The sequence below is a fragment of the Lemur catta genome, chromosome 9, assembly GCF_020740605.2.
Source record: "Lemur catta isolate mLemCat1 chromosome 9, mLemCat1.pri, whole genome shotgun sequence".
NCBI classification, from domain to species: Eukaryota; Metazoa; Chordata; class Mammalia; order Primates; family Lemuridae; genus Lemur; species Lemur catta.
The window spans coordinates 42,132,651-42,276,829 of NC_059136.1; the positions used below are offsets into that span (position 1 = coordinate 42,132,651).

A 144,179-nucleotide genomic window follows, 5' to 3' on the forward strand; every position below is an offset into this window, starting at 1 on the left:
GACCATAGAGCTAGTATGTGTCCAAGTCATGCTTCTAACCAAGCCCAGAAGTCCAGGATTTTATTAATAGTAATTAGTAAGTTGTATAACATTTCTCATAAGAGCAACAAAAGCTTAACGGGACAATGTAAGGTCCAGAACTTCTACATTCTCTTGCATAATACTCTGGTGGCAATATGAGGTAATTGGATTTCAAATACGCAGTGACTCTCTGTTTACAAAGGATTACGAGAGACCTGTAAGTGTTGCAGAGGTGATGTAAGGTCAGCTTAAGTCATGCCTGTCTTCTTGATCAACCCAGAAGTACATTGCTTCATCTCATTTTGCTTAAGTCTATCAAAGGATTTTGTGAAAGGTTTTCTTTTCTTAGCTTATCCTTGACAAATGTTCCCTGTAATTGGCATAAATTAAATTGTGCATGCCAATTCTCTCTCTCTCTTCAGGAGATGAAATAGTGAGAACAAGGTATGTATAAGGATCCTTATCTTTCATTTTGGTTTATCCAGAAAATTCTGATTATTTAATTTAATTTGAGTAGCTCTTTTTCTGGTCATTACACAGAGAGAACTCAGCTCCCTAAGATAGTCTAAAGAAGAAAGAAATATAGTAGATCACTAGAGTTGGGAAGGAGCTTAGATGTTGAATAGCCAAGCTTCCTCTGAATTTAGTTACTTCACAAAAATTCCTGACTAACATGACCCAGCCTTTGCTTAAATAGTGACTGTGAGTTCATTTTTTATAACAGAATTCATTTCCTTATCTCTCTTATTATGAGATGAAACATTCTTCTCTCTAACTTCTAGTTTTGCCTGAGGAAACATGCAAAATAACACTCATCCATCTTGCATTGCCCTGCTAATATTTAAGGCAGTCAATCACACCAAACTTCTCCCCTCATCTGTGCAAAATATCCAGGCTGCACAGTCACAGGGGTACTCATTAAATATCCATTCCTTGAACAGCAGTCAGAGTGAGCCTTTTGAAATATAAATGGTATGGTGTCACTGCCTGACTCAGATCCCTCCAGTGGCTTCTCGTTGCATCCAACGTGAAACGTGAAGCCTCCGCTATGGCCTGCGAGGTCCTAAATGAACCAGCACCAAATTGCTTCTTTGACATCATCTCTTACAGCTCCCCCATCTCTCACTCCACTGCAGCCACACTGGCTTCCCTGAACACACTGGGCTGCTCCTATCACAGGGCCTTTGCACTTGCTATTTTTTCCAAGACACCTGGCTCCTTCTCCACTTCCTCTAGGTTTCTGTTCAAACACCACCCCTTTGGAGAGACCTTTGTTGGTGCTGAATGGAAAATAGCTCCTCCCATTATTCCTCTGTTCTCTTGCTCTGCTCTATTTTCCTTATCATTTATCAGCTATTTGACATTATATTTCTTTTCCCACTAAAATGTGGGGTCCATGGAGCAAAGGCCTCATCCCAATGCCTGACACTAGATGTTCAATGAAAGTTGAATAAATGAACAAATGAATGAGTGAACTAATGAATGGATTGGGTGATAATTCAATCCTTCATTATCCTGGTCATGCCTCTCTCGGTGCTGTCTGGTTTCTTAATGACCTCCTAAAATGAGATATCTGGAGGTGAACACAATCCAGATGGAGCAGGCTCAGCTGACACTTTTCTCTCCTTGATCTGGGCAGTACTCATTGATTAAACGAGCCTATGATAAAATGAGATTATTTAGAACTGAAGTTAAACATGGGCTTCTATGGAGCTTGCAGGCAATAAAAACTCCCAGATTTCTTTAACAAGAATTGTTATTAATGCTGGTCTCTCCTAGTGTGAAGTTGTATAACTGAATTTTGTATTTTATGTCAAGAATGTTATCCCAGATGGATTGATCTTGATCCCTCTCTCAAATCTTTTTTTTAACTCTTAATTTCAACCTGTCAGGATATTATTGAACTTTGATTCATTGCTATAGTCATGGAATATAGTACATGGCAGCTAGCTGTCACTGAAATACTGAGTTCAGTAAGCAGGAAGGTACCATGTCTGTCACCTCCACAGGTGTCTCCTGATACTTAGGAAGCTGGAAAATAGATATGAAATAATGTTGAGGAAAACCTATCATTTCTATGATCTTGTTTGCACAAACAGTTAAAAGGGATAGGAAGATGGATCTTGATTCTGCTGTCCAGATCTCATTCCTCTCTAATAACATTCTCAGGAGGATGGTTGGCAAGAGTCTATAAACTGTGTCTATAACCAAGCCTACAAAAAATCTGCTGGAAGTGGGTTGAGCTGGAGATCTAGGGAGGCAATTCTTAGTAGCCCCCCACCCCCACTGCATAACTCTATGATAATGTGTTTTAACAAACTATTGATTTCCTGCTATGGTCTGGATGTTTATGTCCTCCCCAAATTTATACATTGAAATTCCAGCTCCAGAGGTGATGATATTAGGAAATGGGGCCAGTGAGAGGTGATTAGGTCATAAGGGTGGAGCCTTCATGAATGGTTCAGTATCATTGTAAAAGAGACCTCGCAGAGACCCTGGCCCCTTTCATAGTGTTAGGTTACAATGAGAAGGCAGATTTCTCCGAGGAAGTGGGGCCCTCACCAGACACCAAACCAGCTGGAGCCTTGATTGTGGACTTCCCAGCCTCCTAAATTGCGAGAAATGAATTTCTGTTATATACTGGCCACCCAGTTTACAGTATTTTGTTATAGCAGCCTGAATGGACTAAGACACTTCCCCATCTCCCAGTTAAAACATGCCTTGTATCCCACTGTCCCTGATATCAAATAGTATTTGACATAGGGGAAGCTTTCAGTAAGCATTAGCTAATATTGCGGTGGGTGCTTACTAAATCTGTGTTGAATCACCGTTATGATAATATGAATTTCTTTAACTCTGTTTTTCCAAAGCTTAGGGCGATTATCTGATAATGACCAGCATTCTCTCTGAGCTCTTAGGAACTTTGAAATGTCATGGCTATGATGACCAAGGTTCTGGTAACTTTCTCATTTCCAACTTATTCTCTTTTTATGTCACAACAAGGTCAGCCTAGAATAGAGGTTAATCTGTGGCTTCTATTACCTTCTCATTAAGAAACATTATCAGGTATTAAGACACATTAAACATTTATCAGATCCTCTGCTTTTAATAGACTCAAGTTTCTTCCAGCAGAGTTGAAATTCCCATTCCTTTCAGATCTTCCCAGTTTTGAAATAGTCACTAGGAAACATGGAGAAAAGATGACTCCCCCACTTAGGTACTTGAACTTGGGCAAGTGGTTTGATATATTTGAGGCTGTTTTCTCATATATTGACACTGATAATACCATAAAGATTTTATGACTATTAAATGAGGCAATATTATGTAAATGTCCCTAGTATGTTGCCTGGCAAAGTGCAAGCATTTACTACATACCTGCCACCACTTGGCAGAGTGTCTGTTCCATGCCAGGTGTGGTACCATGTGTACATACTTGTTTTTCTCTTTCTCTTTCTCTTTCAACTTTTCTGAAATTTTTGAGTCTTTGCTCCTGGAATTTCCTCTGTCTGCAATGTCCTTCCCCTCTTTATCTACTCAAAAGATAAATAAATAAATAAATAAATAAATAAATAAATAAATAAATAAAAACTCTACCTATAATTAAACAATGTATCCAATGCCCATCTGCCGTTTGAGCTATCCTGATCTTCCATTCAGAGGTCCTTTAGCTCTGTGACCTTACTTATGGACAGACTTTTGGTTTTATTGATTGCAAAGTCAGAAGAGTGAGTGAGCCTTGATCTCTCTAATTCGTAGGGTTGCTTTTTTTTTTTTTTTTAAAGAGCTGTTCTTCAAATGTAAGGCTTTATTGTTCTTAAATTCCCACAACTATCTTACAAACTCTGTTTACAGTTTTCTGCCATTAAGATTCAAGACCCTGGAGATCTGTAGGCAAGAACTAGGTTCTCTTTTAGGCCATTTTATTTCAAAGTAGAATGAAACAGAAAATGTGATGGAAGAGATATGGGAGAGGGCTGAATTGCTCTGACAAAGTCCCAGGAGTCCTTCCTATATTCAGGGATGCAGAGGGTTTTATCACATAGGGGCTGGTTAAGAGAGGTCCACGCCATGACTCAAACACTTCAGTCAGTCCTCTTGTTCATTGTCAAGTTCAGAGGATGACTTGGGTGACTCTGAAAACAACTTTGAATACACAAACCTGAGAACTGAAAGTCCAGGTTAACATTCCGTTTCTGTGGACCCAGATGCTTTGACATTTTCTTCTCTATAGGCCTAATCTCGCTAGCTCTTTTTTTGAATGGAAACTTTTTTTGAGATATAATTTTGAGACATAATTTATACATCATAAAATTCACTCTTTTAACCTGTACATTTCAGTGGTTTTTATTATACTCACTGAAATGTATAAACATCTCCATTATGTAATTTTAGAACATTTTGTCATTCAGAAACAAAAGCTCATGCTCAATAGTGTCACTCTTCTATCACCTGACAACCATGAATCTACTTTCCTTATCTATGAGTTTGCCTATTCTAGATGTTTCATATAAATGGAATCATATGACATGCAGGTTTTGTAGCTGCCTTCTTTCACCTAGCATGATGTTTACAAAGTTCATGATGTTGTAGCCTGTATCAGGACGTCATTCTTTTTATTGCCGAATAATATTCCATTGTATGGATATGCCTCATTTTGTTTATCCATTCTTCAGTTGATAATGCTGCTGTGAACATTTGCATTCAAGTTTCATATGGAAGTATGTGTAATTTATCTTGGGTATATACATAAGTGTGGAATTTCTAGGTCATATGGGTAACCCTATATTTAACATTTTAAGCAACTGCCAAACTTCTTTCCAAAATGGCTGCACCATTTTACAATCCATTTTTCCACATCTGTTCTAACACTTGTTATGAGCTGTCTTTTTAATTTTAGCCATCCTAGTGGGTACAAAGTGGTATCTCCTAGTTTTGATTTGCATGTTCCTAATGACTAATGATGCTGAGCAAACTTTCATGTGCTTATTGTCCATTTGTGTATCTTCTTTGGAAAAGTGTCTATTACAATCCTTTGAGCATTCAAAAAAATTGGGTTATCTGTCTTTTTATTGCTGGATACTCAACCCTTATCATATATATGATTTGCAAATATTTTCTCCCATTCTGTAGGTCTTTTTGCTTTCTTGCCTTGTTGACAACAATGTCTTCCTATCCATGAACATGGAGGTCTTCCCATTTATTTAGGTCTTCTTTAATGTATTTCAGTGATTCTCTCTAAGTATTAGTGTACAAATCTCATTTCTTTTGTTAAACTGATTCCTAATTATTTTAGACTTTTTGATAATATGATAAATGCAATTTTTTCTTAATTTCATTTTAGATTATTCATTGTTAAGGTATAAAAATACAACTTTTTTTTACATAGTTTTCTTGTGGCAAACAACCTTCCTGAACTCATTAATTAGTTTCCATACTTTTTTGTGAATTCATTAGGATTTTCTATATATAAAATCATGTCATTTGTAAATGGAGATAGTTTTATTTCTTCCTTTCAAATTTGGATGGCATTTTTTTGTTTATTATTTATTTATTTCCCTAATTACTCTGACTAGAAGTACAATGTTGGATAAAAGTGGCAAGAGAAGACAATCTTGTCTTACTTCTGATCTTAGGAGAAAAGCATTCAGTCATTCACCATTAAGTATGATAATGTAAGCTATGGGTTTTTTGTAGAAGCCTTTATCAGGCAGAGGAAGTTGCCTTCTATTCCTAGTTTGTTGACTATCACTAGCAATTGTTTGATTGCAAGGGGAATCACAGAAACGGCAATTTTGCTTCCTCCCTGAGAGAGTACCATCATGCTGGTAAGCACGTGATGATACCATTCCAGTAGAAAGCATAAACTTCCCTTTAGGTTTGAGTTCAAACACATTTGTTGACTTGAAGCGCAACTTCTTGGGACTTTCCAATTGAAATAAAGGGTTTTTGCATGATTAAAACCCGTCCTTCAAAGCTGTTTCCAGAATCACCCTACTCTTTGCCAAATAAGGGCTGCTCATTTTCTCATGAGGTTAGAGAGAATGCGAAAAAGGTAACATTATTGACTTTAATCTACATATAATTTCTCCATAAGTAAAGGCATTTTCCTAGAACCTATGTCACTACTAAGCACCTATTATATACATACCCAGCACTTTGGAAGATGCTGAGAACATGACAGATGATGCAGACTTTATCCTCCTGTATGCAATAATGGCTAATATTTGTGTGTTTTTTATGTTTCAGCACTGAACTACTTGCTTAACATACATTATGTCATTTGGTCTTCATATCAACCCTGGGTGATAAGAACCATTATTATTTCTTTAAAAGAAGCCCATATTTTAGAGAAGTTAAGCAAGGTCTCATGCTTTAAAGTGCCAGACTCAAGTCTGTTAGACTCCAGAATCCACACTCTTAGCCTCTATACCATGTTGTTTTTTTCTCCTGTTCTCTGGGAACTTGGGGTCTTATTGCTGAGACAAGAAATACTCAAAATAACAGGGAACCTAGAGAGATAAGAGATAAGTGTCTTGGGTAGAAACTCTAGGTTCTTGAAATGAGGGTGATGCAGTGGGTGTTGCAGTTGTGAGGCAGTTTCTCCTGAAGTTGCTGAGACTTGGAGAAGGCTATGGATTGGCCAAGATTTGGACAAGAACAAAGGAAAGTGCAGACCTTGAGGATGGGAAACAGTATGAGCAGAAGTATGGATGCAGAAATGAGCCTGGACTTCTTGTAGGAAGGGCTTGCCAAGAGTGAGAGTTTCTGTCACTCATCAATAAAAGATTTGGCTTAAGAGGTCAGATTTTGGTGTGTGTGAATGTATCTGAATACTATAATGAAAGGATTGGATTTAGAACAGTATTTAAATATCAGAGCTAACTTAGCCATTGATTCTTTTTTTTTTTTTTTTTTGCTTTCACAGATAATTGCACTCCTTGAATTTCTAGGTTCCTGAGACGGTGCCATAGGGGAGAAGGAAGTGGTTGGTTAGGTGGGATCCAGGTTCCTCACTCCCATTTGAAGTATGGCAGCTCGAAATGTAGATGCTGGTATTCATTTTAGTTTTATTTGAAAACAAAGTTTTAATGTTGATAAAAAGGGCTAAACCTCACCAAGTTAGCCCAATAGCCCTGCTTTACAGATGAAGAGGCGTGGGCTTGCAGTGGCATAGCTAGTTAGTAAGAAAGCAAGGACCACAATTCAACTTTCTTGGTGCCGAGTAACATTTTATTGTCTGCCCATTATATTCCAGGCAGGCTGCAAAGTTCTGTGAGTTGCAAGCATGCCTGGTCCCAGCACTCAGAGAGATCACAGGGATGGAGCTGCCTAAAAAGTGGTTACAGATAATCTGTAATGCAGCAAAGGGACCTCGATGTTCTACATGGAGAGGAGGGCAAAAGTGGGGAGGCTTCACAACAGAGTGATGTCTGACTTAAATTTCCACAGATGTGTTGAGTTTTGTCAGGGAGATTAGGTGGAGAAGGGCATTCAAGGCCAAAGCAACTACGTATATTAAGGAATGGAGGTGTGAAAGAGCACAACCTAATCAAGGAGCAGCAAATATTTCTCTAATTAAAAAAACTTAACATTTATTAAGCGTTCTTCTGTTCCAGGCATTGTGCTAGGTGATTTACATGGATTATTTCATGTAATACTCTCAAGAATCCTATGAGATGGATATGATGAGAAAACTGAGTTTTAGGATAGAGAAGTAATTTGCCTAAGGGTCATATAAGGTCTCACAGTTAAACAATGGTAGAGCTGGGATTTGAATTCAGGGAGCTTATTTTGCATTTAGGGTTCTATGTGCCTGGCCAGGCAGTTTGGATTTTATCCTCTAGGTCAGTGGTTCTCAAACTTGCATCAGAATCACCCAATGGGGTTGTGAAAACACAGATTCTGGGCTTCAGCCCCAGAGCTTCTGATTCAGTAGGTGTTAGGTAGGCTCTGAGGATGTGTAATTCTAACAAGTTTCCAGGTGATTCTAATCCTGCTGGTCCAGGGATTATACTTTGAGAACTGCTGTGATAGGGAGCCACTGAAAGGTTTTAAGTCTGGGAGGAAAACCATCAGATTTGCATTTTGTTTAGGGCTCTTTGGGTAAAAAATGGGAATGAACTGTAGGTTGAATACAAGAGAATTCAATGAATGGTATTTGGAGGTGCATGGAGTACCAACAGGACGAGCAGTTAGGAGAGGACTTTCTAATGTGAGTCCAGAAGAATACAGTTGAGGGATGAACCTAAACGTTATCATATAGGAAGATAATTTAGGTCCTAATAGTATTCAGCAAGCTCTGATAAATGTTGGCAATAGTTGTAATTATTAACTAGAATCTATAGACTTGGTGTCTGATGAGAAACAAGAAATGAAAGATTGTAGCAGAACAAGAAGTGGTTTTAAGATTCTCTTGAAAATAAATGAATTTGGGAGGGTGTACTGGTTGTTCAGATAGATGCGTTTTGGACGTATTGAGTGGAAACCCTCATGTGATATAATAGACACGACATGCTGTAGTGGAAAGAGGGCTCAGTTGTCCCAGGAGGCCTGGCTCAGTCACTTATTCTACCATTTTGGAGACTCACATACTCTTTGGACCATCTTTTCTTCATCTGCATGTGGAGCTGACAATAGCCTCTGTGAGACAGCAGGGTAAAGGATGGGAGTCTTCAACCTCATAGTAAAGCTTTTGGTAAAAGAGTTTCTCTCCAGTCATTTACCCACCATTAGTGCTCATGTATTGCACAGTAACTTTACAAAGTCGACTCAAAGATGAGAACCTTTGTGAGGCTCACATATGGGCTGATGACTTATCTCTCCAAATCGTTACCAACCTCTCCATTTGCCTGAACATTGAGCAAGCAGGTTTCAGAGTAGCTGAAAGAAATAGTTAAATTGAGTTTTGAGTTTTAACATGTCATAAGCTAGGGTTAGGAACAAAGCTGAATTATTTACAGGGGTAATGCTTTAAAAAGCTCAATTATGAATAAATATATTGTTAGGGTATAAAGTCCAATATAATATTACTCCAAATCAATTGCCTTAAATGATTTTAAAAACTATTGACAAATGTTTTAAAGCTATTAGCCATGTCCCTTATTTTAACTGTTTAATTCTAGGGTGTTAGCAAATGGATACATATCTCTATCTTTCTTATAAGCCAATCAAAATTTAAGAAGTGACTTTGCTAAGTATGTATTTGGTCATCATAATTGTTAGGTATTTATTAATTCAGGAATGATAGCTTAATACCTTCTTGCCCTTTGGCTCCCATACCCAGTTCATTAACAAGTATTTTTCCTAACTCTCCTGCTTCTCTCTCTTCCCATTGCCATCAGGGCCTCCTTGTTGCTAGCTGTCACTATCTTCTCTCTGGATTCCTGCCAATATTTCCAAACTTATCTGCTGTATCCATTCTTGAGTCATTCAAATTAATACCCACACTGTACAGAGATTAATGCTTTAAAATCTGATTAAAGCTCCACCTGCTTAAGCCTTGGTAAGGCCTTTCCGTTGCTTTCAGGGTAAAGACAATACCACAGTGAGGCCCCATGTGACCAGCCTCTACTAACCTCCCAGTCTCACTTCCCTCCATACTCACTTTTGCTTTCCCTACTCTGGTCAAAATGGCTCCTCTCTGTCTTGTGGATGTGCTGTGCCTCCATCCTACACAGAACCGTTGCACATTCTGTCCCCTCTGTCTAGAATTCTTTCCTCCTCCCTTAATCTAGTGCCTCACTCTCACCCACTCTTCAAATCACAGCTCAATTGACATTTACTCCACACATTCTTCTGTGATCCCCCTACATAGGTGAACTTAATTCTATGTTCTCACAGCACTATTTACCTCTTCGCTTCTGCATTTCCCACAGTTGCAGTTTTACATTTATTTCTGTGTTTATTTGATTGATAGAGAAAGCAAGGACTATGTCTGGCTCAGCTCCATATGTAGTACTAGCACTCAGAACAGTGCTTTGTACTGTTCTGAATATTTGTGCAATATTATAAAGGGCAGAGATTGTTCTGGTGTAGGGGCTTATGCTTAGATTCCATTGGGAGTAAACATAATTCATAAAAGTTTATGACATAAGTTAAAATCTTTGAAAGACGGGACAGTTTTGATTTCAGCTTTCAATTGTGTGATAGCTAATAGCACACGTCCTGTTTGCATTGTTATTCCTGTGCTGGAGAACCCCGTGGGACTATAGGTTACCCATAAAACTTGGCTTCTGTGGTTTAGAATCTTAAGTGGTATCTACTGTATACACATCTGCAGCCCTGGATTGTGGGAGCAATTGAGCCAGCTTGCTCCTCTATCAGTTGTCAAAAATTTCTGCTCAACTTAGATTGGTAAATCTCTTTAGCAAAGATTCTTATCCAGTATTTATTCTGAATTTTCTAATAGTCCTCAACCACAGCACAATTTAAAAACAAGACTTAAAGAGTTTTTAACATAGAATGGGAAGAATATACGTGGGCACTGTTTTCTCACTTCTGTACTGTATGTGCTATAGTTACTACTAAATGATACTACTGAAAATCACGTGGTCAATAATTATCATACATCATCTTAGACTTATTCTGGGAGTAATGGTAAGTCAAGTCATGGCAATTCTGCATAATGAGAAACTTGATGTAGATAAAGTTTCAACCAGTTCATGAGAATTTCATAATTACTGCAGACAGCAAGAGTGACAACCCTTAATTACATATCTTTCAAATTTCACTGTTCACCCCAAGCCATCTTATCTAATCAAGGCTTGGAACAAGGATTCATAGAAGCATTTCATGAAAAGATAGACTGTGCATTTGTATAAATGCAACTACTATATTGCAATTAAGCAATGCATACACTGCTGCTTTGTACCACCAGCAAAGTAAATAAAATACTGCTCTGCTGCTTGCAGTTTGCAGACGATTCCCCTGGAGGAACAGCCATAGTTTGTCATTAAGACATCTAAACTTTAATGTCCAATTAATAGTGAATGCTATTAATAATATGTTAAAACTCCATGATGAAGTAAGCCAAACAATTCAACATGCAGGTCATAAACAAATTAATTCAGAATAATTTATTCTAATGCTCCATTTTTCTAAATGGGGTTCTTATATGACCTGCATCAAAATATCCTATTGTGCCAGTTCTTGTCTGGCCCCTAAACTCCTCTTTCTTCTCCCCAACCCTTGCCACAACCTAATGAATCAAAATCTTGGGGACTAAACATCAGGCATAAACATCATAAACATCAGTGTTTTAAACAAGCCCCCAGGGTGATTCTCATGCCCAATAAAGTTTGAGGACCACAGAATGATTTCCAGGGGCTGAGACTGTTGAGAGATTTGTTTATAGTTCCAGGTTTTCTTCTGCCAGGGGGCAGTGTTCTCTGAAATATGGCTGGGTTAATAACCCATGCAGGAAGTTAATTTTTCAGTCTTTCGCATGCACTTTCTTATTTACTGAGCCAGCCACGTGTGACCTTATACCAAAATCTTAAACACCATAACAAGTGAACTTTCTTAATTTAGTTTTTTTATAGAAAGTTTTGGACTATGTTCCAGTTTTTAGTTGAATCTCTCAGCCTACTTTACTCATTATCAGGCTTTTTGTTTTTCTCGGCTTTAGCTTAATGGGGGTATTTTGCAGTTGATTTGATGCCTGAGGTAGGGATTTTGGTCATCCTTCTGATGGTTAATTGATAGTAATCATTTCGTAGTAAAACCCTGTTTAACTATGGCTGGATGATGTGTGGGTGCACATACACGCTTGTGTGAGTGTGTTAATAAGTTCCTTATGCACAAGCTGGTAGAGATAAAGTTCTTTGGCAGAACGGTTAACAGAAATAGTGGCTGAGCTCAACCCTTTTGGGTAATGGGTAACAAGTGTTGTACAGAAGCCAATTCTGGATCAAGTTGGTTATTACTCTTACAGCTTTTCCCCCCTGCACCGCTAATCTGCATGTCAAAGAAAAAATTAATGGATGGTGTTCAGCTCCTGAGCTCTAAGTTTTTTTATTAGGGGAAGGCTTCCTTGTCCTCAAGCTGGGTTTATACAATCAAATGTCAGACAAAGTCGAAAGTTGCTGGACTCTGGCAAGGCCTAGGGAGGTTGCAGAGAAGAGGAGGCTGGTGTTTTAGAACATTTGGGGCACTGTGGCATACAATGAAATAACAGGATTGCCATGATATTTTCCTTTTGGGTTTATAGTTTTTCTCTATAATGGCAGGTTTGCATTTTGAAATTTAACATAAATAGCAGAAAAATCTTATACGGGGTTAACATCTTTTATAAGCCTTGCTAAATACTCAAGTCCAAATCAGTTCAGCATGGTGTATAGACTAAAGCAAGAAACTTACATAGAAAAATTTATAAGCCTGCCATCTCTGCAAGAGTGCAAAACTAAAAGGATTTTAGAAAAGCAACTTAAAGTTTGGCAGTATATTTTCTTTTTTTTTCAATTAGCTGTTACTAAATTCTAAAATCTGTAATGAAACCCAGGCCTGCTATACAATCCACTATAAACAAGTTCTTGCTTTTGTGGTATCATGTTTTATTTGAGTAGAGCCACTACTCCGTTAGTAATCTGTTGCATGGTAAGTCTCATATTTGTTTATGTGCGAACACATGCGCTGTGCAAGAATGACGGTCACCGGACCTGGGGCCTGGTGAGGGAAAAGCCAAAAACAAACCTTCCTTCATTTCAATCCTAAAGGCATATAATATTTAAACAACCCTCAGATTTAGAGGTCTTGATTTCTTCTTTTGAGAGTGTCCTAGTTGCCAAATTGCTTAGTAAAGACACTCTGGCACTCACAATAGCCTCAAAGGACACAGTGTTTGGTGGCTAGATGGTAATTTAGCTGGGAAATAACTAGGGAAACAATTCTTTAAATCTCAATTCTTGCTGCCATTGAGATTTCCTTCCTAAATTCAATTGCTAATAAAGCTTTTCTATCCCATCCCCTACCCACCCAGCCACCCCCCATCCTTCCCCCCAAAACCCCAAAAAGCTGAGAGTTTTTTCCTGGAGGAAGAGACAGAGACTGAGGTTATTTTGTCTTTCTTCATGGGGCAGAAGGACTTTAGGCTGCTTAGCTGGCATTTCCAGTATTTTGATAAAAGTTACTTCTCTAAACTTGAACAACATGGGGAAAATAATGCTATCTTCTATGTTAGTTACAATTTTTGGGAGATTTCATCGTGAGAAATATTTGAGGAGTCAGAAGTAGCTGAGAATGTGGTAATAGGGAAAGGGTCATTCAAATTGCCTGCAAAATAAATAAATGGGAAAGACAGGAAAGTTATTAGGTTTATAAATTATAAAACTTTCCTTGTTTAAAAAAATAAAGTTGTGAGGTTGACGACATTGAATAACTACACTGTAAACCTTAAAAGCTTAAAGCTGGTAGAAACCCTTGTACTTGTACAGCTCTGTTTCATTTTTATCGGATAAAATACATTTGGTTTCTTTTTGACAAACCATGTTTTTGTGAGGGAAGGAAAATGAACATGCACTGTTATTGGCCACAGCAACATAAGAAACCCTCCTGTTGCCAGAGGATACCACATGAAAGTGTCTGTGGCTTAGGGGAGGAGCCGATAAGGGGGTGGGGAAAAGGAAGATGATATCTTAAGCCTCTTATGCTGAGAGCTGCGATTTGTGAACAAACTGTGATGAAATCAAGCTCTGGACAAATCAGATGAGCCTGTCAACCTCCCAGGTGGGATTGCTTGTAGTTAATAGACTAAACTCGGAGCCCCAAAAGCAGTGCTTTCAGTGTAGGCAAAGAGAACACGCTGCAAAAGGCTTTCCAAGAATCCTCTGACATGGCAAGGAGAAGCTCGTTCCAGTCGTACCAGGTGGGAGAATGATGGACTGACAGGGGAAATGCTTGGTGTTCAGAATCAGTTGCTGATTTGAATTTTTCTTTTTGTTTTTCAAATTAAGACAGCACCTTATGATGCACTTTGGAAGTTGTAGGAGTGGGTGATGATGTTGAAGTCATTTGAATTGCTGTCATGTAATGTGATTTAGTCCTGTCTAGCTGTATTTGACAACTTGATCTCCTCATTCCCTTAGATAATATCCCTGTTCACTTTTGCCATTGGAGTCAATATCTGCTTAGGATTCACTGCACATCGAATTAAGAGGGCAGAAGAATGGGATGAAGGTCCTCCTACAGGTAAGAGTAGCAACTATATGCATTTTCAATTTTTACAAATACTATATACCAGGTAATCACAAGCTCATTAAGAAATTTCTCTTTAAGATAATTTTGCAGTATAACTAAGTTAGACCTAAAGTTCCCTAGGATAAAACCACCTATATGTATAATTCAGATGAGAGAGTGTGGTTTTAATTAAAAAGCCTTTGTATCATGATAACTGGCTATTTAAATCTTTGTACTGTGAAATTTATAAATGTGAAGATACAGTTAAACTCCTGTCTATAGACAAGGCTACAGTAGAAGTGGTGAGGACAGATGTTGGTTTAATATCGGAGATAACACAAATATGATTTGTTGTCATATCATATAGGAGATAGTATTTGCCACCAGAAAGTTATGACTTAGGAAAAAGAGGAATGGAAGGAAAAAAGATAGTGAACTGTCTTTATAAAACTTCAGAAAGTTAGGACTTTAAGATTAAGATTTACCTAAACTTGGAACAGCATAAAAGAGAGGAGGTACTTAATGAGTTTCCAGGATTGATTTGTACTCATTGTGTTTTCTTTTGGCATAAGGAAAGGTAAGTTTTAATAGTGTACTTTGACTTAACAGAACCAAAGTGAAAGAGTTTCTTTTTACAATACACTGCACCATGAGCAGCGTGGGAATTCTTATAAAGGCACTCCTTGTGCAGACAGAGGGGGCTTAACTGACCAGGTCTTAAGCAGTGAGTTGGTTAATTTCCTGGAAATTGGAGCTGCTGATGGCTTTAGAAATAAAAATTACATTTTAAGTAATGGATACTCTAGGGAATAATATTTTCTTGACTTTCCCTGACATCACAGCATGTTTGTCTGTCTTCCTGTGAATTGTGTGTTTGTATTTCTTGATCTGATTATTATAAAAGACCATCACCTGTCTCTGTTTAGCCAGGACAGACTTTTATCATTAGCAAAGTTATGATACATACATTGATGGAATAACAGATCTTCCTCACATCAAGTAAGTTACTTTAGAGTCACGCCAGAAAGTTGAAAGAATATTAGAAGAGGGTTAGTGAGTTGAAGTGGGTGTGGTTGGGGTGAAGAGTGAGAAAATAGATCATGAAAATTGCAGCCCCAAGGAGCCAAATGGACAAAGTGCTTGTCTTCTATTGAGGAGAGAGAAGAAAGTAGATGGCTAGATTAGAGAATGCTGTTTTTATTAGTCGAACACACTCTTTTCAAAGGACACTTTTTCACTTCCACTAACACTGTGACTGAAGAGACAGGGAGATCAGATCCTTAGTATGGTCATGTGGGTAAGCTAGCAACTTGAGAGTCAACTGCTGGTTCTTTCCAATGCACCCTAAAAGAAACTTTTTTTGTTTCATCTTGATATATTACTTTATTAAGATGGATCAGTTAGTATCATCTTACTATAAAACTGATATTGAGAGAATTAAATGCTATTTCCTTAATGAATGTGAAATTTAATCACTCATTATTTTCAAAGTTGACTTTTTTGGGAAAATAGTCATAAAAGTCCTAGACTGGCACCCTGGATTTGTGTAACTTGCTGTGTGGTCTTAGGCAAGTCACTTGTCAAGTCTGTTCCCTTAGCTGTATAATCAGAAGGCCTAGATGATTTCTAATTTTCCTTCTAGATTAAAAAAAAAGTCCATGATCTACTCTGTTTCATTGCCTCTTGAATTCGTGTGCTCTCTACTGGAAAACTTAAAAAGTATAGATTGGATTTATTAATCCTTGAAAATATTTTGTATACAATAAATTATTTCCATATATTATAAGAAACAGCTTGTAGAACTAATGAATCAATGCTACTCCTGAAAAAATAGTATAGTTTGTATTATAATCTGTAGATCTAAATGATGTCATCAAAAATAATTTATTAGTCAAACTTCTACCTATATGAATCTCAGTCTTAGGATACAATGCAATTTAAGTCTGAGTTTTAGGGTTTGTATATGCCTGCACACTTTTTATTTTTTATTTCTTTTTTAGTGTAGTTTACCTGCTGTTTAGGCACTATGGTTGATTTCTCCTGAATCTTTATTCAGGAACAAAGTTGTACGTAGGAAACTGGGTGAAAGCAGACTGCAGAGAGTTTAAGTATTTTTATCTTTTTAAATGCTACATGTGCCTAGAAAAGGATCTTTCTCAAATAATACATGTGGTTGATTATTCTGACTCTTAGCAAAAAGCCTTCCCATCAGAAAACATTGGGTGAATTTATATATCTCCAGGAACAAGACGCCAGGAAGGGAAGCAGTCATGCCTATTTCCAATAACACTTTTAGGCTCCAAAGAAATGCTGGGATACTCAGTGCTTCAAAAGTGTTTAAAAAAAATAGAAGGAATATAAAGGGTGTTGATACATGGCTAGCTTCAGACTGATCGGAGTGAGACTCACCATTCTAAGGCATGCAGCTTCTTGTTTAGTAACTGTAGCTCCTCAGATTCTCAATAGTAGCTGAGAATGTTCTGCACACATGCATACCCTCACAGCTGTACTATGGACTGGGGTGTTAGTTTCAAGGTTGTGGCAGTGCAAACAGTTATAATTAATTAACTAGCACACTTTTAGCTGGATTTATTGTTAGGACCTAGTGATCTATTGGAAGTAATGGCAGAATTGGATTTCTAGTACCAGATCATAAAAGATTTATGTAGATTTATTAGGAGATATGAGAAGAGCTAATTATAATTCTGTTGGGTAAACACAATGGGCACATAGGTAAATGAGATAGCTGGAATAAATTTTAAGAGAAGATGTAAACAACAAGTGCAATTTAGTTTGATAGCTTTGTCTCATATATATGATGTGGTCCACTTGATTTGCCTTTAAGACTGCAAGAGAATTTATGTCAAAACAAGTGTTTATGTGCTCATGTATACATGAATATGTTTATGTTTGTGGTCTTACGAAGGAGTCCATTTTATTGAACCTTGTGATTTATATACTGTTTCAGTCTCAAGGTGGAAATGGAATATCCTCTTTGAAATATAAGTAATTTCACTCTTGAAAGACAAAGGGAAATTTGTGAGCTTGTGAACAGCTGGATAAAAGAGACTTAAAACTTCAGTCCATTTAATCATCATTTGCAGTGGCTTGGCAGGAAAGTTAAAAAGTATGTGAATGAAATTCATAGGTAAATATAAAATGAAGAGGGTTGCTAACAACTTTATGAGTAAAGCTTTTATTTTGAGAATCATAGGGAAATTAGAAAATGGCACTAGGGACGAGAAGGTTCATGTTCATTTGATAACTTCAGGAATCTCATTCTACAATGAAAAGCTATTTAAATGTTGGCATAATAGGATGTAGGAAACTGTAAGTCTGACAGATATATCAGCCATTACTCTGGGAGCAAAACTATCTTGTGGGTAATATCATGTCATGTGACTTTATGTTAAATTTAATATAGAAATTGGGGAGTTTAAGTCAATGGAACGAGATTTTCTGAAATAAAAGCTAAGGAGGCACAGATTTTTCAGATCTTTGTTAAATGGTGTAGTGATCTTTCATTAATCTTAAAACTTAAAACCCTGGAATCTCAGTCTTCAATGGAGTACCACACAGATTTTTGAATCAATAAATCTTCCAAAATTATATTTGGAAAAGAATTTCTAAACTTTGAAACCAATGTACAAAATTTTTAAAATTCTTTGTTAATGAAAAAAGTACTGTAGTTATATAGTGAGATGATATAAAATTTTTTCTAGGCCTTTGCTAGCTCAAATGAGGCCTAGAAATCTGATTTTCCAACAAGGTAAATGGGAATAATGTTGCCTTTATTTCTCTGAAAAAGTTTAGTTTTTGAAAATGCCATAATAAGGCTGATGAGAGTTATAAGGTATTAAGTATATGATGATACACTTAATTTATCTTCAATTATGTATGAAGGCCAGTGTCTAAATTTATACTGCACTGTGTTAGCAATACCTGTGATCTCAAATGATGTTTCATTGTTTGGTAGCAGATTGGCACATCATTCAGATTTATACTAATGACTACAATTAAATGCTATTTGAGTGGTTTAGTTATTAAATTAAACTTTTTATGTTTTAAATCACATTAAATCTGTTTTCTTGTAATTTGTGAGTTCTTTCTACATGAGAACATTGTATTTATAAATGCTGTGGAATACACGTGTTTAAAAACTTCCCAGGTAGACCTATTTCTTAAAAAATTCTATGAAATCTGTCCCAGCAGCTATGGAGAGAAGGAGATAACAGTGATGCCGTAATAATGGGAATTTATAGAAAGCAACGTATTTAGGAAGCAGAGATACAGGCCTTTACATAAGTGCTGTTTGCTAAGAGATGAGGTCAGAAACATCAAGAAAAAAAGGCAACTCTAACACAAGAAAGTATGATCAGAAAGAATGAACCATATTGTCTGGAAGAGGCACAATACAGTATCAAATTCTAGAATTGGGAGTGCTATCCATGCATCCTCCGGCTTGCCCTGTGGGTTACACTTCAAACAGGGAAGTAGACACAGGGAATCTATCCTGTTTTAATGCTCTTGAGAAAAGGAGGTGGCATAACCACAGCCCGTAACCTGTTTCAAGGATTTAATCTCACTTTCAGGAAACACCTGGGCTGAGAACCAAAGAGAGTGGGAGGGACAGATGGAGAGCAGGATCCCAGACCCTGGAAACTGGACCAGACAAAACTTAGAAGAAAGGTCCTTCTAGCTTTAGGCTGAGCTAAATGTTTTCAAACTTCTTGGCCATCATCCAGATTTAAATTCACAGGGGGGGATTCAGAGGGAAATATGATTGGGAACCCAGGAGAAAGTAATGTTTTGGTTGCAATTCTTGTCATCAATTAGCCTCTTTCCAATAGTCTAATTAGATTATAATAATTTTTCTGTATATCATGGAATAAATGGCACCAGCATTCTACAACCCTACTTCTGGATATGTACAGTAAGAGTGGACTATTTTAGAAATAAAGTCTTACTTCACTAAGCAAAAATAATTGCACCTGTTTCTATCATAAGTACAAATTTGAATTGAAATAAATCATGTTTTACATTGATTTTTCTTTAAATCGTGAAATTATGCAGCTATGAAAAATAAGGGATGCATAGCGTTGTTATGCACATCATATATGTATATATACATGCATTTTAAAATTTGAAGTCCTTATTATAGACCTGTAATATTTGTTTTTCAAGATTCTGGAACTAACATATCTTTGAAATAAAATAGCATCATTTGAATATCTAATTAAAAAGGCAGCAATAGAATGTGAATCTCATAAAAGTATTGGCAAATGCCTCATAAGAAATTCCAAGCCTTCATTGTACTTATCACATATTTCTGACTTGATACTTCTGAGTACTTTTTGTTTATTTTTTATTTTCTTTCTTCCTTATTAGTTCTGAGCTTTTATGGCAATCTCAGTAATGATGAAAATTTTGGGATACTACAAGTTCATTGATCCTTCAGTTTTCATCACATCTCTCAATGAATTATAGACCCCAAGAGCTCACAAAGATGTTCTCCTGATTTAGATCAAGTAAAGGAAGACTTATTAACAGATTTTAAAACTCAGACTTATAACAAATCAGGGAATCTTTCCATATTTAACATTGAATCAGGTACAATAAAGAGAGAAGTCCTAAAAATCTATCCCTAGGCTGGGTTTAGGGAGAAGAACAGTGAACATGGGTATCCCAAATACACTGATTTGAACTTTAAAAATTGTGGGAATGTATTAAATTATCCCATGTACCCCATATGTACCAATAAGTATATGGATACATATATTGTGCATTCATAACAAAATTTCTGTAAAAGAAAAAGTAAGAACACGGAGGATGAATCGTAGAACTCCTAGGAAAGGAATAGGGACTAGATCTTGTCATGAAAAAGGATGGCTGGGATGAAACAGACCCTGGAAAAGCAAAGTAAATATTCTATTGTTCTGTTTATTTATTAACTTAATTTTTTTTTTTTTTTTTTGCACACGCAGCTGTCCAAGGTTGGCTTCTCCACTGTGCATGGAAGTCTGCATTACCGAGGTGTCATCATATATTCATTCCATTTTATTTAAAAGGGGATGGCAGCACAAATTTCTTAGAGTTATTGGACTAGAATGGGTCCTACATGGCTCAAACTTATCTTCCCATTTTTCTTTCTGTCATTTTCAGCTAAATTCAAGTCAACCAAGAAGGAATTTTGACATAGGTATCCCCTTATGCACCCAGGACCAAGAATTTACTCTAATTTGAAACTCTCAATAACCTAATCTTGAGTACAGTACTTTTTACAAGATGTATCTTTGTATTATGAGTGCAAGGGCAACTCTTTGTAACAAAGCTGTCTTCGGTGTAAGGCTTGGCAAAGATAGGGGTCAACTACTGAGTGAGATTCAAATATTTTCAAAAACAAAGTGAGGGACAAATTTAAAGAATAGTGTTGTCAGAAAATAGTAAAAACCACATTGATGGAATGATTGAAGAAATATTAAAAATGGCTACAAATTTATATAGATAATTTGAAAGTAAAGAAAGAAATAGGAGGGAGATTATGATGAGGGGAAAGCAAAGGGCATGGATGCAGGAAAATGTGAAAGGCATTCGGGGACACCATACACCTGGAAGCAATGTGCCCTTACGTCTCTCCTCAGTATCTCAGCTACCCGCATAGTAAGCATATTTGTGTATGCAGTTCATGGGAGTGAATACTACTCAGAATGTATTAGATGGCTATTGGAATGACCCTATCTAAGCAATACTCTTAAAAAAGGACTACTCAATTATAAGTCCTTTCCTTATCTTTATTTTTATTATCCTATAGGACTTTTCTCTATTTTTTTTCTTTTTTCCATTTCTAAACTCCACCTCTCCTCATAGTTTCTTATGGTTCAGCATACACTGTTGACATGTTGGCCAAAGTCAATAGAAAATGTGGTTTATGGACCAGAGGTAAGGCATTACATTGGAAACGGACGTTATTTCTTAAACTGAACTGGTATGGTTTATATGCATTTCAACATCCCAGAATCAACCATGCAAAAACGTTTCACATCTCATGGTCTAGTGAATCTGTTTGCTTTAGTTGAACTGATCTGATGCCATAAAGGCCAGGGTTGAGTGACTTGGACTTTAAAGAGGACAAAGGACTAAGGGGTAAACAGGATGTTCAGATAAATGGCTTGGGTGAACCTAGAAATGTCATTTGACATCTGTTCTCCTTCTGCTTTGTGTTTTTTTCTTGATTTTAAAAGTAATATATATGAATATATGAAAAATAAAAATGCATAAACATGCAAATAAGGAAATAAAATTATAGATAGCAAGTCATAAATAATATTTTTAGGATATTTACATATATATCATATAAATACTTTATACACATGTATACATATATACACATATACATGTATATATATTTACATACCTGAGAGAGAGCACGTGCAAGCAAACAAAAACACCAAACAACTATCTTTGAATTTGTAAAATGTCAGAAATTTCAAACTACAGAAAGGTAAAAAGTCTCTTCCTCTCTCTTTTATTTTCCCCAACTTTAATTTCTGTAAAGAGTTTCCAACAGAGGGAAAAGGTTTATTCACACTTTCCCTTTTAAAAAGTGGTGCCCACCTGGACATTTCTCCATCCCTGTGCTCCCCTCTCTCACTCATCTCCAGCTCTGGCTCTGTTTTTATTTTGATCTTCATTTCTGTCCTTAATTGCTCTCTTTATCTCTATTTTTTAACACAAAATCTAATATATAATATTTAATACCATAAACTGTTCTGTGCTTTGCTCTTTAAGAAAACTTATTTATATATTTTGTAGATCTTTCCATATTAACCTACACAGATCTGACTCATTATTTTTAAGGAGTGGGCAGTATTCCGCTTATGAATATAGTGACTCTTTCTTTCTTGATGGAGAAAACAACTTTGGTTGATTTCAGACCCTCTCCAGTCCCATTACAAAAAGACGTAGTGAGCAATGGACATTTATTGTACATATGTCTTGGCAAACTTTTGCAAAATATATGTAAGTGATAAATTGCTAGTCATGGAATTTCTGGGCAAAAGATTTATGAGCATTTAAAAACGTTGATAGATATTTTAAAATTGTATTCTATTTTACAAAAATTTGCATTCTTAGAAATAGATATGACACTGTTTATATTTTCCATTTGCCAGAAATTATTTTGTACACTGGGATGAGGATTCAGTTTAATTTTTTCCAGTCACTACTGATTAACCCTTCTTTTTTCTGCTGATTTGAAATGTTACTGTTATTGTAAAATAAATTATCTGTATTTGGTCCTATTTATGAGTTCCATTCACAGCACTGATCTACTTATTTTCTAGTACCAAACTACTTATTTATTTCAAAATATTAAGGGAGTACAAATGTTTTTGTTACATACATACCTTGTATAATGCTTAAGTCAGGGCTTTTGGTGTAACTGTCACCAGAATAGTGTTCATTGTACCCAACAGGTAAGTTTTTATCCCACACCTTCCCTCCCATCTTCCCCTTTTCTTGGTTTCCAATGTCATTTATATCTCTTTATGTCAGTGTGTACCCATTGGTTAGCTCCCACTTATTAGTGAGAACATATGGTGTTTGGATTTCCATTCCTGAGATATTTCACTTAAGATAATGGTCTCCAGTTCATCCAAGTTGCTACAAATGACATTATTTCATTCATTTTTATGGCTGAATAGTACTCCTGTGTGTGTGTGTGTGTGTGTGTGTGTGTGTGTGTGTGTGTGTGTTTGTGTTATATGAAGGCTGTCTGGAAAATTATCCAGCTGTTGTTAATGTAACAAGAACATATTAAATGGCTGGATACTTTCCGGACAGCCCTTGTATATAACATTGTCTTTATCCACTAGTGAATTGATGGACACTTGGGTTGATTCCACATCTTTGTAATTGTGAATTGTGCTGCAATGAACATTTGGGTGCAGGAGTTTTTTTGAAAAAATGACTTCTTTTCCTTTGGGTAGGCACCCAGTAGTGGGATTGCTGGATCAAATGGTAGGTCTACATTTGTTTCTTTGTGGAATCTCCCTACTGTTTTCCATAGAGGTTGTACTAATTTGCAGTCTCACCAACAGTGTATAAGCATTCCTATCTCTCTGCATCCATACCACCATCTATTGTTTTTTGACTTTTTAATAATGGTCATTCTGATAGGGGTAAGGTGGTATCACAGTGTAGTTTTAATTTGCATTTCCCTGATGATTAATGATTGTTGGGTAGATTTTCATAAGTTTGTAGGCCATTTCTTTATCTTCTTTTCAAAAACTTCTGTTCATGTCTTTTGCTTACTTTTTGATAGGATTGTTTGTTTTCTTTCTTGCTGATTTGTTTGAGTTCTTTGTAGATTCTGGATATTAGTCTTTTGTTGGATGTACAGTTTATGAATATTTTTGCCCATTTTGTAGGTTGTCTATTTGCTCTGTTGATTATTTCCTTTGCTGCACAGAAGATTTTTAATTTAATTAAGTCCCATTTATTTATTTTTGTTGTTGCTGTATTTGCCTTTGGAGTCTTAGTCATAAATTCTTTGTTTAGGCCAAAGCCTAAAAGAGATTTTCCTATTTTTTACTCTAAAATTTTTATGGTTTCATGGCTTACATTTAATTCTTTTATCCATCTTGAATTAATTTTTATTTATGGTGAGAGATTGGGGTCCTATTTCATTCTTCTGCATGTGGTTATCCAATTTTCCCAGCACCATTTATTAAATAGGGGTTCCTTTCTCCAGTGTATGTTGTTGTCTATTTTGTCAAAGACCAGTTGGTCATAGCTATATGGTTTTATTTATGGGTTTTCTGCTCTGTTCCATTGGTTTATGCCACTACTTTTATATCAGTACCATACTTCTTTGGTTACTGTAGCTTTGTAGTATAATTTGAAGTCACGTAATGTGATGGCTCCAGATTTGTTCTTTTTGCCTAGCATCGTTGTGGATATTTGGGGTCTTTTTTGGTTCCAAATGAAGTTTAGGATTATTTTTTCTAGTTCTATGAAATTAGACATTGGCATTTTGATGGATATTGCATTGAATCTATACATCACTTTGGGCAGTATGGACATTTTAATTATGTTGATTCTGCCTATTCATGAACAAGGGGTGTTTTTCCACTTATTTGTGTCACCTGCAATTTCTTTCATCAGTGTTTTATATTTCTCCTTGTAGAGATCTTTCACCTCCTTAGCTAAGTGTATTCCTAGGTATTTTATTTTCTTTGTAGCTATTGTGAATGGTATTGAGTCCTTGATTTGACTGTCAGCTTGACTGTTATTAGTATCTAGAAATTCTACTGCTATGTGTACCTTAATTTTGTACCCTGATACTTTGCTGAATGTATTTATCAATTCTAGGAGTCTTTCAGTGGAGTCTATAGAGTTTTCTTGATACAAGAGCATATCATCCGCAAACAGGGATGGTTTGTTTTCCTCTTTTCCAATTTAGATATCCTTTATTTCTTTGTCTTGCCTGAATGCTCTGGCCAAGACTTCCAATACTATATTGAATAGAAGTGGTGACAGTGGGCACCCTTGTCTTGTTCCAGTTCTTAGGAGGAATGCTTTCAACTTTTCCCCATTTGATATGATGTTGGCTGTGGGTTTGTCATGTATGGATTTTTAATTTTGAGGTATGTTCCTTATATGCCTAGTTTGTTGAAGATTTTTATAATGAAAGGGTGCTGAATTTGATCAAATGCTTTTTCTGTATCTACTGAGATGATTATATGGTCTATGTTTTTGCTTCTGTTTATGTGGTGAATCACATTTATTGATTTGCATATGTTGAACCATCCTTGCATCACTGGGGTGAAACCCACTTCCAAACTATATTAGTTATTTATCTTCAGACTATACTTTGCTATCTAGTCTGCACCAAATTACTTTTCCTTTTCAGTGTTTTCCTATTTTTATATATTTATTTTGAAATAAACTTATAATATCATTTTGAGTTTCAAGAACTCTAGATTTTTTTTGTTATGATTGCACTGAATCTTTAGGTTTATTTATGGGGAATTAATGTTTTTATAATATTGATATTGTTACCTTTAAGATGGTATATATTTCCATTTTATTAGATGTTTTGAATTTTTATAGAGTTTTAATATATTCTTCATGTGGATTCTACACAAATATTATTAAACTTATACCTAGATATTTTTATCTTTTAGGTAAAACATTGAACAGAACTTCCATTTGATTTTTGAACCTATATTTCTTGTCTATTAAAAATCTGTGGAATTTTCATCTCACTGAATTCTTTTGTTTTCAAAATTTTAGTTGATTCTTGAGCTTTCTAAAAATATAATTATATCATAGAAAAATAATGATAGAGGATTTATTTTTGACAAGCTGAGATAGTGGAGTCTGTGTTTGTATAACACTAGTTGGGATTGTAAAATTCTTCTATTTCAGTCACATATATTCAGTCTGTTCTTAGAACATTGAGGATCAATTTTCCTTACAGAAAGCTACAGATTTTTAAATATAGAAGTGAGCTCTTGTTTATAAACATAAAGTTCAAAGTACTGTTCTCTGGTGTCTCCATTAACATTGACAGGGGCACTAACTATCACAGATTTGTAGTAATAATTATAAATAATCAAACCAATAGCCAATATTTGTTCCTCTTTCTGTTATATCTGATACCATGCTACGTGTTTTATATGGATCATTTCATTTAATTCTTATTTCAACATAGATGCACTTTTATGAGTTCCCTCACTTTACAGATGAGGAAACTGCAGCACAAGGAAGTTCAGCAACCTGCCCAGGGTACATAGGTAGCAGCTGATGGAGCCATGTATTCCTCCAGAGTCTGATTGCAGCACTATACTTTATGGCTTCCCCATGTCACTTTTTCATGGTGACATGACCCACTCTCCAATCTGTGGTCTTTGCCTCTTGTTCCTTGCAGTGTTATCAGACTCCCCCTGGACCAACACCTCTGGATCTTGCAAAGGCAGATGCTTTGAACTTCAAGAGGTTGGACCTCCTGATTGTCGGTGTGACAACTTGTGTAAGAGTTACATCAGTTGCTGCCATGACTTTGATGAGCTCTGTTTGAAGACAGGTATGTAACTTTTGAGTCCTCTCTAGTTTCAAGTAGATGGCTTAAAGACTCTGTAGTGTTGTACACCCTGGAGTTGCCACCCTGCTTTGCAAAGAAGGTTCTTTGCAGAGGCAGGCATTATGTGCTGGTATTAGAAGTGGTTGTTTTTTGAGCTTCACATTTCTGTCCCTTGCTTTCAATTTCCACATTCACTGCTAGGGCATGTGGGCTAAAATTGTGTATATTTTTTAAGAAAAAAATTTTTTTGGCTTGCTTTCCAAGTTTCTAGCATTTGTTTCATTAATATTTCATTTTATCATACAGTGACTATTAGTCTATCCTGATGTTATTTCCCATTCTCTCTGCAAGTGGAAAATTGTTATGGAATTCTTTTTGAAGTCTCATGCTATGGCTAGCTCTAAAATCTTCTTTTAAAGTCTTCTTGACTTTCTTTACATTTCTTCTGTACCAAAACAGTTATTAGAATATACAGGGATGAATGCATATGACTTAAGAAAATCACCTTTGGGGACTGTTGCCATTCCACCTAGTCTGTTTTCAAAGGTCAGCATTTCAGACAGGACTTTTGAGATATCTTACAGGCTACCCATCATAGCTTCATGCAAAGCCACATTCAGACTATCTAGAAAGGTAACACTCAGCCCTGTTCCTAACATCACTATAAGCAGATTCCACAGCTCCCTTGACAAATTATTACTTGTTTTTAGACTTCTATGCATTTCAAAAACCTAACTTATGTTAATCATTGCTGTTAGTTTGATCTTTCTAATGATATTGTTAGAAAGACACATTATTTTCTTTTGCTTAAGCAATAGCTCTTGATTAATATGAAATTTGATACCAACGCCCTTATTAGTTCTGATTTGTTTGCTCCCCACCTCCAAATAAGAAGAGCTTCATTATGCTGGTTTTTGCATGATACATTTTCCAAACATTTAGGTACTTTTTTTTTGTTGCTTTCCTTTGGAACTTCTCCCAGGTTCCTTTAGTTGTGGGTCTGCTAAGTTAATTGCTGAGACCATTGTAAACTGAATATATGGATGGAACAGATGTTCTAGCAGAGTTCTTTGCTTCTAAAACATTATTTCAAACCAGCAGTTTGTGTTTGCTTGGCACCAAGGAATTTACTAATGTTTTATGTTTCCTCTTTACCTAGAGTATGTTGTCCCTGACATGTCATCCCAACTTTCCACATTCCTGGTCTTAGACTTCTTTGCAAAATTTAATAAGTCTCCTGACTCTAGCTTAGCTCTCTCCAAATGTAGTTAATGCTTTTCTTCCTAGGTTTCTTAAAGATGGAATATAATAACATTTTACAAAGTAGTTTATTTTCCTGTGTACAGAGATAGCATATGCTGAATGTGAAAGAATCAAATACCAAATATAAATTAAAAGTTGAAGGGAAAAAATAATCGTCTCTAGAAGTTCTACTATGCTGACAGAGCATTCTTTAGAAACAACCACAATTCTTCAGTGTAAACTCTGATTACTTCCTGTGTCACCCCGTGTGTATGTTTAGTCTGTATATTTATACAAGTGTGTGTGTGTGTGTGTGTGTGTATGCATGTGTGGGAGAGTGTCTGTATTAATGAACCTTAATATACATCATCCTTTTGAATGGCTACATAGTATCCCATCAAATTTTGCAACCTAATTCGTTGAGTAATTAGTCAACATTTCTATTTCCCCAAGTTTTGCTATTATGGATGATGGACGTATCAATGAATACTGTTCATACCTGTTCATACTTTTGTCTATTTTCCTTAAATTCCTAGGAGTGGGATTTGGGGGTCAAAGTGTATATATTACAAAATTATACTTCAGAAAGCTTTTTACCAAAAGGTGCAAGAGCCTTCCCCACTTCCTTTTCAGCATTGACTACTCTAATTTTTAAAAATCTTTTTTTTCCTTAAGAGAGGTGGCTTCTCATTTTCCAATAAGGTTAAATATTTATCATGTTTATTCCCATGTTTGCTTTGAAAATTACACATCTGACTGACTTTTGGTTTGCTTCTAGTTCACTTTGAACCTCGAATTTCTTTTTTATTCCATCCTTACACAAAGTCAGTAGTTCCTCAATAAATGTAGCTTTTTAATAGTGATATTCTTCTGTAAGTAAAGGGATGTTCTTATGCAATTAGGTGAGGAATAAAAGTATATTGGTGAGTAGGATCATCCTTGAATTGGAAAAAAAACCCACAATCTCTATCAGTCAAAGCAACCTTAGAAAATTGCTAACCACTAGGAATAGCAGATTATGGGTTAAGAAATTCTAAACACTTATTTTGCTTGGGAAGAGAAGGGAGTGGAAACAGTGAATATTAAAAAGTCAGATAATGGGATCAGGATGCAAAAATAATTCTAAAAGAACAATTAAATATCTGTTGCATGGTTTTCCGGCAAATGGCCTGCCCAAAGGGGCAGAGGTGGCACTTATGCATGGCAACTAATATCTCTTTATCCATTTATTTACCTAACACTAGTTTCTCTTAGTAGAATATTACTATGAAGTAGCATTGCTTTCAAAATCATTACTTTCCACTTAAGACATATTTTAAGAGATGAAGACCAGAAGTGTCCATGTGTCCTTCAGCTCAGTGACACCTTTCTTGACCAATCTACCCGTGGGAGCACCCCTCCATCCCACCCTGTCAGTCTCTGTTAATACCATCAGTTATTTCCTTCATAACACTTAGCACAAGCTTAGCACTTGCTTCTTGCTTATGGTTTGTCTTTTCCAATTGGAATGTTAGCTCCATGCAGACAGGGACCTTGTCTCTCTTATTCCCCAGCATCTAGAACATAGAAGACCTGGTATAAAGATTTGTTGAATAAATGAATTAACTATGAATGTTCTTAATATACCAATCCCAAAGTTAAAGAGTCATATTTTATTTCCATGGTTATTTCCAATTAGATTTAATAAATACTCATTGAAAACTTAGCATGTGCCAGCCATGATCTCACAGTCTTAGAGTCTGCCACTGGAAATATTATATAATGGTGAAAAGAGAGATGTGATTTTTCCTGCCATGGATTTTAGACATTAGCAGATAAAAACATCAAACAAGAAATACAACACTCTCCTTAAAATGAAAAGATTACTTCTCTGAATGTATCTTCCTGGAAGAGTTGAGCCATGAGCTCTCAATCAAGTATGCTTGGAGGGAAATCTGTAACCTATTTGCTGACCTCCTTGGAAGTAGGGAGTCTGACTTGTTGTTGGAAGTAGGACCACATTTTGGTCAATGGTTAGAATGGTTTAATGCCCCTTTATACTCTTCATATCTGTTTAGGACTTTAACCTGCAGGTGCATTTCATAGCAGATAGTGATCATGTAGTTGCACTGTCATTTGTATTTAAAATGAGCTGATTAAAGTTAAGCAAAGCTACTTGAGAAAATAAAAGAGCCAAGCCATCAAGGCTATCCCTACAATGATAGATACCCCTATCACAAACCTTAGATAGTGTACATTTTGTTAAGTCCTTTAGGACAATTGGAGAATGGTAGGGATTCTTGCTCGCCTTTTAGGGTTCCATTTTCCCAAAGGAACCCAATTGCATTGTGACTGTGTTCACTGATTTGAAAAATTAGAAATTCATCCTATCTGTAAATTCTTCAAATATCATCTAGGCCTCAGGCCAATTCAAATTTCACAAGCAGAGTAAATGACGTGAAACGTTAGCTCTTTTTGTTGGAAACCCTGTAAGCAATTATGGCCTCTTTGATTTGGTTTGTGTGCAGCAGTGAAAATGTTTTATTGTGATGATTTTAGCTCGTGGCTGGGAGTGTACGAAGGACAGATGTGGAGAAGTAAGAAATGAAGAAAATGCCTGTCACTGCTCAGAGGACTGCTTGGCCAGGGGAGACTGCTGTACTAATTACCAAGTGATTTGCAAAGGTACACATTTTCTTTCGATTACCTTGAGCTTTAAAAGACTAAGAACTGGAGATGTCCCAAGAGATCCAGGATATTAGGCATATAACACCTTGGATATGGGTTTGGGAGGAGGGAATGAGTTGGGCTTTTTAATTTCTTATGCTTCTGTCTCAGTTTTGCTACCTTGCATTTCATTGATCTGAAATAACAAGGAGATAAACCAAAATTCCATAATTAGATAGAAATATAATGAAGATATTTCTAAATTTTCTGTCTTGGTTTTAGGTCAGATTTCCTAGAAGCAGAGCCTGAGACAGGAATTTGGGACAAGTAGTTTATTGAGGGCATGCTCTTCAGGGAAAACACGACAGGGAGCAAGGGAAGCAGGATAGGGAAGGAGGGGTCCGGAGATACAAGCAAGGATGTGGTCTCAGGTATAGTCTCACCTTGGCCTGCTCTGTTGCTTGCTCTGAAAAGTAAATCTCGGAGTTACTACTCTTGAGGCAAGAGGGCATCGCTTTTGCATCCATTGGGTATAAGCTGTTCACCAAGACACTGGCAGCAGCCTGGGGATGGGGGTACTTGCTGGTAAAAGGGATCAGGGCATCAACAGCCCCCTGTTATACCCCCAAGATATACATACGTGTGTTGACTCTGTATGGTTGATTATGGAACATGATGTTTTTATTCTTATAATTAACACTAGCAATGGACTACAGAAAATATAAAAGATACAGTTCCTATCTGTAAGGAGTTTAAGTTGCCATGCCACCTACTTAAAGAAGTTAATGGGAAGACCCAAGAATCTTTATTTATAGTTTCCAAGTCACTTTTTAGTTTCTAAATTCAGTATTCTTCCCTATCTCTGACATGGAACATTCAAGAAGAGTTTCTGTTAAAAGATTTCAGGGAAAAAGCCAGTCATTTCTGAAATATGGGAGGTGTTCAGTTTTGGCAAGAGAGTATTATATTAATGAATTTGGAAAATTTCCCCTACCCAGACAATTATTGTATGGTAAATTTCCTCCACCCAAACAATTATGCTTTTATTTTAAAGCATAAAATTGATTGAGAATTTATTTCCCTTTCCTTTTTGATTTTCCTGTGTACTAAGTGTACCAACAAGCCACAAAGGCTATTAGAAGAAAAGATAAAGAAAAAGAAGAAGAGTCTTAGTATCACCAGTCATTGAATCATTAAACCTTGGCTTTTACTGGTTTAAAATCCTAGTTCCAGTACTGCTGTGAGGGCCCATGTGTATGCCCTGGGTTACTATGTGTGTGGCCAATCTTCCCTATTTTAAGGAGCATAGTTTTACTTCTGCAGTTCTCACGTAGCTAGATTCTCATTAACCAGAAGGGATTTCCAATGCTTGTCACGTGGGAGCAGTTTCTCCATAGTGTTGGTGGCAACTTTTACTTCCGCTCAAGACATGTGCTATTTGTTTGTCTTAGAACAATATAAAGCAAATGCTTTTCGATAATTTTCATTTTCTTCAAAGGACACCTTATTATCTATCTGAGCCCTTTTCTGGCCTCTCTTGATAGTGGTAACTTAGGAAAGACTTAGGTTTTTGTTCTGAGATCTTAGTGGAAGATAAAAGTGAAAGATAGCAGTGGTTTTTATTTCTAAATTCAAGGGCTGTTCAAAGATCCGTTGCCAAATAATCTCTCTTTTGGAATCTTCCATCTATCATCTCTGTATATCCCCAGCCTTTTCCAGCATCCAGAGGGAAGTTGTGCCTTGCTTTCTATGGCTTTGAGATCTTCAGTGGTGGAGAAAAGAATGTTCCATCTAATGACCAAACAGTTTATTTCTGGAGGGATACAAACATGAAATTTTGTTCACTGACGCCACTGGTTTTTTTAATCTACAAACCATTTAGACTCGGAAGGCTCAAATAAACACCACACCACTTGTGGTTATTAAATCTTAGCTTTCCCACCATGTATGGGTGTACTTTTTAAGCCAAACTAGACACTAGACTTTAATTCAGAATTTCGTTTTAGATGATGTCTCATAAACAAGTATCAAACTGGACACAGGTCGTGGAATTGTGTGCTTCAAGGTGCTGGATGCCATTTACAATCAGATCCAACAGTAAACTTACCTGTTTTTCCCTATAGGAGAGTCACATTGGGTAGATGATGACTGTGAGGAAATAAAGGCCCCAGAATGCCCTGCAGGGTAAGTTTATTTTGTGAATATTATGAAGTTTTATATATTAGCTGATAAAATATCATAGGAAATGGATGGGGAAATGGTTAGAAACAATGTTAAGAGTGAAATCTACTTATACAAGAAAACCTATGAGTACTTACAAGTCATTCACAATCAAAAGTTAGAAAGTACATCTTGAAGTAGCAATATTTTTTTTTCTCCACTTTCTCCTATCACCTCCATGCATTTGGGAGTCTGAATATCCCCTATATTCTACCTTTACTGAAGACTGTAAAGAGTGCATCTGAAAACCACTGAAGGAGGAAATATTTCTGGCAGTGACTTTTTTCTCAGTATTTTTTTTTCCTGGAGTTCTGCTTTTGCCTTTTTTGTGGGGGCTGGGGGAGTGGAGGGGGAAGTATAGAACTTCTGAAAAATATCATCCAAGATGGTAACTCCTACCAGATGCTGCAGAAACTTGATGAACCACTGGGACACTGCTTGGCTGGGGTACAGCCAAACTTGAGTGACACCCTACGGCTCAAGTGTGACCAGCATAAGGCACTTATTACGCCTTCCAGGAAACTGTTGAAAATTCATAAACCCTTAAAATGCTTGGCAGAAAATGCATTTTTCAACAAATGTGTTTTCATCAATATATTTGTTCTTTCAATGTATTTTTGTTTTAGATAGCACAGGCTGGGACACAAAAGTCTAAGTATTTAGATGTCTTTATTTTTTCCTCCTGTTTAACCTTAGTGAGCCATTTGAACTTCTTTGGGATTGTAGAATGAGATCACAATTGTTTCTGACTGTTTGACATGTGTTGAGTTTTTTTTTAGAAAAATGTAGTCTGCGTGGTGGAAGCCCTGTTAAATGATAATAGTAATGATAATAGTGAACCCTTACATAGTGTTGTTCTAAGCACACTATATATGACTCATTTTAAATATGTCTTGTTATATGATTTCAAATAATTTCAAGCCTATACTTGCTCAATTACCTTCAAACTTTTAGAAATAATTTTGTACATATTTAATATTCTCAAGTTTGATCAAACAATTATATCTTTAGAATATAATAAAAGACTACTTCATCAGATCCTGCCCTGGGTAGATGGGTAGTCTAGTCCTTTACTGATATACTTTTTAGAGATCTTTAAAAGTTTAAATTATTTTTGGAATTATTTTATAATTAAACACAAACGAATGTTTTTTGTTTTTTGTTTTTTTTTGAGACAGAGTCTCACTTTGTTGCCCGGGCTAGAGTGAGTGCCATGGCATCAGCCTAGCTCACAGCAACCTCAAACTCCTGGGCTTCAGCAATCCTCCTGCCTCAGCCTCCCGAGTAGCTGGGACTACAGGCATGCGCCACCATGCCCGGCTAATTTTTTCTATATATATTTTTTAGTTGTCCAGATAACTTTTATTTCTATTTTTAGTAGAGATGGGGTCTCGCTCAGGCTGGTCTCGAACTCCTGACCTAGAGCGATCCACCGGCCTCGGCCTCCCAGAGGGCTAGGATTACAGGCGTGAGCCACTGCACCTGGCCACAAACAAATGTTTTTATAAGTGCTTAGATCTAGTGGTAGGAATGCTACTGATTTTAATTTTATATGTATTCATTAATATACTTAACAAATATTTATTGAAGCCCTACTGTGGGTCTACAAAATGGAAAGATGACTAGGACACAAACTGAGCTTTGAAACTAGTGAGGAAGAGAAATGTGTTAACAGATCATTCTAATATAATGTAAAATGATGTATGCATGAATGATAAAAGAAGTATGAATTAATATCTAAAGGAATTCAGAAGTGTGAGCAACTAACATTATAGAAGAGGAAACTTTGAGCTGGGTTTTAATGATTGAATAGGAGTTTGCCAGGTAGCAAATGGGAGAATATATATTCTGGGCAAATATAACCATTTTTGATATTCTGTATAACCTTGTTTGCAATGTGAGAGGCAGCAGTAGAGGAAATACCTTAGGGGCAATTTGGAGTCAAGTCCCTTCCCTGGCCATTTTGTGGCTTTGGTCATTTAACTCTGGACTTCAGGCACTTCAAAAGTTGTGTAGCTGGAAGTCCAGGCTTATCCAGATATCCTCCTTTGAAGTTGCTTCTTGGAAATTATTGGTCCCAGTTATTAAGAATGACTAGGTGTAATGGAAATTCTGTGGCAATAATTTTTCTAAAGCTTAATGTGTTACCGTTTAAGGTTTGTTCGCCCTCCATTAATCATCTTCTCTGTGGACGGCTTCCGTGCGTCGTACATGAAGAAAGGCAGCAAGGTCATGCCTAACATTGAAAAACTAAGTAAGCAATTTCCATACTCTGTGTTCTTTGCCTGTAATCCAGAATCTCCCAGTAACCAGTCTGCCATGGGCTTTGAGATCTATGGGTGCATTCTTTTAAACATATTTTATTATTTGAAATATAAAAGTGAAGGTAACATGTTTTTGATCATTTATAAAATGGATTTTTACACATGAAGTGATTCCTTTTGGTTCTTCTGTTCTAACATCTGCAATTCTATTCCTAGGGTCTTGTGGCACACATTCTCCCTACATGAGGCCTGTGTACCCAACAAAAACCTTTCCTAACTTATACACTTTGGCCACTGTAAGTATTTTTTCAAATGGTAAACATTCAAAGGGCTGATTTCACCCTGAATGACTTACAGGGGGGACTTTTAAAACATGTTATTTAGTATTCAAAGAAAGTCTTTCTGTTTTCCATCTTATCTGCATCACTTGTTCACAGCAAATGCCTTTTACAACTTCATGGGTGACTGAACTTCACTGCAACTTTAAAACTGAAACCTTTTCTCAGGTGGAGTTCTGTCTGAACACATATATTAACCTTCTCTCCAATATCAAAGGATCTATTGTTTATTTTCTGAATTTTCAAATAAAAATATTGACTTCAGAGCTGTTATGTCTTAATTTTCAGGTACTCCAAATTCTACCTTGCTTTCTTCTTTAAAATATCATTTATTTATTATTATGGCTATTTTCATTGTTGTTTTGGGGAAGAAAAGAACTTAGAAGGGAAAGTGTGTTTAGAAATAGAAGCTTCTTTGGAAGCATGTGCATAAATTTTAAACTAAAGATTAATTTATTATAATAAAAATTGTCATCTTATTAAATTAAAACAGCTAAAACCTCCAAATATTAAATTTCTTATGATCATGTTAAGTTTCTCAGATGGCTTATGATTAGTTCCATAGATATGATTCATGTTTGCTCAGACAGACACACACTAAAGGTTATATATATCTTATGTAATTTTGGAAATTAAATATTGCTATAGAACCTCTGTGATATGAAAGTTTATAATAGAACTAATACATGTGGATTATTATATTGTTATTTTAACAATAAATTTGCTTTTACACAAAGGGACTGTATCCAGAATCACATGGAATTGTTGGCAATTCAATGTATGATCCTGTATTTGATGCCACTTTCCATCTGCGAGGGCGAGAGAAATTTAATCATAGATGGTGGGGAGGTCAACCGGTAAGTTCTGCATTTATTTTGTGTGAGTGTGTGTGTGTGTATGTGCGCACGTGAGTCTGTACATGGAGAAATTTCATCTCAAAATTTGCTACCTGTGGGAAAAATGCATATAATCTCGTCATACTTGGCAATGTTTCTGTCTTTTTATATTTTATATATATATATATATATATACACACACAAAAAATAAATGTGTATACATGCATAATATATGTATATATGTGTGTATGTAATATATGTATGTATATATCTATATATATTGTATATATCACATATTTACATGTGTCTGTGTAAATGTATATACATGTGTGCATAAATAATATACATGTATATATACATTTGGGTATGTGTCTATGTGTGTGTGTATTTATATGCATATGTGTGAGGCTGTGATTATAAAAGTATGAGATGATAAATGTCTTCACTAGAATGATAATGGTGCAAATGATGCCAACGGGTGAATTTTGGAATGATTTTGAAGAAAAAATAGTCAGATCTTACTGATTTATCAGATTTGGGGGACAATGAAAAAGAAGAGTGAATGATTATGACTTCCCCAATATTTTGGCCCTGGCACCATAATCAACAGCAACAGAGAAACTTGCTGGAAAAAAAGAACTCACTGAAACCCACAGTAAATTCATGAATTCTTTTATTTAATCCATTTTTTAAAAAACCATGGAAATTAAATGTAATAAGTAGAATCCTACCTTGATATTGAAGTAGCAGAATAATACTTTGAAAGAAATCACCCTGTTTACTTCAGATCAAATGGCTGGGCAGAAAATAACAAGGGATGTGGGTGGCTTTCTACCTAATGTTTTTCCTGTGACTGTGTGTGATTAGGCAACTTGCTTTGGTTGGACATGAGCAAAGCAGCACAGAGCCACGGCTGTTGAATATGCAGAGTTGGGCTCAAGTGTACAGGCTTCTGGCCAGAAGGATCGGCATCCCTGCGGGAACATACCTCAGTGCACACAGTCAATCAGAAACATCTAGAAGAAGGATGACAAATGGTTCTATCCCATACCGGCTCCTATTGGAGGTAGCGGCTCCCTGGAGTGCTGGTTAAGGAAGAGGGCTGGGAGCCGTGTGTGCAGTCTGCCATGGCATGAGAGGTGGGCAGTGTCTGCTCACATCCATGTGTCCACTGTGCCTCGGTGATCCTGTACCTGGAGATGTTTACTGCAGTCCATGGGCAAAAGAGAGCTATAAATAGGAATTTTTTCTTAAGGCATTGCTCTTTGAGAAGAGGTGATCAAAATATTTGTACTGCATAATAGATAAATCAGTATGCAAGGATAAATATGAGCTTTTTTTTATTTAAAAAGTAAACATTGGAAGACTTCTTGTATGAGTGCAGAAAAGTTTCTTCATAATAGATGTTCTGATTCTGCTGTCTTTGTTCAGGCAGGACTCCCAGAAGTCTATGATGACCTAGGTTGTGATCGTAGTGAAATTTGTTGACAGGGCGGATTTCACAAACAAAATTTATGATAGGGGAATATTGTATGAGTAAATAAAATGATTGAAATTAGAATTCTGTCAAGCTGTCTCTAGTTGGTCTTTTATATTAACTTTGTCATGGAAGCAAACTTGCCTGAGGAACTACAAAGGATATAGAGATAAATAGTAATTTTATCAACTTGGATCACCTTACACCAAGTGTTGACATTAGGTTTCCTCTGGGTTAGCATGACTCAGAAGAAGAAGAGTCCACATATTCATTAACTTCTGCAGAAACGGAGCAGAGGGAATGCTGTTAACCTGCTCCAGGAAGTGAGGCCTCTGTTTCAGCTCTGCCTATATCCTCACTAACTCTCAAAGTTGATGTATTTGACCAAGTTTAGTACCCTCTTCATGTTGAACAAGATTTTTGCTGAGACTGATTTGTGTTTCTGTCATATTGGATAGGAATAGCCAGCATAAACATTCCAAGGAGCATCGTAGCTGCAATTTGGAAACACATTTTATTGAAATTTGGCATATAGGAAGAGCAGATAGACAGAAACTATAGTTCTGTTGTTCTATTACACAGTAGGGTGATTACAGCAAATGACAATATAGTATATAGTTCAAGATAGGTAGAAGAGAAGATTTTGGCTGTTGTCACCGCAAAGAAGTAATACATGTTTAAAGTGATGGATATGGTAATTACACTGATTTGATCATTATATAATGTGTATATGCATTGAAACTGTATCCCATAAATATGTGCTGTTATTATGTGCCAATTATAAATAAAAATTAATAAAAAGAAACTTTAGTATGACAATATAAGAAAAGTACTATAAGAAAAAATGAACAAATATACCTAAAGCATTTATACAATGCTCTCAGAGCCTTGTATATTTTTATAGTATCAGTGAAAAAATATTCATAAAGATCTTATAAATTTTTATAAATTTTTATAAATTTTTAGAGAATATATTTGTAAAAATCTTGGACTGGTAATTACATTAAACTCAACTTATTTTTACTGAGGGATTAAACTATGCAAGTCATTTAGCTAAATAATATAGCAGCCAGATTGAATGGTGAATAAGAACCACTTCTTATCCAAGCTTTAAATCTAGTAGAAGGGATGAGGCATTTGTACAGTGTCCATCTGAAAATTTGAATCACACTGTTAGGCTTACAAAAATAATTCTTATAATTTAATCTTTTTTTTAAACCCCGGTATAGCCACTTTAGCAAAGTCTAGTCTGTTTTTAATTTGTTACTTCTCAGAATGCACTATTAGAAGCTGTCATTTGCTGTAGGACCCTATGTTTCTCATACATATGTTAATGGAGTTCCTTAAGTGTGTTTGTTTCTTTGAAAATCCTCTCTGGATAATCCTGCAATTTCTACTATAAAGATACTTCCGTAGGGTTGTTCCCTGTTTGTTTTAAACCTGGACTCAGTAATGTGGAGAATGAATGGGACTCTTAGGGGCTGACTAGACGTGAAGATTTGAGAAACAAGTCCAATGCCCCATCATGATCCAAGTCCTCTGAAATCAGTTTCTGGAGCAAGGCAATTCTGAGAGGAGCAGATGTATTCTTAACACTTCTCAAGGTGCTCACCCTAGAATTGTTCTCTGCCAGTATTGGTGGTGCAATGAGTTGTTACAGAGATCATCCTAGTGAATGACTATATTGTAAAAATAGAAAGATGGCATGTTCAAGAAAGAGACAGCAAGGAGAATAATAAAATTGGAATAGAGATGACCTTCCAGGACAAAGGCATTGGCTTGATGGAAAATACAAGTCATTGCTTAGCTCTATTTTTGTCTGTTTTATTATACTGCTAGGGAGATGCTTTACTTCTTTTTACCTGTTCTTTATTCTGTTGTTTCTTTTCCATATAGTACTGTAGAGCTGTGGTTTTTCCCTTTGTACTGTACCTTCATGTACTTAGGATGGGCTCTACTCACCTACTAGCCTCTTATTTATCTTCCAAATTTCAAATGAAGGGTCTGTCCCCAGGAGGCCTTCCCTAAGCTCTTCCAGCCCCACCTAAGCCAAGTGACCCTCCTTTAGGCTTTCATACTTTTTTCTATCATAAATTTTACCACCTCCTTTTGAAGTTGGTTATTTGAATGTCTGCTTTAGACTGTGTGTCCCAAGGGCAGGGACTAGTTTCTTTGTCTCTCCATTCAGAAGACCTACTCCAGAGCCTGGCACATTTAGGTGCTCTGCTGCTGTGTTTTGGGTTGAAGTGTTCTGTGCTTCTTTCTGAGACCTGTTTGCCTATGCTTCCCCTAGGGTAGACCGTCCTTAAGGACAGAACTCCATTTTCTTGGCCTTGACAGCTCCAGGGCCACGTGTCAACAACTTCATCACACACCTCCTTCTGACCTTAACCACGTAGAAAGTAGCCACATTGGTCCCCAGTCAGTCTATTCTGCTGCCTTTCCCAACACTCCCATCCTTAGTTTGTTCTGATTCTCAGCAATTGATCTACCTCTGCTAAAGCAAGAGCCCCACCCAACTGGTCTCCCAGAATTCTATTTAGCCTCTGTGCTTTTGAATGCAAAGGAATATTTTTCTTTAAAGAACTCCTAGAAGACTACAATAGTAGTTTATGTTTTTAAAAATGTTTTTGGCTTATTTTCTTTTCTATACCTCTCCATAGCTACATGCTTACTTTGAGAAAGTGTTGAATTTCATATTTAACCCCTCCTGGTTCCAGTGCAGAAGTTTTTTGATTTCTAATAACATATCAAGGAGATATAATCTTATTCCCATTTGTGTCTTTTTCACAGTATAGCATCTAGGACCCTAACGTCGAAAGCTGGAGCTCCAGATAAAGTGAAGCAGTGAAGGAAGTATTGGGATTAAAGGCAGGAAGCCCAAACCCAGTGTCTTCTTAGCTTATTTTTTTAGCTGTTTTTTTTAACCAACCTCTGAGGAAATTTATGTTGCATTCAAATTCAGAGAAATCATAACTCTCATTTCTTTGAGTTAACAAGGAACCAGGAAGCTTCTCTCTCTCTCTCTCTTTTATAGCCCTAGACATTTATTTCCTTTCTTTTTATTTTATTTTTCATTTTTTGTAGAGATAGGAGTCTTGCTATATTGTCCAGGCTGGTCTGGAACTCCTGGCCTCTAGCGATCCTCCCTTCTCAGCCTCCCAAAGTGCTGGGATTACAGGTGCGAGCCACTGTGCCCAGTCTGTTAGAGGCTTATTTTCATTTTTCTTTTTCCAGATCAACATTTTAATGCCATTTTTTTTTGTTGTTGTTGTTGGTAATTACTAGAGTTAACTTCTGGGCCCTGAAATATAATATATACATATGGCCTGCAAAGGAACTGTTATGGCAGCTCATGATATGATTTAAGAACATTTTTTATGTTTCAGTCTTGCACTGTTTGCTGAACCTTGACAGATCTGCCTAATTAGTGCTAGGATTCTTTTGTTTCAGATTTTTAATGTGCTTTTTATTTCAAATATTCTCTACTTGTTCACTTTTTGTACTTTTCTGATGATGCTCCCAATTTTCTTTTAGAAAATATGGTCAACATGACTTTTACCAACACACAGGAAGAATTTTTCTGCTTCTTTTTTTTTAACCTATAAATTATCTTCATAGTTCACATTGTTTCTTAAACTTGGTCAGTTTTTTTTTCCTGATTACACATATGTTAATTGTCACTGCAAAAATGCTGACAAGTACAGAAAAGTATAAAGAACAGATGATCCTAATTTTCCCATCAGAATAATTTTAACACACTTTGTCATCTTCGCCTGCAAGCTCCTTCCTTTTAACACTGCAAACACCCCTTCTGGTGACCTTTTTTCTGGTGGGTTACTGGGCTAAGTTACTCATAGGGCTTCCAGTTGCCCAGATAATGTCAACATCAACATGTATTCTATAATATAATTTTTGAAAGTGCAAGGTCATCATTTGACAGACAAATTGTATTTAAGGCCGGGCACGGTGGCTCACGCCTGTAATCCTAGCACTCTGGGAAGCCGAGGTGGGTGGATCGCTCAAGGTCAGGAGTTTGAGACCAGCCCTGAGCAAGAGTGAGACCCCATCTCTACTAAAAATAGAAAGAAATTAGCTGGACAACTAAAAATATACACAGAAGAAATTAGCTGGGCATGGTGGCGCATGCCTGTAGTCCCAGCTACTCGGGAGGCTGAGGCAGAAGGATTGTTTAAGCCCAGGAGTTTGAGGTTGCTGTGAGCTAGTCTGACGCCACGGCACTCACTCTAGCCTGGGCAACAGAGCAAAACTCTGTCTCAAAAAAAAAATTTTTTTTTTTTCCTTTAGAAAATCCCAGATTGATCTATATTTTATATATGCCAAATATAGCCTGGTACCATTCCCTTCGGAATAGCAAGGCACTAGATTTTCTAGGAGGTTGTTTGGATACGACTGTGCTAAGCTCATGTCTGTGAAATTAAAAATAAGTGTGAAAATAGATTATTATAAGAAACTGGCCTCTCTTGAAACTGGCATAGTTTTGAGGCACCCACAGAATGTCCAACACTTAGTTTGAGCTCATCTTCTTGCTGGTGGAGGCGCTAAACAAGAATGAATAAAAACACAAGACACATTTTGCACCTGGTTGAGCTGCAGATACTGGGACATACACCAGAGTTTGTCCATAAAGCAGAAGGAGCTCTGGACCATGGCGTTGAGGGTGCTCAGAGCCATCTGAGATTCTAATGTCTCTGAACTATCTCAGGGAACCATAGGTCCTGCCAATCAGGTCTAGTTCCCCAGAGCAATGTGCATGGGATGAGGACCCCACCTGCCATGCTGATGAAATTCACTAGCAGGTTAGAACTCCCTGGATCTGCAAGCACGTTGTATGATCTCCTGCCCTGTCCCTCACCTGCCAGCTTCAGTAGCTGTGATTTGGGGGGCTGGGGATTTCTAGATGCCCCAAGGGGCCTGAATCCTTTTAGAGCATTCCCAGGGCAGATGTCCCAGAGCCTTGGGAACCCACGGCAAAGCTCCTGGATGCCCTACATCTCCCAATCACCCATTTCCTCAGAAAATAGAAGTGTTCACTCTCAAAGGACACTCTCCAAAGTCTAGATATAATGAAACCAGAAAAGGGACTGGCTACAATTCCTAGATAATTTTTGCTTTGGTCTTAGACAAGCCACAGTTCTCCCTCCTGTTTGCCTCCATTCTCTTGTCTTTCTTCTCACAGACTTCTGTTCTATGGGACACTTGCCAACTTAAGCTGTTTTTAATGTTCCTAGAATAACTAAATTACGTTTATTTCCATTGTTGCATAATATTCAAGACTGAAATTGTGTGTTTATCAGATGTTATGACACTGGTTTAAAGATTTTTAAATGTATTAGCTCATTAAAACTTAGAATAATCCTATGTGCTAGATAATACTATCTACATAATAGAAGGACACTGAAGCACAGAAATGTTAAGTAACTCACTGAAGGACCACATGGCTGCTAATGACAGAAACAAGGCTTAGAATCCAGGCTGCCTGGTTGCAGAGCCCAGGTTCTGAACTCCTATAATCTGCTGCCCAGTAGCATGTCTTGTAAGGAATATTTTAAAGCCTTAATGAAATGCTTGATTCACCTAACTTATCCCAGGAACTTTTCCCTAAAATAACATTTACTAAAAGGCCAGGTAAAAGATATAGTGAAAATCCAGATTAAAACTTAGCCTCCCCTCCCCGCCCCATTCATCTACTTTAAAATAAAACAAGTCAAGCTCAGTCCCAAGATTCTGACATCTGGGTGCCAAATTGGGGCGCTCCTCTGTAAGGCTTTCAATGGTAAAGAAAACATCTGGTCTACTCCTGGGTTCTTTGATGAGCAGAATTCTGCCACATAAATGAAATATTCAAAACAGTTATCAGAAAAGACAGGTACAGAAGAAGAGAGAGCCTTGAGATGAAATAAGAGTTGTTTTTTTTTAAAATGCCATTAGAATCATAGCAGAGCTTTTGAGAATTTTTGCAGAGAATGTATTGAATAACATTTATGGAAATACTGATCCTGACTTCCAGATGTGAAAATAAAGGGCTGCAAATAATGTGAAATTTATGTTGGGGTGTGAGTAGCATCCAAGATATCTGATCTAATGTATTTTTTTTAAAAAATTTTTTCTTCTTTGACCAAAAACTCAGAACATATTATAAGCCTCTTATATTTTCCTCATTAGCTATGGATTACAGCCACCAAGCAAGGGGTGAAAGCTGGAACATTCTTTTGGTCTGTGTAAGTTACCTTTATTTTGTTAATATTTATAAATTTCAATATTGACTTAATTTCAGTTAAATGTAAAAGTATTGAATCGGTGCTGATTTAAAATAAATTCCCCCCCTCCCCGAGGTCCTTCCTCTATGCTGCCTCCCACCTTCTCTTACTCACTCATCTCTCCTTTCCATCCTCTCTTAACAGAATGGAAGGAAGGAAGGAAGATTTTCTCTTCTTCCAGACATCATGTAGATTCTTCTATCCCTGTTTGTAGGTTTTGGTAATTTGACACATGGGAAATGTATATTTCTCTTAGACTTTTTATTGCCGTGATTTGCATTATCATTTTCTATAAATATATTACGACATACTATATTTATTTTGGTTCACAGCTTTTAAAAATCTAGTGTGCTCTCAGGCATCTGGGGAGCTGATGGAGTGGTCTAGAGATTGGAAGTTCCAGACGGGAGACCAAGGGGAAGCCTCTGTTTATACCTCATTTCCCCACTGAGCTCCAGGATTTTCCTAATAAGAAAATGGGGCTACTTCTCACCCCCGCAGAGGTGATGGGGGGATAAGTAGTTAATGTTTACAAGCCTTAAGATGAAACTTACCTAATAAGAGTGTCAACATGTTGATTATTTTTAAGGCTCCTTAGTAAGAAAAGGAATCTGTTTCAACTTTCATGGGGATTTTGTTCCCACTGAGATGTTCTTTGCGTCTTTTTTTTTTTTAAACCACCTAAAGCTGTTTCCATATTTGCCTCTTATGCTTAACAAACATCTGACTATTCTATAATAGCAGTGTGCGGAGGGCAATCACAGATTCAAATTAATCCAGAATGGTACCGTCTATATTCTCCAAAATCAGGAATAAAAGTAGCCTTTTCAGATTTGAAGGGCTAACCTGAAATTGAGTTTGGTGATTTGAAGCTAAGACAGAGCGTCCCTTTACAAGTTTTTTCTTTTTAAAAGAGGTTTCTGAGTTGAGAAATAAGTGTGGACATGAGAGAAATGATACCGCTTAACATAAATGGCATGTTGATTTACCAATTTTATCTTACGCATTGCAGTCTTTTTTTTAACACTTGACTGGCATAGATGCTTCTAGAAGTGACTTCTTGTGCTCCACAACATATTTGCCTGGCAGGGTGGAGAGGGGCCAACAGCATAATTAATGCTCAGTCCCCACCTTTGCCCCCTGAAACGGCTGCAAAGCTTCATTGAAAAGGCCCAGTGTTCTGGTTTTGAATGGCAATTTTCTCCACCCATTTGAAACCACTTACAAGAAGGTGGCTTTTGTGCTCCAAAGATGTCTGTAGTTTTGCTTTTCTCCTCAGACTATTCTTCTTTTATCTCTATATCCTAGAAGTGACTTGGATTCATTTTTCTCTTTCTCTTTTTTTTTTTTTTGAAGCTTTTTGTAACTTAAAAAATCAGTTATTCAAGGGAATATATGTCAAGAGAATCTATACATAGTACATTCTGAAAATTTTAAAATTTAAAACCAGATTCCATCCATGGACTTAGACTTTGAAGGCCATCTTTTTAACATGGTTCTGTACTGCAACCTAGAATTATTCTTGTTTTTTAAATGACAGTATTTCATTCCAAAATCATCCTCGGCTGATGCACTATTCTTTTATGCCGATTCATGTTCAAATGCAGTAACTCCCATTATGTATGAATGTTTAGATTGATTCTAATCCCAGCTCTGCTGCTTATTAGATTGTTGACCTTGGACAAGTGGTTTCATCTCTCAACAAATCAATGTCCTCATCTTTAAATGAAAATTATAGTACTGTCATCATGGGGTCTTGTGGAGATGGAATGAGTTAATATATTTAAAGTGCTTATTAGTGTACTTGGTACATACAGAACATCTAATTAATGGTATTTGTTTTCCTATTCACATTATCTCTTTTCAACATTGACTAGATAATGGCCATATATATATCCTAAGGTAATTTAATCCCCTTGGTCAGTAAATACTTCATCTAGTCTTTTATTTTCCTTTTTTCCTTTTTTTTTTTCTTTTTCTGACCACATCTCATGAATTTGGTCTCATGACAAATTCTCCATGGATCCCTGATGGTGAAGATGGCAACGTGTGCCCCATTCCTCTTTCTACTTGAATGTATACTTTTCCTTGGTCAAATTTATTTGTATTCGAAACACTCATGGTCCATGGCTTTTTGGTCTCTGAGATTATTTCATAGAGGTAATCTAGAACTCCTAGGAAACTTAAGAGACCACCTTGTCCAATTCCTCATTTAAAAAATTAGAACACTAAGCCCTAGAGTGGTAAAATGTTACACCAAAGGTCACTCTTTGGATGGATACTCAGACCTCCAGAGTCTTCATCTTATGCCCTTAACACCAGCACTCAATCAACCCCTGTCCAGAAAATGATAATCACCTGCTTATCTTGCCCCCAAAGAGGGTGGTGACTTCTCCCTAATAATCTCTTGTATTTTTATTTATGTTTACACAAATGCCTTGAACGTAATAGACCTTTAGTAAATATTTCATGAATGAATGTATATCCCTGTGGACCTAATAGATCCACAAAGATGTGGACATACAAATAATAAAACGTAACATTTTTCTAAACCCTTTCTATGTGCCCAACACTATTCTAAGTGCTTTATATATGTTATCTGTTTTAATCCTTACGACAACCATATGAAATAGGTGCTATTATTATCCTCATTTTCCAGGGGTTAGGTAATTGCCAAGTCTTATCACCAGCATTTGTTGGAGTCAGGATTCAAAGCCAAACATTCTGACCTCACAGCTGGTGTTTTTAATTCCCTGTCTACTACTGTTCAAGTACCCCATCCAATGAGGGCACTAAAGGGTGAGCATTCTGAGCGAGACACCAATTCTGTTAGCTTGTATTTTTCCATTGGCGTTAAAAGTGAGTTCACCAGGGTACTTTCATGTAGCTTAACACCAATTACATCAAATAAAGCAGCTTTTAGGCAGATAGTGAAATAAGGTAAAATGAAAGGTCTCTGGCATTTGCTTTTTTTTTTTTAAGTTAGGAAAGAATTTAAAATATGAAATTATTTTGTTCAGATACAAGGGATTTCTAAGGCTGGAGAATTAAATTCCTTAAGTGATTAACCTGGCTTTGCCCTGCTTATTTCAAATTCAATTATAGGATATAATAAACAGGGTCACATTTATTCACTAGTGTTGGAATATATTTAAATTAGGACTCATTTTATGGTACATATGATTTTGAGGTCTTGTATGATAGTTCTAGACAGAGAGGATGCCAGGGGAAAGACAGATCCCCGAGAGACGGGGTGAAGAGAGGGAGAGGCCACTCGATTAGAGCCCCTGCCAGCTCTAGCCTTTAACCATGTCCCTTCCCTTAGCTCTCTCATTGCTCATGTCCACCAACAGTAAAAGTTTAGATGGCTCGCCAGTATCCCACAATAATTTTTCCTAACCACAATTAAACCTGTGCTTTAGTTTGAATTCATCAGCAACAATGCCTCTAATGCCTGGTCTTGGATGAGGAAGGAAAAAGGCATTTTGTGCTCCTTGTTTGGAAAGCATAGATGAATTTCCCCTGAGTAAAGACACCACTCAGCTTGGGAGTACCTTAATGTAACTCAGCCCAGGATACAGACCTATCATGTTAGCTGAAAGCTCCTAAAGATCTTAAAACTCGTGCCAGACTTGGGGTAATTATATTTCAACAGAGGAATGAGACTTAAACACAAAAGTCATTGTGGATGAAGATTATACCCTTTTTGTCAGTCTCATAATTATATGTGCTTATTCTTGATAGATTTTTATACAGCTGGAAGAGAATTTCAAGAAAACCTTCCTTAAACCATTATTTTATAGAGGAGGCACTTAAAGTTTCACATCAGATAATGTTTCTAAAGTCATATAGGTATTTAGGGGCAGAATGATAACTAATTATGATCATTAATAAAAAGGATTTTTAGAACTTACTATGTGCTAGGCACTGTATAATATGCACTTTCTTTGAGTTGTTTCATTTCATCCTTACAACCAAGCTGTGCACTTATGAGTTTACTGATGAGTAAACTGAGGCTGAGAGAGGTTAAGAGGCCTAGTGGTCACCCCCAGCAAGAGGCAGATTGGGTATTTAAGTACTGGTCCCTTTATGACTACAGCTAATGTTTCAACCCAATAAATGGTAATGATTCTGAGGCCAGGGTCCTTTCTGCTTGTAGAAGAGTTTCTGATTAGCAAGACAGGTTCTTCATTTTGACTGTGAATCAGACTTTCCAGTCTAATCTTCCATGGAAGAGGTTGAGCAATGTAATATGTTGCAAATGGAAATGAAAGTTTAAACGCTAATTCAAAAGAGGGCCTTTTATTATAATGGAGTGAAAACAGATGGTGGTAAATAGAGAGCCTTTGGCCTGGGTGCAAAACCGAGCACTCATCAGGCTTGGATTTATGGAAATGCAACTTAACAACATGCTTTGTTTGTTACTACCCTACAGTGTCATCCCTCACGAGCGGAGAATATTAACCATACTGCAGTGGCTCAGCCTGCCAGATAATGAGAGGTATTTGTTTTCCTCTTTCTTCTTTCTTCAGCACATTTCTATCTCAGGTTAGAACTGGGCAAAACACTAGATAGACTATGAAATAAAAATTCAGCCAAGGTTTGGTATTAATAGTTTTGTGGTGCTTGGCCTTAAGCATTACTTCCCTAAGAAGGACACAATGGATTTTGGTTATTGGGGACCATTTAATTACCTGTATTACTACAGCTGTTAATCCTGGCCACTGCAGCAGAGCTGAAGGGAGTTTCTGGCTTTGATAAATAAACTAGCAGCATTCCAAGGATTGCAGAAACATTAAGATTGACTCTTTAATGGAGTTAGTTGTTCTTTCAGGCTGTAGATTGCGTTATGCATGTGATCATCACTGGGCTATATTACCTCGGGGATCAAAGATCAACATTTATGTGGACATGCAGTAGTAACATTTATCAGGAGGGGGGTGGAGGGAATAGGTATATTCATACCTAATGGGTGCGGTGTGCACCGTCTGGGGGATGGACACGCTTGAAGCTCTGATTTGGGCAGGGCAAAGGCAATATGTAACCTAAACATTTGTAGCCCTGTAATATTCTGGAAAAAAAAAAAAAAAAAGACCTGAGTACATGTTCAAATTTTTTGGTGGGGGACTTTTGATTCCTGAAGGTGGTACCAGGCAGTTACCACAGCGGGGGTGGTCTAGGGGACGGTGGACATGGAAGCAATAGAAAAAAAAGTTTTGCATGCTAATACTAACAGTGGTTGAGACAGTAATTAAATTTGGGAGTTTTTTTTTTAGTGTGGGGATATTTGATACTTCTTGTTATGTGTTGTTTGGGGGAGATCCTGAATCTTCCAATTTTCCCGTAGGCCTTCGGTCTATGCCTTCTATTCTGAACAACCTGATTTCTCTGGACACAAATATGGCCCCTTTGGGCCTGAGGTTAGTAGCTTGTCATCTTCCTGAGAAGAACCTGTATCCCTGGGCTACCTGATCTACTCACCTGGTTTCAGGATTTGTAAAATGTCTTTGGGGGTGTTCATATCTACAAGGTTTATGCATAATCAAATTAACTACAAGTCTAAAAACTTAAAAAAAAATCTTAAACACACCTGTTTCTCTTACAGGAACTTCATTTCAGATTGCTTTGATATTTAAACATACCCTAACTTGGTGTGGGTGTGTTTCAGCCCTGTGGGCGTCAGTCAGGAGGTGAAGGAACAGGAAAGGTTGGCAGTTTGTCATCATTGGGCTAGGAGTGGAAAGGAATCTTGAGATGAAACCTACAAGAGAAAACATTGCAACTGAATTTCAGCATTCTTAAAATGATTGTGGTGTTCAGAAAGAGTAGATGAGCTAAGCGGCTCTGATAGCCTTGGCAGGTACAATCAATCGGGCATGTGTTACATTATTGGACACTTTCTTATTTAACAAATTTTGGCATGGGTGTACATACTGTGAGACCATCACCACACTCAAGGATGTGAATATATTCATCACCCTGAAAAATGAAGTGCATTCTTAACTGAGAGAAAAACATACTGCTGAGTGAATCTGACTAGCAGAACAGTGTGACACATTTTTATCAAACACTCAGTCATCACAGTGGAAGACAATCTGTTTGTAAGGTAGTACCCAGTATAAATGCAAATTCAGAAGGTGGGAAAGGGATGGTTGTGTTTTGTTATGTTCCTCTTTCATCTAGGATGGAAATCGTTCCAACATTTCAGCATAAATCATTTTAAAATATGATGGAGTTTGCAAACTTTTTAATATTGTAAATGCTTTCCATCTCCCTTTCTTAAGAGGATAGTGAGATCTCCATTACTAAAATAAAACTTGATTTTGGCTGAGAAAATATTTTAAAAACTCTTTGTTGGTGAAAATTGCCTCCTCTCTCTAATAGCCTTTGACAACACTGTTGACTATAATTAAGTTCACTGTGTTCAGCATGAGGATGACTTGGAGATTCAGATAAGTGTATCTTGGTTTAAGTATTTTTGAACAAACTGCAGCATGTCTAAACAAAGGCAGTAAATACCAAAGAGTCATAAATATTTCTGAATGCTCTGACATCAATTGAGTGCTGACTTTTTAAGCACTAGAAACTAATGGCTGAAACCATTCTTAGTTTGTCTTAAGTCACTGAAGTCATATAAATCTGATGCTGTTTTTCTAACCCTTTGATATTTAACCAGTGTTGCATGATCATGAAACACAAATGATAAAATGAGATAAACATCTGCATATATGAAACACAAATCTTATCTTGTCAGGAAAAAAAACCAAAGCAAGAGTGGCTGTTTTATCTTTAGGATGACTTCTTTGAGATTAATCTAAAGTGAACAAAAGGAATGACATTTTATTAAAATGCTAAAACAAAGCACCTAAACAGTACCATGTGCCCTACTTGAAAATTTGCCTTGTCCTGGATAATAATATTTCTTAAAAGGCTCTGTGGGATACGCAAAACAGGGATTGATATAGCCATTCTTTTAAAAGTAAAAGGCTAGTACTTTTGCTTAGCTAGAATGGGAGAACTTGAAGATAGAACCTCAGAACTTCTGACTCCCAGACCACATTTTTTCCCCATGGAACCATTTAACCCTCCTTCAGTCTAGGGGGTAAGCAAAGTGGTCAGTTAATAATTATATTCAAATCACACAGAACATTTTCTTTATGACAGAAGTTGGCTTTTAACAATACAGATGAGGTATAACTCATCTCATACCTTAAAAATTATGTGGCTTAACCATAAACATTCTTTATCCATGAACATCTGTGGTTTTCTAATACATGTGGTTTAGTTACAATTACCTGCTTGAAAATGTATGTATATGTGTTTTAAGTAAAAAGCAACAAGTTTTTTTTTTTTAATATTGAGCAATGAATACATGAAGCATGATTCAGGGTAATTTAATTTACTGTAATAATTTTTCTATGCCTAAGGTTGCTTATAAATATATAAATAGATTTTTCTTACAGTAATTTTAAATTAAGAGCTGGAGGTATTCATGTTATGTTCTTTTTACTATTATTACTTCTTGAAACTGGGGTATTCTCATGTATATACTGGGTAACGCTCTTCATTGGACACCTCGGAGTATACTTCATTAATTGTAACCTGATAATCTGCTCACTTTCTTCTCATAAGGCAAGGGGTATTTTCAGATTTCAACTATTTCTCATCTGGTTATCAGAATCTTACTTTAACTGAAAATAAAAAAAAATAGTTTATATTTTTAAAACACTAGACCAAAGCAAGTCAGCAAGTCAGCAAAACCTCTTTTAAATCATGGAATAATTGGTTTATATACCTTTATGTCCTATATCTACCTATATTTCATCATATGCCTTTCTTATGCACAAAAAGCTTATACATACTAGCTGAAAGGTTATTTAAAACTCTGTAACATGTTATCTTTTACATATAATGAGAAAATAACTTGCATTTGAAATCAGTTGAAATGATTCTAACTAGCAAAATGCTGTATGCTGCAAGGAGATGAATTCAGTTGAAATTTATGCTTTATTTACTTAATACTTGAGTATACTTCTTTTCAGGATGATTCTCCAAAGCTGTTAATTGAGATGACCAAACATTCAGCTAATTGCTTCTAGAAATGGGGTATTGCTCCTGGTTTCATAGTGTAATGGTGAATGTTCAAAAATATGCTTGCTTTTGATTATTGGCGCAATCTTTTTCTCTTTGACCGTCTATGCTTTCTCTGTGACCCCTTGTTTGGCTGCTTTTCCAGGCCTAGAGGCAGAGCTTTGGCTGGCTACTCCCTACCTTCAGATGGCAAAGTATCCTTCTGAAAAGCAGGGAAATTTGCCCCTCTCCCTCCCATCCTTTTAATAACCTCAGGCTAAAACTTCTAAATTCAGGCTGAAGTATGGCTGGTCAGTGAAAACTTAGCTTTCATCTACCTCTAACATTTGAAGAAGGAAATACATGCAATATAATCGCTGGATGAAAACCCGGTTTGACTAAACCCTACTCTCCTACTGCTCCTCTAACCTGCTGCAAATGGAAGGGCTCGCCTTTGGAGTCTTCGGAATGTTGAGATCTCTTGCAAATGGCCTAGTGTTTGATGGGCAGACTTGAGAGCTAGCAGAAGGTATTCGGTGACCATGAAATGGAAAACCCTCTTTTCCTTTTGCTGCTCTTCTCATGGACATTTGCCTAAAACTAGAAGCATTAAAAAAAAATCCCAACAAACAAAACCAAAGCCTTTGGGGCTGTGTCTTTTGATCGCTCTGCTGGAGAGACAGGATGAGACAGAAGTAGAAGTGCCTTTGCCGTCGCTTGCCCTGGAAACAGTGAAATCGCATGGCAGATGTTCTCCTTCTCGGATACACTAACATTGTTCCTCCTCCTGCCCCTTCCTGTACCTGAATGGCTCTTGGAACAGTCCTACTGAGGAGAGAAGTCAGTTAGGTAGACAGCAGAGCTTGCTGCTTTAATTCACCTTTGCACCATCAGCAAATCAGGGGCCTGTTTTTCTCCAGCATTTGGAAATCCCAAAAGGTTATCTTCAGTTTTGTCTATCAACCTCTGGATTTTCAAAACAAAATGCATATCACTGCAGCTCCCCCCACAAAAGGGGGTTTCTGATAGCCAGAGTGTAAGTAGACTCTTTCTTGATCTGTATGCCAAGAAGAAGAGATCTTGATGACTTTTTACATTTCACCTAATTTTAAAAAAGAATTTGGCTTAGAGTTCCTCTAAAACAGAAACCTGAATTATTAGTGAGCAGTTCTCTCTGCTGCTGAAAGACCTGATTTGTGGAAGTACGTTTACGACTAAGGAGGATTGGTTATTATCTATGTTTCCTTCCATCCTTGACTTTTACATTTTTTGCCTGATCCTTTTCAGTGAAGGTGACAGTTGCTTTACTATATTTGGTGGTGTGACCAGATACTCATCAGATTCTAAATTGGAACCAATTTCTCGAACCTTGTTGTCATCTTGATTTGACCAAGTGACTAGTATTTTGTTTAGTTTTAACCCAGCACTTTATAAATGGAGAGCTTTTCATAACGAAGGACCGGTCTTGCCCTAATGCAGGAGTTATGGAATGCAGAGCTTGTCTAATGTCACCTTCAGATATATCCACACATGGGCTCCTCAGCCAAAAGAATTCTCTTAAATTGTATTCTCGTTCTCAGTGAAGAGGTTGTGTCAGCAGCATCAGGAGCAATTTGGGAGGCTTCTCTCTATAGAGTTCCCTGAATCATCATTCCAATTTTTTTCTCACTTAAGGAGGCTTAGTTTTCCTAACTAAGACTCTGCTGACCCCAGTTGGGAAAGTGTGAGCTTTATTACCTGACCCGGAGGGACAGACGACTTCTGAGTCCAGCCATCTCTCTCCGCCAGTACAGGAGAGTAGTTATGGCTCCCCTCTTACTCCGGCTAAGAGACCTAAGAGGAAAGTTGCCCCTAAGAGGAGACAGGAAAGACCAGTTGCTCCTCCAAAGAAAAGAAGAAGAAAATTACATAGGATGGATCAGTACGCTGCGGAAACTCGTCAGGACAAAGTAAGTTTATCTATTGTTCCAAAGCTGTGTGGCGGGCAGGTCTGAATGGAAGGTTTCCTTCAGTGCCTGGGTTTGAAAACCAGCTGAATTAAGTTTTTGAAAAACTCTGGTGCATCGTCCTTAGCTTTGAGTCCAGAAGAATCTGGTACTTCAGAGGTTAACACTTAATGTGAAGACTTCTTGAACTTTCAGCATGACAGAAAAAACAAAAAAAGAAGAAGCCTTTTACTTTTTTTAAAGTTAGTTGCCCTAAAACTGGTATTAACATTTAGGCTTATGCGAACATTGAGAAGGCTATTGGTTTTGCTTGTACATATTCACAGAATCAGTCACAATAGTCTGTGGCCCTGGTTCTTGAGAACAGCCCTGCAAGGTAAAAGGGGAAGTCCTCAAAGACAGTGTAGATTAGAACTGAATGGAAAGTTGGCTTAGATTACTGGTCTGCACCTTCAGAGGTCAGAAAAGGTCTTAGGCTATAAATAAGGGAATAGCTGAGATAGAAAGAAAAACGATGGGCAGTTCGAGTTGTGTTAGTCTTATAGTGATATGAGTAATATCTACTCTTTCCAGTACATTCAGAAGCTCCTATGAGTTGTTACTTTTGCTGAAATCTTCAAATACTCCTGAGGCAGTATCTTATTTCTGATTGTCTGAGCTGCCCAGTAAGAATTAGGTTCTGGATTTTACCTGAGTTATACTGTTGAGTAAACGAAAATAAGTCATTGCCAAGGATCAACATGTGTTGTGCATTGGCTATTTTTTTTAATGTCTAGACAAAGATCTTAGAGGAGAGCATGATTTTCTCAGAAGCAAATGCCACTTAGCCCTACGTCTGTTAGTCTCTTCAGATTATACTGCACATTTCTTTCTGAAACTTTCAACTGTGGCTTACTCCTTGGGACAGGATTTGAAATACTCTTGCCATGAAGAAAAAAGTTTACGCCTGATTTCACTGATGAAATGATGTGAGGAAAGGTCTTGATTCACTTGAGAAGATGCTAATGGAAGATAATATTATGTGTCTGAGTAAAAATGATATTCAGATCCCTTCTGTTCTTATCTTAGTCACTTTGAGTATATATATGTGATCGTTAGCTAAGTTTTAACATTCATCTAAAGATACTTCCTGTATCTTTCTATTCTTTTTCTGATGAGAAGTTTCTTAAACATATTTCCATTGCACAGTTAAAGGTGAGACGAAGTGGGAAGGCCTCTAGGATGTGAGAGCTTTCATGTTGTTAGAAACTCCCATTTGAAGCAAGAAAATGAGAGATAGATTATGTTTCTTAGGCTTTGGAAATATTCTTCGGAGAACTGCGTTTTCCTATTTTGCTAGACTAAGTAAGAAACCTAGAAAAAACTCAGAGGTTCACTTCTGTTTAAGTTAGGACTCCTGTAGATTCTTATTTCCCTCAAAATCAGCTTGAAAGGAACCAAACGGAGAGGCAGTAGCCTGCTTCTTAGAATAGATTCTTCTGTTAAGAATCTAGTCTCTCAAAAATTGGCAGTTAAATTATTTGGAATGAGATGAAGTTCATTGTGTTAATGATATCCTAATTTATTATGCAGTGGAAGGTTATGATTTTAACCTCAGAACTGCTTTTTGGTTCACTTAGCCCCTGTCTTTCTTGCCATGCCTCAAAACTAATGTGATTTCACTCAGGGAACTGTCCATCTGACTTTCTGCTCACTCTCAAAACTCTTGGATTTAAAGGACATTGTTGCATTTTAGAAAGGCCATTTTATCTCTGAGAAAAAGAGTTTCCCTTAATAAATATCTTTGATATTTTTATATCAAAGAATCTTTAAAGGGATTGGATGAGGAGAGGTTTCAATTCTCTTGAAAGAATAAAGATATAAAGTGCTTAGACCAGATTTCCTTTAAGATTGACAAGCAAATCTCCCCAGACAAAGCTCTGCCTCTAGGCCTGAAATTTTCCTTCCAAAATGTTCTAGGGGTAGATCTATGAGCAACTGAATGTGGGGGAAAATCCCTGCAGGGACTAACTTGCTCCTTTTTCCAGATGACAAATCCTCTGAGGGAAATTGACAAAACTGTGGGGCAATTAATGGATGGACTGAAACAACTAAAGCTGCATCGATGTGTCAATGTCATCTTCGTTGGAGACCATGGTAAAGCTTTATTTTTCCTTTGCTAATAGGATAGATAGTTTCTGATAGCATTGAGAAAAGGAGCCCTTGTCCTTAGAATCCAAGATTCTATTCTTAACCTCCTTCCTCCTTTCTTTAAGATGGGGGAAGAAATTGAGCCGTGATTCAAAAGTATGAGATGACCTGAGACGACCCTGGCTTCATTTTGATCAAAAGCAGGAACTTCCTATATTTTTCTATTCTTTGCAGGAAAAGGCCTTTCTACAAAAATCTGTCTCTTATTAAAGTGTTGCTGACAATTTTCTGGTGATATTAATAGCTTCTTCTGTGAATGTAACGTGTCGGATGATAATCCCTCATCCCTTCCAGCCGCACCTTCAAAAGGAGCCCACAGAGTTTATGTGTAAAAAGCAAATCATTTCCCTGAATTCACTGAGACCAAATCCAGAGGGCCCTGCTGCAATACAGAAGACTGTTAAAGAGAGGAAGAAGCAGTTTAGGAAGCGTTTTTATAAATCACTTTATAAAGTAAAAAAGTCCGTGACCACTTCTTAGAGGTGATCAAGAGCATCATAAACACTTTTGGTTACAGACCTGGATGCTGGAGGGAAGGGGCAGCTTGGAGACATACAGACTGAGTTCTAAGGAGTGCATTCTACATTCCAGAGCTATCAAATTGAAATACTGACTGTGGAATTCGGGGTGGTTCCCTTCTAGTAGAGCTTGAAAGATGAAAATTGGTTGACTCTTTGGCAGTTCTGTTAAGAATGGCAGGCAAATCTCCATTGTCAAAGCTCTGCTCTGGGCCTGAAGTTCTTTCTAGAATGTTCTAGAATCTATGAGAAACTAGAAAAAAAAAATCTGTGGGGACTGTCTTCTCAGAGGGGATTAAATATAACCCTCTCATGTTCCATGAGTTTGGCGTGGTGGAGAGCTACAGACAGGACAGAGGATTTGGAACATGTGTCAAAGCTGTTTTAATTTAAGTTTTCCAGAGGTGTCAAGAGCCTTTGCTCCCATGCTGCAGCCAGACTTGTGAGAAGTAGGTGGGCCCCGATAAGTCACATGCCGAAGCATCTAAAAGGTCATGGATAGATTAAAGCCTTGTCTTCTCAGTGTGCAGGCTTCTCAGATGAATAGATCCAGTTGGTTTCAGAAAGCTACAGCATCTCTTTCTTAAAAGGTAGTATGGCCTAGTGTTTCAGGGCTCTGGGGGCAGAATGAGTTTTAGTGGAGTTCAAATTGCACTGTGCCACTCAAGTACTGTACGACACTGTACACCTCAGGTGGCCTCTCCAAGTCTGTTTCCTCATCTGTTGAATGAGAACGCTACCACCGCCTACACAAAGTTAGTCTGGAGGATGAAGGTTGCTGATGCGTGAGAAGCACTTAGCACGGCGCCTGATGGTCTTTGAAAGCAAGGAAGATTGCTCACCATTGGGGTGGCATAAGTGACTTCCTAAAAATGTTACAAATAGAAGATCCTTCTAGTTTTCCATTAATATGTATTTGGAGACTTTCTCTTGCTGGGCATCTGGCATTGTACTAGAACATAGTAGCTGTTTGTTGCTTTTATTTTTCTTCCTAAGGGTTTAAATGTTAAAAGGCAAGATTTATAACCCTTGTGTTATGTTGGGTTATGTTTTATCTCTCTTCATTCCAATTTGTATTAAGAGCTGGGGATGGGATGGGGGTGGGTCATCTGGATCTGTGATCCCAGGAGGTGATAATTTGAATTTTACCAGATCTGAGTCACTCTGGGTTATATTTCTTTATTCCAAAATCTTATGGCATCCTTTACAGGATCACATATTTGCCCTCTTAGAGAATATTTGTATGCTGGATTGTGCAAAGGAATAAATATATTAAACCTTCAGAGTTTTATGTCATCTCATAAATTCCAAAATTGACAATAAAGGTCTCTACTAGCCTCCATAGTTTATGATTCTAAGGTTTGAATTTTTTAAAAAAAACTTTTAAATATTGATCAAAAAATTTTACTTGATGGGGGGAAGGAAACAAATCTTAGGGTCAGGGAGGAATGTTGGTTAAAAAATATTTTCTACCTAGACATTTCTGTGCTTTCAGTTGCTAGCTTTCAGTTCTGACTAACTACATTGTTTACAACTTATTTTCAGTGTTGTTTTTCAGTCTGGGTGGTCATTGAGACTGAAATTTTTCTTTCTCATCTCTTGTTGCCAGTATTGTTTTGTCAGTAACATCCAAGGCCACCAGTGGAGACAGAATGAGGGCTGGTGATTATGTGCTCAAGACAGGAGATATATTAGAGAGTTGGACAATGACATTTTGTAAAAGAGACATAAAACTGTATATTTCACTTATTTATACCACCCCCCCCCCGGGAAGAGTTTGAAGCAATCTAGGATTTTTTTTCTTTTAAAAGAATATATCTTTTTCATAAGGACTATGTAAATAGTATTTTTTTTAAATCATAATTACATTCTTTGTCTTGCTGTTCTGGCTAAAAGACTTAAAACGATAATTGAGATGATACATTTTCAACCTTCTAGTGCTCGGAAGATGATATAGCTAAATCATAGTCTAGCAAAAAGACTATATAAAGAAGCATTAAATAATTTTAACTCAAGTTTAAAAATCTCAAAAGTGAGGTTTCCTCCTGATTTCTAGAAGAGTTTTTCCTACATTTTCTTTTAGAATTTTTATGGTTTCATGTCTTACATTTAAATATTTTATTCACCTTGAATTAATTTTTGTATATGATGGGAGATAGGGGTCTTGTTTCATTCTTCTGCATGTGGCTCTCCAGTTTTCCCAGCACCATCTATTGAATAAGGCTTCCTTTTCCCAGTGTATGGTGTGTTGAAGATCAGTTAGTTGTAGGTAGATGGTTTTATTTCTGGGTTCTCTATTCTGTTCCGTTGGCCCATCTCTACTTTTATACCAGTACCATGCTGTTTTGGTTACTATAGCCTTGTAGTATAATTTGAAGTCTGGTAATGTGATGCCTCAAGATTTGTTCTTTTTGGCCAAAGATTGCTTTGGCTATTCAGGCTCTCTCCCCATTAAATTGTTAAAAACTAATGAAATAGATGTCTGCATGTTATCTTCAGCATCTGTGTTAAGATTTTAATTTGGATATTGCCTGCTAAAATTATATTTTAATTTTATATTTAATAATGCAAATATTAATACTTTTTCTCCCTTCTCGTAGGAATGGAAGATGTCACATGTGATAGAACTGAGTTCTTAAGCAATTACCTGACTAATGTGGATGATATTACTTTAGTGCCTGGAACTCTAGGAAGAATTCGGTCCAAATTTAGCAATAATGCTAAATGTAAGTTGATTCTTAAAATATTGAGTTATTAGAGTGATAATACAGTGGAGTTGGTAAGGACTTGTTTTCTAAAGCTGAAATATTTGGGTAAAAATTCTAGATCTGCTACTGCTTAGTCATTTAAATGCTAAGCCTTAGTTTTTTCACCTGAAAAATGGAGATGATAACTAACAGTAGCTATCTCATAGGGCTGTTGTGGAAATCAATCTGCATATATTGCTCAGAGTGGATCCTGGCACATAGTAGCACTATATAAATATTTGCTCTTGTTTTTATCTTGTGGAAATTGCACTTAATTTTAAGCATGTTTATAACCATAAACTTCTGTTTATAAGAGAAGAATTTATCAACAAGAAGTTTAAGCTGGTGCTTTAGCTGAAACTAGAGGGTCTATGACAAGGTTGGCAGAACCACATTTGGACCCTGGGGGTTCCTAGGAACCTTGTGGAAGGAGAGTCTTCCCCTTTGTGAAAGTGATTAACAGAACCTGGGAGGAAAAAATATTCAGCCCTTGGGAAGTGGCAGCTATTCTGAAAGATTAGAAATAAAATTAACAGGAATAATCTTTTCACTTGCATTTTACATGTACTGATAAGAACTTTAATTTGTGGACTAAGGATTTTAGGGGCTCCCCACCTAGCTTTTGAGAAGTCTATAGTTTTATTGGGGACATGCTGTATTTTGAAAAAAAAGTTCTTTAGAGTTTTTAGCCTTGGGAATAAGAAACCATCGACACTAACCTCAAAGCTTTGGAAAATTAAGTTTTTCCCAAGTTATGTTCCTGAGTCAACACAAATGGGAACTGTTCCAAGGTCAGCTCCAGGCAACGTTGTGAAATAAACAGAATGTGGGTGTTTCTGCTTTCTCTTCTCTATGCCTCTCCTATCCTCTGTGTCCTCTTTCCCTGCCCACTTGAGATAGGCCGGCCCTCACCATAGACTGGATGCAGTTATCATGGCACCTCTCAAATTTAGTGTTTGCATTTTAGGGGTATACAAGAAAGATTTTTGTCTATTTTGAAAGGTATTTATGACATCAGTAAATGTAATAGGGAGATTCCTTTAAGGGGAAGAAAAACTTTCCTAAGGCCCATGAAATAATAACTACCAATAACGAAATGTTTTGTACTTTGCAATGTGATTTCATTTTGCGGGAGACAATAGAGTGGGGCGGTGAGGGGCACAGGTGTCTGGGTTTAAATCCCAGCTCTGCCAGGGACTCCCTGTGTGATGTTGGATAAGCTACTTAAACACTCTATATTTCAGCTTCCTCACCTGTAAAATAAGGATTGTTGGGAAGACTAAATGAGAGATTGTGTAGATATAACTTAGATCAATACTAACACAAAGTCAAAGCTATATAAATACTAGCCATGACGGTGTCTTGGTCACATCACTATTTCAGTTATATATATATTTATATGTACACACATGCAATCTTATTTAACCCTTTTAATAGCCATGTGTGATAACTATTATTATTCACTTTGTAGACAGTAAAAATCAAGACTCAAAGAGGGGTAAAATAATTGGCTTGGAGGATGACAGTAAGTGGCAGAGCTGGGATTTGAACCCAGATTTGCTGATTCTGAACCACACCCCTTTCCTCACACCAAGTGGGGACTGTTAGCATGAACTAAAGGACTAAGTTCTGCAGAACTGAAGAGCTGGTGTCCAAAAAATGGACTCAGGCATTTGCTATTTTATAATCCTCTGGAATTTATCTGAGTACATGCCATTTATTTCTCTTCATTATCAAAGAACATGAACTTTGGTCCCTCGGAGGGCTATGGTTTATGAGGCCATAGAGTGTAGAGGCTCAAGGCACGGCTCACTCAATCAGTTTGGTCCCAGTGTGCCAGCTCCTCCACCTTCCGAACACCACTGGCTTGGTGAGGATTTGGACAGCATTTACCTCCCAGGGTTGTGAATAACCAGAGAGAAAGTGCCTGCCAAGCTCTTATAGGGAGACAGGTGCATGGTAGGGATTCAATTTGGGTTAACCATCACTGCTACCATTATTACTCATTCACTTTCCAGTAAAAGGTGTAATTAAAATTTAAGCCCAATGGAATCCCCGTTTTAGCTTTGGATTTCAAGCTTTAGAACTAAGATTCTGAAAATAGTCTTTGGAGTGTGTCTATTCATACCCTAAGAGGCACTCTTATTCATGCATTTTTAACAAATGTGAACAAATATTTATTAACATGTTATTAACAAATGTTTGCTGAGGGCCTACAATGCACCAGGCCCCAGGGATACAGCTGCACATGACAGCCACGGGGCCTGCTCCGCTGGCGTTCGTATCCCGGGAAGGACTGCGTCGTGACAGATGGTATCTCTTCTGAACACTGCTCTCCTTTTCTACTGATTCTGTAATGACATACTGAAGCACATTTTTTGAAAACAAAACAAAATCCAAACAACCTACAATCTCTTCTTTCTCCCTACACTTCCCTAAAAGGGGACCCTCAGATAATATAATCCTGTCCACCATTTATCCACAGCCATCATTTACATAGTTTTGCTTTTAGCTAGTTCAGAGTATTGACGAAAATATCCTTTAACACTGCTCATGAAAATAAAAGAGGTCCACACACGTGTGTGTTTATGGCTGGAGAGGAGTGGTTACCTATATAATTAGACCCATGATATTACCAAGGAAACAGAACTCCGTTTAAAAAAATAACTCAATGGATTAGAAGATTCGTCTTAAAGTGGATGATGACCTGTTTCAAAGACCTGCAGATAAATAGGAAGTTACATTAAAAGCCCCAAATGCCCAGTTTAGCTCCTGAGGTTAAATTGCAAATAAACTAAGTCTCCAGAGGAACCATTAGGGGGAACTTGAAGAAGCAGTTAACCCAGCAGTATCCTGGTGCTATGGAAGGAAACATTCCCTTTGGAAGACAAGACCTGAATCTAGTGGGGAAGTTTAATACAAGATTTGTTCCACTTGTTTAATTGCATTTCAATTACTGAAATGCTAAATACCTACACACAATTACAAACAAAACACTACAGTGATAGTCCTTCTGGGGGGTGGTGAAAGAAAGAATTGAGTATCTTGCTGCAAAAATGATTTCTCTCAGTGATTATTGTTCTCTCTTTTGAAATCTTTCTCCTTCTCTCTTTGAACAGATGACCCTAAAGCCATTATTGCTAATCTCACGGTAAGTGTTGCAAGGCACCAGGCCTCTGCCCCCACCAGGCCTCTGGGCTCCCCTCCTGTGTTTGCCTCCCCTGTGGGGCAGCAGGAACATTTTCCTCACTGCCCTCCCATCCCGTGTGTGTTTGTTTCCTTAAGAGCTTTCAAAACTTCTGGCCTGTGGTCAGCTGCAGGCTCCCTAATGGTCTTGGCAATGATACAAACTGAGAATATTTGATCCTCCCATTAGAACTGAAAAGTATTCATTCATGATTAAACAAATCTTTACTTTCTCTGAACCAGAGCTGCCTACCACCCTGTTTCATTGTTCCTGGATGCAGGGTAGAGACCTGAAAAGCACAAAAGAATATAATCAGAAAGGTCTGAACCTGTGTGCTCCTTCCTACCTTCCCACCCCCACCCTTCACTAGAAGCAGTAGGGAAAGCCCTTGGAGTTTGACTTGCTCTTAGTGATGGTCTCATTAAGTTAGGAATGTATCTTAAAATTCCTAACTCTCCTCTGATGGCCTGGCATTTCATCTCCACAGTTATCTAATCCCCTTTGAACTTAATTGTTTGAAACATGTATTTGATAGGGAGCAACAAATTCCGTTTATTCACTAGTCAACCTTTTGCTTGGCTTAAAACCTCCTTCAACTTACTAGAGAGAGAATATCTAAGACTTTTTCTAGAAGGCATTCCATCTAAAGTCTTAATTTCCATTTCTGCTTCAGTGTAAAAAACCAGATCAGCACTTTAAACCTTACATGAAACAGCACCTTCCCAAACGCTTGCACTATGCCAACAACAGAAGAATCGAGGATATCCATTTATTGGTGGACCGCAGGTGGCATGTTGCAAGGTAACTAGGGGATGGGCTGTCCCTGTTCCTCATCTTCACAACCACTCCTTTGGCAACTGGAAATGCTTTAAGGTCCTTAGTTATCATTAAAAGAAATCTCAGCTGGAAATCTTGCTGTTTCCAAAGATTTTGTGGGCTAGATAAACAATTAGTGCTGAGACAATATATCTCTGTGTTCTGGGTCTTAGTATCTCAATGTCTCTTTGTAGTCTCTCAGTGCATCTGTGTGTGTGTGTGTGTGTGTGTGTGTGTGTGTCTGTATCACTTTCATTTTTTGAATTTATATTCTAACCTCTATTCTTATTATTTGAGTAAATCAAATGTATAACTGGGACCTTGCCCTAGCATGCTGGGCTAATTTGGTCTCAGTTGATGAGACTTCGCCTGTACCAGTGTTTACAGAAGACTTCAGAAAATGTTGTTCATCTTAAAACCTCTGTTATTGTGAACATGTTTTATGTCACTTTAAATATTTCCGATGTTTGCCTTCTTTTGAACTACAAAAGACTCCCCAATATTGAAGAGACTATCCCTTCCTTTTTAATCTGATGTAGGACATGTCCAGAAACTTGAACCACTTCCAAACAGTTAATTATTAAAGTTTTATCCATTTTCATACAGACCTTGAAGTAGCCCTTTCCCACTCTCTCTTCCTCCAATTTTCTCCTTAAGAAAAGTTTTGTGAATCAGTCTGTAGCAATAATTGAACAACTGCTACATGCATTCTGCTAGGTATTCTTAGTTTACAAGGCAGAGAAAATAACCAGAAAAATGTTGGTTCTCTAGGAACTTGTATCAATATAGAACACATGAAAATACATAAATATACCCTGATTTTATAAGTGGGTAGAGTTAAATATGTGGGATTATGAAGAGAGATGTATGAAGAACAGAAATTATTGGAATCATTTAGAATAGATATGGGGAATACTCAAGGAAAAGCTATAGAGATCCAATTAGTTGGCTGAGTATGTTCTCTGTAGTGCTGCCTTTTATGTACGGGGCAGCTTGGAAAAGTTGGTGGGTTCATGGGAAGGAAACAGGAGAGTTGAGTAGAAGTTAAGTGAAAGACGAAGACAGTTGATCAAATTAGTGTGGACCAAAGCCAGGCATGTTGATTAAGCAGTAAATCTTTTGATTTTAACTCTTGCATTGTCAAGGTATTATATGCAAATATCTTATTTTCCCAAGCCCTAGGTACTTTTCCTAAGAGTGGAGACCCCTATGTTAGATTTCTTTGTTCTCCCTAAGCACTTTACTTCAGTGCTATGTACCTTGTAAGTATTTAGGAAATATTTGTATTAAATAAACACAAAAGATTTTTTGGAAAAGGGCCATGTCATACTTAGCAAAAGATATCTTCCTGTTGCAAAAAGAAAGGTCAAATGGTCTTGATGTCTAGACAGCAATGTTTCCATTTTCTATTTCTAAATAGAGATCTTGTCTAGGTGATGTCAGGCTTTTTTTTTTTTTTAATAGATCCCTATTACTGTTAAGTTGACCACTCAATTATACTCTAGTTGTATGACAATGATGGATAAATTTGCATGCAAGCATTTTTATAGAATAGAGATTTCCATTCATTGATGAAACAGAACATATTGAAGAAAGTGCCTCCCTAGGCATTGAACCTAGGGAGGGGTCTATAGACGTGAACCGGACACACATGGTCCTAGAGTTGAGATTCTTACAGTCTCAGAGCTAGTGAAGCACACAGGCAGAGCACCGCCTGTGAAAAGTGCCCTGCTCGGTGTAAGCACAGGTTTGATGAGGCCACCACGACTTCTGTTCACAGACCCTGATTTATCCTGGGTGATTAACAAAGCAAAGGCACTTGGAGAAATGAACAGTATCATCTTTCATCACCTTAGGAATGATGCAATTAGAGACAGGCTTTCGAAAACCTCTTCTTAGAGATTCTTTGTACCCTGAAATTAGCATTTTATCAGAGTGAATTTGTGAGAAATCCTGACCGATCATAAAATCATTTCAATGTAGGAAACCTTTGGATGTTTACAAGAAACCATCAGGAAAATGTTTTTTCCAGGGAGACCATGGATTTGATAACAAGGTCAACAGCATGCAGGTATGATAGCAGAACAGGGAATTGAAATTGTATTTTAGTGACTCTTAGAAGGGGTGGGGAACGGTGGTGTGCATGAAGTTGCACAGTATTCATAAATAGAGGGAGGGGTGCTACCAAACAATGTTTAATTGTTTTTGTTTGTTTTCTTCCTTTTGGAAGACTGTTTTTGTAGGTTATGGCCCAACATTTAAGTACAAGACTAAAGTACCTCCATTTGAAAACATTGAACTTTACAATGTTATGTGTGGTAAGTCACTTGTGTAATCAAAACCAATGAAACAATGTTTAGTTAATATGTGAACTTCCTCAATGTCCGAGAAAGAAGTGAGGTGTCCATCTTCTGGGATCACCTTTTCTCCCCACAAGAAAAATGTTGTAACTTGCCCATTGGTTCCAAAGGCAGAGTATCAAACCCTTCTAAGGCGTCTTTGTCTTCCTTCAACAGTTGGCTAATGGGGAATTTTCATAGTGTTGCTGTTGGCAGTCTCTGGCTGATCCAATATAGCATTACAGCCTGACACCATTGGTCAGAGACCTGCTGGAGCAAGAGTTCTACACAGAGCCCTCTCCCACCTCCATCTCTTGTGTTGCAGCCCAGTTAAAATTTTGCCAGCTTGCATCCTGGCCAGCTATTTATGTGCACCTAATTATTTTTCTTCTTTGAGCTTCTAGTTGCTGAATGAGGACAACTTTTCCTATTTAGTAAGGGAGTGCCAGTCTGGTGGTTAGAGGGGGAGCCTGCAAGTCGGGTCTCCTGGGTTCTTTTCCCATCTTGGCTGCTAGCTCTCCCGTGTCCTGCCTCTGAGCTTAGGCAAGGCACTGTGTGCCCACTTGGCAACCATTCACTTGCTATGAAATCAGCCTGTTCATCTCACAGTGGCATTTCAGGGCACACGGCCAAAGCTTCCTCTTGTCCCCACACTTCTGTGGAGTGCCTTAGAGGGCAGACGTGGTTATTCATTGATTATAAGTCTCGTTTTCAAAATTTGAGATTAAAAAGTCCCAGAGAAGTGCAGAAAGATAGTGATACTGACACTGATAGTCCTTGGGTTGTAACTATCATAGACATAGGCAATGGCTAGCTTAGGCCCTATTCCTTCACTCTCTCTTTGTGAGAATGTCTCTCTCTATTCATGGTGGAGCAATGAACATGGCTATTTCAGAAACCTGTGGCAAGACATGGTCAGGCCAGAATGGTTCAGGAGGTAAGAAGGGGGTGCCTGCCAGCTAAATTTGGTTTTATCCAATTCTGATTTATGTTCAGAGTTTTCAGACTCTTAGAAGGTGAAAAGTTTTTATTCTTACCATATCTCATCAAAAAACATTTAAGAAGCACCTGCCTCTTTTTCGTTCTTTTCATCAGATCTCCTGGGATTGAAACCAGCTCCTAATAATGGGACCCATGGAAGTTTGAATCATCTCCTGCGTACTAATACTTTCAGGCCAACCATGCCAGAGGAAGTTGCCAGACCCAGTTATCCAGGGATTATGTACCTTCAGTCTGATTTTGACCTGGGCTGCACCTGTGATGATAAGGTAGAGCCAAAGGTAGAAATAATCTTTATGTTTATCATGGAGGACCATGGTGGGTGTGTAACAGGACTGTCCAATAGAACTTTCTGTGATGGTAGAAATGGTTGATAGTGGTGCTGTCCAAAATGGTAGCCACTGGCTGGTGTGACTGAGGAAGTAAAATTTTAATTTAATTACTTTAAATGTAAAGAGCCATATATGGCTTGTGATTACCATATTGGACAGCTCAGGTATAGAGAAGGAAGGGGAAAAAGTAAGTTCATGATGCTATTCTGTGGAGTCACAATTCCCAACCAAAAACTTTTTCTGTTTTTTTCAACGTGGATTATATGTATATCAGTCATGGTCTCAACAGGAAACAGGTGAGCCATGAAGAAGAGGTTTTGAAAGAGAGTTTAAAGAAATTGTTCCAGTCATGCTTAATGAGAGCACTATTTACAAAGACTGGGAAGGATGAATGGAAGTCAGTAAGGAATGATGAAGTACCCTGTGTTTATCAGGGTACCCTCCAAGGCCTGTAGGGTGAGGGAAGGGAGCAAGTTGCCAGAGCATGGAGAGAGAGCTCAGGAGGAAGGAACTATTGTATTTGGTAGATGAGTGCAGCTCATCCACCGCAACCCAGCAGGAAAAGAGTTAGGGGAGTTATCCCTCATCTCTCTCCCCTCTACTTCCTTGCAGATGTCACTCATTGGTAGAACCCATCAGGAAGCCACAGGGCAAGTTTACTGTTGGATGTGGTCCCTAGAGGTCAGCCTCCAAGGACACAAAGCAGGGTAGAGCAGAGACCAACATGAATGTGGTGGTGGTCCCATACACCATGTTTGGACAGTTTTTGAATAACAAACAAACTATAAGTATTAAGCAATAATTTACTTATTGAATTTTATATTGATCAAAGACCTTCATAGCTGCCAACCAGTGTTTCTATAGGAGGAATTCCCAAGACAAGGAAATGTGGTATTTTTGCATGTGTTGTTTTATTATGGATAAATCTGTGATTTTTCTATTAGGCCTCAGAAAAATGGAACATCATTCTCCTACTGCCTTAACTCCTCCCTCTACAATTTGTTACCTTCCAGAATTTCTAGGGGCCTAGGAGCCACAGTTTGGGAGGCTTGCCACTGGAGGAGTTCAGATTGCTCTTCTTCCCCACTCCTGTATTTTTTTCTCCTTCCTGCTTTTGCTCCTGACAAGAACTAAGGAGACTAATAAATATAGGGCAAGTAATGCTCAGACCTTAGCTGGGGGAATTGAGTTGCCAAAGACAACAGGCAGTAGTCTTGGGAAGTAGATCCCAAATATAATTTTGGAGGAATCCATTTGTTGTACTGTATCTTGTTTTCTGAATTACTTTTCTTTGGAAGAACAAGAAATCTTTTGGATATTTTGTCTTAAATCATTTTAGAGAAATTCTGGATTGTCTTTATTTTTTCTATGGGTTTCTCCAAAAGACTGCCTTCCTTTTATTAAAAAAAAAATTCCAGACATATTGAAAAGGTATAGAGAGTAATAAAAATGAATACCTCAGTACATACATCATAGGAAAGAAAACATTACAGATTCAGTGGAAGCTTCCTGTATCCAACTCCATCCTATTTGCTTCCTACCAGAGGTAACTATTATCCTAAATACAGTGTGCATAATTCCTATGCATGTCTCTGTACTTTTATACTCCATATGTATGTATCCCTTAAATAATATATTAAGTAATCTTTAGTTTGGTTTCCTAAAATAACCTATAGTATAGTTTTGCATATTATAAATTTTTATGTAAATGCTATTATACTATATGCATCCTACAATTATCCTGTTCATGTTATTGAGGTTTATGCATATTAATACATGAAGTTTTAGCTCACTCACTTTTACTGCTAATATAGTAATGATATTTAATTGTATAAATATACCATAATGATTTTATTCATTTTCCTATTTGAGAACATTGGGTAATTTCCAAATGTTGCACTTACAAACAATGCTGCAGCAGATGTTACTGCAAATGTCCTCTTGTGCTCATATGCTAGAGTGTCTCTAGGATATGTAGTGAAGGGTGGAGTTGCTGAGCCATTACTTTTCCGAATTGCTGAGTCCTTGCTTTTTAGCTTTGGAAAAAGTGATTTCATAAATTGGTTTGAGAATCACTTTAGTGTACCTAAGGATTAACATGAAATATTGAGGCACTATTCTAATTATTTACATATATGTGCCCAAATAATCATCATTACCAACATGGTAAATTAGTTCCACAGAAAAGGGAAAAAAACAGAGTTATGGAGAGATTAAAGAAGGTGCTTATAGACATAGAACTACCAGCAAGTGGAGCCTAGAATGTCAATTTGAGATACCATAGTAATTCCTCAAAAGAATTTATGCTACTGATAGAGTTTAGGATCCTCTTTTGAATTTAGCAGAGTGCTAAGTAGAGAAAAGGGTACAGGAAAGAAAGAGCATTTCTGATTTGGTTTCTTTTTTCCTTTACTGGTTTTCACAAATGAAGAACAAATTGGATGAACTCAACAAACGCCTTCATACAAAAGGGTCTACAGAAGGTAAGGGGTTGATGGAAAAAACAATCAGATAAATTTTTTCTAGTTTTCAAAAATTGAAGTGAGTTCTTATTTACTTTATAGTGTAAGCCCAATATTTTTTTAAATTCAAATTTGTATTGCAACGTGATTTTTACATCTATCTGGCAAAGGGTATTTGTTTATTCTATGTGTTCTAGATGTCAGTTGTGTAATAGAAACATTCCATTAGCTTTTTTTTTTCCTCAATAGCTTTTAAGCCCTCTGAGAAATGGACAATCCATTGTGCACTTGGTAGGTCATAAGTTAAGGTGCTGTGGGCCCTCTTCTAAAGGGTAGTCATAGTTATAATAATAGCAGCTGGTACCTATATGAAGCTCACCTTCCTGGAAAGTCGATGTGTATATTGTGATGGGGGGAGATACTCAGAAGGAATCAAATCAGAACTCCATTTCCACATAAAGGATCATCTTGAGCCCTAACTCTTATTTTATGTACAATGACAATAAGCATGTATTAGTGAACTTTTGCAAGTTTGCAAAAAAAAAAAAAAAGAATCTCAATGATTGGTATCAAGAGAGATGCATTTCTTGCTCACATTTCAGTATGCTGACTGAAGGCCAAGGAGGCTCTGCCCCATGTGTACTCTTTTTTAAAAAAATTTGTGTAAATTTATGGGGTACAAGTGCAATTATTTTACATGTGTAGTTACCATAGTGGCCAAGTCACAGCTTTCAGGATATCATCATCCAAATTATATACTTTGTACCCATTGAATAATTTCTCATACCCACTCTCCTCCCACTGCTTATCCTTCCAAATCTCCTTTGTCTATCTTTCCACTCTCTCACTATTGTGGAATCCAGGCTGAAGGAGGAACCCCTATTGGGGACATGCCCTGCTCATGGCAGAGGGAGCAGAGGAACCACAGAACTTTGTACTGGGTCTCAATGTTTCTGCTTTTATGAGGCCACTTCCACTCACAGTTCACTGGCCCAAGCTGTGCACATGACACTTCCTATAATGGTGCAGGGAAGTCTATTTTTTCCACAAGGACTCTATCTTGCAAGTCAAATGGCAATGAGCAGAGGCAGTAAACACAATAATACAATCTCCCACACAAGTTCTTGCTTCTGATTTTGAAAATCCAGAAAATTAGAAGAAAATAGAAGGGGAGGGAAAAGTTCCTAGACAGGTTACTGTGGTAGATGGGATAGAATGTTCAACAGCAAGGAAATCATTGAAAGTATATTTAAAAAGCGATAGAACCCAAGCACAGCATCCTCGAGTCATGCAGTAGAGATGCACATGGCCAAATTCTTCTGAGAGCGTCACCCGAGTTATTAGCTTACATATGGTTCTGTTTATCATATGTACTGTTTCCAATCTGATTAAGTAGAGTTGAGGAAACCAGTAGGACATTTTATTTGCTTGACTTATTTTTCCCGTTTATAAAGATCTTCATCTGCCTCCTTCTTCCTCTTCCACATCACCACCACTCCCTTCTCCCTTTGATCATAGAACACACAGACTTGTAGGCATGTCATTGGAGGAACCTAGCTTTGAAGATAGGCCTTTATTAGCAGAAGGTACACAAATCCTTCACAAACTCTACAAGTGTTTTTGAATGTTCAACACCTAACCTCCAGTGGACTATAGTGTCACTATAATTAGAAAAATTGAAATGTTGCCGGAGTCAAGGGGTGCAGAATCTCATGATTCAAGTTTTTCAAATAATCCATAACCAAGGCAGAGGAAAACTAATCAGATGCTTCTCAAGGTCATGAAGTTGTTAATTATGATAACTTTAACTGTCATTGGACTCCCATGTTTTCGTTGATTCAAACTCTGGCTGTTCATGGTACTAACACATTTCTGTCTGAGAAAAAAAAATTCCTACATTTGGTTTGTTGGTGGCAGAGTGCTCATGTGACAAAACCAGTCCCACAAACTCAGCATAAGTGGTAATCTCAAACTTCCAAACGTAAGAGTAAGAGGTATCTTCTTGGTGAATCACTAACTCTGAAGGCTAGGAGGCTGGTTAAATGATGTCACATCTCTGTAGCTCAGAGTTGAATGTAGGTGTCTTATTCATATCACTGAAGTGTCTTTTTACACCACCAAAGCTTAAAGTCTATGTGTTTTCATGGAAATGGACCCTCATGGATTTATTCAGCAAGCATCTGTTGAGTGCCTACCCTAGCACGGCACTGGTTTGTCTGAGACAACTGTGCCATTGTTTGCACCTGAACCCATGGTTCCAAAATGGTGGCATAAAATATGAGGGGAGAATCATAGTAGTATATGCCCTTGGTCTGCCCGTGGCCCAGTGGGACCAGATTTTAATGATGCAAGAGAGACTTGAAAAGTATAACATGAAATAAAAATAATTATTTATCATTATCTTACTATGTACAAAGCATTTCCTTGTTTAGATTCTGGAATATGTATCAGCCTAATACTTTCTCTCCTGCCCCTCTCTCCGTGTCTCTTTATCTCTTGGTCCCTGTCTTCTTATGGGCTCTATTTCAGTTGTTTCATTAGCTGCAAAGCAATGTTTTCTTGGTTGGAGTTCTCTCAGGGCTTTATGATATTTCTTGCATCATAAATTCAGTCTCCCATTTAAAATATTTAATGTCTGCTTCACTCGAGTAGAACCTTGTGAATGTGGATCACTTTGTGTGTTACGTTCAGAGTAATTATATCACCTTTCTGGATCCTTTTAAATACATAGTGAGGCTTTTAAAACAGTTTGTAAACCTAAAGTTCTATACAATTTTAAAGTTTTATTACATTTATTATTAGTTTTTTTAAACACAGGTGTAAGTAGTTGATATTTTTCAGCATGTCTTATGCTATACACACTTCACTTGTAACATTCATATGTCCGTGTTTTAGTGTCATATGCTATAAAATCAATCATACATCTATACAAAATACATGTATAAAAGCTACATAAAATACATGTTTCATTCCCTGGTGAAACAACCAGGTTAAAAAAATGAGAACTATATTAAATCTTGGACAATATTTTTCTATAAATATTTAAACTGTTGTAGAATCAAGCCCTTTATTAAAATGAAGAGGAAGAAAAATATAATCTTGAAAAGCAGTGATCTAAACTACTTGCTAAAGCTTTAATATTTTTAGATATGTGGTAGATTGTGGATCTTAATTGCATGATTGTTGTTATTTCTGGATCACACGAACCTTACATCTTGGCAGACTTACCATGGAATGAAAATTCATTTCCTTGTGACTTCAGATTAATGGTGAATGAATGAAAGAAAAGAAAAAATTTAAATCTCTCATAGCAAGCAATGATGGCACTATAGCCAAGTATAATTTTCACTGTAATAATAATTGCACCATTTATTTTAACCTTAGTGCTTTCTCTATTTACACTGAAATAAAAATGTTTTATATTTTCTTAGGTTAGTACTCACTATCATCTTTGTGAAAAAAGGAATTTAAAATAATTTTAACACCTAAGTGTGTTTGGTCTCTTATCATACACAATGAGAAGTTGGTTTGGATAGAAAAATGACTTACACACTAGTAATTCATGTCAACCTTAAAGCAGAGTCCTCAGTATGGCTAGAGAGGAAATCTCCTCTGCAGCTCTTTTCAATTCTGAAATGTTTCCCATTTTTGTTTTTTCTTTGGAGATACTGGTCATACTAAAGAAAGAAGGAGATATACTCATGTCTCTTTATGTTTGTGTCTGCGTATATATGTCTGTGTTTTGTGAAAGATCTGGAAGAAATCAATACATAATATAATTGTTTATGATTTATAGTAGAATTCAAGGTGAATTTGATGATAGATTGAATTTTATTAATATTAACCTTTATCTACCAGTATTCTTTGCTTATACTGAAGTAGAGCACAAGCCCTTTACTAAACACTCCAACTACAACTGCTTTGGGTCAAGACTGAACTAGGTGCTTTACATATTTTGACCCTAAACAGTGCAGCATTCCAGTGAGATATAAAGCTTTGAAAGGTTAAGTCACAGAGTTACAGAGCTATAAAGAGCTAAGATGAGATTTGACTCCTGTTTCATATGACGTTAAAGCCCATGTGTCTTTCTTCTAAAAATGCTTCTTATTCTAAGAGTTGGAACAAAGAGAATATGTCAAGAGAGAATTTTGATGTATATTAGTGTTTGAAAGTTATTTCTGAAATACTAGATGCTGTGATACAAACTGTTGTCCTCATTAGCTTCTCAGTAGGCATTACTCGCGCAGAGCTCACACCCAGGAGTACTTGGACCTTCATTCTAGTTTTCCCTTCATTGGAATAACCCAGCAGTCAGCATCCAACTGGAGACCACCCCAAAGGCTAAGGAGAAGAATGATGGAGTAGGAGGATGAAGGTCTAGATTCTGGGTGCTGCTACACAGCTGAATTATTTTGTACAAATCCTAAATCTCCAGTTCCTTCATCAGTACAATGGAGATCATGCTGATCTATTCAGTCTATCTCTCAGGGTTATATTAGGCAGGTCCTATGTAGAAAGCCAATATTTTTTAAAAAACATTAATTTGTCATTAAGTATTTATGAAGTAGATATTATGTGATTGGCATTGTTGGAGATGGAGCATACAGTCTCTAACCACGAAACAGATGAAGTCTCTGTCTTCATAAAGTTATTGTTTTGTTGCAGGATTTAGCCAGCTGATGAATTAATTATAGCATAATGTTTTAGCAGAGAACTAATAGGTACTTGAATCAAATCTCAGAGGAGGTTGAAATGGCAGCAAATGATAATAAGCACTCGTAAGGCAAAGGAGGAGAAAGGACGTAGGAAAAGGAAAGACCTTGGGTAGGATTTTGCGGTAAAATTTAAGAGCACATTATTGTGGGAGTGAAAGCTTAAAAAAAAAAAAAAAAAAAGGAGAGATTTTCATGTGGTTCTCAAGTCAGCCAGCTAATCTGTGGGAATATGAATCAGGAAGCTGAGGAGGGAAAAGAAACACAAACTCATGTCTGTATGACCAAATTTTGGAAGACAAAAAGAATGAGTGCTGGGGAAGTTCACACCACTTAAAAGGTTTGCCTTACAATATTTTGCCAAATGTGGTATCTGGAGGGAGAACCTTGGCATGTACCAAAAATGCCAGAGACACTATTGTAAACAGGGACCTGGGGTGTGGAATGCAGGCTCTGTCTGGAGTTCAATGGCAGGCATTCCCAGCCTGGAAAGGAAGGCTCTGCTGGGAATTCTATGACAAGAACCCAGCCTGGGAAGACACGGGCTGTGCTAGATCCACATCAAGAAATCCCCAGCATATGTTACAAAAGCAGAGGCTTGCAAAAGCAGGAGAGTCTCCATGGTTGTTGATCTCGAGATAAAGATCCTAAAATGCGTAAACACCAAGGTTCAAGTACGTTTTGTGGCCTGATAGGGACTTTCTTCTAAACAGAAAAGCCACAGGTGCCTCACCCAAGACATCCTAAAGACTAGCTGAGTCAGGCTATGACCAAGAACCTGTGATTCTTTGATACTTTGAAAAACTAAAAAAAATAAAATCTAAATTTTGATTCTGAACCTTAAAATTCTTACTGCAAAGATTATTTTACCTCTTTTTTAGATGAAACTATTAAGCTTCAGGAAGACTCAAGTAGATTTTTTTGGGTCATTGGGGCCATTGGTTGGATTTTGTCAAAGCCACTATATATATTTTTTCTTTATGCCATTTATGCTCGGTAACAATTGAGACTCCAGCTGTGTGTCAAAAACTGTATTTAGTTGTGTGTGACAATAGCTTGCAAGCTATGAAGCTCAAATTTCTGAAGCAAGTTGAGTCTCTCTGTGCAGAGCAGAAGAGTGAGTAGAGATGGAGAAGCTTAATTGGGAAACCTTTTCAGGAGAAAGTGACTCTAAGAAAGTGTCTCTTCCCCTCTTGGACTTCCTCTCCCTTGCCCCCTCATGTCTCCTCCATGAGCTGAACTATGTAACCATATTATTTGTCATGCACTTTTGAGTATGAAAATGGATATTGTTAACAATTACGCCAGGCCAGAAGGGATCAACTGGGACATGGGGTCACCTTGGTTTAACTTCTTGTGCTCTGTCAAGGACTTTACAGATGCCACCTCGCACCTTGACCCTGTTGGAAGCAGTCCCCGTCCTCTGCATTCCCATCACACTCTGCAGCTATCTTTGATGCAGTTCAGAGCACATTGCCTCTCAGTTATTCGTGCCATGTTTGTCTCTCCCATTGAACTGTGAGCTCTTTGAGGGTGAGAGCTCTGTGTTAATCATGTCCACCCAGTATCTCCATTCTACAGCCCAAGGCCTGGCACAAAGGAAGTGCACAGAGTGTGATGATGGGGAATACATTAATAGAAACATTTGGAAGAAGATAGGTGACAGCACTGGTGAAGAAGACTGGAGAAGTTATTCCTGGTACAGAGAAAGGAAATATAATAACATGTCTGATAGCTTAGAGTTGCTCGCAATGATCACGAGCACTGTTGCAAATAAATCCGCCTTTGCGGGATGGAGCATTATGGGGTGGGGGGGAGAATGTGAAGAAATGAGCAGGACTGAGGGAAGAGCCAGAGTGGGTGGAAACCACAGATTGTCCAAGTCTCTTGTTTGGTGGCTGCTCTAAGGAAGGGTATTACATGTAAAAACATGGATGCTGTATTTTGCTGCCCCCCTAACTCAATAGATTGGATCCTAAGCTTGAATTTGAGTTTGGAGGAATGTGTTTGGTATGCATTAAAACTTGAATGATAAAAAAAGAATAGCTTCTCAAAGAATTTTGATACTTCTGCTTCCAGCTGAAACCAGGAAGTTCAGAGGCAGCAAAAATGAAAACAAGGAAAACATTAATGGATATTTTGAACCTAGAAAAGGTTTGGTTTGAGTTTTGAAGGAAAGTCTGAGTTGGTTAACAGCCCTCAAGTACTACTGTTATGATTTGCTGGCTTTTTATTTGTTCATTATATTTCATTTATTTAATAGTGTCATATTATGTTCTAATTCTTCGGGGTGGGTCCCCAAATTTGGCAGCTTAACCAAGGCTTCTGCATTTACTGCAGTGCTGAAGAAGCCAAGCTACCCAGAACAGGCTTGTGTTGTAATAGCGTGGGCCGCTTTGCCTCAAATCAGCAGTTCTACTTGGAAGGGTCTTGCAAAGTATTCTACAAAGGGTTTTCTCCATTACTTGCATAGAATGGTAACACTTTATTTAAAGTAACATGTATACATAATTTAATAAGTGATTGCCAGAACTTATTTTCTCTAATAAAAATAACAGTAAAAACAAAAATTTTTTTAAATTATCACTTACGGAATGGTGAAATATCTAAGCCTCAATCTCTAAATCTTTTGGTCTGTAGGGACCTGAATTTCTAAGAATCTATGGAAATTTTGACTTTAGTCTACCCAAAGTGGGAAGACTAAGCTCCAGGCATTTATTGTGAGGGTGGAAAGAAGGTTGACACACCGAACTCCCATGTTGTCTTCGAAAAGTAAAGTTTCAGATCTTTTCTTCCTAACAGGAGTGCTTTCCCTAAGGGTCTGAATCTGCATTCCGGCGCCTTCGCTGAGTTCTTCCGTAACTGATGTATTTAAAGGACCCTCTTGAATGCCCACTTATTTTATCTATACATGTTCCTTTAAGTACTTACCTGAAGAGTTTTCTTCCATGTGACAAAGCTGCTTATTTTAAATGCTCATTACTACTCACTTTTTATGCTAAGAAAATGCATATTTGAGTTGCAGTTTGCAAATAATGATCAAAGAGAGCCTTCCTCTTAATTAAATCATTGGTTAACCTGATAAGCCTCTTCAGGGGTCAAATTAATTAATTCTACAAAATTCCAATCCTATTGGTGTTCCTTTCGGCCAAGTAATTTCAAAATTTACTATATAAAGTTTCCTTCCTATTCAGATTGTAAATTCTTTACAACTGAAGAAAGCATTAACATAAATATGGCATTTACATTATAGTTTTGATATCTGCAAACCCTGACACATGCTTAGTTGATCAGATAAACCACAGAAGTGTTAGGAAAACTAACTTGATTAAATTAAGAAGAAGGTGCTATATTATTAGTAAGCAAATTTTTAGACAATCCAACTCTCTTCCAATATTTTTTTAAATGAGGTAAAGTTTGATATGTGTTTAACACAGTTTTATTTTTTTCTTTCCTAGAGAGACACCTCCTCTATGGACGACCTGCAGTGCTTTATCGGACCAGATATGATATTTTATATCATACTGACTTTGAAAGTGGTTATAGTGAAATATTCCTAATGCCCCTCTGGACATCATATACTGTTTCCAAACAGGTTGTTGAGAAAATTGGATTTTATGTTCTTCACTTTATTGCATTCCTTGCATGAATACAATGAATGCTTGCTTAATCTTGGAAAATATTTTAATTTTTCCTGATGAAAGAAATTCTCTGTTGGATCTACTGCAAGATATTTTGAACTAGTCATAATTTAATGTTCTAATAATTCCATGGCACTATGTGAAGCATTGAAGGGAGCATACTAATTCTTTTAGTTTGTTTTACTTCACTTAAGTCATTGCCCACTAGTTACAGAAGCCACTAAAGTTGGTTTGTTTGTTTTAATAGACTTTATTTTTTAGAGCAGTTTTCGGTTCCCAGCAAGACTGAGTGGAAAGTGTAGAGTTCCCGTATACTTTCTGCCCCCCCACACCTACAGCCTCCCCCTCTGTCAGTATTCGGTTTGTTTTTAATGAAGTTTAATGTTGGGGTTTCAGTTTTGATGAAGATGACATAGGTAGGTATATATCAGGAATGAGAAAATTTTATTTGGCAGTTGAGCTTTGTTTTACATTTCTGAATACAAAGGAAGAGAACACTCTAACACCCGAAACACAGCTTCTTTTTAATTTTTACTATGTGCATATATGTGTGCTCCTGTACGTACTATGTGTGTGTGTGTGTGTTCTTTTTTTTTTTAGGAGATATATTTATATTATTTCTTACAGTGTTATTTTTTAAGTTATCTTCCATGAATCCTATTCATTATTTAAAGAGTGAGATTTCTGCTTTATATTGGTGTTTTACTGAAGACTTCGGTAAGAGAATTCTACTGCTAAAAAATAAGAGTTTGAAAATTATTGGCTTTTATGGTATTTAATTGTAGCGACTCTTGTTTTTTTTTAAAGAGTCAGAATATCAGAATATGAACTATAATAAAAGGTAGAGGGGGTTTCGATTTTGGCTGTTTGTAGCAGAGCAACCTGGCGTCAGTATTTCCCTGTTGGTTTGGCATTGTCACTGTGATGGCATTACTGAGTGTCCCTGACTCCTCGTGCAGGCTGAGGTCTCTGGCATCCCCGAGCATCTGACCAATTGTGTCCGGCCTGACGTCCGTGTTTCTCCAAGTTTCAGTCAGAACTGTTTGGCCTACAAAAATGATAAACAGATGTCCTACGGATTCCTCTTTCCTCCTTGTAAGTTAGAGAGTCTCAAGATCTGAAGCCTCGAGAGGGATGTTATTCTGTGCGTTCTAGACTGTGAAACTTGGTATTTAGGATTTCAGTGGCATGGGTTTTCTTCAAGAAGAGCACTCTACAGATTGTAGAGATAAACTTCTACGGGATCCTCCCAAAATCGACCAAAAAATGACCAGCTTTTGAAAATCCCATGCTCCAGGAGAATTCTAAAGTGCAAGAGACTCTTCTGTATTCCCCCTCACATCATTAAATGAGAATCTGAAAACAAAATAGTAAATCATTAAGACATTAGTCCATTAAACAGTACTATAGAGGGGCTCTCTTAAGAATACATGAAGCCCTTTGATTATCTCTTATTATCTTGATGACAGTTTTTTAAAGTCTAAATTGCACTAACGAAATCAAGGAATTCTTTTACATAATGATTGGTAAACTCAAGAACTAGGTAGGAAGAAAAAGCATTGTAAATGATTTTTGAGAGAGAGCTATTGAGTGAAAAAGAGAGGCTGAGTAGAGGGTGGAGGAGTAGGAAATGTATAAAGTAGTTAGTGAGTAGGAATAAAAGAGTAGATCCATTCACTTCATGCTATTTGGACCATTTTAGAAAATTGCTTTTTTGATTGATGTAGATTTTGGTAAGCAATGTGCACTATTTGTTTCCCTAATGCTTAGATCTGAGCTCTTCGCCAGAGGCTAAATACGATGCATTCCTTGTAACCAATATGGTTCCAATGTATCCTGCTTTCAAACGTGAGTCCAATATTTACCTAATACACTGTTATTTATGAATACAAATATTTCTATATTTACCACTTGCCTTTTACACCTGTATATTAATTTTAATAATATATATGTATATAGCCTGTATATTTTTTGAGGATCTTTCATGTAAATTCCCTATTGTTGATCCAAAATTTGAATCTGTGAGGGAGGTTGGCAGTTTATCCCTTGTTTATAATTAAGAAATGGACATCACAAAAAGTGGCCCAGCTCATGAATGGTAGAAGCTAAACCAAGTTTCTGTTTTTCTTTTAATCTGGTGCTATTTTTATTTCAATGCTCATTAGTTTGATGGTTAAAAGGGTCTTTGTTTTATTTTTGAGGCTACTTGACCTTTAGCAGCACCTATATTTATTTACTGAACATTACAAGAAAAGCCACTAGCACCTCTCTCCTTTGGGGTTATGATATATTTTGATTGTTGACCCTGAAACCCAGCAGGAGCCTGAAGTGTCTTTTGAATCATCAGAGCATTAATTTCAGATGGTTTTAGGACTATGCAAATTATCGTTTTAGTTTCTTTGAACACTTATAATTTCTTTGCACATGATATAAATATTTGTGGATGATAGTGAAATTATGAATTGTATAGGCACAATAAGCTTGGCCCCCAAAACCAAGTTCTTGTTTCTGCAAAGAGCCACTGGCTGTGTGATCATATAAATGCCATTTAACCTCTCATTTGTGAAGTTAAGAGATTTGATTGCATGACCTCTAAGACTCGTTTGGATTTACGACTTAATTGTCCAATGGCCAAAACAATTCGTTTTTTGTTTCTGATAACAAAGAATTCATTCTTTCATCTCTCTATCCATCCATTCATCCTTTCATCTACCCATGCATTCAAAGAGAGAGAAAACATAACGGGGTAGCTTTTACTTCCTGTTAGTTCATTTACAGTGAACAGACCTAAATGCTTATGGGAAAGTAGGAAAAGGATACACCTGTACCTGATTCAATGTGGCAGAGGGGAATTGGGTTGTGTTACAGTATCTCAAGGCTGAAATAGAATCTCAAGATAGGAACAAGTGATTGTGGAGTGTCATCTACAGTGGCAGCCCTCCCCAGCTTAACACTGGCGAAATGGCCCACACAGTTTAGAGAAAAAAATGTTTATTTGATGTCCTAGTTAGTAAATGAAGGTTTATTCAAAGGCCGAATCCATTGCTTATGAGTGAAAAGTTAAAGTCTGCTTTTAAAAGAAGGTTTCCTGGTTTGTTCTGAGACCCAACTGAGAAATATTTCAGAAACTCACATAGATACATTTGTCACAATGTTACACGGAATGCAGCTTCATTTAATTTCCACGAATCAGGGTTTCCTGATTTCTTTATTCTTTATTGATGTGTTTTTTGACCAGATGGTAATAAAGGAAACACACGGTACCACCCTGAGGCTGGTATGGAAAGGGCCTTTCACAGAGAGCTGGCTGTTCTTCTTCACTAGGGGAATGGTTTTTTCACATGCCACATTTCTGCGGGTTTGGCCTTTTGACTGTTCTCATTGTTGTTTCTTTTCCTCTCTCCCCCTCCATTTTTTTTTTTTTTTTGATTGCTCAAGTTAACATTTGAACTTCTCTCTCACTGTCCAGCCTCTTTCTTTACTGCAAATAATTATTTAAGGTATTTCAGTTCTGGCAGGCTGCTCTGTCATCTCACCCAGAGCAGAGTATCAGAAGGGATAGAGGATAGTTGATGCGCTTGAGAAAGATGGCCATGTACTTTTGAGTAAGGGGGGGGGGAAGAAGAGATAAAAGCTGAAACCTCACAACCCTTACGTAGAAGAGAGCGTGGCAAGTTGGAGCGAATGTTTCAGAACCAACTCATTGCTTGCCTTCCTGTTTTCTTCTGTCATTTTTTTCTTTTGCCTTTCTCCTTTTCCATTCTGCTCCCCTCATGCCTCCTTGGTTGGTCATCATGTGGACAAGGAAATCCTCTGCAGGGGGTGACATTAAAAGTGAGAAATGAGTAATAGAGGAGAAACCAGATAAGCACAGATCAGGGGATGAGATTTTCAGGCAAGGAGAAGAGCAAATGCAACTGCTGAGCCTGGAGCAAGTTTGGCAAGGCTGGGGGACAGAAGGAAAGCCTTGCAGCTGAGGGGGAAAGGGTAGGAAGTGAAGTCATGGACGGAGGCAGAGGCCATGGTGGGGACTTGGAAACTATCTGGAGTGTTAGAAATAGGTGGTGTTGGGGAGGTTGTGGGAGATATGATCTGATTTATGGTATAAAAGGATCCATCTGACTACTATGTGGAGAATGGGCTCCAGGGAAGTCCATTTCTCACAAGGAGCTCAGGAAGTAGTCTTTTGTGGCAGTTCACTTCAGAGAGGATGATAACTTAGACCAGGGTAGATGCAGTGAAACAGGTAAGAGGTGGTCATATTTGGGGTTATTGGGATGTATTTTGGTGACGGCACTGACAGGACTTATTCACATGTGTATGAAGTAAGGAGAAAGGCAAGGATGACTCTCGGGATTTTGGCCTGAACGTCTGAGTAGTGTCAGGGCATTGACATGATTGAGTAGGTGAAGGTTGGGGCAGGATTGGGAAGGAACATCAAGATTGAGTTTGGATAATGTTTTGTTTGCCGTGACTATTAGGTATTGCAGTGGATTATGAGGTGGGTAGTTGGATAATATGTCTGAAACTCTGTGGGAAGGTCAGGGCTAGAGACATAAACTTGGAAACTAGCATATTAATGAGATTATGAAGGAAGAGAAGGTAGAGTAAGGCCTTATTTTCTATTACTCAGAAATGCCATACGTCCTTTTTTGCACATACTGTTCCCTTGCCTGGCCTCTACTTCTTTATCTACGAAATGCCCCCTCCTTATCCATCCCTTGGTAACCACTTCTTCTGGGAATCCTTCCCACACTTCTTAGACTAGGTTAAACTCCCCTATCATTGTTTCATTGCCCCATATATTTCCCTTTGCTGGTTTATAAATAATACACACACTGATAATGCTTTACAGTGAATTCTTCTCATGAATCACAACACTTCTATTGTCTCTTGGCTTATAACATTTGGCCTGTAAGATGCACCCTGGACAGCATTTGGCCAAAGCAATGACTTTGGTTCGCAAAGAATTTATTTTTGTCTTTTCACAGGGGTCTGGAATTATTTCCAAAGGGTATTGGTGAAGAAATATGCTTCAGAAAGAAATGGAGTTAATGTGATAAGTGGACCAATTTTTGACTATGACTACGATGGCTTACATGACACAGAGGACAAAATAAAGCAGTAAGCACTTTACTTCTACTCAGCATGTGATTTCTTAAATTCCAAGATCTCGCTCAAGGCTGTTTTTCAAATATTCATGTACTAGAGAAAAGCTGATACCCCTTAAACGTTTTTCTCTTTGAATCTCCTTTTGAATTTTTCAGTTCCTATGATTAAATGTGGCATTGGTGGCTGGAATGGAATTTTGGGGTTTGTGGTAAATAAATGCACTTTTCTGTTCCCTGAAAGAATACGTATCGAAGATTTTAAAATGTATTCAACAACTCTTCAGGGGAAAGATGATCATTTCCACTCAGCTCCATTACTTTTTGGGGGTGCGGAGAACTTTGGGAATCCGTGAGATTTTCTGAGTTAGTACATCTCAATAGGAAATTGCATATAGATTTTGGCTGAATCTGGTTGGCTCTGTCTCTCTCTGTGGTGCTACTGGGCATGTGAAAGAATGAGGGATATTCTGGGCTTGTGAGAAACTCACAGTCTAGTGGAGGAGACAAGAAGATACACATGCCAACAAATTCAGAATCGGTTGTCATTTAATTTTATACATGCGTGAAACAATAAGAGAACAACAGGATATTAGAGAGGGTTTGGTTGTGATTTACAGATACTTAGAGAATAAAATGCTATTTTAAAAATACAGATGTATAAAATAGAAGTTATATTACTGCTTTTCTAGTCATTCATAAGAGAAATTTTATCTTAATTGTACATTTATTTTATTGCTGATCATTGTTATAGTTTTTTAGCCAACATTAAGTTATTCGCTTAATCATAATTGTAATATTTGAAAAATGGTTAAAATTAAGATAATAGAAAACCAGGTAAGGAACTGTGAATTTCTGTACATTGCTGTACTGGAAAAGATTTTTTATGCCTCTAGACTCATAACTAGCACTCAGGCCTTAGTACTTCTTTTGGTAAATGAGTTCTTTGTACCAAGTTTAATATCTCATGGTAGCTTGAAAAGGCTGTTATTCTCCTAGCTCCAGTGTCTTCTGCCTCTGGTCCATTTTATACAGCTCTATGAAAGTTATCTTCCTGCAACGTAGATATGATAATGACACACAAGAGTCTTCAATATGGAGCATTACTGCCTAAACAATAATGCCCAAACGCCACACCCTGGCACTCAGAACCCACCATAATTTGGCATTTATTGACTCTTCCAGCCTTTCATTTCTACTACATTGATCTATTCATCATTATCTGCCTCCAAGTCTTGGACCAAGCCATTTTTTTTCCCTAGAATATCTTTCTCACTCTGCCAGGCTGAGGAAGTGAGGAGATTCCAGGCAGAGAAAACATTATGTTCAAAGGGGGCAAATAACTCGATTGAATGGGAATTAATTTCAGTGACATTGGCAATATTGATTGGTCATCATTTAAAAGAGAATGCTTCTACATCAATTGTGACTTTATTTTACCTTCCTGTTTCAGGTACGTGGAGGGCAGTTCCATTCCTGTTCCAACACACTACTACAGCATCATCACCAGCTGCCTGGATTTCACTCAGCCTGCTGACAAGTGTGACGGCCCTCTCTCTGTGTCTTCCTTCATCCTCCCTCACCGGCCCGACAATGACGAGAGCTGCAATGTGAGTTAACGGAGAGTCCTTTAGGATTTCCTTTCATAGTTAACCTGTGTTACTTAATTTATATTTCCATCATTGAGGTAGAATACACTTATTGCAAAGCGGTGTACTGTACAACAAAGTAGAAAGAGGAGAGGACCTAAACAGAACTTTGCCTAACATGTAGGAACTTGGTATTCTAATGACTTTTTGTTTTACAATGTGTGTGTGCATTTGATATGATTTTGTTTATGTGTTCAGGTTTGACAAATGATAAAAGTGCCTGAATGTTTTTATTTATTTATTGTAATTTATTTTTTCTGTTTTGACTTTTTTAAAAATTTCAGCTTATTATGGGGGTACAAATGTTTAGGTTACATATATTGTCGTTGCCCCACCCAAGTCAGAGATTCAGGCAGGTCCATCCCCCAGATGGTGCACATCGCACTCTTGAGGTGTGAATATACCCATCTCCTCCTTCCCCTCCCACCTGCCTGACACCCGATGAATGTTACTACTATATGTGCACATAAGTGTTGATCAGTTAATACCAATTTGATGGTGAGTACATGTGGTGCTTGTTTTTCCATTCTTGTAATACTTCACTTAGTAGAATGGTCTCTAGCTCTATCCAGGAGAATACAAGAGGTGCTATGTTACCATTGTGTTTTGTGGCTGAGTAGAACTCCATGATATATATATTCCGCATTTTATTAATCCACTCATGTATTGATGAGCATTTAGGTTATTTCCACATCTTTGCAATTGTGAATTGTGCTGCTGTGAACATTCTAGTGCAGCTGTCTTTTTTATAAAATGTCTTTTTTTTTTTCCTTTGGGTAGTAAGGGGATTGCTGGATCATAGAATTCAGGAAAATCAGCAAGAAAAACTTCAAAAAACCCCATTAAAAAGTGGGCAAAGGATATGAACAGAAACTTTTCAAAAGAAGACAAACTAATGGCCAGCAAACATATGAAAAAATGCTCAACATCTCTAGTCATCAAGGAAATGCAAATCAAAACCACAGTGAGGTATCACTTAACTCCAGTGAGAATGGCTTTTATCAAAAAGTCCCAAAACAACACATGTTGGCGTGGATGCAGAGAGATAGGAACACTCATACACTGCTGGTGGGACTGCAAACTAGTGCAACCCCTGTGGAAAGTAATAGGGAGATACCTCAAGAGCTAAAAGTAGAACTGCCAAATGTTTTTAGTTTTGCAAAAGGCACACATATTTTTTAAAAAGAAAGTGGAAAATAGCAAAATTTTGATAATTGTTGAAACTAGGTAAGAGGTCATGGGAGTTCATTAGATTATTTTCTTCTCTTAAGTGGATGTTTGAAAATTTCCACAATAAAAGCCTTTTAAATGCACACAGACATACACACAGAGAGAACAAGAGTGAGCAAGAGAGGAATATACACTTTACTAATCAAGTTTTCTTTTGCTACTAGTTATAAGGGAGATATAACAGTCACTCTTTTCTAAAATAGCACGGGTGACTCGTGATTCACTATTTCTTCATGGAGACAACTGGGGGGCAGGATGGGGTGATAGAAAAGCCCCTAGATAGGAAGACAGGAGCCCTGATGTATGTTCCTGGCCCTGTACTAATTTGGTACTTAGGGACAAATCACATAAAATCGTCAAGTCTTTTTAATGTGATGGAATTGTCTGTGCTCCCAGGTTGATTTTAGAAGTAGTAGTCTCTGTGTTCTTGTTTTTTATAGTAGAAGGCGAAGGATATAGTCTGCAGAAGAATATACTTAGTCAACAACTGTTACTCAAATTCCTAAATTGTATAATGTAGTCTAGGAGAAACAATAGTGTGTTTGACATAGTCACTACTTCTAGGCAGCCTACAGAGTGGGGTGGCGAATAAAATTGGTATAGAAATTGCTGCACTGAAAGGCTAAGAGCCATAAGAATAGCTTCAATGGAGAAAATCAGCTTCACAGGCAGGGTAGCTTTTGGCCGACAGCTTCAATCAAGGGTGAAGATTGTGGCCATGAATATTCAAAGCAAAATGAAGGATGCAGAAAAAAATTTAGAAATTTGAAATATGGCCTAGAAAGCTTATTAAGTTTGGCCAGAATATTGGAAATGAGGGCAGTAGTGGGAGATAAGATTTTCAAAGTTGCTTGGAATCAAATATTTAAAAGCATACTAGTAGTAATGGTAATAACAGTAGTAGTAGCAGGAGTCATAGTAGCAGCAGTAGTAGCTGTTATCATTTATTGAGTACATGCTATGATCCAGACACCGTACAGACCTTTTACTTAAATTATTTCTAATAGTATAATCACTCTATGAGGCAGGTATGTATATACATGATCTCTCCCCGGCCCTTTTATTGACTGTTGAGAAACCTATAGCTGATACAGGGAAAGTATACTGCATGGTTACTTGGTTAGTCAGTAGGAGAGCAGAGTTCTAGATTTAAGGCCTCTGACTCCAAAATCCTGTCCTCTTTCCAATTTACCAGATTTCCATAATAGAACCTTGGGACTTTAGGAACTTTTCTTACTGCTCAGGCATTAGCTAGCCAAGGAAATGTTTAATCAGAAAAGCAACATTTTAGGCTGGGTACGTGGCTCACACTAGTCATCTGAGCACTTTGGGAGGCTGAGGTGGGAAGGTGTTCAAGATCAGCCTTGGCAATAGCGAGACCTCCTCTCTACACAAAATAATTAGCCAGGTGTGATGGCACACACCTGTAGTCCCAGCTACTCAGGAGGCTGATCCCAGAGGAACACTTGAGCCCAGCAGTTTGAGGTTGCGATCACACCACTGCACATTCTAGCCCAGAGAAGAATAAGAGCAACATTTTAGGCTCCGCTTTGGGAGATTGAATTGGAGGAGGCTGAGCGTGGTGCTCAAAATGGCTTTGGCAAGATTCACAGGAGTCAGGGTGAAAGAACTTGAACTAATGTTATGGTCCTGGAAATTTGAAAAGAAGGATGGAAGGCAGCAATATTATACCCAAAGGATCAATAGGGTTTTATAAATGATTGAATGGGATGTGGTGAAGTGAGGAAACTGCAAGTGAGAAACGAGCTGTCATCAGCTAACTTACTGGCTTGGCCTTCTCAATTTTGGTCGTTCATAACCATAAATGTAGCTAATGGAGTATCAGGGGCATATATTGCCTCTATAATATGAAATACTATCTCTGTGTGGGGAGGTAAAATTTTTCCAAAAAATCAAACACATATATTATGGAGTGAAATTAAAAATTGCCATGCACCTTTAAGATAAAGCAAAGATTGCAAAGACATTTTGTATGTATCGTAGGCCGTTTAAAGTATGCCTAGATTCCTGGGAAATACATGTTCAAGTTCTGTCATTAGCGGAATTTGGTGATGGGAGAGTTTGAAAAACACTCTTCCAAACTCAGTGCAAAAGAGGTTCTCTTGCCAACCCAAATTTGACATCTGAAAAATGAAATCTACCGACATCTTCACAAGTCTTTCTCACCCTCTCCCTGCTGGTTTCTGACTGTGCACAGAGTTTGGAGGTATTTCTTGTAGAGTTCATGGCCAGCAGACTTCTTATGGAAGAAGCCCCTGTTCACATAATTACCTGTCTTTGCTTGAAAGTTTACCTCAACACTGTTGGGGCTTGAATTCATGACCCTGCTTGGGGGAAAGTCAGGGAGAAAAGGCAGGTGAAAAATAAATGTCCATAGCAAGAAAAACAATAATAAGTGAGTTCACGGAGTGTGCTTTTGTTTGCATTAATTAATATTCTAAGTTATTTATTTTTAAAGTTTTTCCTTTCCTTCCTACCTTGGTGTACATGAATTTTAAAAAAATTATTAGTTTTTTGTCTTGCACTGCAGTCTTCATCAGCAAATATTGTGTGGATTGCCAGCTGACATCCAGGCGGAAGATATTTTCTTTACACAAAATAGCCAGTATGTCCTAATTATGAACTGGAGGCCAGATTTTAGCATGTGAGAACCAGAAGAGAATGCCCCTCCAATGAAATTGGCAAATCACTTCCCAAGGAAAGAAATAGCAAAAGACAGGTTTTGTTTTTTTTTTGGGTTTTTTTTTTTTTTTTTAGAATTCTTCTAATCCCAGCTGACCATTATTTAAATTAGGAAAAGCCTTTATACCTGTGTCCACACATTCAAATGACTGCATTTGCAAAGGAAAAATTGGACTGACTGACTATTGAAAAATCAAACAAATGAGCTGAATATAAAAATTCTCCCAAAATACAGCCTCATGCTTACCCTGCTTACTCTGAGGGGGTCCTGACCCATCTGGAGACCTCCTACTTCGTTAATTATATGGTCACACTGAGGACTGGTCAGCACCGTTGTGGGTAGAGTTATATTTAGGTCTTTCCTGTGAATCACAGAGATCTTGGTTAGGTTGGGTTAGGAGGGTGGGGCACGGAAGGTTAAAATCCTTACTTCCCTGGACTGAAAAGCAATTTCTTCCCATTTCTTCATTTTGCCTGCGAAGGCCAGAAATCAGTTTCCTGAACCAACACCCTCGTGGGGCATATTTAGCACTGGCACAAGCTGCTATATCCCCCTGTCCCGTTCTGCATGGGTTGGAGCTTTCCGAGAAAAACCTATTGCAGGTTATTGGGCTTTGGTGGCTGGTTCACTGAGACCACTAGTGGTAAAGAATTGGGTGAGGGCCTGTCTGAACATTCTCAGCCCTGGGACATGCACCCACCCTTCGGCTTGTAGAAAGGCTCTTGGGAGCCATTGCAATTCTTGGGACATTCGTGAATGAAATTATTTGCAAAGGCCTTCCTGCTCCGTGTCTGCTAGTGAAGGTAGGCACTTCTCCATAATTCACAGGGCTCTCAGAACTTATTCTTTCCCTCAAAAATGAAAGAAGATATCTTTGTGATGCAAAAAACTGCTTCACCTGAATTATCTTTTAAGTTAGACATGAAATAAGCTTTTTGATGTGGAACATCCGAAGGTCTTTCATCTGGACCTTGTGCCAATGAGGCAGTTTTTGGCAAGCAGCTAAGATAGAAAGAGATTTCCTTCCTTTGTTCCACGATGTTTCCTTACTTTCCCTTTTTTCCATTTTCTTCCTTCCTTCTTCTTCCTTCCTCCCAGGGAATGGCTAGGAAATTAGCATTATTATCCTTGTGAACCGATGAAGAAACTGAGGCCTCGAGAAGTCAAGTAGCTTGACCAAGTTCTCAGCCAAAAAACACTAGATCCACATTTCCAGCTCAGGCATCTTGGGCATCTTGGGCTCCAAGGTGCCAGGTGTACCAACTCAGCTGCTTTAAGTTGAACACATTATTCAAATATCAATTCATTGCATTCTAAGAGATGATGTAGTGGGTTCTTTAAAAAAAAAAAAACTAGGAATGCACATGCATAACTTTGTGCATCAGGCCTAAGTTCTTCACTTTCCTTGGGAGGCAGAAGAGTATTCCAAATTACTTGTGCTCTGTGCTCAACATTGCAATTTGACAGCCGGGAAAAGAAACAAATTACTGAATTCTCCAGGGCGTTTGGTTTTCCTAATTTTGATTTATGTTCTGAGAACCTATTGAGTCCAATGCTCGCTCATACCACAGGTCTCGTTTATTTGGTACAGCTAATTGCTGTTGAAAATGTTTACAGCCAAGGCCAGGTATTTGTGGCGCATTACCGACAGGAATGCGGCAGAGAGGCAGAAAGGCCAGGAAGGAACAACATGCGTTGGCTCTGTGTGCAGGAGTGCGTAGAAGTCATTTGTGGACTTAGAGCAAACTGACCATTTGGAGAGCCTCCTCTGGAAAATTCTGACTCTGACTGTGTTTTATTTCCATTGCAGAGCTCCGAGGATGAGTCGAAATGGGTAGAAGAACTCATGAAGATGCACACAGCGCGGGTGCGGGACATTGAACATCTCACCAGTCTGGATTTCTTCAGAAAGACCAGCCGCAGCTATCCAGAAATTCTTACACTCAAGACATACCTGCATACATATGAAAGCGAGATTTAACTTTCCGATCATCTTCAGTTCAGTCTTATCAACTGGTGTATATTTTTATATTGTTTTTGTATTTATTAAACCAGGACATTAAAAAATGTTAGTCTTTTAATCCTGTACCAAATCTGACATATTATGCCTGAATGACTCCACTGTTTTTTCTCTAATGCTTGATTTAGGTAGTCTTGTGTTCTGAGTAGCGCTTGTAATAAATACTGCAGCTTGAGTTTTTAGTGGAAGCTTCTAAATGGTGCTGCAGATTTGAAATTTGCATTGAGGAAATATTAATTTTCCAATGCACAGTTGCCACATTTAGTCCTGTACTGTATCGAAACACTGATTTTGTAAAGTTGCATTCATTTGCTGTTAACTATGACAGACATATTTAAGCCTTATAAACTGATCTTAAACATAATAAATCACACATTCAGTTTTTTTCTGGTTTTATTTGGCTTTTATTTCACTTATAAATTAGAGGGTTTGCTTCAGGTGTATTCATGCATGTAAGGAACCCTTTTTTTTTGTACTGAGCCCTCTTCCTACTTGCTTTCATGCTATTTAACTCCAGTGGCCTGGACGACATGTTGTAGGTACATATCTGTGGGAAATCGGAAGGGCAAAGGGAAAGGGGGACCAGAACGCACTCTCCCAGCACATCCGTTTTAAAAATATTTTTAAGTTTGGAAGAATAGTCTCTTGATCAAGTTGCTTCAAAACTCTAAGTATTAGATTAAACTTTAACTGCATTAAGCCTATATTCTGTACAAGGTATCAACCTAAGAACCGTGGAGGATATAAAGAGAAATAAGACAGTGAGATGAGATACAGACAAGAGAATATGGGTGGACACGCTTGCAGCCCTGACTTGGGTGGGGCAAAGGCAATATATGTAACCTAAACATCTGTACCACCGTAATATGCTGAGATTAAAAAAAATAAAAAATAAAAAAAAGGAAAAAGAATAGACAAAAAGCTGAAAAAAAAATAATAAATGCCAACTGAAAAATTTTACTAACAATACTATATGACAGAAGGGTCTTAATGGTGTGTGCGGTGATTTCAGATGGACATAGCTATGGCTTTAAATACTAATGATGCATAGAGTAGGGAAGTCATTCAATAATTTTCACTCCTGATTATTTCATGGAGAAAGACTAACATTAATGTTGTATCTCCAACAGTTGCTCCCCCTGGGGAGCAGGGGGAGGAGAAAACAGAAGATAATAGCAAATTATTTTATTTTCATCCTAACTTTTGCAGTTATTTCCCTTTATAGTCAGTAAAATGGGTTTTAAATTTCTATAAATTTTCCTTTTAAAACACATTCATTTAAGAAGGAAGATATTGTGTCAAATAAAAAATACTTTACATCAAAAGTAGAACAGATGGTACCAGGGATATATGAGAAATCATGAAGGTGGTAACAGAAAATCTGATGTTTGGGAAATACAGCTATAGGAATACATTGAAGAAGTGATTGGAATAATGCTAGTGGTAGTTGCATTTACTGAGCCCTTATTATGTTCCAGGCATGTCTCTGGCACTTCATATGGTTTGTCTGAATGCTGAAAAATGGGAAGCCCAGGAAAGGTTTTATGGAAGGGGGAAGAATGCTTGAATATTTTTTTGAACAAAAAATATTCTTTTTATTTATAAAACACAGATATACATACAACACATAGATAGACAAACAGTATATAAAATGTTAGTGTAGGGGAGCTTAGGAAAAAGATATCTAAAAATGCTCATTAGGGTGGTGATAATGAAAACAAAGGTTGAGAAACACCTGCTTTATCTTAACATTTGTCTCTTGTATGGCAATCATTACTTTGTATTCAACTGTGTATCTCTCACAAGTTAGGAAACCATGGTTTTAAAGCTCCAGCCCCTATCAAGGTACTTGGCATGTATTAGCATTCACTAGTTATTTACTTGAAGGAGACGATAATTAAGATATTTGCTTCCAAATATGACTGCTCCACACCAGAAACCCCTGCAAAAATCATTTCTGATAAAATTTGGATTGGGAGTTTGGGGTAGAGTGTAAGTATGGTATAAATGAATTAGAAAATGGCTCATTATTCATTTAAAATTCAATAATAATTTATTGAGCATCTACTAAATGCCAGTACTTTACAGGTTAAGCATCCCAAATTTGTACATCTGAAATCCGAAGTGCTCCAAAATCTAAAATTTTCTGAGCACAGACATGATGCTCAAAAGAAACCCTCATTGGAGCATTTCAGATTTCAGATTTTTAGATTTGGAATGCTCAACCTAGGTATAATACAAATATTCCAAAATTGAAAAAAATCTGAAATCTGAAACACTTCTGGTCCCAAGCATTTTGGGTAAGGGATATTCAATCTTTACTTGCCATTGAGGGTAAAACCGTGTATAACATAAACATGGTTCCCGATGTCATAGAATTTGCACTTTAAGACGAGAAAGAGAACTTTTTCAACACCTGCAAAGCTCAGTTATGATATGTGCTGTGAAAGCATTAAACAGGTGGAGAGTGACAAGGGGGAGGAGGAAGGAAAGGGCCTCACAGGTGACATTACAGTGAAGACCCAGGGAATGAGAAGAGGTGGCCTTGAGAGGAATAGGGACAAGAAGTCCTGCATGGCTGAGAACTGGGAGTAGAAAAGATCTTAGGATGCGTGAAGAGTTGAAAGAATACAGGTTTGCTTGGACCCAGTGATGAGGCAGGTAGGGACCAAGTCAGGTCCCATTGAGGTCCAATAGGCCCCACTGAGGCATTTCGATTCCATTCTAAGTGCAATGGGAAATAATTGAAAAGTTGCAAGCAGGGATATGACAGGATCTGATTTAAGATTTCAGTATATTTACCTGGATATATAATAATTACACACTATGCTGTAGATATAATGCCACATAAAAATACATCTGATAAGAGAGAGTCCGTTTACTAAGTGCTGTAATTGTCTCCCAATAGTCAGTAGCATTACAAGGGAGAAAGGTAAATCTATTTTTTAAAAAAATATAGTTGCAAGCTCCTTGCTAGATTTCTATATCACCTCAGATTGAACTCTTCTCCAAATAGGTATACCCAAGGCTCCTGCGGAGACCAATTGCAAATTTAGTTGAGTACTGGTGCTCTATTTTTATACTCAGCTCAAGTCTTTCTTTCTCATAAATAAACTCCATGTCCAGAGAGAACATCAACCACTGTGTATGAATTTGATGAGAACATCAACTTCAGGTGAGTGGCTTTGCTGACAAACACATGTCATTAGTTGTGGGTTTATTTATAAAAGTCCCTGAATGGACAGGGACTCTATTAAAATGAGGTCTAGAAGACTATTTTAAGTCTGGATATATGTACATATTTTTTTTTTATTGAGACTTTGGTCCATTCATGCTTTCATTGAGCAAGTTGCAAACCACTTGCTAGCACGGTGGTCCTGTTCCAGTGGATTTATTCAGAAACTGCCTCTCCAAAATGAACTCATTGTAATGGGGTAAACCAGGAAAGCAGCCACACAGTTTCCCAAGGGTGAAAAAATTCTGAATTGTTTATGGGAGGGTTGATTTTTTTTTTTTTTTTAATCTTTGAACAAAAGCGGTGTTTTGTGCCAACTGGGTTTGCATAACTCTGCCCAAAGGTCTCAGCTCCCAGTTTCCTGTGCACATTATTCCTTGTGGTGGCTGGGAAGAGGGTGGCTGCAGATGGGTCCAGATGATTCCTCCTGTTTGTATTCCTCTTGCTTCAGCTGTCCCTCACCATCTCCCTGCTGAGTCAGGGCCAGGCTGCCATGTGGGTGGGAAGTGGTAAAGGCAATGGGAATTCTCCCATGGCTTTGAGGAGAGGGAGTGTGTGGGACAGTGAAGAACAAGAAGGTTCAGATGTTCAAGTTTATAGGTTGGGGTAAAGAGAGCACTGCTGGAGGTCCAACCTAGGGTGGCAGTGGTTCCTGTTTGGGCTGCATTTCTAGGAAGTGCGTGCCCTTGAGCCCTCTTGGCAGGGATGTCCAGGTCTGGCTGGAACGTAATAGAAGTGGAAAAGATGAGCTTTGGCTGCTGCTGCTTCTTCCTTTAAAAAAAAGAAAAACAGCTTTATTGAGGTAAAACTGGCATATACAAACTGCACATACTTAAAGTATTTGATTTGATCAATTTTGACATATATAAACACCCGTGACATAATTCGCCACAATCAAGATAACGAACATATCCATTACACCCAAAAGTCTCCGCACATCCCTTAGTCACCTCTTTCTCGTACCCACCTCCTACCATCCCCCTCCCCTAATCCCCAAGCCATGATCTGCTTTCTTTCACTGTAGGTTAGTTGGCATTTTATAGAGTTTCATCCTAATGGAATACCACAGTATGTAATTCTTGTCTGGCTTCTTCCACTCAGCGTAATGATTCAGAGACTCATTCAAATTGTTGCATGTATCAACAGTTCTTCATTCCTTTTTAATTGCTGGGTAGTATTACCTTGTATAGATATACCAATGTTTGTTTATTTATCTCTTGAGGGATATTTGGGTTATTTTCAGTTTTTAGCCATTGCAACCACAAAGCTGCTAGGAACATGTGTGTACATATGCTTTCTTGTGTGGACAGATGCTTTCATTTCTCTTTGGTAAATACCTAGGTGTGGGGTGGACTGATCATATGGTAAGTAGGTATATATTCCACTTTTTAAGTAGCTACCAAACTTTTTTCCAAAGTGGCCTTTGTATTTTACAGTCCCACCAATGGCACATGAGCGTTCCACTGCCTTTAGGTCCTTGTCAACTCTTGCTATGGTAGCCTTAATTTTAGCTATCCTAATAGATGAATAGTGATACCTTACTGTGATGTTTATTTGCATTTTCCTAATGACTACTGATGTTAATCATCTTTTCCTGTGATTATTTGCCACTCATATATTTTATTTATGAAGTTCACTTAAAACAATTGAGTTATTCTTTCCTTATGATTGAGTCTTAAGAGGTCTTTACATATTCATTCTAGATTCATCAAGTCCCTCATAGGTATTTTGCTAAGATTTTCTTCCCGTCTGAGACTTGTCTTTTCATTCTCTACAGTAGCTTTTGAAGATTGGAGCTTTAAACAATTTTGATGAAGTCCAATATACCAATTTGTTCTTTTCCAGGTTATAAATTCAGTGCAGTATCTAAGAAATCTTTGCCTAACTCAAGGTCACAAAATTTTTCTCCTTTGTTTTATTCTAGGTGTCTTAAACTTTCAGGTTTTACCTTTAGGTTTATGATTCCTCTTGTGTTAATTTTGTATCTGGTACAAGGTATACATGCAAACTCTTTTTTTTTTTTTTGCATAAGAATATCCAATTTTTTTCAGCACCATTTTAAGAAAAGGCCATTCTTTCTCCACTGTATTTTTTCCCCTGTCTTTGTCTTAAATCAGTTGTATGGGTAGGTGTGGGTTTATTTTTGGGTTCTTAATTCTGTTCAATTGATCTATTTGCCTTATTTTACACCAACATACCACCATTTTAATTACAACAACTTTATAAAAATTTTAAAGTCGGGTAGTATTGGCCCTTTAACTTTGTTCTTTTTCAGTAATTCTGTCTATTGTAGATCCTTTGCATTTCCATATGAATTTTAGAATCAGCTTATCAATTTTTAGAAAAATGCCTACTAGATTTTTATTAGAATTTTGTTGAATCTATACATCAATTTACTTAGAATTGATATTTTAAATAATGTTGAGCTCCCTGACCTATGAACGAAGTGTATCTTTCACCTACTGTGGCCAGCTTTTGTATGTCTGAAATGTCTTTATTTTACTTTTGACTTTTAAAGATATTTTCAGTGGATAAAGAATTCTAGGTGGACAATTTTTTTTTTTTCCAGTGCCTCAGATATATTGCTCCCTTGTCTTCCAGCATGTGTTGTTTTTTTTTTATTTGTTTGTTTTTTAACATACAAGAAAGACTTTATTCAAGATAGAGGGGAGAGAGGCCAGAACTCAGTTTGATTTCAACAACACTGAAATAAAAGGCAAGGCAGTTTTTAAGAGCTGGGGTGGGAGAATCTTAGGCCACCTGTGCTTCTAATTGGCTTTACCCAGAGGAAAAGTGAACTTTCTCATGTCTTCATGACAAGAAGTAGTTTTAGAGCATAGAGCAAGGCTCCCTCTGAGGTTAGGCTCCTCTTCTCCCACACAAACTGAGAGCTTGGGGCACTAAGTCCCTTGATGATTACATTTCACAGGGATGGCCCCCACATCCTTGAGAAAGGCATTTGGGTGTTGTAAAACTGTTAAGAGGCTTTTTAAAAAGATTTGCATCTCAAAGGGGAAGAAAAGAATTTACAGTTACAAACTTTCTGAATTAAATGCTCTAGGCAAAGAAAGATCAGGGGCCTGGAGTCAGGAAAAAGCCTATCTAAAGTTGAGTAAAGCTGAAGGGAAGGAATATTAAGGTTCGCTTGGCCATTGGTTGTGCACTTCTTACTATCTAATGTCTTGCACCTTAGTTTAGGGGCTTTTTGCAGAGGAGAGGTAGGGAAGAGAAGCAATCTGAAATTAATGGACTTTCTGTTTTTTGTGAAAGCCTAAATCTACTGAGCAGGTGAAAAGAAAGAGTTTTTAGAATGCTACGAGAGAAAGGGAGCTTTCCCTGGATTCAGAAGTGGAGAAGTCTGTAGATTTGAGCAGGTGGTTCATTCTAGGACATGCTGTGTAATCTTTTTAGGGAGATAGAACCCTAGGCTCTGGGGGTCCTACCACGGCTTGGAAACAAGGTTGGCAAACCTCAAGGGATCTGGAAACATGCACAGGGAAGACGTGCATGCCCTGTGCACTTCTCCCATCATTTTTTGTTTGCCAGATTATAGCAGGACTCTGGAGGAGAGACAGGAACCACAATAAAGACTGAATTAAAACGTCACATTAGCCATACAAGCTGGCCGCTTAGATTCCTAATTTATTTTAACAAAATAAAGACAGTTTTATTTCTTGTGGCATGAGATACATACAAGCTACATTGGAAAATGTTTAGCACCATGCTTGCTATGTGTCAGATATTCAATGAATATTAGCCAAATGAAATTGAACCAGGAAAAAAAAAAAAGGAGTAAGCTAAAAGGTAGGGAGAGAACCGAGAAATAGTGAGTATTGTAAAATCCAAAGGTAGAGAATGGAGGAAATGGTCAGTGACGTCAAGTAGCAGAAGGAAGTTAAGTCAGATGGGAATTTGAAAGTATCCATTGAATTTTGCAGTGAACTGGTCATCAGTGATCTTATTGGAAGCACATTCAGTGAGGCGTTTTGGAAAACAGCCAAACTCCACCGGGATGAGACACCACACTGGAGGCATTGAGTAGAGACTGCCCTTTAAGAAATTTGGGAAGGAAACAGAAGTAGACAATAACTGCAGGAGGGAGGGAGAGTTAAAGGAGGATTTTATTTAGGATTGAAAAAAGCTTTTATAGGCTGTTGAGAAGATTTGAAGATTCTTGAAAGAAACAATGGATAAAGCAATTGAATTATAAACAAATTTGAAATGGAAAGCAATTGATGGAGAAATAGTCAGCTGTAATAAATTTGCCTTCAAATTAAGGAACTAATGTAATTATCTCATGGGGTAGGTGTTACTATAGAACATCAGACATACCTCAGACTTTGTAAAATGGTGGCCAGCTAGCTGGATACAGACCACAAATTGCTTTGTTGTGTCCACATAATATTTTAAAAATCGAATTAGATGCCAATATTTGAAAATCAATGAATTTCATAGATATTTGAACTTTCTCAAAATATTAAACAATCTTTTAACTTAATAATTGTTTGTAAGCTATTGCTCTTGTTGGCAATCGATGGGAGCCTGTTTGGTTGCCCTGTAGATCAGGGTTTGGCAAATGCTTTCCGTAAAGGGCTGGGGATAGTAAATATTTCAGGCTTTGCCATATCGTCTCTATCTAATGACTCAGTCCCACTGTTGAAGTTCAAAAGCAACTATAGACAATACATAAATGAATGGGCTTTGCTGTGTTCCAACAGACTTTATTTATGGACATTGAAATTTGAATTTTATATAATTTTCATGCATCAAGAAATATTGTTCTTCTTAAAATTTTTTTTCAACCATTCAAAAAAGGTTACAACAATTCTTAGCTTGTTGGCCAGACTGAAGGTGGCCAGCTGAATTTATCTGTGTGTCATAGTCTGTAACTGCTGCTCATGGATTACTGTAAATCCTAGTGTTCCCCTTTCTGCCCTAGGTGGAGTACAAGTTGCAATTTTTATTGTGTTCATGCTTTCATTTTTCTCACACTTGCCCTACTTCATTAATTTACTTGGCCCATGTTGCCATTTGGTTTTGACCTTTATATAGGGTGACCAGGTGTCTCCAATTGGCCTGGATTGAGAGATTTTTAGCACTAAAACCAGGAAAGTCTTGGGTAACTAGGATGAGGGGTCACCCTACTCCTACATTTACATTATGGTACATTTCTATTAGTGCTTTGGTGTTGAAAAAGCACTGTCATTTTAATTAACTAATTTAAGAATCTTTCAGCTCTTTCTTCCTTATGGCTTTGTTTGTCGTCTCAGCAATTAACTCCAATTAGTGTTATGCTTTAATATATTTACCTCCTTCACCTCAAAACTGATTGACCTTGTCTTGTTCATTATCATATTCAGAGAACTTTGCATAGTGCCTGGCACACATTTGATTTCCATTAAGTGGTAGTTAAGTGACTGATCAACCTAACTCTCTCTTCACACTTTCAAGTAATTAATATCATTACAGGTGAAACTCTGTTGGAATTTTGGCTGAATCCAAATTTTACAGAACAAATCCTTTTAATAAAGGGGCTGCTCTTGGGGATCTGGAGTGCCACGTGTGGCCTTGAGGCTGCAGGTTCCCCACCTCTGCATGAAGACATAATGGTGCTCCAGAAGTCCCCATCTCACAACTCCTGGCTTTCTGAAGTGAGACTGCCTCTCTTCTGTGTGCTGGTGACACCTTTTCTGGGCCATGACAACACCCCAGCCAAAGACTGGAAGCTTTTTTATATGCTCCCCCAACTCTGCTAAAACTCAGTTGCCCACTTGGGCAAAGGAATTCAGTCTCTCTGCTGTCCGCTTCACTTAAACAGCTTGAATCTGCAACGTAAGGAAAGACCTTGGGACTTTGAAATCAGACATGGGTTGTTTAAGTCCAGGCTCTGCCATGTATTAGTTCTTGGACATGTTTCTCAGATGTGGTCAGCTCATTTATAAAATAGGGATGGTCATATCTACCGCTTTCAATATTAGTGAAAATTAGAGATCATGAGTATACAGCAACTGCATTATACCTGATCCAATGCACGTTCAGTATCCTCAGGGAGAAGAAAACCCAGGGGTCTGGCAATGGAGATATAGATGAATCATATTAATATTTTGAGAGCTTAACATGTTCTAGACACTCTGTGGAGCACTTCACAGGCATTATTGTATTTAATCCTCACAAAACATAGGGTGACCTGCTGTCCTGGGACTGAGGGAGTTCCTGGGATGCGTGACTTTTGGTTTCGACATTGGGATAGTCCCAGGAAAAGTGGGACAAAGAGGACACCCTAAAACCTATAAGTGAAGTGTGTTAGGGGGTCCATTTTATAGGTGAGAAAGCGAAAGTTTAGAGAGTTGAAGTCACTTGCCCAAGATCACATGTTTGAGGCAGAGCTGTGATCCCAAGCCCCATCTGGATGAGGCCAGATCTGGAGTTCCCCATTTGGACCCAATGCCCTTTCTCCCCTCTTCTGGCTGGGACGGATGTGGGAGAGTTGGGCTGTCGATTCCACAGCCTCCCTTCCAGTGGGAAATTGGCAGAGCTCTCAGTTTCATAGCAGCCTGAGTTTTTGTGTGTGGGAGAGGGGGTAGGGCATTGGAAAAGGAAAGGAGGGCAGTTTAAAATCTACTCTATCCTTTATTTAATGCCAGAAGGAAAACATTTTTTTTTTTCCTGGTGGGGAAGTATTTTAAACTAGGAGTGGGGAGTGAGGGAAAGGGTGGAGGTGGAGTCTGCTTTCTTTTTTCCTGCATTCTTAGTGAAAGCACAAGATAAGCTCAGTCCTGTCAAAGTTGCCGTAGACAGCTCTCTGTGGCTTGTACAAACCCATAGCATATTCATCTGTTGACATAAAAGGGGGTTCTGATGCTCTGGAGCTGGATAAATAAAGCATCTTTTCTTTGAATGTACAAGTCAAAAGTTTTATCCAGAGAGATGTAAATGGTTCTACTGGATCTGGATATAAAAGTGTTGGTTTTTCTTTGACAACATGTATACATAGCACCTATCCCCACATAATGACAAAAGTACAAGTATTTGAGGACAAAATTAACTCCCTTCTGAAGAGAGTTAACAATATTTTTGTTCCTCAGCAGTTCTTATTAAAAAGGATGATAATAATGAAAAGGTAGCTTTCAGTGATGAAAAGGTTGGCCCATGAATAGAGCTGCTTGGTAGGTAGGTAATATTTGGGATTCCCTAATGGAAATGCCCCTGTCATTTGTGTGTTGTACCTGAGATAGGCCAAACGGGAGTGACTTCGGGGGAGAGCGCCACAGACCTGCAGCATCCCAAGGAGCAGGAAACAGCTGGTGTCTTTATGGCATTTTTTCCTCTGACCCCAAGAAGCAAAGCCTTCTGGGGGCTGGAGCTTAGGGGTATGACCAGGTGGGTGACTATGGCCTGTGCTTTGATATTGAGAATGCTTCCATTAAAGAGGTGCTTCCTCTCGGTACATTTTCTAGATGTCTTTAAGTCTTGCTTTCACACTATTTCTTCTGTTATCTTTATCAACAGTCATATCAACATGTTGCTTTTACACTATTAAAAACTATGTTCTAGAGTGTGTTAATGGGAAACTACTTCTTTTTGTCCCATTTCCCCCTCCTTCCATAAGTTGAGCTTCTGGACTCCAGTTGCTTTAGTTTATTAAATCTTGGCTTTCACAAATTAGGGTGCAACAGTATTCCTCACCCTCTTACCCAAGGTAGTTTCCCACTTGGGGTAACCAGAAGCTGACAAAGACAGCATGTGAGGCAGACTCAGGACAGTTTCTGTTTTATCTAATGCCTTAGCTATAATACTATGTTTCACATGTTAAAATAAATAATGGCCAACCTCTAAATGAGAAGATTTCTATCTAGGAAACACGAGCCAGTGCTTTGTTTAAGTCAAGAAAAAGGTCGTCTTTTTCTCCAGTTTGGCTTTTTTTTCTCTTCTAGTCTTCTTGAGATTTTTTAGGGGGATGGGATGGGGATTTCTTCTGGGGAGGTGAAGATTGTTCATTCCTGTTCTTGGCCTAACAGGCCACAGACCAGTGGCCAGCACTGGTGTGTGGCCCTGGAGGTTGGGGACCACAGGTCTACGCAATTCCAATGCAGAGTTCTTCATGTAACCTTCACCAACAGCTTGTTCCAAAGTCACAATAATTTACTCCCATCTTTGTGTTCCCATTACAATCTATCCAAGTAAGAGATAACATTTATCTCTTTATTCTTAAGTTACTTCTTTGCCACTGGTTCCTCCCTGGCTGAATTATAAACTATTTAACTCAATCTCTGTTGTGCATCAGTGTCTACAAGAACCTGATAATTGTCTGAGGAAGGGATGAACAAGATGTTCATAAGAACAAGGTGTTGTAAATGCTTTTCCTGGAAAGGGAAGAGCCACAAAATTACTTTATTTAACCAAATATAATACAAATTGATTTTGGATTTATGCTGCCCAGAGCCTTTGCCAATGGCTGGGTGTTCCAAAATCCATCTCTCCGCTTACTTCCTTCTCAACCTCGACTCCCTTTGTAGTTCTTCTTCCCTCCTTGGCTTTATTTACTTTCTCTCAATTCATGCAATTTGAGTGATGTGGATCCACTCCAGTTCAATGGACATGTTACTCAGGTCTTCCCTGGGCACAGTGGGTGGGTCTCAGTGGCATTTCAGCTGATGAGGACCAAGGAAACACAGTGGGACTTTGGCTGGAACCTCAAGAAAGGGGAAGATGCTCATTCTCACTAGATTTGAGCCCAGGAGGTTGTAACACTAGACTGTGATGTTCTTTTACCCAGGAGGGAAAAATATGCCAGATAGCTCTATGTCACTGCATTGGACATGACATAGAGCTAGGTAAAGAGAAAGAGCCGGGGTTCCCTGCCTAAGCCAAGCCTGTAGCTAGGTACCCCCACTAAGCTTCGATAACACAGACCAACATATGCCTCTTTTGCTTAATTAGTTTGAGCTTGGTTTTGACACAGAGCTGAAAGAGTCCTAACACACATAGGAGCTGGTTAAGGTACACGAATAAATCTAAGACTTATAAAATAATCTAAACCACATACACTGCTTCTATTCCTGCCATCCTCATCTGCTCTATTTCAACGCTCTTGCTTCAGCTTCTAACTTTTTGCCACACAACCCCCTCTGATAATTCATCTCCTCTATGTCCTGCCTTGGTTACAAACTTGCCCACCCCCAGGCCCCTGCAATCCCTTCACTAGCTCTCTCCTGGTGCCGTGCTCCCTTGTTAATGCCCATGGGCCCTTGGCTGACTCTAGCCTTGCCACAAGCACCCCACTAGTGCTGCCGTGAGCAAATAGATAACCAATGCTAACCTAGCAACTGGTCCCATCTTACTCCTCCTGAGCTTTCTCAGTTATAAGGATAGACATGGTATCCTGATCCCATGTGAGGCTGGAGGGAGACCAGGTTCATTTCTTTTTTTGAGTCCCAAGAACCTGCTCATTCAACAGAATTAGATGAGAAAGGGCCATTGCTCCAGAGGACCCCACTTGTAAGCTTGAATGGTCCTTACTCTCAGAGGCTGGAGAAAAAGGGGCAGGCAAAGGGGAAAAAGAGTGGTTTGATTACAGTATAATTTTCCTCCCTCTGGGAACATTTCAAGTGTATTCTACAAATGTCAGGGAACCAATGATTCATCAAATAGTCGAGTGTTAGTTTTGGAAAAGGGAGAGGAAGTCACTGCTTTGGAGCTCAGCGATGAATTTGTGCTAAGGTAAGATCTTATCTTACCAGAACTGAAATGTTGGCAGTAATTCTTTGCTCTTTTCTGAGCCTGGGAGAGGTGCCATGTCCCCCAGATCCCAGGGGCAGGGTGACGCACTTGCAGTCAGAAAACATTTAGCCAGAGCCTTCCAGTGGTAATACTTCCTGTGTCTCCAAGGCCCCAGGAGCTGTGGCAGTGAAGTGAAGCCTCAATTCCCTTAGGACACAGAGGAGACAACCTTGCCTTCTGTACCACAGTGTTGGCAAAAGTGAAGCAGGGAGAGGATCTGTTGCTTGGTTACTCTGGGCAAATATGAGCTACAGAAGAAAAGCAGCTGTAAGAGAGAATCCTGCCAGACTTTTCCACCCCAGGTCCTTATCTCTGCTCCACTTGCTGAGTTTGGGAAGAGAGAAAACACGATTATTGACTCAGAAGCATGAGAGAGAGACAAAGACACAACAGGGGAGAAAACAACAATGGAATGAGACCATTCAGCAAAAACCCCCCATAGCTTCTTATGGAGCACCGACGTGCTTCACATGAAGTCATATGTAGGTCATGTATGTAGCTAAGGTAACTGATGTGTTAACATGGAGACAACACATTGAGGTTGAAACACACACGATGATTATTTCTCTTTTTCCCTGTTCCTTACAGACTTCTTGAGCAAAGATCATAACTTTCTGGCCACATCTGCATCCTCAATAAAGTCTACAACTCTCCTGTCCAATTTTTTTTCTTTTTAAAAATGATGATGGGGTGTGTGTCGATGCTTGTGTATGTTTGGTGGCCAAGACAGGGGTTTGGGAGTAAAGTCCCATGGTTGTGAGGTCTGTCCCACCTCTTCTCAGTAGGTCTTGGTAGCAGAAGGGGAAGGGAAGGAGGAAGGAGTCTGGCACCAGGGGTTGGCAGCCAGTGTTGGAGGCTCCCTTTAGAATGTGACTTGTACACGGACAGCAACTTGGTCCTCAGCTTTTGGCCTTAGCTGCAATTCTGAGATGCCAGGAAAAGGGCCATGCGGTAGCCTGTCACGTTTCTATGTGAAGAGAGAGCATCAGTGGCGGTCCTTAGACCAGCTCTTCTCTCCTTGTAGCTTTTTTTGTTTGCCTTTTTCTCATATTGACATGGCAAAATCCTAACTTATTTTCTACTTTTCCAGGTCTGTATCTGAGCAATGTGGTGATGCTGGAGAAAGCCACATAATGGGGCATGGCGGTATAACAGGAAGTTCATGATCACGTCCCTGTATGGCCTGTCAGCCCTCCCAAGCCCCTCCACAGTGACCACTGTGACTCTGTCCTGACCCCTGACCATGCCTCGGCCCTTTCGCTCTGAGCTTTGGACTTCTACTTTCAGAGACAACTGAAGATTAAAACCTCTACAAACTCAGACTAGCAGGTCTTTACCGCCAGAGGCATTTTTGGAATGTCCTCCTCCTACGGCCAATCCCTCCCCATGTGCTTTAGATTCTTCACTCTTCTGTCTTCACAAGGATCCTACACTGTCAATTCATCCCCTCAACCAGATTTTTCCATAAATACTTACACACTGAACTCTCTTCGATCTGCAAAAAAATTCCCCTCATATTATACCTTTCTCTTAGAGCTTCCTCTAACCATTCTTCTCCTAATATCCTCCTAATCCTTTCTAATTTTTAGAACCAAACTTCTCAAAAGCACTGTCTATACTGGCAGCCTCCATCCCCTCCTTTCCCACCCACTCCTCATTCCACCTTTATCTGGCTTCTGCCCTATTGTTCCTCAAACGTTGCCCTCTTAGGTCACCAATGACCTTCATGACACTTAACTCAATGGGAAATTTCTATTTTACATTTTCTCAGCCTCTCAGAAGTACTAGACACCCCTGATGACAGCTTTTGTCTTAGGTCTCCTCCTCCATCTTTGGCTGAGGCACCTGTCTCTTTGCAGCATTGTTCTTCTTTAACCTGCCATGAGATATTAAAGTTGCTCAAGGGTTGGTTTTGGACCATCTTCTTCTCCTTTATTTTCTCTCTCTGTCTTCTCGCAGGAGTCCCATTCATGTGCATGGCTGCGTTGCCACCTAGTTGGGCCTGACCTCCCACTCAGGCTCCAGCTCAGATCCGCCACAGAGCTTCACACCTGTATGTCCATGTTCCTACTCAATACCACCACTTGCATGGTTTTCCATGTATGCAAGACATTGTGTAAACTTCCTATAAACAACTTTTCTTTTAAAATTCTCTATTTCAGTGAATGGCATCACCATCCAGACAGAAATTTAGAAGTCATTTTTGCCATAATCTCTTCACTCTACTGTCAGTCAATGTGTCAATTTCAAGTCTTTCTTTTACTTTCTCACACCTTGCCTTCCTCCACCCTAGTTCAAACCACCCTTGTTTTTCACCTGAACCAACCTAAGAGCCTTCAATCTGGTCTCCTGTGTCTGTCCTGGTTCTCCTCTAGCCCACTCTTTGTTCTACAGCAAGAATGGTTTTTCCAAATGAAAATCTAATTATGGTACCAATATTCTCCCAGCTTCCTGCTCCCATCAACTATTTCCTTAAAAGTCTTTAAAATTCCATTGTTCTTTGCAAAAAAAAAAAAAAAAAACAAACAAAAAACAACCAAACAAATAAAACAAAACAAAACAAAAAACAGAGGGTTTTTCTTGTCCTTGTTCCTTCCTCCTCTCCTGCCTAATACCCACTGTTTTCTCCTGCACTCTATAAACTCCTGTCACACAGGCCTGTTTTTGTGTTTCTTGATTAGACCAGGCTCCACATGGACTCCAGGGTTTTGCACATGCTGTTTCTATTCCCGGAATGAGCTTTCTTCTCTCTTCTGCCTAGTTATTCTTAAGGCCTTAAGGTGAGCATCATATCCTCAAGCATTTCATTGCCTCACAATGTTGGTCAGGTTCTGTTGTTGTGTGGTTGTACAAGATCGCAGCACTCATATTTGTTTGGGACAGTACATGCACTTAGGCTTAATATCTGCATCCTTGACTAGACTGTAATGTACAGCAATGATTTGCCCAGCAGTGTATCCACAGTATTCAGTACAAAATCTCACACTAGGTAAACACTCAACAAATACTTGTTGTCAAAAGTCTTGTTAGATAGGCACCAATGTCCTCATTGTATAGATGAAGAGACTAAGGCATAGGTAATAATAAGTGGTGGAGTTGCTAACAAAAGTGCCTCTGACTCCAGAATCCAAGCAATACCTGGTACTGTAACAACTTACGCAGTTATTAGAGAAACAACTCTAGTTACAGTGCTCTTTGTGTGTACCTGTAGGTCTGTGTGTTTATTATGCTGTTGTTTTAAAATAGGGAACCAGCATACAAAATACTTGTTAAAATCTCAAATCTTCATTATTCCATGGCTGTCATTAAGAAAAAGACCTAGATGACGTACAGCTCTTTGTTGAACAGGACTCATGCAATTTTACGATAGTTTTGGGGGCAATAAAATTTGGTAGGTTGGCCAGATGTCTTGATTTACACATTGTCCTGGCATAATTCTTAATAGTGACCTCTTTAACTCTCAAAAGTGTTCCATCTTGGGCCATACATGATGTAGCCATCCTGTCTATTATAGATGCAACATTAGGGCCAAGGTAAAAAGATCTAGAATTAGGAGCTTTAGGTTTTAGTTCTAGTTTTGCCTGTAGATTTGATTGTGGCAAGTTACTTCAGAAAATTTGAAAGGATAGGTTCTTATTAGTCTGTGCTTTTGTGATTTTTGTTAGGTCTTTAGGCTATGACATTAAAGATAGGTAAGTATTCGATAGGCAGACGTAGGTAGAAGGGCCCTCTAAGCTTAAGGAACACATGAGCAAGGTCACAGAGATATCAAAAGTGCATAAATTATTTAGGGAACTTGCCTGGAGGGGGTAAAAATAGGTTTGAGAAGGTAAATTACTATCTACCTAGGAAAGAATATTTGATGAAGGGAATAAGATAGTTCAAAACATATTCTCAATAATTCTGGTAGGAACAGAAGAAAACAGATCTGAGACGCTTATGAATAGTATATAAGAAACTTATTTGAAACAGACATGGTAAAAGGCAATGGATGGCCAAAGCTTAGCACTAAAAGTAGTGTAGGAAAGGGACTGGGAGAGAAGAACCCCCATAGGAGTAGAAGTGAAAGTATTTGGTGACTGTGGAATAACTCCATGGGAGAATCATTTATTCAACAAATATTTTTAGCACTTATTTTTGTACAAGATACTATTCAGGGTTTTAGGGTACAAATATGAAAAGCCTTGATCACTGATCTCAAGGAAATGTAAGCTAATAATTATAATAAATCCAACCCAACATAAATATTAGAATGAACATATGTTCAAAGGGTAGTTAAATCATAGAGAAGGAATTTTAAGTCTTCCCGGGCAAGTAAAGATAAGCATCACAGAGGAGGTATTTGACCTGAGGCTGAAAGAATGAACAAAGGAAGTGGTCGGAATAAAAGCAGAATATTCAATGCAAAGGCTCCTTTCTTACTCATCTTTATATTCCCAGAGCCCAGTATGGTGTCTAGAAAATAGAGAGATCATAAAAAGTTGGAGTCTAACAGGAGGTGGCTACAAAGAGAGGTGGAAGTAAAATTATGAAGCAATAATGCAAAGAAAGGAAATGGTGACAATTTGTAGGTCAAAGTTAAAGACTGCTTTGGTATCTTCCACATCCTGGATGGTGCCATGGTAGCCTGAAAGACCGGATTCTACCTTTGAAGTTTGCTAGCCTACAATTAAGAGAGTTTATCCATCAGAAGAATCTGACCCAATAAACAGAATTACAAATTTCTATTCTAATTACATTCAGAAACTTTTAAAAGATTTGGTTATATTTTGGTCTAAGGGGTAGGCCACAGATTTAAAGGAATCAAGAGTCTTGACATTTTCTGGAATCTTTTTGCTCATCTTTAATTGAAAGGATATTTACTTTTAAACTTAGTTTTCAGGTCAACTCATTTACGCCTCTCTCTGTGACACATGCTCTCATTTCACCTTGGCAGATTGGTTTCATTAGAAATAATCCATGGTTGGGGGTAATGTTAACATAATATTGCTTCTAAACTAGGCACAGTTTGATGAAAGATTTGGATGTACTTGGTGGGTTGCCGTTCCAATTTCAGACGTTTTGCTGGCATTCCCTGAGAGCCTGCCAAGAGCAAGGGATGACAGCTAAATGGGCTTTTCATACTCTGAATGTGGCAATGGAGGTTTAGCCTTGTGACTCTCTTTAAAAGCCTTTGGGAACTGATGATTGAGAGGCCCTGAACTCCTCGGAGAAATGTTATTTCAAATGAGTAGTTGCCAATTCCAAACTCACCAGTTAAAATTTGAAGATGAATTAGGTCATCTCTCATATTTATACAGTTTAATCCAATTTGCAATGCAATGTCACATGTGTTATCCAATTTGATTTCAAATTGACAGCCCCTCACTGTAGTCAAGACTGGCCTTTCTTTTCCCATTTTATGAATTTTACAGATGAGGACTAGGTTTAAAGAGAGTAACTTGTTTGTCCATAGTTGCACAGATAATTAAGTGTTTTATAGGTCCGGGAATCAACTTGGTCTACCCATTCCCAGTCTAGCACTCATTTTACTTAATCATGAGGTCTTACTGGTGAAACTTTTAAATATACTTATTTAATAAATGATAATTCAGTCTTTGTATTAAATAGCAAATAATGTCCATACCACGGATTTAGGCAGCATAATGAAGATAGAAAAGGTACTAAATTCAATGGCTTTGTTCTTCAAAACTTGAACTTCAGTGTACCTTTCTGTCCATACAATGGCAGGCTTACTGATTCACTAGCCTAATGTGTGTCACCACATCATACATATACCAAGAATCTCCTCCCAAGAATTACACAGGTCTTTTTAAAGAATAAAAGTTCACTGTAATGGAAATCTTTTATGGTTAGAAGTTCTGTTTAACTAAGATGATCTGTCTTACCAGCTTAATGGTACAAATAAAGCTCCATCTTTAATGTTTTTGATATTCAAATTGATTGCATCCCAAGTTGCTTTAGCAGGATGACATTACTGGTCTAGATTCCTGCATCTGCTACAATGATTTTTCAAGGGAGAGTAATTGAACTTCTTCATTGTTGTCTGGGGCCAACAGTGCTCCATGGGTGACCTTCCATTGTTATAGTCTTTTGATTTATCCCCATATGAAGACATTTATTCTCAAAGTGTCCACAGTGGCTGTATGACCAGAAAGAACTTCCACATTAGTCTCAGGCATCAGTCCCCTTCCTCTAAGCATTAGATCTTGGCCTTGAACCTAGGTCTTTCATCCCTGCTCAACCTTTCTTCATTGTGACCCCCTCTGTTGAAGGCCTTTGGTGGATTTAAGTTGAGACCATTCTAATCTGTCAAAGAGGATCTAATGCTGAATATCAGAATGGAAGCTGTTGCAGCCTCTACCAACTAGGTACTCAACAGTTTCTTAACCTGTATGCAAACTTTCCCATCTAATTACAACAACATTTGTGGTACAACAAAGAATATCAGGAAGGGTAGGTTTTGGCAAATGCCCCCAAATAATTGCAATTAATGTCTATTTGCCTTACCTTTACATATCTAAAAGAGACATTTTAAATAATTCTTCCTGGAATCAAGAAGTCAAGAGGGTATGTCCTCAAGACGTTTACATCTTAGCAAAACTAAGAACAACATAATGTATTTCCCATCTAGGCAACTTGTTATAGCAATGTCCCAGACGATTGAAAAAGTTAAAAGCCTTAATGTGACTCAAATGTTTGGACAAGCCTTCTGTATAAGAGAAGACCTTTGTCCTGGCATTTGAATATTGCATGGATTTAAGAAAGAAGTCTAAAACTTATGCAGGAATAATGAACTTATTCTTACAAACATCTGACTCATAAACCCCCAATCAAGATACATTTCACTCTGTTGTCAGAGAAAGGGAACAGAGTTAATTGTCTTATGTTAGAATGCTGAAAAGGGGGGACATTGGATGGGAAAGAAGGACAGGAAAAGCAACAGAGTTTTGAGTCCAAGAACAATAAGGAGCCTGAACTGCATGTTGACACTCATTCCAGAATTGGTCTATGACTGATGTGAAAATGTTGGGGCCAATGAACTAGAAAGAAAATTGCCATGAAGTTAGAATTTATTTGGGATAACTGCAGTTGAGTTGAGTAGCCAGTGGCAGAGGGGTTCAAGTTCAGTGGTACTGCTGTCATCACAGATGACAGTGAATGTTCTATGACAATGGCATCAGTGGTAGTTTTGGTTGTGTTCTGATTATGTTTTGTCTTCTTTCAGCAATGGGAATCCAGAAGCTCAAGGTACATAGTTGAGAGCTGCTAATTAAACTATCATCCGTGGTAATCTGGAATGAAATGTACATTAAAGGCAAGGTTTTAGGTAGCCTAAGTGGTTAATGCCTTAGAATTGAATAAAGAGTCCCAGAGAACTATGGGTTGAAGCCTGTATTGTTTGTCTCAGCAGGGAACAGATGATACACTCAAATGGGGTATTTGAGGAGAATTTAACAAAAAGCCTATTTATAATATTGTGGGCAAGGTTAAGGAAAATTAACAAGAGATGGTGAAGCATTTTAGGGATTTTAACTAAAAGATCCCTTTCTGCCCTCTGTGCCTGAAAGAGCAAAGAGAAGGAGCAGTTACCAGGACCGAGAAGGAGCTGTTGCTGCAGCTGTGGCTACAGAACAGGGTTTTTGGGGGTTTTATTGTGTGTGGGTTTTTTTTTAAGTCCAACAAACCCCTGGAAGAGGGTTTTATCATAGGAGCTGTGGACTTTGGTAACCAGCCACTGCTGACTCATGGCCTGGTGGGGAGGGGCCAGGAAGTAAATTCCTCCTTATCTTTTCCCCTCACATCTCCTCCTAGTACATCCCACTGTTTGGACTCAACATGAAACTGGAAGGCTAAAGTCACCTGGTTGATGCAGTGCATGAAGGTCAGCCTTCTGGGGCAAAGAACAAGGTGTCAAGGAGCAGAGTCCAGGTCAGGATGTGCAAATGAACTACCCATCACAGGGTGGCTGCTTCTAATGACACTAGATAGCTTTAAAGAGATGGACCAACTCAAATTCTTGCATTCTTGGCTCAAAGAACGGCCTGAAAGAGAGGTATTTTCTCTGACTACAGAAAAAGAATATCTTATCTCTTGGAGGCTTAGTACTAAAGTAGCCAAAAAACAAACAAATAGTTTAATTCTGTGGTTTGCCAAATTATAATATCAGTTGAATTCAGAGTCACTTTATTAGCCTTTTCCTAAAGTTAGGGCGGTGAAGTAGGATAAGACTTCATGGATTAGAATAGGGATACATGGGAAATTCAGTGTCTAAACTCATAAAACCCATTGAGCTTTTGTAGCCACTTCAAATAGCTGTTCTATTTCTAATAAAATGTTACAACCTTGCTAGAAGATTCTGTCACTAATACTCTTAACTCTTTCAAGGGAAAGTCAATTCGCCTTTTGTCCTCTCCCCACTAACATCATTGACTCTAGATTTATGAAGTTTGCTCCTATATCTGAGAAGATAAATGTTATACCCAAAAGTATTCCAAAGCTTAACTAATAATTTATGTGGACAAAAATATACGATGTGTGCAGGAATGCATTTTGAGGGTGTTGTATTAAAAATGGAAGCTCATTTTATTTCAGGGTGAATTTATTGATACTTGTTCACTTTCTGGTTATTTTGGGTTCAATGCACAAAACTGAACAACGGGGAATGGTTCTAATTGTTCACTTGGTTGACTGAAATATGGACCTACATGAAAGGAAATGCCAATTTCATTGTAGTGATGATGAAATCCAAAGACTTTCAGAGATATAAAGATTGAGATGAATGAATCGTGTATGACTGACTTGCCCACCCATTGCCTGATTGTGGTCTCCCTAAGGACTCAGAAAGCATTTTACTAAGGCCTTGTGATATATATTAGCAAGGGCAGTGGGAGCACCTTTAAAAATTCTCTAGTGGGTGTTCTTTTTAAGATTATAATGCTAATGTGCATCTTCAGAAAGATGCATGGAAATAAGCTTCCAAATTTTTCTACAGATGAGGGACTCTTGGGATCACAGAAACAGTGTCGCTCAGCAAGGTTGTTGTTACCCAAATAGGCTGTAAGACTGGCACAGTCACCTTTTGTGGGCTCTAATTGATCATAAAGTCTGTTGGCCAAGGTCCTACTTGCTGTGGATAGTTAAAAAACTGCTAAACAGAGACTGAACTCGAGTTACTAAAATATAGTACTGGCCTCTCACCCAATTCCCACACTGGAGTCCGTTAAGAGTCCCACGGCTCCTTGGTTGAAGGAAAGGAGAAGAGACCCTGAGAGTAGACTCTAAAATAACAACCCAAGAGCATATGACCTGCATTTTCCTTCTAGCTTTCCCTGAAGGGTCCCTAATCATTTACCAAGGTTACTCTGTGTTTAGATTATTTGTGGCATGCAAGATTCTGGCTGTGGCATGATACTAACTCTTGGGGAACCAGAATACCAGGGTGGTGCTTTTGCAAGTCAGGGGATAAATGAAGCTTTGATAAGACCATTTTATAGTAGGAGTACTGCACTTTGAACTATTACCATGTCTTCTTATTTGTTTGTTTTACCAATTTTCTGACAGAATAGTTGGAATAAATATCTTCAAGCATATGAAAAATCCTCACAATGTCTTTCTGACTCACAGAATAAGGGCTATTAAAGTATAAGATACTGGAATTCAGCCTTTCTATGGAAATGGAAAAGAGAAATAGCTTCCTAAGGGAACTGAACAGATTGGTGTCACCACCAATGACTAGAATGAAATGGGGTGGTGATTACTATAAAATTCCCACTTATTTCTGCAGTTTGGCAGATGCCAAAGAAAGATGATTTGGGGGAGAGTGTCTCAGATGACTGTTTTGTACAATATGATCTCTGTATTGGGGAAATTAGTATATCTTCTGATACCTGTTAAGAAGCTATTGATCTAACCATGGTTTTCCTTCTATCCCAATAAACAGAAAGTCCTGTGTGCAGTTTGCCTTCTTACAAAAGAATCATCATAAGATTATATCAAGTTTTTGTCTATGTGCTATAATTTAGACTGCATGGACTATGACCACATCAAGACATTTTGCTGGTATAGGACATTGAGAACATGATGCTGACAAGACCTGAGAAGCAGAAGAAGGTATCCATATAGCTGGTGTTTAGTGAGACATACCTGTGTCAGCGGATGGTGATAAATCCCAGGAACATACAGGGTCACTTCACTGTAGTGAAGTATATAGGGATCTGCTGATGTAGGGATCCCTAGATACTTGCATTTGTAAGAAATCTACATTGCATATGGTTATGCTGCTCCATTTTATTTGCTAGGTGACTTGAAAGGCTAACAGGTTGATGTAAGGTGCAAGGTCTTTCCAGCTGGTCCAGAATATAGGACAAGCAACTCTATTACTCAGTGCATTAGAATGTGAACTCCATGAAGGTGATAGAGACTTCATCTCTATCTTGTTCACCAATAACTCTCCAGAGTCGGGCACGCAAATAAATGTTTGTTGAATGAATAAGTAACCCAGCTTCAGTGGTGCTCAAAGTGTCTGAGGTAGCTCTAGATATTCAATGTAGTCTATGATTATGATAAGGCTTTGTAAAAATAACACAGTGAATATTCCTAGGATTTTAACACAAATTATGCCTTCTTGAGCAAGTAACTGTTGAGCAAAGCCCTTGGATTTCCTGTGAGTTTCAGTGGGGGATACCGGGTGACATCATGAATTGATTATTTGATATATTAAGCTATAAATTTGGGAGTTAACAAGAGCACTAAACATGTATCAAAATTCACTGATTCTAGATCACATTTTTTTCACATTTAAATACTTCTGAAACCACATTTTATCTATAACTGATGGCACATTTACTTGGAAGCATTTTTTTTTCTTTCTAGAGGGACCATGAACTGATACTCTCTCTTAGAATTATCGAGATAAGTGCTATCATTATCATTCCCACTTTAACGATGAAAGTCTGAGGCACAAAATGATAAGTAACTAGCTCAAAAGTCACATTTGCTAGTAAATGATAAAGCAAGAATTCAAACCCAGGTCGTCTGGCATCAAAGGCCAGCTCTTAGCCCTAGGACTTAGAAAGTTTAAAGAAGAAATATATTATTTCACATCTTAAAATTGAGACAGTGAGGGGTATGTGAGAACTCTCTGTATTTTCTATTCAATTTTGCTGTGAACCTATAACCATTGTAAAAAATAAAGTCTGCTAATTTAAAAGTTGATATAGTATATCTAAAAATAGTTGTATTCATTGTGAATTATCAATGTAAGACTTCCTTTATGGAGATGGCTTTTATTCCAGAACTCAAGATGCCAGAGATTCTCTTTCCTAATCAGTTTTGATGCTTGTTTACTGACACATGAACAAGAGCCTATGATACCTCTGGGGCTTAGGATTAGGGTTAGGGTTGGGGATGGACTCTACACATAGGCTTGACAAACATGATCTGCCACTCTACCATTGATGAGTTGGTAATCACTACCAATTAACAAATTTGCTGGTGTCAGCAACCAACTCGAAGTCTGATGGCAGGTCTATTAAATTGGAACCCCCTTCATTGAGAGAACATGATTTGTCCTGGCTGGATTGTGCCAGAGCTACCACTTATAAACCTATGAATGCCTTATACAGTGTTAGGGTATTTCCAACAATATTGCTTCTGATAAAGGAACTTACATATTATAAAGATATTAGAGAATGAACTGATTCTCTAGGTATTTTACTGGCCGTATCTTACCTCCTCAAAACAATAGTCTTTATAGAACAGTGGATCATATTATGAAGTCTCAGCTGTGGCTGTAGAAGGGAAAGAATAAAGTGCGTGTTTGGACTTTAGCATTCTGAGGAATAAAAGTTTGGGTTATATCACTGCATAAAAAAGTCCCAATTATCTAAAGTGCATGTTCAAGGTAGAGGTGATATAGAACAGGAAGAAGAAGAAGAAAATCATAAATACCATCTGTAATGAACACTGTAATACATTACCTGGATTACCTTTCATTGAAAGAATTGTTGCCCCAGCTGATGAGAGACTGTCTGCAGAGATCCTTAAGTTTTCTAACCCTTCATAGATTGGCTCAGCAGTGGAGAGCTGCCCCACCCAAGTTCATTCCCCTTCTGGGGGTGGCCCACATTCAATAATACATCAATGTGGGGATTTAAAGACCTGGTCATCTCAGCCCAATGTGGGGCAATTCTGAGTGGTCATTCTAGCTTTCAAGGTCCCTGTGGCACTGACTAAGACTGTGGGCCAGCATTATAGCTTCACTCTTCCCTTTGCCTACTGTGCTTCTGTCCCCACCTTTCCACAGGTGTTAATGCCAAGAGCTTGCCTAAATAAATATCCTGGTAGCTAAATGCCACCTCAGAGTCGTTTCCCAAAGAACCTAACCTGACACACCAGTTATAGACTCATCTCAGTTACAAGAATGAGAAGTATAGCCTCAAACCATATTTCTTTTCTTGACGTAGTGTGTGTGTGTGTGTGTGTGTGTGTGTGTGTGTGTGTGTGTATACTTTCTATCCTTTTCTGCTATCTTGCTCTAATCCATGTTGATATGTATACACATATCATGTGTTGTTAGGGGCTGACTTTTCATTTGGTTTAAGCAGTAAAATATCAGAAAAGAAGATAGATGTCATATCTGGAGCTGGCTACAGTACCAGATGACAATTTGCTTTGTCTCCCATTTGAGAGATGGTGAGTTTTGGGTAGTCCTGGGGATGGTTTCATTGTATTAGGAGCAACATTTTGGGGAATGTTAAGAAGAGAAGAAGGATCTAAGGGGATATTAGCCAAAGTGGTGGACTATGAAGAATGGTAGCCATTTTGGCTGCCCACAATCTAGAAATGTCCTTTGTATTTTGGTCCTAAAATAGGCAGGAGGATATTCTCTTTACAGAAACTGAATGGAGTAGGCCACTCTATCCTTAGCCCAGTCATCTAGTAGCTAGGGCATCATCAAGTGACCAATATGTGGTCAACCAGATTCCCCAGCATTAAACTTTGAATGTTGAGAGAATGATGCAAGGAGCATGGTCTGTTAAAAATTATTCATGGAGACTGTAGCAGAGTCATAAGTCCAGTGTCATTATAGCAAGAATCTGGTGGCTAAAGATCACTGGTGGCATTCTAGGCAGGACCTTGGCTGATTTCCCTTGTTTCCTGCCAAGCCCCTTTGTAATGCCCTCTTGCCAGTTCTGTAAGGTACCCAATACTTGTGTAGTCAATTACTTTTCTGCTTAAGTTAGCCAGAGTTTGTATCTGTCATTTGCATTCCAAACCCTAACTAGTATACAAATACCTCGGGATACTAGTAAGGGCTTCCAGTATAGAAACCTAATGCTGTTGTGGGAGTTCAGGCACTTGAATTTCAGGGCAAATCAGTGCAATGGAGATGGAGACAGGGGGATGAGCACCTCTCCACTACTGAACCCCCGACCCCCAGTGAAATAGCTCCCCAGGTTTTTTTCCTAGGAAGCCTGGGTCTCTGTGGTGAGAGAAATGACTCTGGGATGGCCAGACAAAAGCAACAGGGACTTACTGTTCTTCTGTGGCCCTGATTCTATTCCCTGTAGTCTTTACTCCCTGTTTTCTGTATTTACCTGTGACGCCAGGATATTTCTGTTGGCAGGAACCCCCATCCCAGATGAGCGATTACCAGTGAATCGAGAAACAGCTGTATCATAGACTTGGACTGATCACCGAGTAAATGGCCCATGGCCATCTCAAAGGCCCCCTTTCCAATTCTGCAGCAGCTATAAAACTGGCAGAAACAGAGAAGCTTATTGGTTAGGAACAATAGAGCCATAGACCTTGTCCCCATCAGAGCAGTCTCCTAATTTATTTAGTTCAGTGCATTGTTAAAAACTGCATGCCAGGTCTGTGAACACCACAACCATGGCAAGAAAAGAAGTTGCCTGGCAAATCCCTACAAACTGCCAAGGCAACCACAAGCTTGATTTCTTCTTGATTCTTGTAACATTTTCATTACAGTAAGTAATACATCTCCTCTTATTTAAATGGCAGATGTTAGAGAGTGTTATGTTTGTTTAGGTAAACCCATAAAAGAGGAAGGTTAACTCATAGCATCTGGAAGGTAGGGAATAGGTTACTCCCTTAGGAGCCAGGAAGGGGTTGAGAAAGGAAGTCTGAGCTATAAAGACCACCCTAGGGACAAAGAATGAACAGAGAAGGGTTTTCTTTGCAGTCTGGAGTTGGGGCATTTTGAGCAAAACACCAATATTCCCTTCCAACTAGGAAGGGAGCAGGTATCTCTGTTAGACAGGAAATCACTCATTAGAGGAACGTAATTATAATGATGGCTTGAATCTTCTATAGACCTGTACTATAGTACTAATGCACCAGGAATTGAGAGAACATGTAGAGTCTTAAGAGATTTTTAAACAGAATCACCATCCTATTACTTGCTATAATTTAGTAAGCACCTGCTATATGCTAGCCACTGTGTTCAATCCTGCACACACATTTTCTCAGCCATGCTCCATGGTAGGTTTTACTTTGTATATTTTACAGATGACTCTCAGAGAAGATCAAATCACTTGTGAAAATCTCTTTTTTTGTATGTGTGACAGGGTAAGGCAGATTCTGAAGTTTAGGCTGTTTTTACTACACTCTAGAGATGGAGCAAAACATCTATAAAAGATCTGCCCACAAGATAGGCATGTTTGTTCGCTCAGGGCTCGTCCCTGTCCTTTTGAGGTTAACGACAACCAATGTATTTTTTAACCACATGTCCCTGGGTACCACTGTCAGATTCAGAACCTTGGGCTGCCCTGAAATTTGATCTAACCCAGTGTGGGATCTTTCATATTTTTCTGTTCTTTGGCCTCATGGTTTACATAAAGCACTACATCAATCCAGTTTACCCTGGAACGAGTTCTAAAAGAAAGCACATTACTTTACATGCATAGGGAAGAGAAGATAAGGGAGTTGGGTTTGAAACAAACTTTGTGAAAGTGCTTTGTTTTGTCACAAGGACCTTTACCATGTGATACTTTAAAAGAACCCAAACAACCAAACCACCAAAATGAAGAGTGGTTTTAAAGACATAAGGTTTGAATCACCCCTGTTCCACAGAGTAACTGAAATAGGAGCTGAAAATGACCTGCTTGGCCGTTTTACCCTTGTGGAGTCAGTACAGATGGTTCCCTGTAGACAAGGCTGCCTTAGTCCTGTTGGGTTTGATGAGCTAAGCGTCCGGGGACTCCTCATTTCCCTCCTGCATGAGTCGGTCACCTAACAGTTCTTACTGCTTGGAAATTTTCCCGACCCCAAGCCAAAAGTTTCCTTTGCTCCATTTCATCTCATTATTCTTCCTTTATACTCCTGGGCCTCTAACTCATTCTTTTGTCTCTACAAGTTTCCACTCTTTGCAAAGGCTGGCAGTCTCGGGGGCTTCTTCCATCAGAGTTTCCCCAGTGTCCCGGCTTTTCTGAATGGTCATTCAAGATGGGGAACCTCCAGAATGAAGCCCAGCGTGTGGTGCCTGAGGGTGGGCTTGGGAGGTGGCAGTGAGCTTAGCTGAGTTTTCCCCAGGACTTCTAACAATTGGTATTTCTTTTTTAAAAAAATTAATTTTTTCATTGATACATATTAGATGTACATATTTTAGGGGTACATGTGAAAATTTGATATATTCATAAATCAAATCAGGGTAATTGAGGTATCCATGACCTTAAATGTTTATCTTTTCTTTATGCTAGGCATGTTTGAATTTTTCTCTTCTAGATGTTTTGAAATGGAGAATCAGTTGATGTTAACTATAGTCACTCTACTGCTCTATGGAACACCAGGTCTTATATCCTAATGACAGAAAAGAGTCAACACATATCACAGAGGGATTTGCAGTGTAGCCCAGAGTGACTTGAGATTTTCTTGACATTACCCATTTTGTCTTAAATATTTATATTATAAATGCAACTGTGTTTGTTTTAATAAAAAACTATTTTAAACACTAATCAAATTATTCAACCCACTTCCTTCCCCCAACCTGCAACCCCAGCCCTGCAAAATCTTGAAGTAAAATTATTGCAGGAATGTGATTTGTGCTAAGCCTGTGACCCCAAATACACCCTGGCTTATTTTAATGATAATGTAAATTCCAGCGTGAGAAGTATGATTCAAAGGAGTGCAGAGTGTCTATCAGAATAAGGTGAGAGTGAAGGATCTAGAATAAAGTAAGGGGCAAGGGACAGTATAGGTAATAGAAAATGGATATGCTCTATTTTGGGGCAGATTAGAGTCTTGAATCTTAAAGATTCAAGACAAGTTGTTTAATATCTATGGTATTCACCTTCTGCAGTGGGAAAAATGAGCATAGCAGACCTTGTTTTGAGGTTTTAAAGGGAGAATATTTGTGGGAATACCTAACACAGTGTTTAATACAGTTGGCATCAAAGAAACATTACTTGTCTTTTTCTTTGTTTAGGGGAGGCCTCTGGAAGAAATAGAGATAAAGAGAAGGAAGTTATTCAAGCCTCTTTCTGAGTCATTTACCTTCTCCAGCCCCACTTGTTTGCTGGAACAGAAAACTTTCAACTCAAAGACTCAACCCCTACTAACTGCCTGAGCCAGTCCTGGCCAAACGGGCTGTAGTTTAAGGACCTTTTCCTTCCCATTGGTAAGAACTTGGAATTAGTCTTGTTGCCAATATTGTGCTGGGGATGGGCCACGGGTGTCTGCCCCCTCTCTGAGCTTCAGCTCTTTTCTCTCATCTCCATTTTCTGACTGGGACTTGGCTTTGGTTTCTTGAGTGCATTTCAGCCACTTTGGTGAGACTGAAGCCTTCTGTCAACACCACACCTATGCAGCGGGTCCCAGCATCTACATAACTTTCATTAATCCCTTCTCACAGGTGCTGAGCCCAAGTGATGGGTTGGTCTTTAGTATTTATTTGCTTTGTTTTATCAGCCCGCTGTCTGAACCGTCTTCATGAGCTTGGGGACTCTGGCATCCTCATGACTCTTATTAACCCATTCTCACGAGTGCCAAGCCAAGTCGATGGGTCTTTGCTGTTCATGTATTTGGTTTTGTTTGTTTGTTTGTTTGTTTGTTTTTAATCAGTCCGGGTAAAACCCCCTTCTGCTGTTTGAGGATCCTCCTTTGCATGATCTGAGGTGGGAGGCAGGACCTTACTTCCCATCTAGGAAGCCAAATGTTTCCTTACCCTCAGCCTTGGTGGCTAGAATGTGGGCACCTGTCTACAGGTGTTTGGCCAAACAGATGCTCCTGCCTGAGTAGCTAAATTTGGAGCCAGAGATGCAGCAAATAGGTCAGAATTCACTCCAGAGGCAGAGGTGGTGGCACCCAGTGTTTCCTGGGATCGGAGGAGGTATCCAATCCAGACTGATTTTGCAGTAGGGTCTTGGTTGGGGCTCTGGACATCCACCTTTTTTGCTATTCCTGCCCATTTTGGGGCTTGTTATTTGAGCCTTCCTGTCAATTTCCTGAGCTAATCTGTGCCCTTCCATAAATCATTTATGCTTTAGGCAACCAGAGTCCCTTTTGGGTGCTTGCATCCAAGGACCCTGACTCAACAAATCCTACTTTAATCCAGGCCCACCAACCTGAATCATCATGCTGCCACCTGCTGGATTAGTTGTTTAATGTCTGTCTCTCAGGTGAGACCATGATCTCCAGGAAGCAGGGGCTATATTGCTCTCTGGGGTAAGCACTCTGCTGTACCCCACAATCTCCTGTCAGTGAAGCACTTGTTTCTGCAGATGCTGGGAGTGCTGACGGTAGATGTCCTTCAGCCATCAGCCCCTTCATAGTGACTGCCTCATCGGCAGAGAGCTGCCCTGACCAATGCCACATCCCAGTTGATCCCATCCAGGGACTGGCAGATGTGGCCATCTCAGCCCAATTGGGGACAACTCTGAAGGGCCTTTCTAGCTCCAGAGCATCCTGTAGGGTTTGCTGAAGCTGTCACTGGCTGTCCATTGCAGTTTGACCCCTCCCTCTGCCCAATACTACTTTCCTCCCCTCCCTTTATCAGGTGTTGACCTTAATAAACCCCTTTAAAAACCTCCTTATGCTGATCCCCATCTCAGAGTCTGCTTACTGGAAAACCCAGTCTGCAACAGTCTTTTCGATAACTGAGTTATCAGGACGCAGCGCAGTCTCTCACAAAGAGTAAATGCAAACATATAATTGGAGAATAACTGAATGATTCCTTTTGTCAATGGAGAGGCTGCTCTTCTCTTCCCTACGACTGATCCCCTACTCTTCCCACCTCCTCTTGCTTAGCTACAGACCTCTCTTCACCTTCTTCCTCTTTCTTACATGTATTCGATCCTTAAATATGGGAGAATATCAAAGCTCTGTCTTGTGTCTTCTTCGCTAGGTGGTGTCAATCACTTCCATGGACTGTAAGCTCCAAAAGGGAAACTGACGAGTCTCTTTGTTTGCTATATTTCTACCACCCTTCACAATGCTTGGCACTTAGTAGGCACTCAGTAAATAAGTGTTTTATTGTATAAAAGTCTCCAAATCTTCTACATCTCTTTGCAAGGGAAAAGAAAACAAACCTAGTAGGAACATGGAAGAGACAGGAGGGCCAAGCCTTGCTAGTGTTTGGAAGAGGAGCAAGGTTATGTTAAGGCACCTAGGTAACCTATTTTTCTCTTTCTTAGCATGTCCTACCATTTCCACTTCTCAGCACCCTTCTTCAGTCATCTCTCCTTACTTTCATTCTTCATTCACATTAAAATGCAAATGATTGACGTGGCTAAAGTGCTATGCTCAAAGAAAAAATGTGTTCATAGACCAGCAATACTAATGAAAGGTATAAGAAATAATCATTATTACCCTCATTATGTTAATTGTATGCATTTTATTTGGCTTTGCAAAGGAGAACTACCTACATGATCTCATTTGATACATATAATACTATAAAGTCATTCTTGTTATTTCTACTTTGTAGATGATGACACTGAAACTCAGGGAGTTTAACCTTTCCACCCCAAATTACACGGCTTGTAAGTGGAAGACCAGGGGTCAAATCTGTGTCTGTTTAATTCTGAATCCCATGCTCTATCTTTTATATCATGTAGTTGAAGGCAAGTCCTAGAATTTCAGGCACTTTTGGGTTGTCAAGTGGGGGAGAATTAGTCAAGTTCTAGCTTTTGCCACTTCTCAGTAAGATCTGCCCTGCTTACCAAATCGGAAACCTAGCTCTTTTCTGTGATGGCTCTTGGAAGAGAAAGACCCCTCAGTACCATTGTTCAGCCCTTAATATCTCCTCCCAAGGGAACTCCTGGTTGAAATAGGAGCATATTTTCATTTGGAGAGTTCATCCAATTCATAGGCTTTAGGGACATTTGTCATGGGAATCAAAGTGTCAACTAAGATAGAACAAAACCAAATAACACAGCACATAGATGTGGCCCCTCTTTTGATTTAAATTTGAAAAATTTACCAAATCTCAGTGGGGGCAAAAGCACCAGAGTGAAGCTATTTCTTTAAAATGAAAAAAGGGGAAAAGAGTGAGTCCTTCTTGAGAGAAGAGTCAAGTCGCACCCTGATAGTGCTGTGGTCCCAGGCTCAAAACCCATTTATTTCTCTCCAAAGCATGGTCTTACTCATTGAGCCCTTCATGCTGGAATGCCAGCTGTGACTGTGCTATACTTTTCATTTGGAAACAAACCTTCCTTTCCAGTTTTCCAAGTCTGTCTGTCTGACCACGTTCTTGGCACACTATTTGATCACAGCTCAGAGATTTTAACCTGCCTGAAAAATACTGTGGATGGATTTTCCAGGAATGTGAATCTAGACTCGAAAACAATGTTTGACTTTAAATAGTAGTTTCTGTTTTCTTTTTGCCCACTCTCACGCACAAAATATATCTCAATCAGCTGCCATTTGTGCGTGTGTGTGTGTGTGTGTGTGTGTGTGTGTGTTTATGATGTTTGGAGACTGGAAAAGCAATTCCAACTTATTGATGGGGGAGAGAGGAGAGTGCCTGAGTTTTGGGCTAAAAGGTTTTGCCCTTGGTCTGATTGTTCACAGATGTGATGGGCAAACTCGTTATTGATAATGTGGAAGACTTGGCAAAGTATTAAGACAGGAAAGTGTAATAGTCAGTACAGACCCTTTATGAGGTCTGAATAATAGTTCTTAAACATCTGTGCTCCCTGCTTCCTTGTTCACCATCTGAAAATCACTCTCACTCACATTTTTAACCATTTCTTTGGAGCTGCCTAGCTTTTTACTGTTTCCACTGCTCCTGCATCTTTATAGCTCATACGTCCTGAGTGCTTGCTATGTGCATAAGGCACCGTTTAGGAGATTTATGGACATCCCATAGCCAAAGCCCTACAACCCTACGAGATGGGTATTCACGACCATTCCCATTTTAGCTGAGAATGCCAAAGTATTAACAGGCTGAGAAACTTGTTCAACGTCCCAGAACTTGTAAGAAGCAAAGGCTGTGTTCAAACCCAGGTGTGTCTGACTCCAGAGACTGCACTTATAACCATTAAACCAGACTCTCTCCACCTAGAAGCTGCTTGCTTGCCTAGGAGAACTTTCCAAACTGTCTCCAGATTCCAGCCCTTCAGCCGCGGCCTCTATCCCTTCTTGGAGAGCTTGGTAGGTACGTATGCACTTTTCAGACTGAACGTGGGGTGAAACTTAGTGAACAGAGGAGCCAAAGAGACAATGAGTTTAACAAACACAGACTTTCCCTGCCTCAGAATGATGTTGCTGGCAAAAGGTTGACCTGTTCATTAGCAGTGGAGACAAGGATCTGCTCTGCTGAGAAGACTTTTGTGGCACACAAAAAACTGTGTCTGTGGCCTTTCCTACTTCTGAGAAAACCAAATGCTGGGCAATAGGATTTGAGTGAATAAACTATAAAATCTGGTGTAGCTCACATCCCAGGTCTAATGCCCACCAAAAGAAAGCTATATTGATTTTAGAAAACTAAAATGAACTTTTAGTTTTTATTTCTAAAATTTAATTTTTAAATTGAAAAATAAAAATTGTATGTATATATTGTGTATCACATGATGTTTTGAAATGCATACATTGTATAATGGATAAATTCAGCTCAGTAACATGAATTAACTCACATACTTATTTTTTGTGGTGAGAACACTTCAAATCTACTCCCTTAGCAATTTTCAAGAATGCAATACATAGTCATTAACAATCGTCAGCATGTTGTGCAATAGATCTTTTGAACTTGTTCCTTCTATCTAACTGAAATTTTGTATCCTTTGACCAACATTTTCCCAATCCCTTCCCCTTCCCCACCAGCCCCTGGTAACTACCATTCATATTGGTCTTTTGATGGTTCAGGTTTTGGTTCTTCTTTCATTCCTAAATGGGGCACTTTCATTAAGTTGATTTAGAAAATGTGAGTTTTCTCAGTAATACAACATATAGAGGTAAATACAACTTTAACATTTTTTAAAGTTCTGGCCCATATAGAATGGAAACGGGGTCACTTCTTAAGGATGTTTTTGGTGGTATATGGCAGAAAAATAAACTTAAACTGATATAATCAATAAAGAAAATATACTGATTTACACAGCTGTAAAGTTCAGTGTTAGGGTATACTTCAGGCCGGTTTGATCCTGTGTCTCCATGATGGAACCAGTGCATCAATTTCTTTTTATTGTTCTGCTCTCTCTGCCAAAGGGTTAACATAATTATAAAGTCCCTTTGTGGTATAAGATGACTGCTGGCAGCAATTGAGGCCAAATGTCTTCGTTTTTACATCCAGAAGGGAAAGAGGGAATCTTCTCTTCACTGCCAGATTGAAGTCCTTTGCTTAACTATGATCAGCTTAGGGCATGTGTATTTCTATGATTCAACCCCTGTTGTCATGTAATTTGAGAGAGATTGACTCTATCACCTCTAGAAGTGGGTCCAGATTGACAAATTAGTCAGCATAATCCTATCTTCTTTTCCCCATTAGTTTTTGGATTGGACATGTAATTCAGGCCTAAGCCAAGCTGGAGATGGGCATTGTTTTTGTCAAGAGTAGTTTTTTCATGGTGGATGGGTGTAGGTCAAATAGACACTGGACATCCAACTATACTGTCCACTTTAGGAGGCAAGACCAAAATATAGTCATCTAGTCAGCACTACTTAAGTTTTTGGTCATTGAGAAATAATGTTTATATTAAAGAAAATTAGTTACACTACTTTAACTCAATGTAATTCTATTCATATGCTGATTCTGCCTCTACTTGCCAAGGTAGATTAGAATTTCTTAGTCCATGTTCCATGCAGCATTCTGGCAGGTAATGTAAGCTGTTAGAGTCACCATGTTTCATAAGTGGCTCTAGGTTTGAGAATGTCTTGCTTTTTCTTTAAACCTTCCTTACTAAATTTCTCTATAAAATTACCAAAAAAGTCCATGCCACATTCACTGTACAATTGCAAAGTTATGTAAATACTAATAAATTTATTCTCCATCCCAATGACCCTAGAAATAATTAATGTTATCACTTTAATATATATTTCCCCAACTTTTTTCCATTCTATACATCAACCCATAAACATATATAAACACATAGATAGAGTTGTTTTGGCCGTTTCTCTTTATGAAAAATTATTGATGGATATTAAAGCTACTTTCTTTTCTTTGCTACTGAAAACAATGCTTTTCCACTTCATTTAACTGAGCATAACAACCTCTTCTCACTAGACTTCTCACTAGCATGTTCTTTATCAATGAGTCCAACCGCAGAGGTTGGTTCTGTGCTTGCCACATAGTATCAACTATGTAAATATTTATTCAATTGATTTCCCATTGTAACATGGATTTAGAACATTAACCAAAGTAGTGTGTAATTCGTGACGGGTATGTTCCGAGGCATTTATACATCTTCAGATTCTCGATACTATTATCAGTCAAGTTTTGGCAGGAAATCAACTCAAACAAGGTGGTTGGGGTTAGTTTAATGAAGGGATAATTACCAGGGTGAGGGCTGATTTAAGGAAAACCAAGGAGGGATAGTGAAGTAGCCTAGAGCTAGAGGAGCCCTTTCCTGATTCCTAACCCTGAAGGGGCAGGGGAGAGAGTGGACGCAGGAATCCAGAGAAGGGCCTGCAGCTGGAGAAGAAGAACACCTGCCCTAAAGAGTGACTTCCTCTGCTACCTACCATGGGCCGTCAAGGAGGAATTCCAGGGAAACAAATGCTTCAACCTCATTCTCCTGTCCTTTCACCTCCTGCGGTTGTTTCCCATTGGCCAATACTAACAGGAAAGAAAGGGAATCCAATGATGTTGTTGATAATAGTTAACCTTTTTGGCACCTGAACAGGGTGGAAAAGGATAGAGAGTGGAGACTACCCAGCACACTGCTATAGCGTATAGTTCACCTTTGAATGTTCAGGAAGTGTGAGTGAAAAATGTAAACTTTTTCAGGTTTAATTTTATACACATGGGACTAGAGTAGTTTGCAAAGCTGTTTTCCAGTGGTGACATGAATTTCCTAACTCTTTACTTTTACCACCAACATTTGTAATAGCTGCGTTCCCAAACCCCAGGCCAGGGACCAGTACCAGTCTGTAGCCTGTTAGGAACTGAGCTGCACCACCACCTGAGCTTCCCTCTTCCCATGGAAAAATTGTCTTCCATGAAACTTAGGAACCAGTTCACACAGCAGGAGGTGAGTAGCAGGGGGAGTGAGTGAAGCTTTGAAGCTTCATCTGTATTTATAGCTACTCCCCATCCCTCGCTCGCATCACTGCCTGAGTTCTGCTTCCCCCTCCACCCTCCGTGGAAAAATTGTTTTTCATGATTCCATGAAACTGGTCCCTAGTGCCAAAAAGATTGGGGACTGCTGCTTTATAGGAAAGGGTCATGTCTGTGTTCCATTCTGGCTGTCACAGGGAAGACTGATTGATCTACTTCAGAAATTGCTTCTCATTAGCATTGTTCATATCCAGATGTGCTAGAGAACCCTTATACGTCATCCCAGAGAAGGATTCTTTCTTAGCTTGGTGAAACTGATGATCAGTGACATTGTATGATTCACTTATTAACTTAGCAAACATGTATTGCATGAGTGCTCTGTATCAGTACTTGTGCCAGACACTGGGAAAAATACAAGAAGCAATTAGACACAGCCCACAAGGAGCGTGTCTTCTCCAGGAAGAAACAGAGAGCTAAGTGGATATTTACAGTTCAATATGTATATTGAATGTTGGAGCCACTCACAGGCAATGGAGTGTAGGGGTTATTTGCTTGTGTTTGGGATCTGGGTTCATCACCAACTATCTCAGTGGCTGTAAGCAAGATACTGAACCTCATATGTATAATGATAACTGTGACAGATTATAGTTTCCAAAAATGGCCACAACAATAACTTCCATCCCACATGCAATGTGACCTTGCCACCCCCACTCTCCTGCTTCCTGTCAAAGGGTGGAATTAAGTTCACATCCTAGGACTGCTTTGACCATCAGAATATGGTGAGATTAACATTGACCATCAGAATATGGTGGGATTAACACTGCCAGTTCTAGATCTAGCCCAGGTTTATCTGGCCCGCCACATTGCATGTCTTGCCTTTTGGAATGCTAGCTCTTGGGATGTTCCCTCTGGAATCTTGTGCAATATGCTGTGAGAAGCCTGAGTCATAGGGAGAAGCCAAGCATGTGTACTCTGCACGTTAACCTTAGCTGGGCTCCCAGCCACAGCTTATGTGACCGAGATATCTTCCATATCCATCATCCCACTCACAGCTTGATGACTCCAGCCCCAGCTACCATCGGACTGCAGCTGCAGAAATAGCCCCACAGGAGAACTTCCAGTAGAGCCCAGGCAACCCACAGAAATCCAAGAGATAACCACAGATTGTTTTAAGGCCCTAAATTTTTGTGATGGTTTGTTACACAGCCATAGATAATCAGAATAGGGATGGTAATAAAAGCACATCCCTCATAACATTGATGAGAATTGAATAAGGTAATGCATGTAGAGTGCTCACCACAGCAGCTAGCATAGAGTAAACACAGGAGAAATGTGACCTATTCTTAGTCTTGGTATTACGGAGTTAATATTCTGTGGGATTAGGAAAGAGTTCTTTACATAGCTTACATGTCTCCAGGTGTTTGAGGGGTGGATGTAGGTTGGGGCTGGAGCAATGTCAGGGAAGGTGTGATAGACCAAGGGCTGCCAGCACCTCCTCTGAGACACCTTCCTTGATCCTCCTCAGGTTGGGTGAAGGACGCCTGCCAGGGAAAGGCATCCCCCTAACAAATGTTATGCTCCTACAAATGTTAGCTGACAGTACTTTTGTTAAGTCCACCTACTAGAGTGACAGAACGAGACTCCAGCTCATAGTAAAAATGTTTGTCCATGACACTACAGTTGCTCTCAAAAATCCTGTTTTATTTCTACAGCCTTTTACAATTTTCAAGTCATTGCACATATAGAATGCTTGATCTCAGTCCGATTTGTATCTTGTTCCTTTCCCCATAACCATGACAAGTGCCTAGGGCAGGCATAATTGTTCCATTTTTCAGATAAAAAACTAAGGTTCAGTTAAGGTAGAAGATTTGTTCAAGATGACTTCAACTTAGCACTTTTACTTCCGCATGACATGTTTTTCATCCCTTTATTTTTACAAGATTTTTATTTTTGAGTTGTAAGTGTCTTTGAATGGCGAGTGGCCAATATTTGTTTCTTGAATACCTTTGTGTGACTTTTCCTGCATCTCTGGTGATGGTGGGACACTGGCAGGTTAATCTGTTTAAAGGAAGGCTTCTGTGGAGGAGTTTGATCAAGAGCCCTTTGAAAACCAAAGGAGCAGCCTCGTTATCTATAATAGATAGATTTCAGATTTTTAAACACAGATGTATCTTTAGTGATATGTTTGGGAAATTTTTCTCAATATATTGACAATGTTTCTGTTGCAAATGGCCTGGGACCCAGAAAAAAGATGAGGGAACATGAACTTGGGTCATGGACATCAACTTCAGAGCTTAAATGTGGAAAATTTCACTATGTATGATTGTGGTTAAGGATGAACATCACCCCATTTCACAGAGTTCATGTTAACCATATGGCTAATCTCAGTAGAGTGGAGATCTATAAAAACGCATGTTGGGCAAGGATGATAATAGAAAGCAGAAATGTAGGAGCGTAAGAACTGAGGATTTGGGGTTTTGATGGTTAGAGATAATCACTTCTGGCATACCACTTTCCAGAGCAGCAAGAAAAGGTGCTGAATTCTAAATAACTAGTGGCAAACGCAAAGTAAATCTTTACATTTCTGCTTAGACCTTGAGATAGGCAGGGAAGCAAGCAAGTTATCAGGTGGAAGATGCAATTTCAATGGATTTGTCGCTCCTGTTGCTAGCTGACATTTCTTCTACTTTTTTGTGTGATTTTAGGCAACTCACATAATCTCTCTGGGCTCCAATTTCCTCACTGGTAAAATTAGAATAATGTCACACTTCCCTTGTAAGATTCTTATAAAGACTAATGAAATTGTTGTATGTTGTGGCTTACCATAGTGCTTGGCTAGTGGAAATTACTCAAAGAAAGTTTGAAAATTGACAGTATTAATAAAATTATTGTTAAAAAGGGCATTAAGTCAGTGCTTATATCCAGGGGGAGTTAGGGTAATTTTGTAAATCTCTGGTTTACAGGGTTTCAGCCTCAGAACGTGCATTCAGGAGCATTTCCACGTGTTATTGGAATTGTGTTGCTTCTACCCCCTTGTTGCAGGAAGTTTCATTTACTTCTGAGATGTGGGTTAGGATAAAATTTGCTCCTCAGGGATTGTTGCAGCCTTTGTCAGGGATATGCCAGTGACTGGGTTGTTAGGTCTTAAAATCTAGAGAGGAAATTGATTCTGAAACTCTTCAGGTCGGCTCAGCTATTCCTGCTATTTAAATAATCTTAGACTATTTACCCAACCCTTCTGAGCCTCTGTTTGCCTATCCATAGGATGGGGATATAATACCTTCCTCATAGGTTTAGGAAGATTATACGCAATCACAAATGCAAAGCACCTAGTGTTGTGCCTGCCAGAGGTGGTCGATACACATTAGTTTCCATTCTCCTGTGTACCCATCCCCAGCTGCTGTGAGTATTTAATAGCTCACAGCTGCCTGCTGTCAGGCAAGGAAAGCCACTTAGCCCAGGCTAAGGCAGTCCTGGTTTTAACATGGGGTCATGTTGAAGTGCAATGTATGTGCCACAGGGCCCTAGTGGGTCAGACCAAGACTTGACCTTACTGACCTTACCTGGACATTCTTGCTTGCCTTCTTCCTGATCTCCTTGCTTCCTTACTGCTCTTCCTGAAGAGCTCTCCTTCAATAAATCATATTTATTGGCTGCCCCAATTATTGTTTCTAGAGAACCAGACCTAAGACACTTGTCAAAGGGCCAAAGTTAAGATAATTCTCCTCAAAGTCTTTTTACAACAATTCTTATAGAAACTGGTTAAATGCCTCTTTCTATCTTGAATCATCTCAAACTGCCTTCATTCTGATGTGGACCCAGAGATCTTGCTTAGTTATCAGGAAACTGTCACCCAAAAGAAAGCCAGTTTTGTATTTGTTTAAAGGACTGACCTGTGCCCATCTATGAACTCCATCTTGCCTCTACCTTTCTATAGTTTGTTAGGAACATGGAGGTTTTTCTAGAGATCAGAAAGGATGTATTAGATTTCCAGGTGTGGGATAGCCTGTTTTTGAGATTGGTAGACTTCTAGAAGCAAGTATTTTCAGACTGAAACCAGTTGATATATTTGCACAGATTTTTCTTTCTTTTTTCTCTGGTTTCTCATAAAGCAAGGTCTGGAGGGTGGTAACTTGAACGGAAATAAAGACTTCTGTGAGAAAACATTGGGTTTAAAAACTGTTCCATGTGGTTCAAAATATGTTTTAGACATTTAGTAGGAAAAAGTGTTGACTTAATAGCGTGATTTGGAAAAGGTTTCTGTCAGCAGAAACCTCCAGGAAGTAGCTGGGATTGTGAGGCCTAACCTTAAAAGACTACACGCAATGATTGTTTTCACCAGGTAGGTTCAAAGGAGAGAACAGGCTGGGTGATGGTGGTGGGAAAATGGCACTGGGTGTGTAAAAGATTTCGAACAGTTGCTGTGGTCATTTAATAAGGAATCAGATATGAATAGACACAATGACTATCAACATGCAGGCAGTGTCTGGCAGAGATCTGGTGGTAGAAATTTTAGAGCCAAACTCAATCATTGTATCACATACGCATTCAGCAATATCAAGTGTCTTGTAAGCACTGGGGACACAGTGTTGAGTAAGACTCCTCAGAAAGATTTCCAAGCTGAAAGGCTTCTGGCAGGTATAGGAATGGAACCTGGCTATTTCACTCAGCATAATGTCCTTATTGTATTCAATTTGTGCCGCTATAACAAAATACCTTAGACTAGGTAATATAGGAAACAGATATTTACTTTCTCATAGTTCTGGAGGCTGGGAAATCCAAGATCAAGGCACTGGCAGATTCAAAGTCTTTTGAGGGCTATTCTCTGCTTCCATGATGGCAACTCTTGCTTTGTTCTTCACATGGTGGAAGGGACAGAAAGGCAAGAACAAGGGAAGAACGCTGTGTCCTCACATGATAGACGAGCAGGAGAGAATGAACCCACTCCCTCAAGCCCTTTTATAAGGGCCCTAATCCAATCCACGAGGTCTCTGCCCTCATGACTGCTCCTAAAAGCCCTACCTCATTCATTTCCAAATATTCTGTTTCAAAGGAAAAAAAAAAGCCCCATGTCTTAATATTATCACATTGGCCATTGGGTTTCAACATATGGATTCTAGGGGACACATTCAGACAATAGCAGCCTTGAAGTTTATCCATGTTGTCACATATGGCAGGACTTCCTTCTTTTTTATGCTGAATACTATTCCATTATATGTACATACCACATTTTCTTTATCCATTTATCTGTCAATAGATCGTCAGATTGTTTCCAATTATATGAAGTATGTAAAATAGTCAAACTCATAGAGGCAGAAAGTAGAATGGTGGTTGCCAAGGGCTGAGAAGGGGGGAAATGGGGAGTTGGTGTTCAACTGCTTTAAAGTTTTAGGCATGAAAGATGAGTAAATTCTAGAGATCTGCTGTATACCATTGTGCTTATAGTTAACAATACCCTACTGTACACCAAAAGTTTGTTAAGAGAGTAGGTCTCATATTGTGGATTCTTACTACAGTTTAAAATGGAACTTGAGAGCACCCTGGCCTTGGATTTAACAAGAAAGAAAAGTAAAAAGCTAAGAGAACTGGGATTCTAGGATTCTAGAGAGAGAAGCTGGATTGGGAGACCAGTGAAGCCAGGAGAAGGTGAAAATGTGGGGAAAATAGGAAGAAGCTGAGGGACTATGAGTCATACTGAGCAAAGAACAGAAAGAGTTGTCAAGAGAGAATGTTAAAGACAGAGACAGTAATTTGATAGGTTGCTACCCTTAATATAGAAAAATTAAAATTTAGGAAGCCCCATTTTTGGCATATATAAGTTTTGTCAATCTTTCTCGCCCCGCAAACTATACATATAGAATTTTGCATGATCTCATGAATTTTACCCTTTTCCCTGCCCAATCCTAGTTAATCATGTTCCTGAGTTAAAAAAATTTTTTTTTAAAGTTCAGTTAGAAAAATAAGAGAGGAAGAGGCAAGACCAGAGAGGTGAAAGAAATGGAAAAGGGTCATTCTTTAAGCACTCTGTTGTGGAGAGTCTGAGCAATAGATAAGGCAGAGAATGAAACCAAAAAGAAAATATCAGTGAAGGTAGGCCAATCTATGTATTTAAGTGCTGAGAAACACACAGAAGAAGGAAAAACTCTGGTGAAATTGGCAGAGAGAGAGAAAGAGAGATAGAGAGAGAAAATGTGAGCATGATTGTACCCACTTCTGGCTTTTGGAATAGTTATACGATGGGAGAATAAGAGAGAAGAATAAAGAAGATTTTAAAAAGTTTTCCCTTCCATTACTAACTAAATTTTCTCTAAGACTGTGGTCCCCAGCTCCCAGGCCACAGACTGACATCAGTCCTTGGCCTGTTAGGAACTGGCGACACAACGGGGTGAGCAGCAGGAGAGCAAGCAATCGAAACTTCATCTGTGTTTACAGCTGCTCCCCATTGCTCACATCACTTCCTGAGCTCCACCTCCTCTCAGATCAGTAGTGGCATTTGCTACAGGAAAACAAGCTCAGGACTTCCACTGATTCTGCATTATGGTTACTTATATAATTATTTCATTATATATTACCATGTAATAATAATAGAAATAAAGTGCGCAATAAATGTAATGTGCCTGAATCATCCTGAAACCATCCCCCACTCCCCTCAGTCCGTGGAAGAATTGTCTTCCATGAAACCTGTCTGTGGTGCCAAAAAAGTTGGGGACTGCTGTTCTAAGAGATGACAGTAACACATTGAATTATTTTAGTAATAATTTTTATAATTGAACTGTTTTGTTGATTACTGTATTTAGTTGAAACTGAGCTATATTAAACCTTGAGATTTATTCAAAGTATGGAAGTTCTATCATTGAATATAACTTCAAATTTATATGTTGAGAATCAAATACTAATTATAATCATCCCCCACTTTACATATGCAAACTGAGGATTGCAGCTACTAACTAATCTGCTTCATGCTACAATATTAGTAAATAATAGGCCCAAGTGTTGAACTCAAATTTGTTAAAATCCATAGGTTATGAGTTTTCTATTGCCTAAAAGTGGAACAGCTCCAACTGAGAACTTAGATCAAGGAATAGCCACATGTGTGCTTGACTACAACAGGGTAGCATGCATTCTGTTGAAGTTCGAAATTAGAAAACATTAGAAAAATTAGAAACAAATTAGAAAATAATGGGCAAATGTTAAGCCTATAGATGTGTATGTGGTGACATCTTGGCAGATAATAGGGAAAAAAAGAAAATAAAGAGCCAGATTCACAGGACATTTATCCATCTCATCACATTTTCATCACTTACTCAAATAAATATCCCTTAATGAAAATGCCTTGGATATTATAGGTGCCCAAAAGAAAGGATGATTCAAGAGGCTGGCATGAATTTACCAATGGTGGAGTGGGATGGTTAGACAGTTAGGGGAGCTGTTTTTCATTCCATGAAATCAGAAAGGGTGGGTGGGGAGGTGAGTGGGAGAAAGTATCCTTTATTGTTTTATACAGTGCTGTACTGGAGGTTATTTCTCTGAATCTTGTCAACTTTCTATTTATGCAATTGCATTACTTTCTGACATCTAAAATTATCTTCAAAATAAAAACTATCCCATGTTCCAGAAGCCAAGTAAGCCTTGACTGTTGTTTACTAAGTATATGGCACTCAGTAAGTTACTGTTGCCTGTCTGGGATTCGTGATCTGTAGAATGAGACTTATGAGTGAGAATATCACCTGATTGAAGTCATTATGAGGAATTACCTTATTTAGACAACATATGTAGAAAGGATTTTAACTGAAAAGCATTCTACAAATGTTTGTTTTACTGATAATAAAAGAAATTTACTGTTTATATAGCATTATAAATCTGTTTCATATTTCATAATTCTCATGTTTACTCTAATTCTCCATATTCTCCAAAATTGATGCATCCTAATTTACTTGTGATATAAAGTTAAGTGACTTGACTTAGGTTGCCCAGGAAGTGTTAGCACTAGGATGGGCATGGTTCTCTCTGACCTCAAAGCTTATGCCATTAATACAATCTTGTCTAGCAACGGAAATCATTGTACTGTAGTTATCCAAAATCTCTCTTCCCTGAACCATAATAAAAATAAACAGTGAAAGGAAACTCTACAAGGATAGGGCATAAATCTAAAACTGTGAACATTCTCAAAGAAAGAAGGAAAAGTGTGTGTGTCTGTGCATGCGTGCGCTGGAGTGTAGGAAAGAAGAAAAAGTATAAAAATAAGTTCTTCCTGGACCAGCTGACTAAGGGAAGAAGGACAAGGAGTAGTTCTTATTTTGGAATTGAGGCTTCAGTTGTAGCTCAAGGTTTAGGGAGTCTCCTCCCCTTAGACAAATAGGGGAGATGCTGGCTTGTTAATGCCAGGACGGGTCCAGAGAGCCATGCATGCACCTGGGATGCACAGTTAGTGAGGTGGAACACCTTTGAAATAACATTTGTTCCCTTCAACTGTTATTCTGTTATTCTTAGGAGTTGTTTTTTTCTTTTCCCAGAAAACCACAGTGTTGAGTATTACTCTTCAATAATACCGACCAACTTGGCAACAAAATAAGGCAGACTGCTGTTATAGATGCAATATGAAACAGTTATAAAAAACTTCAACTCTTTGAGGAAACTGATCTTTAAACTTGATCTTTTCTCCAAAGTAAAAGAAAAATGCCATCTCCTCAAAATGGGAGAAAATATTTTCTTTCTCCAGGTTGTGTTTAGCAACTTTGGGCCAACCTTTCATTCATCAAACACCCAGTGTTACCAAAGGAGGATGCCCAGAGCCACAGTAGCAGGATTGCAATAGCTTGCTGCCTCTCTTCTTTGCAGTTCTCTAAAATGTCTCCTGTTCCACCCTCTTTCCCACTTGGCTGGTGTGTACAGAGAGAAGCCCAGGCCCAGGCACCTGGGTCACTGTCATGGAGTATTGGCTGAAGTGATGGACAGCATCTGTTTAGTGAGTACCTATTAAACGCAGAGCGCTCTGTTGGGCTCACCATGACAAGTGGGAGAAAACACAGTGAAATTATTAAGTTGCACCAAGGATAGAAAAAATAAACAAAATGCCATCCCTGTTCTTAGGGAGCACACAGTCTGTTGGGGAGGTTACAACATCAAATGCCTATATGAGAGCCAGGCAGGTAAGGCCTGTGAGGAAAAAAGGTCATGTGGGGACTGTGAAACTTTGGAGGGCAACTCCTCTATGTAATGGGGCATCCAAAACTAGACTCCAGAAACTTGTTATATTCAGGAGGAGGAACAGTATGGTCTGTTTTCAAGAGGTACTAGAAATCCAGACTTTTTTTTATTATTGTGGAAAATCTCCAGATTTTTAATGTTGGCAACTAATTTAAAGTGTTATTGTTAAGCACTGTTTGGGTAAATATAAGAGGCATCTACAGGTTGGATACAGACTGTGGGAGATTATTTGGTGAACCCTGAGGGGAGACAGACAAGCGGTAGAGTGGTCCAAGCTGTTTGATGGGTGTTATGACAGGGGAGCCCTGGGTGCTGTATGAGCACTGAGGCAAGGCAGCTGGTCCCAGACAAGGGGGACAGAGCAGACATTCTAGAGGAGGTGACATGAGTGGGCCATGTCTGCATAGTACTGCCTAGGTAGAGGGAGGTGTAGTGAGGCATGAGTTCTTGACTAAGGAGACTGCATGTCCAAAGGTAGGGACTTGTGTAAAGCATGATTTGCTGGGATGTCTGGAAATGGCTTAGAGGGAATGAATCGCCGCACACAAGCTAGAGAGTCGGGAGGGATGAAGCTTGAGAGTTAGGTTGTACCACATCATAAACAGCCTTGAACATCCTGCTAAGGATTTTTGCAATTTATTCTGTAGGAAATGGGAAGTTTTTGAGTAAGTTTAAGAAGAAGATTAATCAGATTTGAGGTTTATAAAGACCAAGCTGATGGAAAAGGGACAAAGCAGGACCAGTTTGATGTTTGTTTGGATGCTCTGTCAGTGATTTGAGTGAGAAAGGGTGAGTGTTTGAATTGTGCCAGCGGTGGCAGGAATGCAGGAGAGAGAGGCAGGTGGTTTTTAGGAGGTGGTGCAGCAGAACTTGATGTGAAAGGTGAGGAAGAATGATTAGTCCAGAAAGACTCCCAGGTCTCTGGCTTGGCAGACTACATTGATGGTGACCCCAAAGAAGGAAAAGGGTATAGGAGAGATAGATTTTGTGTGTTTAAAGCTAACGGGTTCAGTTTGGGACATGCTGGGTTTGAGACAAACAACCCAATGCTCAGAGATACTCACTGACAGTTTTATCTAGAGAACTGGGTTTCGGGAGTGAGCTCCAGGCAGGAGATGTAGATTTGGGTTCACTGGCTGTGATCATCCAGGATAGAGGACTGGACTTTGGTGAAAACCTCAGCTGGGGATGGGGGGCAAAGGTGGAAACAACTACTGAGGAGCAGCCAGAGAAGTAGAAGGAAAACCAGGGGGGAGGGATGCTCTGCAAACCAACTGCAGCGAGAGTCTAAAGAAGGAGGAAATGGTATATGGAGCCAAATAATGTTGAAAAGGCTAATATGTAGAGATTAATAAATATTTGTCTGTTGGATTTAGCAACAGGATGGTCATAGTTGATTTTGGCAATGGCAACTTCAGGGATGGCAAGGGAAGAAGCTGGCTCAAAATTGAGAAAAGCGAGTGGAGGTGAGAAAGTGAAAACAGTGAGTGAATACCCTTTTTCAAAGTCGTTTGGCTGTGAAGGGAGTCAGAGATAAAGGGTGATAGGGAAGGAACTGTGTGTAGTGAAGGGAGGGATTTTTAGAGCTGGAAGAAGCTTGGACATGCTTGTGTGCTGACAGAAAAGAGCCATCAGGAATGGAGGGGCTAAGCTGTCCATGAGAGAGTGACTTTCAGAGGGGGTGACCAGATGGCTCTGTCACACGTTCCGTCTGCAGTCTATTGTGCCTCTACTGCTTTGATCATCTTGCTTTGTGCTTTTCTTTCAGCCCCTGCTTCTCATCTTCTTTGCTCCTTATGACACGTTCAATGGCATCTTTAGATGCTATCTCCGGTTGTGCTGGTGCCTAGGAGTGGCTACAAGGGCCAGAGGCAGGCAGATGCCACTCATATTTCTATACATAGGACTGTTATTTATGAACCAAGAACAAACAGGATCTATGTAATGTTGATTTCTACACCCTGTAATAAAATAATACTAAAAATTATGTATTTTTCCCAGAGGCATAAAGTCAGTAAGTGCAGTGGGAGACCTAGTCCAGGCCACCGATAGCCTGGCAAGGGTGGCAGTAAATGTGCCCCGTGGCTGCTGTTATTACTTTCATGTAGTCACAAATTTGAGATGTAAATTCTGTGTCTCATTTTCCTGAGTGACCAGGATTCTCTAAAGGAAGAAGAAAGCAGAGATCCTCATGACTTAGGGAAGGAGAGGTGATTCATCAGCCTCCATCATAATGTTTTAAAGTTGGCATTCACATAGCTCATGAGCTCTGTTTGGGTTGATTTTGTGCTAAAAAGTTTTAACTGCTACCAATGCCCAAACTCCTCACACCTCCCATTGCTCAGCCGGATTTAGTCTGGGCACTGAAATCTTCATGAAGTTTTTGATCAAATTGTGGTCTCCAAAGCTCAGGCAAGGTGAGGAAGGCATCCATGCAACAGGGGCAGAGTTTGGAGCGTGAGTGGGTTGAAGAAGACGCCCATGCATGGGACAGAGTGAGGAGAGTGGCCTGAGGTTGGTGACCTAAGGGTGGAATCAGGGTGAGGAGAGGATCCACTGGGCGAGGGCGTCTAGTGTGTGAAGTCAGAATGCAAGTGGGATGAGGAGGAGCCCTGCGTGGGGGTGTGGCCTGGGGCAGAGTGCCGAGAGGGCATCTATATGGGAAAGGGGGTGGTGGAGAAGATGGGAGATTTGTCACATAAAGTGGGCTTGGCCATGTAAGTAAATATATTAAAAATAATGGGAGCTAGATTTCTCTGTCAGAGAAGGAAGTCACAAATATGGAATGGAAGAATACTTGAATTAATTTGCTGGTGTTGAATTGGAAGTAGGAGTATTATTGTGATCTCATGGTTTTCAATATATAGAGATATACAGATAAATACACATGTGTATATATGTGTATGTATATATGTGCGTGTATGTACACACACACAGATACATTCCCCATTTCTGTCCATTGGGACATGCCAATAGCAGGAAAAGCATGCCTAGCATCCAGATCTTGGCTTCTAAATATTGTTTTCCACTAAAAAGAGCCAGGGATCCTTGAAGGAATGGCTGATTTCAGGTCTGGGGCAGGGAAGATGAAACATGAGCCTACAACATCTTCTGCAAGGAAGCCAAGCAGTGGGCAAGCAAGGATGGAGACTTGTCAAAGAGACAAAGCAGCCAGTTTAAAATGCTTTTTACTGGGAAAATGAGGAGAGAGTAAGAGGTGGTAATGTAAACATTTGTATATACAGGTGATAATTTGGAAATTTGAGTAAAATAAAAAACTAGATTCCATATAGACATAAATAAATATACGAATAACTTGAAAGATTGGTGCAGAATGGGGTATTTACATAGCTTCAAACCACTTTTCCTTAGAACACTTACTATTAATAATTTCATTGAATCTGTAGATCACTTTGGGTAGTATAGACATTTTAACAATATTGATAATGTCTAAAGAAAAAGAATAGCTTAATAGTGGAGAAGCCTAGAAGACACCGTCTCAACCGAGTGATAAAGTGAACATCATCAGTAACGGACACATTGAAATCATGCACTGCCTATCAAGATGCAGTGAAGATCTCCCAGCCTCGCTTTCCTGCCAAGGGTGGACAGCTTGGTGGATATAATCGTCAGGACACACGATTAGACATGTTCAGACATCCAAACTGAGGAATAAATTGAGGAATATTCTGCAAAATAACTTGCCTGTAACTTCCAAAAGAACTGAGGTCGTTAAAGTAAAGAAAAAGGAGAGAAACTATTTCACACTGAAAAAGTCTCAGGAGACTTGAAAACTAAATGCAATATGTGATTCCTTTTGGTAGGAAGCATATTATTAAGACAAGTGGTGAAAGTTGAATGAGGCCTGAAGACTCATGGTAGGAATGTGTGGATGTTAACTTCCTGATTTTGATAGTTGCTTTGTGGTTATGTAGGAGAATGTCCTTGCTTGTAGGATATGCACCTTTGGGGGGTTAAAGCATCATGTTTGCACCCAAATCTTAAATGGTTCATAAAGTCTTTATATTTGCAACTTTTCTGTGAGTTTATTCCAAAATAAAAACAGTATCTTTTTAAAAAGCACCTTTCTGTCTCACTCCTACAGGTTCTTCAGGCAGTCTGTAGGGGCTCCTGAGATTTGGCTTTTTAAATTAATCTCTGGGAGAGTTTGATGCAGGGTGGGGTACAGGGTCCGATCTTTGAGAAACAGTGGGATAAATAACACAAAAGAGGAAGTCGTCAATCAGAGATAGAGATGTGCAAATCAAACCCACTGGATTAGGAGGCATGAAAAACCAAGTCTTTTGCTTAGATTCATCATACTCAACAGGCAGGGCCACTAATGTGGGGATTCACCTTACAGAATGAATATGCTCATTTTTTTCAGATGAGGAAACTGAAGCCCAGAAAGTTTAAATAAGTTTCATAAGAATGCATTTTGCAGATTTTCGGACCTTCTGACACCTAAATCCAGGCTCTTTTTCCAAGTCAAATTTATCTCTTCCCCATTCCCCCTACCCTTAACCGTACTAATGATCCAAGAAAAAGGTTTCAAAGCAACTTGTGCCACATCTTCTCTCCATTTTTTCCTGTCAACTAGATTTTCCCTGTCAATGTCTTACTGGATTTGGCAGCCCTCCTGGGCTACTTGTTTCGGGCTGGAGGTGTGGGTGATGGCGACACCAGGGTGTGCTTGGATTAACTCTTTGGATGTACTGCCCAGTCTGATTTCAGGTCAGCTTAACAGGCTCTTTGGGGAATACAGTGGTTTCTGGCATCAAGGGGTTCCAAGCACAGGAAAGAAATGGCCTGAACTTCAAAGTGAGCCCTTGCCTGGTGCCATGAGTTCTGATCATTTATTAGTGCTTTAATAGTTGTAAATTAATCTCAAATAGACACAGAGGCCAGAACTAGCTGAAGGTGTGGGAACAGCCTGCTCTCACCCTTGTTTCCTGGAAATTTAGAACATTTCTCAGTTTCAGTGCTCAGCAGGTTAGGGTCAGTTTGGGGGTTATGGTTATTTTCAAAGCTTTAAACAGACCCAAGCCTGTTCTTGGGTCTATTCCTTGATCAAGTTAGTACTATTTAATTTATGCCCCATATATTTTATGAGTACTTCTTTTTTATTCATTTCTCCATTCCATAATCTGTCTTTTAAAAAGCAACTTTATGGAGGTATAATTCACATATTATAAATGTACCTTTTAATGTGTATAGTTCTATGAGATTTTACAAATGTAAAAACCCATGTAACCACCACCCCAATTAAGATATGGACTATGTCCATTAATGCAGAATTTGTCAGTCCGTCCCTCCCTATCCAGGGAAACTCACTGATGAGATTTCTATCCCCACTGCTTTTGCCTGTTCTAGAAGTTCATGTAAATAGAATCATACAGCATGCACTCTTGTGTCTGGCTGCTTTTTCTTAGCGTAATGGCATAATGTTTTTTAGACACAGCCACACTTTTGCATCAGTCAGTAGTTTATTTTCATCTTCTCCAGTTTTTAATATAATTCATTTAATTGTAAATTTATATAATTTATATTTCTTTTTATTTTGAAATATTTTAAACTCAAAGAAAAATGGCAAAATATTACAAAGAGTTCTTGTATAACGTATACCCAGTTTTCCCTCATGTTAACATCTTATGTAACCACAATACAATTATCAAAACTAAGAATTAAACATTCGTAAAATACCACTAAAAAATTATAGACTTTTTCACATTTCCCCATTTTCTCCATGAATGGTCCTTCCTCCCTCCTCCCACCCCGTTCCAGGGTCCAAGCTTAGATACTATATTGTATTTAGTTATTATGCTTCCTTAGTTTTCTTCAATCTATGACAGTTTCTCTTGTCTTTGATGATCCTGACACTTCTGAAGAGCATCCATTATGTATTTTGTAAAATACCTCTCCATTTAGATTTTTTTGATGTTTTCTCATGACTAGGTTGGGGTTATAGATTTTGGGGAAGAAGTCACACAGGTGTTGTGACATGATACAAGGGTGCATAATGTCAATATGGTTTATCATTGATTATATTAATTTTGATCACTTGTTTACATGGTGCCCATCAGGTTTCTTCATTGTAAAGTTATTATTTTTTCTGTTTTCATATTCTATTTTGGAAGCAAGTCATTAAGTTTAGCTCATACTCAAGGTGAGCAGAATTAAGTTCCACCTCTGCACCTCTGGAAGGAGGAGAATTAAAGAACTTTTTGGCACATGTTAAAACTACTGCAGCAATTAGTAAATATTTCCAGGGAGATAATTTGAGGCAGTGAAGACAAGCTGTTTCTCTGTAAATCGTGGCCTATTAGTTTTAGGATTCATCAGTGAATTTTGCCTCCAGCAATGATTACTTTAGTGTTCTAATTATTATTTTCTATTTGTCTCATTTTCTGTTCATTTATTTATTATAATTCTTCTGTAAGCAAGAATTGTTCCTTCTTCATAATTTATTTATTCAATTATTAATATTTATATCAATATTAACTCCCATGGCTACTTATATTTTATTCTTTGGGTTATAATCCAAACTGCTGTTATTTACTTTATTGCTCAACTCATTCCTGCTTAGGCCATTAGGAGCTCTTTCAGGTAGACTTTATCTTTTTATTTTTAAAATTATTTCTTTTCTTTATGGCACAACAATATGCTCCAGGCCCAAGTATTTGGATTGTATTTTCCCTGTCCAAGTCCTAGGATTAACCATTTGTCCTAAGAATCCTGCTTCCTTTTATGGGAGGATGGAATTTAGAACCCAAAATCTGTGCACCAAATGCATCTATTTTTGCTGGAGTGTCACTACCTGTCAGTTTTATAGCTTATCTTATATACACACACACACCCCACATTTTCTTTATCCACTTCTCAGTTGATGGACACTTAAGTTGGTTCCATATCTTTGCAGTTGTGACGTGCTGAAATAAACATTTGAGTACAGATTTTTTTTGATAAAATGACTTCTTTTCATTTGGGTAGATATTCAGTAGTGGGATTGCTGGATCAAATGGTAGGTCTATTTTTAGTTCTTTGAGGAATCTCCATAGTGTTTTCCATATAGGTTGTACTAATTTACAGTTCCACCAACAGTGTGTAAACATTTCCTTTTCACAACATCCATGCCAACATCTGTTGTTTTTTTGAATTTTTAATAGTAGCCATTCTGACAGGGATCAAGTGATATCTCATTGTGATTTTAATTTACATTTCCCTGGTGATTAGTGATGTTGAACATTTTTTCATGTTTGTTGGCCATTTGTCTATCTTCTTTTGAAAATTGTCTGTTTATGTCTTCTGCCCACTTTTTGGTGGGGTTATTTACTTTTTTCTTGTTGATGTGTTTGAGTTCCTTATAGATTTTGGGCATTAGTCCTTTGTCAGATGTATAGTTTGCAAATATTTTCTCCCATTCTGTAGGTTGTCTATTTATTCTGTTATTTCTCTTACAGTACAGAAACTTTTTCGTTTAATTAAGTCCCATTTATTTATTTTTGTTTTTGTTGTATTTGCTTTTTAGGACTTAGACATAAATTCTATGCCTAGTCCAATATTGAGAAGAGTTTTTCCTAAGCTTTTTTTCCTAGGGTTTTATGGTGTTAGGTCTTACATTTAAGTCTTTAATCCATATTGAGTTAGTTTTTGTGTATGGTGAAAGATAGGAATCCAGTTTCATTCTTCTGCATGAGATTATTCAATTTTTCCAGCCCCATTTGAATAGGAGGTCCTTTCTCCAATGTATGTTTTTGTCTGGTTTGTTGAAGATCAATTGGTTGTAGGTGTACGGTTTTATTTTTGGGTTCTTTATCCTGTTCCATTGACCTATGCGTCTGTTTTTATACCAATATCATGCTGTTTTGGTTACTATAGCCTTGTAATATCATTTGAAGTCAGGTAATATGATGCCTCCAGATACATTCTTTTTCCTTAGGATTGCTTTGGTTATTGGGCTCTCTTCTGATTCCGTACAAAATTTAGGATTGTTTTTTCTAATTCTGTGAAAAATGACATTCATATTTTTATGGG

The 144,179-nt window shown here is 38.4% G+C and overlaps 1 protein-coding gene and 1 non-coding gene across 6 annotated transcripts; one reads left to right on the forward strand and one right to left on the reverse strand.

The window, feature by feature from the left end:
- The first annotated feature begins 13,697 nt into the window (after nt 1–13,697).
- Nucleotides 13,698–90,636, forward strand: ENPP2 (ectonucleotide pyrophosphatase/phosphodiesterase 2). Of its 5 annotated transcripts, none has more exons than XM_045561764.1 (26): nt 13,698–13,882; nt 14,103–14,205; nt 26,126–26,281; nt 30,059–30,184; nt 32,290–32,350; nt 34,543–34,640; nt 34,867–34,946; nt 35,726–35,845; nt 43,488–43,543; nt 48,018–48,083; nt 48,930–49,002; nt 53,446–53,601; nt 55,626–55,734; nt 58,907–59,032; nt 62,173–62,204; nt 62,914–63,041; nt 65,040–65,127; nt 65,287–65,374; nt 66,491–66,675; nt 69,158–69,209; nt 77,359–77,495; nt 78,501–78,636; nt 79,312–79,389; nt 82,533–82,665; nt 84,103–84,259; nt 90,043–90,636. In XM_045561764.1, exons 1-26 carry the CDS (start codon nt 13,850–13,852, stop codon nt 90,211–90,213), a joined length of 2,748 nt encoding a protein of 915 aa, XP_045417720.1. In that variant the 5' UTR covers nt 13,698–13,849; the 3' UTR covers nt 90,214–90,636. The 5 variants fall into 5 exon arrangements, with proteins under 5 accessions (XP_045417720.1, XP_045417716.1, XP_045417717.1 ...); XM_045561760.1 differs by lacking the exon at nt 53,446–53,601 and adding an exon at nt 75,980–76,054; XM_045561761.1 differs by lacking the exon at nt 53,446–53,601 and adding an exon at nt 75,980–76,054 and having other exon boundaries at nt 66,491–66,663.
- On the reverse strand, nt 20,167–20,243 carry LOC123645466. Its single transcript, XR_006737581.1, has one exon. It is a non-coding gene; the product is annotated as a small nucleolar RNA SNORD55/SNORD39 (small nucleolar RNA).
- Nucleotides 90,637–144,179: the final 53,543 nt, after the last annotated feature.

What these genes read in the sequence shown, in the direction of transcription:
- ENPP2 (XM_045561764.1), top strand. Translation starts at nt 13,850, where the DNA reads ATGGCAAGGAGAAGCTCGTTCCAGTCGTACCAG. An exon ending in ACTTATACACTTTGGCCACT is followed by an intron (nt 34,947 to 35,725) that starts GTAAGTATTTTT and finishes TTTTACACAAAG; the next exon opens with GGACTGTATCCAGAATCACA. An exon ending in CGGAAACTCGTCAGGACAAA is followed by an intron (nt 53,602 to 55,625) that starts GTAAGTTTATCT and finishes TCCTTTTTCCAG; the next exon opens with ATGACAAATCCTCTGAGGGA.